We start from the raw sequence: 144179 nt of genomic DNA on the forward strand, positions 1-144179 counted from the left end.
AATGTAGGGCTACTTTCTGTATTGGTGGGATTAGTAATACACCACACATTTCTACTAGCTATCTACAGCATATCACTGACAATCCTAGACTGCATCCTCTTCAACCTCTGAGCAGAGTCACAGGGGGAAGATCTCAATTGCATACTCCTCGTCCTCTCTCCTCGTCTCCTTCTCAAAACCCATTGGATGAGAAAGCCAGAGGTCCCTCCCCTCTGATCTTCTCATCCAATGGGATTTGAGGAGACGAGGAGAGAGGACACGAGGAGTATGCAATTGAGATCTTCCCAGGGTCCCTCTGGAGAGGTGCAGACAAATGTCAGAGCTGGACCACTCAGGGACCTGCACTGAGCCTGCATAAGGACACCAGCCTGGGTCTACAGACAATGGGTGTCAAAAACCCTGTATAGACTTACTGCGTCCATTCCACCCAACAGTCCTCATATGTCTTCAGCTGCTCGGTTTATGACTGACAAAAATGGCCTTGCATTTTAAGTGGGGGAAGTGTGGCCTTGAATCACTGTCTTAACAGTGCTGAACATGAACACGATACTGTATGGGATCTTAGGACTCAGTAGGGACTGTGTATTGTGTTAATTTTTATATATTACTGAATAAATATATATGAATATATTTTTTAACATGGATGTGGTGTTGTTTTTGTGAAATAATATAATTCAACAATGATATAGCTCACTAGCAGGTTGCAATACCAAGGTGGGGGGGAGGGGAGGGGAGGGGAGGGGAGGTGAGGAAATGAAGCCCCTTTGTGGGGAAAAACTCATTCTGATTGGCTGGGACTGGCTGCCAAGTGGGTGGGCCTATGCCCTCCCAGGCCCACCTAAGGCTCCACCCCTTCCCAGTCATGTGAAATCCATAGATTAGGGCCTAATGAATTTATTTCAATTGACTGATTTCCTTATATGAACTGTAACTCAGTAAAACCTTTGAAATTGTTGCATGTTGCGTTTATATTTTTGTTCAGTATAGTTACTAAAATACTAAATGTAAGTCGCTTTGATAAAAGTGTCTGCTAAGTGGTAATGAGTAATTCAGAAGATAGAAATGAAAGTCTGACTGTATTTGGAGAGCCATATTTGGTCTATAGATGCTCAATCAATAAACTATCAACCGCAAATGTTGATATAAAACAGTGTGCTAGGGTTAGGGTTGAGCTGGGATGTGGACATGAAGCTAGGGTAAGGGTTGAGGTTAGGGTTAGTGTTGAGGTTCTTCTAGGGTTAGGGTTAAATTAGGTGAAAATGTACCTTAAAGAGGACAAGCAATGCACGGGCACATGATCTCTAATTCTATTGCTCCTAGGGATCCATCTTTATAAAAGTTGTTATATGAGAGGTGAGAAAACAATCCCAGAGGAAGGTTAAGGTTAGGGCCCTAGTGAAGGATGTGGTTACGGTTAGGGCCCTAGTGAAGGATGTGGTTACGGTTAGGGCCCTAGTGAAGGATGTGGTTACGGTTAGGGCCCTAGTGAAGGATGTGGTTAAGGTTAGGGCCCTAGTGAAGGATGTGGTTAAGGTTAGGGCCCTAGTGAAGGATGTGGTTAAGGTTAGGGCCCTAGTGAAGGATGTGGTTAAGGTTAGGGCCCTAGTGAAGGATGTGGTTAAGGTTAGGGCAAGGATCATGGGCATGGCTTGGTAACCTCTAAGTGTTGGGGTTAGGTTTAAGGTTAAGGTGAGGGCCAAGTTTAAGGTTATGGTAAGGGCTGGTGCCAAGATCAGGGTAGAGCCAAGACCTGGTCTAGTAACCTCTATCTAATGCAATCTTCATGAGTGCTGAGGTCACAGAAAAAAACAACCAGTCCACCTGTCTTCTCAAAACTGTCCAAAAGATGGAGAAAGAGGATCCTACTTCTTATTCCAACCTGTGGGATCAATAGTACTCAATTTCTGTATTGCAAAAATGCTCCTTAGTCTGTCTCTGTGTTAACGACCACCCTTGGTTAGATTCCAACCCTGCTATTCTTAACTGTCCTACTGTATGAGATCTAAATGTGTGTATAGTGTGGTTATGCTAGTGTGGTTGTATCAGCATATCTTTCCAATTTTTGTTTTGCTGATATATATTACTCTGAATTGTTGGAGAACCTCATCATCCTTTGTCTGCTGGAAATGACCCTTTACTACAGAGTTAAACTTCATAGAAGACTGAGAGTATGTGGTGACAAATGGGATGACATTTATATCATTAGGGTTAGGGTTGAGGTTATGGTAGGGTTAGACTAGGGTTGAGGTTATGGTAGGGTTAGACTAGCGTTAGGTGTGAGGTTATGGTAGGGTTAGACTAGGGTTGAGGTTATGGTAGGGTTAAGATTCAGGTTAGGGTTAGAGTTCAGGTTAGGGTTGAGGTTAGTGTTAGGGTTGAGGTTATTGTAGGGTTAGGACTAGGGTTAGGACTAGGGTTGAGGTTATGTTAAGGTTAGGTCTAGGGTTAGGGTTAGGTTTGAGGTCATTGTAGGATTAGGACTCAGGTTAGGGTTAGGGTTGAGGTTATTGTAGGATTAGGGCTAGGGTTAGAGATCAGGTTAGTACTCAGGTTGTGGTTATTGTAGGATTAGGGCTATAGTTAGGACTAGGATTAGGGTTAGGTGTGAGGTTATGGTAAGGTTAAGACTTAGGTTTGGGTTCAGGTTAGGGTTAAGGTTAGTGTTAGGGTTCAGGTTATTGTAGGGTTAGGACTAGGGTTAGGACTAGGGTTAGGGTTGAGGTTCTGGTAAAGTTAGGACTAGGGTTAGGGTTGAGGTTAGGGTTAGGGTTGAGGTTATTGTAGGATTAGGACTAGGGTTAGGGTTGAGGTTGTGTTTGGGTTGCGGTTAGGGTTAGAGTTGAGGTTATTGTAGGGTTAGGACTAGAATTAGGGCTAGGGTTAGGGTTCAGGTTAGTTTTGAGGTTAGTGTTAGGGTTCAGGTTATTGAAGGGTTAGGACTAGGGTTAGGACTAGGGCCACAGCTCAACCCTAACTGCAACACTAACCCTAACATAACCTCAACTCTAACCCTAACTCCAAAGCTAACCCTACAATAACAGCAACCCTAACCCTACCATAACCTCATACCTAACCCTAGTCCTAACCCTACCATAACCTCAACCCTAACTCTAATCCTAACGTAACCCTAACAGTAACTCAAAACCTAACCCTACAATAACCTCAACCCTAACCCTAGTCCTAACCCTACCAGAACCTCAACCCTAACCCTACCATAACCTCAACCTAACTCTAACCCTAGTCCTAACCCTACCAGAACCTCAACCCTAACCCTACCATAACCTCAACTCTAACCCTAGTCCTAACCCTACCATAACCTCAACTCTAACCCTAGTCCTAACCCTACCAGAACCGCAACCCTAACCCTAGTCCTAATCCTACCATAACCTCAAAACTAACTCTAACCCTACCCTAACTGCAACCCTAACCCTTAGCCTAGCTTCGTGTCCACACCCAGCTCAACCCTAACCCTTAGCCTAGCTCCATGTCCACACCCAGCTCAACCCTGACCTTAGCCATAATCTTAACCCAAACAAACTGTTGCACTTGGGAGTTTGAGCATTTATTGACCATCTAGGCCGACTCTCCAAATAAAGCCTGACAAAAGTGGGTCTTCAGTTTTACTCAAGTGTTAGTGTTGGTTGTGAACACTAGAGGGTAGCAGTAACACATAAAAAATACAACCTGGCAATGCTCTTTCCCCTGGTAGTGTGACTGGCAATGAATCACAGTAGAAATGTAAATTTTTTGCCTAAGGGATACATTGATCATTCACTACATCTTGTTAAAGATGCACTTGATAAAGCCTGATCAACATGTGCTATGGTAATTCAGGGGCCCAGGGAGATGGATTTATGTGTATCTCTAGCCCCGTTTACACCTGGTGCTAAAATGGGTCCTTAGTCATGATCTTGTCTATATTCTGATTGTGCCCACATTTCCAGAAACGTGTTTACACATGATATTAAAAAATGTCTGTTATCCATCCACTGTGTCTGTATTGTGACCAGATATCCTGGTCCCTTCTGTTATGCAAATTATTTCACAGCTATTCTTTCAAAATAATATTGATTTATTGTAAGACACATATTGATGTAATCAGTCAATGGTGCCATCTGTCAATGACTTTAGAAGGTGAATAATGATGATTTAACTGGTTTCTCTGTCCACATCTGTCTACACTTATCCAGAGGTAAGATATCCAGAGGTGGTCAGTAAGATCTGATCACAATCAGATCACAATGTGTCTTTTGATTGTCTACACCTGCCTGAAAATGTGGGCACAACCAGAATGTGGACAAGATCAGGACAAAGGACACAAGTTAGAAGCAGGTATAAAAGGGGCTTCTGGTGTAATGTATCACTGTTTGAGTTTGTTCCAACTGTGGCCTTGCGCGCTGACCTCTGTTCCCTGCAGACTCAGGAGTTTTTCCACTCTCATTCTGCCGGGTCATGGTCACCCCCTCCTCTCACAGACATCTCTGACCTCCATAAAAACACATTCCAGCTCTTAATAGCCTTCACCTGACTCAATGCACTGCAAACCACCTAGTTACTGCATGGATACTGGGCTTTATATGGTGCAGTACATTTGTCAATAAAGATAATGTATTTGTATCTGGTTAACATAACCTTTCCAATCAGGTTGAACCCAAGAAGACAACTTCAGCAAAAAGGCACGTAAATTACAATCTTTATTTTTGTATGCATTTTAATGTATGTTATTACTGATTTTACTTTATCATCATTTGTAAATAAAGGAAAACAATAAGTATTCACAAAAACATATATATATATATATATATATATATATATACAGTGGGGGAAAAAAGTATTTAGTCAGCCACCAATTGTGCAAGTTCTCCCACTTAAAAAAATGAGAGAGGCCTGTAATTTTCATCATAGGTACACGTCAACTATGACAGACAAAATGAGGAAAAAAAATCCAGAAAATCACATTGTAGGATTTTTAATGAATTTATTTGCAAATTATGGTGGAAAATAAGTATTTGGTCAATAAAAAAAGTTTCTCAATACTTTGTTATATACCCTTTGTTGGCAATGACACAGGTCAAACGTTTTCTGTAAGTCTTCACAAGGTTTTCACACACTGTTGCTGGTATTTTGGCCCATTCCTCCATGCAGATCTCCTCTAGAGCAGTGATGTTTTGGGGCTGTCGCTGGGCAACACGGACTTTCAACTCCCTCCAAAGATTTTCTATGGGGTTGAGATCTGGAGACTGGCTAGGCCACTCCAGGACCTTGAAATGCTTCTTACGAAGCCACTCCTTCGTTGCCCGGGCGGTGTGTTTGGGATCATTGTCATGCTGAAAGACCCAGCCACGTTTCATCTTCAATGCCCTTGCTGATGGAAGGAGGTTTTCACTCAAAATCTCACGATACATGGCCCCATTCATTCTTTCCTATACACGGATCAGTCGTCCTGGTCCCTTTGCAGAAAATCAGCCCCAAAGCATGATGTTTCCACCCCCATGCTTCACAGTAGGTATGGTGTTCTTTGGATGCAACTCAGCATTCTTTGTCCTCCAAACACGACGAGTTGAGTTTTTACTAAAAAGTTCTATTTTGGTTTCATCTGACCATATGATATTCTCCCAATCCTCTTCTGGATCATCCAAATGCACTCTAGCAAACTTCAGACGGGCATGGACATGTACTGGCTTAAGCAGGGGGACACGTCTGGCACTGCAGGATTTGAGTCCCTGGCGGCGTAGTGTGTTACTGATGGTAGGATTTGTTACTGCAGGTCTACAATTTTGTTTCTGGTGTCCTTTGACAGCTCTTTGGTCTTGGCCATAGTGGAGTTTGGAGTGTGACTGTTTGAGGTTGTGGACAGGTGTCTTTTATACTGATAACAAGTTCAAACAGGTGCCATTAATACAGGTAACGAGTGGAGGACAGAGGAGCCTCTTAAAGAAGAAGTTACAGGTCTGTGAGAGCCAGAAATCTTGCTTGTTTGTAGGTGACCAAATACTTATTTTCCACCATAATTTGCAAATAAATTCATAAAAAATCCTACAATGTGATTTTCTGGAAAAAAAATTCTCAATTTGTCTGTCATAGTTGACGTGTACCTATGATGAAAATTACAGGCCTCTCTCATCTTTTTAAGTGGGAGAACTTGCACAATTGGTGGCTGACTAAATACTTTTTTTCCCCACTGTACACTACCGGTCAAAAGTTTTAGAACACCTACTCATTCAAGGGTTTTCTTTATTTTTACTATTTTCTACATTGTAGAATAATAGTGAAGACATCAAAACTATGAAATAACACATATGGAATCATGTAGTAACCAAAAAAAGTGTTAAACAAATCAAAGTATAATTTATATTTGAGATTCTTCAAATAGCCACCCTTTGCCTTGATGACAGCTTTGCACACTCTTGGCATTATCTCAACCAGCTTCACCTGGAATTATTTTCCAACAGTCTTGAAGGAGTTCCCACATATGCTGAGCACTTGTTGGCTGCTTTTCCTTCACTCTGCGGTCCGACTCATCTCAAACCATCTCAATTTGGTTGAGGTCGGGGGATTGTGGAGGCCAGGTCATCTGGTGCAGCACTCCATCACTCTCCTTGGTAAAATAGCCCTTACACAGCCTGGAGGTGTGTTGGGTCATTGTCCTGTTGAATAACAAATGATAGTCCCACTAAGCGCAAACCAGATGGGATGGTGTATCGCTGCAGAATGCTGTGGTAGCCATGCTGGTTAAGTGTGCCTTGAATTCTAAATAAATCACAGACAGTGTCACCAGCAAAGCACCCCCACACCATCATACCTCCTCCTCCATGCTTTACGGTGGGAAATACACATGCAGAGATCATCCGCTCACCCACACCGCGTCTCACAAAGACACAGCGGTTGGAACCAAAAAGCTTCAATTTGGACTCAAAGGACAGATTTCCACCGGTCTAATGTCCATTGCTCGTGTTTCTTGGCCCAAGCAAGTCTCTTCTTATTATTGGTGTCCTTTAGTAGTTGTTTCTTTGCAGCAATTCGACCATAAAGGCCTGATTCACGCAGTCTCCTCTGAACAGTTGATGTTGAGATGTGTCTGTTACTTGAACTCTGTGAAGCATTTATTTGGTCTGCAATTTCTGAGGCTGGTAACTCTAATGAACTTATCCTCTGCAGCAGCGGTAACTCTGGGTCTTCCATTCCTGTGGCGGTACTCATGAGAGCCAGTTTCATCATAGCGCTTGATCGTTTTTGCGACTGCACTTGAAGAAACTTTCAAGGTTCTTGAAATGTTCCGTATTGACTGACCTTCATGTCTTACAGTAATGATGTACTGTCATTTCTATTTGCTTATTTGAGCTGTTCTTGTCATAATATGGACTTGGTCTTTTACCAAATAGGGCTATCTTCTGTATACCCCCCTACCTTGTCACAACACAACTGATTGGCTCAAACGCATTACGAAGGAAAGAAATTCCACAAATTAACTTTTAACAAGGCACACCTGTTAATTGAAATGCATTCCAGGTGACTACCTCATGAAGCTGGTTGAGAGAATGCCAAGAGTGTGCAAAGCTGTCATCAAGGCAAAGGGTGGCTATTTGAAGAATCTCAAATATAAAATATATTCTGATTTGTTTAACACTTTTTTGGCTTACTACATGATTCCATATGTGTTCTTTCATAGTTTACAATGTAGAAAATAGTAAAAATAAAGAAAAACCCTTGAATGAGTAGGTGTTCTAAAACATTTGACCGGTAGTGTATATTGAACAAAAATATAAACGCAACACGCAACAATTTCAAAGATTTTGCTGAGTTACACAAGGAAAAGAGTCAATTGAAATAAATTCATTAGGCCCTAATCTATGGATTTCACATGACTGGGCAGGGGCGCAGCCATGGGTGGGCCTGGGAGGGCATATGCCCACCCACTGGGGAGCCACGCCCAGCCATTCAGAATGAGTTTTTCCTCACAAAAGGGCTTTTTACAGACAGAAATACTCCTCAGTTTCATCAGCTGTCCGGGTGACTGTTCTCAGACGATCCCGCAGGTGAAGAAGTCGGATGTGGAGGTCCTGGGCTGGCGTGGTTACAAGTGGTCTGCGTTGTGAGGCCTGTTGGATATACTGCCAAATTCTCTAAAACGACTGCAGGAAAGTCCACCAGAGCTGTTGCCAGAGAATTTAATGTTAATGTTAATTTACATTTAAATTATCTGGCAACAGCTCTGGTGGACTTTACTGCAGTCAGCATGCAAATTGCACGCTCCCGCAAAACTTGAGACATCGGTGGCATTGTGTTGTGTGACAAAACTGCACATTTTAGAGTGCCCTTTTATTGTCCCCAGTACAAGATGCACCTGTGTAATGATCATGCTGTTTAATCAGCTTCTTGATATGCCACACCTGTTAGGTGGATGGATTATCTTTTTTTTTTTTTTGGGGGGGGGGATAGATCAGCTTAATATTGCAGATAGATTGTAACTTCCATCAATGTAATTGTCTGCATCACTTCCAATCCCCCATGTTTTATATATATATACATATACAGTGGGGGAAAAAATTATTTAGTCAGCCACCAATTGTGCAAGTTCTCCCACTTAAAAAGATGAGTGGCCTGTAATTTTCATCATAGGTACATGTCAACTATGACAGACAAAATGAGAAGAAAAAAATCACATTGTAGGATTTGTTATGAATTTATTTGCAAATTATGGTGGAAAATAAGTATTTGGTCAATAACAAAAGTTTCTCAATACTTTGTTATATACCCTTTGTTGGCAATGACACAGGTCAAACGTTTTCTGTAAGTCTTCACAAGGTTTTCACACACTGTTGCTGGTATTTTGGCCCATTCCTCCATGCAGATCTCCTCTAGAGCAGTGATGTTTTGGGGCTGTCGCTGGGCAACACGGACTTTCAACTCCCTCCAAAGATTTTCTATGGGGTTGAGATCTGGAGACTGGCTAGGCCACTCCAGGACCTTGAAATGCTTCTTACGAAGCCACTCCTTCGTTGCCCGGGCGGTGTGTTTGGGATCATTGTCATGCTGAAAGACCCAGCCACGTTTCATCTTCAATGCCTCACGATACATGGCCCCATTCATTCTTTCCTTTACACGGATCAGTCGTCCTGGTCCCTTTGCAGAAAAACAGCCCCAAAGCATGATGTTTCCACCCCCATGCGTCACAGTAGGTATGGTGTTCTTTGGATGCAACTCAGCATTCTTTGTCCTCCAAACACGACGAGTTGAGTTTTTACCAAAAAGTTATATTTTGGTTTCATCTGACCATATGACATTCTCCCAATCCTCTTCTGGATCATCCAAATGCACTCTAGCAAACTTCAGACGGGCCTGGACATGTACTGGCTTAAGCAGGGGGACACGTCTGGCACTGCAGGATTTGAGTCCCTGGCGGCGTAGTGTGTTACTGATGGTAGGATTTGTTACTTTGGTCCCAGCTCTCTGCAGGTCATTCACTAGGTCCCCCCGTGTGGTTCTGGGATTTTTGCTCACCGTACTTGTGATCATTTTGACCCCACGGGGTGAGATCTTGCGTGGAGCCCCAGATCGAGGGAGATTATCAGTGGTCTTGTATGTCTTCCATTTCCTAATAATTGCTCCCACAGTTGATTTCTTCAAACCAAGCTGCTTACCTATTGCAGATTCAGTCTTCCCAGCCTGGTGCAGGTCTACAATTTTGTTTCTGGTGTCCTTTGACAGCTCTTTGGTCTTGGCCATAGTGGAGTTTGGAGTGTGACTGTTTGAGGTTGTGGACAGGTGTCTCTCACAGACCTGTAACTTCTTCTTTAAGAGGCTCCTCTGTCCTCCACTCGTTACCTGTATTAATGGCACCTGTTTGAACTTGTTATCAGTATAAAAGACACCTGTCCACAACCTCAAACAGTCACACTCCAAACTCCACTATGGCCAAGACCAAAGAGCTGTCAAAGGACACCAGAAACAAAATTGTAGACCTGCAGTAACAAATCCTACCATCAGTAACACACTACGCCGCCAGGGACTCAAATCCTGCAGTGCGAGATGTGTCCCCCTGCTTAAGTACATGTCCAGGCCCGTCTGAAGTTTGCTAGAGTGCATTTGGATGATCCAGAAGAGGATTGGGAGAATGTCATATGGTCAGATGAAACCAAAATAGAACTTTTTAGTAAAAACTCAACTCGTCGTGTTTGGAGGACAAAGAATGCTGAGTTGCATCCAAATAACACCATACCTACTGTGAAGCATGGGGGTGGAAACATCATGCTTTGGGGCTGATTGAAACGTGGCTGGGTCTTTCAGCATGACGACGACCCGAAACACACAGCCAGGGCAACTAAGGAGTGGCTCCGTAAGAAGCATCTCAAGGTCCTGGAGTGGCCTAGCCAGTCTCCAGACCTGAACCCAATAGAAAATCTTTGGAGGGAGCTGGAAGTCCGTATTGCCCAGCGACAGCCCCGAAACCTGAAGGATCTGGAGAACGTCTGTATGGAGGAGTGGGCCAAAATCCCTGCTGCAGTGTGTGCAAACCTGGTCAAGAACTACAGGAAACGTATGATCTCTGTAATTGCAAACAAAGGTTTCTGTACCAATTATTAAGTTCTGCTTTTCTGATGTATCAAATACTTATGTCATGCAATAAAATGCAAATTAATTACTTAAAAATCATACAAGTGTACCTATGATAAAAATTACAGACCTCTACATGCTTTGTAAGTAGGAAAACCTGCAAAATCGGCAGTGTATCAAATACTTGTTCTCCCCACTGTACATACATATCCTTTTATAAAATATATATATTCCCCTTTATTACTTTCCAACCCCGCCACCCTTTCCCCACTTGTAGTAAACTAGTGAACAACAACACCTAGGCCTCTACTTCCAGCCCATACCCACTATCTACATTTTATCTTGGCAAAGGAGAAATGTTCACTAACAGGGATGTAAACAAATGCACAACATTTGAGAGAAATACGCTTTTTGTTCGTACGGAACATTTCAGGGATCTTTTATTTTAGCTCACGAAACATGGTACCAACACTTTACATGTTGCATTTACATTTTTGTTCAGTATAGATGTAAAACACAGGTCCACAGATAGATAGAGGCTCTGGGAGCCAGTCGCTGATCGGCTGGTCAGTTGATGTAACCTGCCACCGGCCCCCTGGGCCAGAAAAACAAACATGCGTGGGATTGCATGGGACTATGAACAGGCTCTGCAGGCACAATGCAAAATAATCTAGTGAAAAAGCCCTTGAGAATTTGACATGGAAATAACAAATCGATCGACCAATTTCACTTTTTCTTTCCTTTTTAAATAATATAAATCGGAATGTTCGGTCCAAATGTGCCTCCATCATTGTCACCACATTGATAATCTCTTCTCATTTGGTTAAAGCAGTGCCCCAAACAACATTATGCTGACAACAAAAATTATAAAAATGCTGGTTTAGCAGACAGAAAACTGAGTCGCAGTGGAACTCTCACAGCAGTTAGTCAAGTGACAGAGTTTCATGGGTTGGTCTGCAAGGTAGAAAACAGCAGACCAAGTTAGTCCCATTAATAGATTAAACATTAATCAGCCATATACTCAGAAAATGCACGTACAGGATTAACAAGGCCCCAAATTCCATTGATACAGGCCTCAATGCTAATTTATTGCTTGATCTTCATGGCACAAAAACAATACAAATCTTTGCCATGCAAGCCAACTACATACAAAAACTAGCTTATACAAAACAAAAAACGGAAGATTCTTAGCCAATAGACTCTACACTGTATAGCAGTATTAGTGAGAGGTTACAAAAAAGATTATACAAAATAAAGATAATAAAAAAAGAACACACTCAGGTTTGAACATCACGGAAATTGAAACAGGGGCCAAACATGTTGTTCAAAATATTACAAATTCTGACGTTCATCCTTCGATATAAGTTGTGCTTCTAAACAAGGAACAAATCTACAAACAAAACAAGGGCTGCATTCTCAGAATGCTGTGCAAATAACTTCTAGAACCTCCCTACACTGTTCACCCATACATCCAGTATACCAAACCCTGCCAACCCAAACAAAGATTACATTACTTTGTTTTGTCCCAGTAAGAGACGAAGGCCAAACTCGGTTCAGCGCAAACGTCCTTCAGGCAAGACTAGATTCCCTCGATTCTGGGTGTGTTGGTCTGACTGACAATGTCTTCCATTATTCCACCTTCTGAAACAGATGCAGATCTTCACAGTCAGTGCCACTGGGGATGACTTCCATTCCAAACCATTCCTGGACAACTAGCATACAGCAGTCATTCCCCACCCGCCCTAATGAGTGTGTAGGCATCTAGTCTACAACAGATCTTAAATGGTTTGTGTATTTTATTGCCAGGACTAGAACTAGTCATTTGAACAGACAACGTTCCTGCTTGGTCTTGTCAAGTCCAGAGAGCTTCTGAAGGATAGTGATGTGAGGCTGCCCCGGGGCTGACTGCTAGTTTAGCTAGGGGTCAAAGGTTGGGGTTGATAATATCTACGGAGTGGCAGGCAGGAGGCATGACACCAAAAGACCAGACACACCTCAGTGTCATTCCCAACATGCATCACTTTGAATCTGTTATAGTTGCATGTGACCTTTCAAATGAAGCCCAGAAGAACTTTGGGATCTATAGGGACAGGGTCAACTTGTTGATGTCAGGGTTCGAGGTGCTGTTGGTTCTGCTTTGCCGTGGTAAAGCCTTCTCAGAGCTCTGTGGTCAGTGGTCAGACAACTCCCCAGGACCTGACAATGACCTGGCTCTACATTGCCTGGCCAAACACTCTGGGTCACTATGGGACATATCCCATAGACTCCACCAACCAGCGTCATCACACCCCAACACTGCCATATGCTGTATTTAGTATAATACTGATGCAGTTGGAACAGCCTTAGATTAGAGCCAACTCCCCAACCCAATATGACACCTCACACAAAGATCCACTCTGCAACTGAAATTGAACGCATACAGAAAAAATAAAATAATGTACATATTTATATGCTAAAGTCGTCCAGCCTTATTGCCAGAAAATGGAGACGGTTAAGGTAACAACGCTAAGTGATGAACCCAACTGGCTGTCCTGCCCACCTGGTGTGTGCCAAACTCCTTTCAGTGATGACTGATGATCCAAATATAAAAACAACAGAAAAGAGAAGCCAACCAGTCCCAACTGATTAAAACTCCCTCAGTTTCCATAGTGGCAATTGTGTAATAATAGAACAACTGGAATAGCATATGATATGTAAACTGTAGGTTCACTTTTTAAACTTGAGAGAATTACTCTTCATTAAAGAAAAAAGACATACTGTAACATACAAACATTTATGTGTACATATTTATGTACAAGAGACACATACATTAATTAATTACTTTTTCCAAACAAATCTCACTCAAGACGACATAAAAACATTATAGTGTTGAAGGATGACGATGGAGTTGGTTAACTGAATCCATGTGAGTCAATATCTGAAATAGGATGACCAGTGTCCTTGCTCTGAGGGAGAGTTCATTTTGTGGCCGGGCGACTAAAACACGCTACAAAACGCGAGCTCCTGTCCAACATGAATTCTCAGTATGAGAAACTACCATACATGAAAAGTTAATGACAGAAATTAAGTTGAAACAAAAAACTAAACTCTAAAGAGGAAGAGGGAATTCCTCTGAATGAAACAGGCAGAAATAAGTCAAAAGGGTGTGTAGAGTCTTGACTGGTGGGATGAAGATGCCTCTTCTTCATCAGAGTCCTTAGTAAGGACCCTACACTGAACATTAGCTGGGGATGACAGAATCAGATGGGTGGTTTTGGGGAGACAGTAGTGAGATATGGTGGCTGCTGTGCCATCCCTCAGGGGTGCAAGTAGGGGGATGGTTGATAAGGGAGGGGCCATGTAGGGGTGACATGTCAGCCCGTGGTGAGGTGGGGGACCTTCAGTCAGGTGGAGGGAAGCAGAGTGGCCTGTCTCTCCCTCTTCTCTCTAGATAGACTTAGAGGAGTCCTGCTTGCTGATGAGCACCTCCAGCAGGCGCAGCTTGGCTTTGATCCGTTTATACTCTTTGTATTCGTCCATCATGTGGAGCCTGTCCTCCTTCTGGAAGTTCCTGTAGAGGGAAAGAGAGAAGGTCTGAGACACCAGTTGGATATGTGCCGGTTGTTTACTGCGTCGGAAGGCTGAACAATCATAAACAAACAAACTGTTGTTGTAAATAAGACAGTGCTCCTGTCTGAGACAACCCAAGCGCTTCCTCTGTCATGGTGGGGGGATGACTCAGGTTCTAAAGCTTCAGCATCACTGTATTGCATTCGTAAAGTATTCAGACCCCTTGACTTTTTTCACATTTTGTGACATTACAGCCTTATTTAAATAGTTTTTTTTCCATCAATGTACACACAATACCCCATAATGACAAAGCAAAAACAGCCCCAGTCTGAGGACCTGAGCGCTCTGGAGCAGGTTTTCATCAAGAATCTCTCTGTACTTTGCTCCGTACATATTTCCCACGATCCTAACTAGTCTCCCGGTCCCTGCCGCTGAAAAACATCCCCACAGCATGATGCTGCCACCACCATGCTTCACCGTAGGGATGGTGCCAGGTTTCCTCTAGATGTGACGCTTGGCATTCAGGACAAAGAGTTCAATCTTGGTTTCATCAGTCCAGAGAATCTTGTTTCTCATGGTCTGAGAGTCCTTTAGGTGCCTTTTGGCAAACTCATGTGCCTTTTTCTGAGGAGTGGCTTCCGTCTGGCCACTCTACCATAAAGGCCTGATTGGTGGAGTGCTGCAGAGATGGTTGTCCTTCTGGAAGGTTCTCCCATCTCCACAGAGGAACTCTGGAGCTCTGTCAGAGTGACCATTGAGTTATTGGTCACCTCCCTGACCAAGGCCCTTCTCCCCGATTGCTCAGTTTGGCCGGGCGGCCAGCTCTAGGAAGAGTCTTGGTGGTTCCAAACTTCTCCATTTAAGAATGATGGAGGCCACTGTGTTCTTGGGGACCTTCAATGTTCATAGCAAAGGGTCTGAATACTTATGTAAATAAGGTATCTGTTTTTATTTGTAATACATTTGCAAACATTTCTAAAAACCTGTTTTCGCTGAGTCTTTATGGGGTATTGTGTGTAGATTGATGAGGAAAAAAAATAATTTAATCAATTTTAAAATAAGGCTGTAACCTAACAAAATGTGGAAAAAGTCAAGGGGTCTGAATACTTTCAGAATGCACTGTATGCAGGTGTGTGTGACCATACCGACCTGCCGTTTTGCTGGTAGAACTCATCCTCAAACTGGCGGATGGTGTTCCTTAGCTGCTTCTTCTCAGCCCGGGTCTTCCACAGCTGCTCCAGGAGCTCAGGCCTGTAGAGGGAGACATACAGGAGGGGTCATCATGACAATCTCAACCAGGGGTTTCATCATAGAATTAAATGTAGAACACAGTGTGTGTGTGTGTGTATATACAGTATGTATGTATGTATATATATATATATATATATATATATCTCTTAATGGGTCTCATCTGAGATTAAAACAGGACGTCAGAGTGTGTTTAGAAGCAGGAAGTGACCGTGCTGTTGCCCTGGCAAACAGGTCAGGTAGTGACCAGATTACAGAGGTCAGGTTAGGTAGTGACTAGATTACATAGGTCAGGTTAGGTTAGGTCAGGTAGTGACCAGATTACAGAGGTCAGGTTAGGTTAAATCAGGTAGTGACCAGATTACAGAGGTCAGGTTAGGTTAGGTCAGATAGTAACCAGATTACAGAGGTCAGGTTAGGTCAGGTAGTGACCAGATTACAGAGGTCAGGTTAGGTTAGGTAGTGACCAGATTACAGAGGTCAGGTAGTGACCAGATTATAGAGGTCAGGTTAGGTCAGGTAGTGACCAGATTATAGAGGTCAGGTTAGGTTAAATCAGGTAGTGACCAGATTATAGAGGTCAGGTTAGGTTAAATCAGGTAGTGACCAGATTACAGATGTCAGGTTAGGTTAGGTAGTAACCAGATTACAGAGGTCAGGTTAGGTCAGGTAGTGACCAGATTACAGAGGTCAGGTTAGGTTAGGTAGTGACCAGATTACAGAGGTCAGGTTAGGTTAGGGTAGGTTAGGTCAGGTCAGGACCTAGGGCAGAGAGGAAGAAGCGAAGCGAAACGATTTACTATGCCGAAAATCTGTCCACGTGAGATAAGCCCTTTTTTTGTATGGAGGTCTATGAGAGTGTCAAATTATTTGATAGAATAGAAGTTTCGTAATGTTCAGGGCCAGGGTTACTCAACTCATACCCTACTAGGTCCGGAGCCTGCTGGTTTTCTGTTCTACCTGATCATTAATTGTACCTGTCTAAATCAGTCCCTGATTAGAAATGGCGTGGAACTGGCTTCTAGGTCCAGAGTTGAGTTTGGGGGGGGGGGGGGGGGGGGTTTAGGCTGTTACAAATGTACTGATATAAGTGGATGCATGTGGCATTCCGGCAACTTTGAGAAAAACGACTTAGTTGTGCCTGTTGTTCACATGCGTATCTGCCCACTTATTGGCTAGCCTGCCTTCAATTATTGAGGACATGTATTTCCATTAGAGCGGTCACTCTGCTATCTTGTCAATATAATAGATAATCTTTGCCTAGGGTCACAGCACCTGAACCAGCCCTGCTGCCTGGGCTTAAAGCTGGCCTGGCCTGGCCGCCCTCTCTGCTGCCTGGGCTTAAAGCTGGCCTGGCCTGGCAGCCCTCTCTGCTGCCTGGGCTTAAAGCTGGCCTGGCAGCCCTCTCTGCTGCCTGGGCTTAAAGCTGGCCTGGCAGCCCTCTCTGCTGCCTGGGCTTAAAGCTGGCCTGGCCTGGCCTGGCCTGGCAGCCCTCTCTGCTGCCTGGGCTTCAAGCTGGCCTGGCTTGGCTGCCCTCTCTGCTACCTGGATTTAAAGCTGGCGTGGCAGCCCTCTCTGCTGCCTGGGATTAAAGCTGGCGTGGCAGCAGGCTTAAAGCTGGCCTGGCCTGGCATCTCTCTCTGCTGCCTGGGCTTAAAGCTGGCCTGGCCTGGCATCTCTCTCTGCTGCCTGGGCTTAAAGCTGGCCTGGCCTGGCATCTCTCTCTGCTGCCTGGGCTTAAAGCTGGCCTGGCCTGGCCTGGCATCTCTCTCTGCTGCCTGGGCTTAAAGCTGGCCTGGCCTGGCATCTCTCTCTGCTTACCCGGGGCTATGTGCTCCCTCACTCCCCTAGCCAGATTACTGCCTTATCCATCTTAAACTCCTCAGACCAGCCCCTCTAATAGCCATCAACCCTGTTCCAGGTGCTTTAAATAGACGTCATATGACAGCCAGAGCCCATTTAACCTCCACAGCCGAATGTTTAGGTTTGGATGTGTAGTAAACTACATGGCAGAGTTACACTGGTGACTGTGTCAGATTATTGAGGAATGAGGAGGCTGTTGTGAATTGAGTGTAGTGGCATTCAGAGGTGACGGTTGTGTGTGTGTGTGTGTGTGTAGGTGTGTATGCTCACATTGACGAAGCGTTGGAGCTGGACAGGCGCAGGTCCAGGGCCAGTTTCCCGGAGGTTTCCTCCATCTTGGGCCTGAGCAGGCTGTCTCTGTCTCTCTGGGAGCTGATCTTGGGCTGGAACACTGGGTCTAGAGCCATGATCACCTCTGACCCCAAGCTCTGGACCTCCACGCTGCTCTCCTCCTCGGCTGTGGCCTCCTCTTCCTCCACCTCCGCCTCCTCGGCTGTAGCCTCTTCTTCCTCCACCTCACCCTCCTCCTCCTCCTTGATCTCGTCACAGAAGTGGGCCGTCTCTCCCTCGATGATGGGCTGCAGGGTCTGGTTGCGTCGCTTGCTGGAGGGGGAAGCGATGATCGGGGTGATGCTGGCGCGGGTGAGCATCTGCTTGACCAGGCGGTAGCGGTCGTACAGCGGTTTGACCACTAGCCTCTCCTCTCTGGTCACAGGTCGACCATGCAGTCCCTCGTAGTGCAGTAGGTTCTTCTGTAGGACCGTCTTCTCACACGACAGCTGCTCCTTGGTCATTTTCTACAGGGAGAGAAATAACCATACATTGGCTCTTATGGCTATCCAGCTATCACAGGGATCCTTAAGTTTCAGGACAGAACTCAGTTCACTATCTGGTTGTAGCTAGGTGTGTATTGTGTCTGTATGGCCTCTCTAAGACAGTGTATTTTGCCCCCCGTCTCACCTTGGTGTCCTCTGGCCAGCCGTCCTCCTCTCTCTTGCCCTTGACACGGCGCTGGATGAGGTTCAGGGTGTCCTCTCTGGTGGGTCGGTGGCCCTTGGCCTCTCCACCAACATCGTGGCCTGCCTGGTCCAGGGTGGAACCAAAGCTCTTGGGCAAGGTGTTGCTGCGTGGCCGCGTCTGAGGGGTCAGCTCAGCCTCCTTGTGTTTGGCATCTGAGAGGGAGAGAGAAGAGACATGAGGGTAACTGAGGAACAGAGGGGTTAATTAACATATTAACAGGGGACATGCAGGAGCTTGATGGGCTGTTATTGCAGCTACCATGAGTCCTTCTGTCTGTCTGCGAGAGACAGAGAAAGGGGATAGCCCTGACAAACAACCATATGCCCACAGACACAAACACACCAGACTAGCCACTGCTACAGGTCTGTCTGTCTGTCTGAAGCCACAAGAGCATACGAAATTAATTTTGCAATGTTCTAAAAGGCATGTTCTCAAGGACCATGTCCATTCAAAGTAATAACACTGTTGGAATCCAGCTTCCACACTGTGGCTAAAGAAACTCCCACCCTGTTTACACCACTACACAGTACATGACATACTGCCAAACCCCAGACACTGTGGGATGTGCTTCTGTGTTACCAGTGGAGCTCGTCACTTGTGTTTATTGTCTACTTCACTTGCTTTGGCAATTTAAACATATGTTTCCCATGCCAATAAAGCCCTTTGAATTGAATTGAATTGAATTGAGAGAGAGAGAGAAAGAAGAGAAGCGAGAGAGAGAGAAGAGAAGCGAGAGAAGAGAGAGAGAGAAGAGAGCGAGAGAGAGAAGAGAAGCGAGAGAGAGAGAGAGAGAAGAGAGAGAGAAGAGAGCGAGAGAGAGAGAGAGAAGAGAAGCGAGAGAGAGAGAGAGAAGAGAGAGAGAGAAGAGAGCGAGAGAAGAGAAGCGAGAGAGAGAAGAGAAAGAACAGAGAGTCTACCTTCAGTTGGAAGTATTTTTGGTTTCTACTTACTGCTGTTAGTGTACTTACATAGGTAGGGTGTCTGTTTAGAGGCAGTGAGGGGGCGTGCAAGTGTAAAATGGGGTGTGTTCGGGGCGGAGGAGGTGGAGGGGTGGTGGCGTCTGTATGACTGAAGCACCGCCTGGTGCCTCAAGGACCCTTTGGGAAAGAGATGCTGTCTTCCTGCAGATGGGGGATGTCCGGTTTTAGAATTTTAAAGAAGAGAGAGAAACTTATTCGGCTTTGCATCTCCCGATTGGGGGGGCGTTCAAATGGAATGAATATAGATGGATGGGGGGGACTTACACAATGGACCAACACAGAGAGGGAAGGCCATTATGTTAGAGCCACAGTTGGTGTGTACTGTAATACCCATGCATTGATGAGAGACTGACCCAGCTCTGCCCCCACTGGCCTGGGCAGTCAGGCAGGCGGGTCAGGGCAGGACCAGGCTGCCAAGGGGAGGAACAGGATGGCACACAAAAGTTTATCCGCCCAGTCGAGCCCAACCCACCCCACCCCTGGCATGGAACCAAGCACCCTCCCACTCCCCCCAACACAACCATGCAGACTTAGAGACTCCTCTTACCTTTTAACTGTTTGCGGATTTTGGTGAGGTCGGTCATCCACTTGAGGACCTTTGGGTTAGCTGCACTATCACCATGAGACGGCTGGGGAGAGGACAGTGAATACTGATGATGAATGGCATCCTCCCAGCTGATGACATCCTGTGCATTTATTCTAAGAACTAACTTGTTCCTCAAATTGCAGTATCTACAGTGCATTCAGAAAGTATTCAGTCCCCTCAACTTTTTCCAAATTCTGTTACGTTACAGCCTTATTCTAAAATTGATTACATTCTTGTAATTTTTTTTCTCATCAATCTACACACAATACCCCATAATGACAAAGCGAAAACAGGTTTTTAGATGTTTTTGCAAATGTATAGAAAATACATAACTATTCAGACCCTTTGCTATGAGACTCGAAATTGAGCTCAGGTGCATCCTGTTTCCATTGATCATCCTTCAGATGTTTCTACAACTTGATTGGAGTCCATCTGCTGTAAATTCAATTGATTGTCTATATAAGGTCCCACAGTTGACAGTGCATGTCAGAGCAAAAACCAAGCCATGAGGTCGAAGGAATAGTCCGTAGAGCTCCGAGACAGGATTGTGTCGAGGCACAGATCTGGGGAAGGGTACCAAAAAAGATTGAACTCTTTGGCCTGAATGCCAAGCATCACGTCTGGAGGAAACCTGGCACCATCCCTACGGTGAAGCATGTTGGTGGCAGCATCATGCTGTGGGTAGGTTTTTCAGCGGCGGGGACTAGTCAGGATCGAGGGAAAGATGAACAGAGCGAAGTATAGAGAGATCCTTGATGAAAACCTGCTTCAGTGCGCTCAGGACCTCAGACTGGGGCGAAGGTTCACCTTCCAACAGGACAACAACCCTAAGCACACAGCCAAGACAACGCAGGAGTGGCTTTGGGACAAGTCTCTGAATGTCCTTGAGTGGCCCAGCCAGAGCCCGGACTTGAACCCGATCGAACATCTCTGGAGAGACCTGAAAATAGCTGTGCAGCGACGCTTCCCATCCAACCTGACAGAGCTTGAGAGGATCTGCAGAGAAGAATGGGAGAAACTCCCGAAATACAGGTGTGCCAAGCTTGTAGCGTCATACGACCGGGAGACCCATGGGGCGGCGCACAATTGGCCCAGCGTCGTCCAGAGTAGGGGAGGGAATGGCCGGCAGGGATGTAGCTCAGTTGGTAGAGCATGGCGTTTGCAACGCCAGGGTTGTGGGTTCGATTCCCACGGGGGGCCAGTATGAAAAATAAAAATAATGTATGCACTCACTAACTGTAAGTCGCTCTGGATAAGAGCGTCTGTTAAATGACAAAAATAATAATAATAATAATACCCAAGAAGACAGCTGTAATCGCTGCCAAAGGTGCTTCAACAAAGTATTGAGTAAAGGGTCTGAATACTTACGTGATATTTCCGGTTTTTGTTTTTAATACATTTGCAAATATGTCTAAAAAACAGTTTTTGCTTTGTCATTATGGGGTAATGTGTGTAGATTGATCAGGGAAAAAAACAATTTAATCAATTTTAGAATAAGGCTGTAACGTAACAAAATGTGGAAAAAGTCGAGAGATCTGAATACTTTCCGAATGCACAGTATGTAAATGTGATATTTCAGTTGTTATTTTATTTATACATTTGCACACATTTCTAAATACATGTTTTTGCTTTCTCATGATGGGGTATTGTGTGTAGATTGATGAGGGATAAAAACAATATAATCCATTTTAGAATAAGGCTGTAACATAACAAAACGTGGAAGAAGTCAAGGGGTCTGAATCCTTTCCGAATGCACTGTATCTAACCTTGTAGTTCCTCTCTTTCTCAAACTGTTCCTCAAATTGTTTGATCTTCTTCTTGAGGTTCTGTAGCTTTTTGGTGAGCTGGTGGGAGACAGGGTCGTTCCTCACAGCGCTCTCTTTGGAAGTGAAGGAGGCACGGTGAGGCCTAGATGAGACAGGTGAGAGAGAGAGAGAGAGAGAAAGAGAGAGAGAGAGAGACAGAGAAAGAGAGCGCGAGAGCGAGAGAGAGGTGGTGACCCTGCACCTGAAGCCTCAATGCAAAATCCTAGCTAATAAACACTGTTTATAAGATAGAATAACTAAACAGAATAACTAAACAGGAAAACATCAATGTCGCCCATCATGTCTATATAAATAACCATTCCTGATGAGTGAGTCAGAGTGTGTTCTCACCTCCCCAGGGACTGGTGGGCTTTAGTGGGCGAGGTTGCGTCAGGGTGCTGCAGGAAGCGTTGGCTGTGGCCAAAGTCCATGAAGCAGCGGGCCATGAGGGGATGGGAGTCCTCCTCGTGGGGCAGGGGCACCATGCGCCCGGCCAGGGGGGACAGCTGGGCCTCACCAGAGTCACTCTCATCCTGCCACGACTTGAAGGCTGGCACGGGGTCTGGGTGGGACACAAAGAAACGCACAGATGAGTCTCAGTGTGTAACATGGGTCATTATAGTTGGAGTATAATATTATAATCTACAGCATTGCAGTTCCAGGATCTAAAAGAGACAGGACACCAACACACAGACACATCCTGTTCTCCTCCTGTACAATGTATTAAAGTGAGCTAAAATAAATCACTGCCATTTTTGTTGAGTGCTCCAACTCCTTTCTGCCTCGAATTAGTCCTTTAGGAAGTTTTTCTTGGTAAGCCATTTTCATGATTTCTGTCATTGTTGTTGAGCACCCCTCCTTTCCTTTGGTTGCTGAAGGGCGAAGGGCCATCTGAACTATTGACTAAATATATTTGGAGCCTATTCATCTCTGGTAGAGCTGTGGCACTAAAGACATGTGTAGTAGTCTCGGATGTTTGGGCATGTCTGTGTGTGCCGAAGCTCGCAGATGGAGCGAGTGACACAGTCAACGAGCCTCGCTGGCTGTGCGTCTTGTGATGGGTTGTAAATCATCATGGGCTGCAGATTGCCATTTTTGCCTCATCTTCCTCGCTTATTAGCCTAGGCTACTATGTGTTGAAGGTAGGTTGCACATTGCTAGAATAATATGGAAATAGGCCTAGGCCAACTAGTCTACACATGGTTCTTTCCTCAGCTGTAGCCTCAACTTTCTTTAGACCTCTCAGTTGATTTTTCCATCTTGGTATTGTTTGCTCAATTTCACTTCTTGTGGCCTGAAATAAATACTGAACAAAAATATAAACGCAACTGAGTTACAGTTCATATAAGGAAATCAGTCAATTTAAATAAATGCATTAGGCCCTAATCTATGGACTTCACATGAATGGGAAAGCAGATATGCATCTGTTGATCACAGATACCTTAAAAAAAAGGTATGGGTGTGGATCAGAAAACCAGTCAGTATCTGGTGTGACCACCGCAGAGTGAAGGAAAAGCAGCCAACAAGTGCTCAGCATATGTGGGAACTCCTTCAAGACTGTTGGAAAAGCATTCCAGGTGAAGCTGGTAGAGAGAATGCCTTGAGTGTGCAAAGCTGTCATCAAGGCAAAGGGTGGCTACTTGAAGAATCTCAAAATATAAAACACTTTCTTGGTTACTACATGATTCCATATGTGTTATTTCATATTTTTGATGTCTTCACTACTATTCTACAATGTAAAAAATAGTAAAAAATAAAGAAAAACCCTTGAACCCTTTTGACTGGTACTGAATGTAAATGTGATATTTCAGTTTTTTATTTTTAATACATTTGCAAACATTTCTAAAAACCTGTTTGTGCTTTGTCATTATGGGGTATTGTGTGTAGATTGTTGAGGGGGAAAAAAACAATGTAATCAATTTAAGAATAAGGCTGTAACGTAACAAAATGTGGAAAAAGTCAAGGGGTCTGAATACTTTCCGAATGCACTGTATGTACAGTCGCCCAGAAGAGACAGCTAAATGCACAGCTAACAGCAGTGAAGGAGGAGGGAGAGAAACACATGGCATAGCTAACAGCAGTGAAGGAGGAGGGAGAGGAACACATGGCACAGCTAACAGCAGTGAAGGAGGAGGGAGAGAAACACATGGCACAGCTAACAGCAGTGAAGGAGGAGGTGAGAAAGCTGAGGTGTGACAGAGCGCAGGACACTCCCCCAGAGAAGCCAGCAGAACAGCCCACCTCAGACCCGGACCACAACCTCAATGGGACAGACAACTCTGCTAAATGATTAAAATGTAAATGTAAACACAGGACCCACCAACCCAACAGCCCCCCTGTCAGCTCCCCCGATAGCCCTCCTGACAACCCCCACACATCCACTGAGGACACACAAAAGCCAGAAATTGTGCTCCTCATTGACTCAAATAGCAAATACATTCAAGAGAATAAACTTTTTCCCAAACACAAAGTGGCTAAACTCTGGCACCCAAACACTAGGCATGCCCTGGAGCTGCTATCAGAGGCCAGACTAGGGTCCCCCAGCCACATCATAATTCACACTGGCACCAACGACCTGAGGGCCCAGCAGGAAAAGGTGGCCACAGCACTCAAGGGAGTGATTGAAAAAGCTTCTTCCACTTTTCCCAACGCACAAGTGGTTATCTCCACCCTGCTACCACGAAAATACATTCACCTTGCCACCATACAACGGGTGAACGCAAGCATTTCCCAGGACTATGCCTCAAAACCTAATGTCTACCTGGCCCACCACTCCACCCTGGACTTGAACAGCCTTTACGACCAGGTCCACCTCTACAAGGCAGCAATCCAAACTTTTGCCAGGACCCTGAAGGACGTCACACTCAACCGCAGCCCCAGCACCTCACACAGCAGCAACAGAGCAACGGACACTCCGCCCAGACAAGCGAGACACCCTCCCAGACTCGCAAGACCCCCTCCCGAGAGAACCCACGACAAGAGGACCTATACCCAGACCACAGCTTCACTAGCCACACCCCAACCAGCAGAGACCACCCCAAACAAACCCTGGCCACACCCTATTTTGGTCCCCCCAGATCAGACCTATGCCCCTCTGCACCCCCCCATGCCCCCCGCCCCTGCAGCAAGGACCTCAACATGACAGCTGCACATATGCCCAGGCCGTGAGCAGAGCAACAGGCCCAACCCCCACTAATGCACCCCCCCAAGCCCCATCCTGCGACCTAAGAGGTATGTATCAGATGGTCAACATGCTTCGCTCACACCTACTGTAATGGTCCGGGCCTAAACCACACGAAAACAACACTAGACACTATGGAACACAAAGCTTTTACTATCTCATCCTGGAATATACAAGGTCTGAGGTCATCTGCCTTTGGCCTAAAGAGCAGAAACCCAGACTTCATCAAAGAAATTGGAAATACAGACATTGTCATCCTACAAGAAACATGGTATAGAGGAGACGGACCCACTGGTTGCCCTCTAGGTTACAGAGAGCTGGTAGTCCCATCCACCAAACTACCAGGTGTGAAACAGGGAAGAGACTCAGGGGGTATGCTAATTTGGTATAGAGCTGACCTAACCCACTCTATTAAATTAGTCAAAACAGGAAAATTTTACATCTGGCTAGAAATTAATAAGGAAATGATCTCAACATAGAAAAATGTCCTCATGTGTGCTACCTACAGTGGGGAGAACAAGTATTTGATACACTGTCGATTTTGCAGGTTTTCCTACTTACAAAGCATGTAGCGGTTTGTAATTTTTATCATAGGTACACTTCAACTGTGAGAGACGGAATCTAAAACAAAAATCCAGAAAATCACATTGTATGATTTTTAAGTAATTCACTTGCATTTTATTGCATGACATAAGTATTTGATACATCAGAAAAGCAGAACTTAATATTTGGTACAGAAATCTTTGTTTGCAATTACAGAGATCATACGTTTCCTGTAGGTCTTGACCAGGTTTGCACACACTGCAGCAGGGATTTTGGCCCACTCCTCCATACAGACCTTCTCCAGATCCTTCAGGTTTCGGCGCTGTCGCTGGGCAATACGGACTTTCAGCTCCCTCCAAAGATTTTCTATTGGGTTCAGGTCTGGAGACTGGCTAGGCCACTCCAGGACCTTGAGATGCTTCTTACGGAGCCACTCCTTAGTTGCCCTGGCTGTGTGTTTTGGGTCGTTGTCATGCTGGAAGACCCAGCCACGACCCATCTTCAATGCTCTTACTGAGGGAAGGAGGTTGTTGGCCAAGATCTCGCGATACATGGCCCCATCCATCCTCCCCTCAATACGGTGCAGTCGTCCTGTCCCCTTTGCAGAAAAGCATCCCCAAAGAATGATGTTTCCACCTCCATGCTTCACGGTTGGGATGGTGTTCTTGGGGTTGTACTTATCCTTCTTCTTTCTCCAAACACGGCGAGTGGAGTTTAGACCAAAAAGCTCTATTTTTGTGTCATCAGACCACATGACCGTCTCCCATTCCTCCTCTGGATCATCCAGATGGTCATTGGCAAACTTCAGACAGGCCTGGACATGCGCTGGCTTGAGCAGGGGGACCTTGCATGCGCTGCAGGATTTTAATCCATGACGGCGTAGTGTGTTACTAATGGTTTTCTTTGAGACTGTGGTCCCAGCTCTCTTCAGGTCATTGACCAGGTCCTGCCGTGTAGTTCTGGGCTGATCCCTCACCTTCCTCATGATCATTGATGCCCCACGAGGTGAGATCTTGCATGGAGCCCCAGACCGAGGGTGATTGACCGTCATCTTGAACTTCTTCCATTTTCTAATAATTGCGCCAACAGTTGTTGCCTTCTCACCAAGCTGCTTGCCTATTGTCCTGTAGCTCATCCCAGCCTTGTGCAGGTCTACAATTTTATCCCTGATGTCCTTACACAGCTCTCTGGTCTTGGCCATTGTGGAGAGGTTGGAGTCTGTTTGATTGAGTGTGTGGACAGGTGTCTTTTATACAGGTAACGAGTTCAAACAGGTGCAGTTAATACAGGTAATGAGTGGAGAAAAGGAGGGCTTCTTAAAGAAAAACTAACAGGTCTGTGAGAGCCGGAATTCTTACTGGTTGGTAGGTGATCAAATACTTATGTCATGCAATAAAATGCAAATGAATTACTTAAAAATCATACAATGTGATTTTCTGGATTTTTGTTTTAGATTCCGTCTCTCACAGTTGAAGTGTACCTATGATAAAAAATTACAGATCTCTACACGCTTTGTAAGTAGGAAAACCTGCAAAATCGGTAGTGTATCAAATACTTGTTCTCCCCACTGTATATCACCCCAATAGAATCCCCATACTTTAACAATGACAGCTTCGCCATCCTAGAGGGCGAGATCAACCATTTCCAGGCCCAGGGACATGTACTAGTCTGTGTTGACCTAAAAGCCAGAACTGGACAAGAACCTGAACTCTCAGTACACAGGGGGACAAACACCTACCTGGAGGTGACAGTATTCCCTCCCAAATATGCCCCCCTAGACACAACTATGACAAAACAACCAACAAAAATGGGTCACAACTCCTGCAGCTCTGTCGCACGCTGGGTATGTATATAGTCAATGGTAGGCTTCGAGGAGACTCCTATGGTAGGTACAACTACAGCTCATCCCTTGGCAGTAGTACTGTAGATTACTTCATCACTGACCTCAACCCAGAGTCTCTCAGAGCGTTCACAGTCAGCCCACTAACACCCCTATCAGACCACAGCAAAATCACAGTCTACCTGAACAGAGCAGTACTCAATCATGAGGCATCAAAGCCAAAGGAACTGCACAATAATAAGAAATGCTATAGATGGAAGGAAAGTAGCGTGGAAACCTACCAAAAAACAATTTGGCAACAAAACATTCAATCCCATTTAGACAACTTCATGGACAAAACATTTCACTGTAATAGTGAAGGTGTAAACTTGGCAGTAGAAAGCCTAAACAGTATATTTGACCTTTCAGCTTCCCTATCAAATCTAAACATTTCAAGCAGACAACCTAAGAAAATTAACAACAATGACAAATGGTTTGATGAAGAATGCAAAAACCTAAGAAAGAAATTGAGAAACCTATCCCGCCAAAAATATAGAGACCCAGAAAACCTGAGTCTACAGATATACACTACGGAAAAATAAGGAACAGCACGTCAGAAATCAGCTCAATGTAATTGAAGAGTCCATAGACTCTAACCACTTCTGGGAAAATTGGAAAACACTAAACAAACACAAAGAGTTCTAAAATGGAGATGTGTGGATAAACCACTTCTCCAATCTTTTTGGCTCTATAACAAAGAATAAACAGCAAAAACATATACGTGATCAATTACAAATCGTAGAATCAGCTATTAAAGACTACCAGAACCCACTGGATTCTCCAATTACATTGAATGAACTACAGGACAAAATACAAACCCTCCAACCCAAAAAGGCCTGTGGTGTTGATGGTATCCTACATGAAATGATAAAATATACAGACCACAAATTCCAATTGGCTATACTTAAACTCTTTAACATCATCCTCAGCTCTGGCATTTTCCCCAATATTTGGAACCAAGGACCGATAACCCTAATCCACAAAAGTGGAGACAAATTTGACCCCAATAACTACCGTGTGATATGCGTCAACAGCAACCTTGGGAAAATTCATTATCATTAACAGCAGACTTGTACATTCCCTCAGTGAAAACAATGTACTGAGCAAATGTCAAATTGGCTTTTTACCAAATTACTGTACGACAGACCACGTATTCACACTACCCTGCACACCCTAATTGACAAACAAACAGAACAAAGGCAAAGTCTTCTCATGCTTTCTTGACTTCAAAAAAGCTTTTGACTCAATTTGGCATGAGGGTCTGCTATACAAATTGATGGAAAGTGGTTTTGGGGGAAAAACATACGACGTTATAAAATTCATGTACACAAACAACGGTGCACGGTTAAAATGAGCAAAAAACACACATTTCTTTCCACAGGGCCATGGGGTGAGACAGGGATGCAGCTTAAGCCCCACCCTCTTCAACATATATATCAACGAATTGGCGAGGGCACTAGAACAGACAGCAGCACCCGGCCTCACCCTACTAGAATCTGAAGTCAAATGTCTAATGTTTGCTGATGATCTGGTGCTTCTGTCCCCAACCAAGTATAATGGCGCCGGAGAAGATGGCTGCCGTTTTACAGATTGTACTATTATGTATGTTTTTCCGCGTTATTTGTAATTTATTTTGTACATAATGTTTCTGCCATCGTCTCTTATAACCAAAAAGAGCTTCTGGATATCAGGACAGCGATTACTCACCTCGTATTGGACAAATATATTTTCTTCAACGAGGCGGCAGCGAAGGATATCCTACAGACACCTGACAAGGCCCAAATCCCCGTCATTCACATGAGGAAGAGACGGAGATATCGTGGACGTAGGTCGGGGTGCCTTGTAAGGATCCGGCGGCAAGCGAGTAAACTGCCGCTCCCATCAATCCTATTAGCCAATCTTCAATCATTTGGGAATAAATTGGATGACCTAAGATTACGGTTATCCTACCAACGGGACATTAAAAACTGTAATATCTTATGTTTCACCGAGTCGGGGCTGAACGACGACATGGACAACATACAGCTAGCGGGCTATACGCTACATCGGCAGGATAGAAAGGCTGACTCCGGTAAGACAAGGGGTGGCGGTCTGTGTATATTTGTAAACAACAGCTGGTGCACAAAATCAAATACTAAGGAAGTCTCGAGGTTTTGCTCGCCTGAGGTAGAGTATCTTATGATAAGCTGTAGACCACACTATTTACCAAGAGAGTTTTCATCTATATTTTTCATAGCTGTCTATTTACCACCACAAACCAATGCTGCCATTAAGATTGCACTGAATGAGCTGTATAAGGCCATAAGTCAACAGGAAAACGCTCATCCAGAGGCAGCGCTCCTAGTGGCCGGGGACTTTAATGCAGGGAAACTTAAATCCGTTCTACCTAATTTCTACCAACATGTTAAATGTGCAACCAGAGAAAAAAAAAAAAAAACTCTAGACCACCTTTACTCCACACACAGAGACGCATACAAAGCTCTCCCTCACCCTCCATTTGGCAAATCTGCCCATAACTCTATCCTCCTGATTCCTGCTTATAAGCAAAAACTAAAGAAGGAAGCACCAGTGACTCGGTTAATAAAAAAAGTGGTCAGATGACGCAGATGCTAAGCTACAGGACTGTTTTGCTAGCACAGACTGGAACATGTTCCGGAATTCTTCAGACAGCATTGAGGAGTACACCACATCAGTCACTGGCTTCATCAATAAGTGCATCGATGATGTCGTCCCCACAGTGACCGTACGTACATACCCCAACCAGAAGCCATGGATTACAGGAAACATCCGCACTGAGCTAAAGGGTAGAGCTGCCGCTTTCAAGGAGCGGGACTCTAACCCGGACGCTTATAAGAAATCCCGCTATGCCCTCCGACGAACCATCAACAGGCAAAGAGTCAATACAGGACTAAGATTGAATCGTACTACACCGGCTCTGACGCTCGTCGGATGTGGCAGGGCTTGAAAACTATTACAGACTACAAAGGGAAGCACAGCCGCGAGCTGCTCAGTGACACAAGACTTCCAGACGAGCTAAACCACTTCTATGCTCGCTTCGAGGCAAGCAACACTGAAGCATGCATGAGAGCACTAGCTGTTCCGGATGACTATGTGATCACGCTCTCCATAGCCGATGTGAGTAAGACTTTTAAGCAGGTCAACATTCACAAGGCCGCAGGGCCAGACGGATTACCAGGACGTGTACTCCGAGCATGTGCTGACCAACTGGCAAGTGTCTTCACTTACATTTTCAACATGTCCCTGACTGAGTCTGTAATACCAACATGTTTCAAGCAGACCACCATAGTCCCCGTGCCCAAGGACTCTAAGATAACCTGCCTAAATGACTACCGAACCATAGCACTGACGTCTATAGCCATGAAGTGCTTTGAAAGGCTATCCCAGAAACCCTAGACCCACTCCAATTTGCATACCGCCACAACAGATCCACAGATGATGCAATCTCTATTACACTCCACACTGCCCTTTCCCACCTGGACAAGAAGAACACCTACGTGAGAATGCTATTCATTGACTACAGCTCAGCATTCAACACCATAGTGCCCTCAAAGCTCATCACTAAGCTAAGGATCCTGGGACTAAACACCTCCCTCTGCAACTGGATCCTGGACTTCCTAACGGGCCACCCCCAGGTGGTAAGGGTAGGTAACAACACATCTGCCACACTGATCCTCAACACGGGGGCCCCTCAGGGGTGCGTGCTCAGTCCCCTCCTGTACTCCCTGTTCACCCATGACTGCATGGCCAGGCACGACTCCAACACCATCATTAAGTTTGCCGACGACACAACAGTGGTAGGCCTGATCACCGACAACGATGAGACAGCCTATAGGGAGGAGGTCAGAGACCTGGCCGTGTGGTGCCAGGATAACAACCTCTCCCTCAATGTGACCAAGACAAAGGAGATGATTGTGGACTACAGGAAAAAAAAAAAGAGGACTGCGCACGCCCCCATTCTCATCGACGGGGCTGTAGTGGAACAGGTTGAGTGCTTCAAGTTCCTTGGTGTCCACATCACCAACGAACTATCATGGTCCAAACACACCAAGACAGTCGTGAAGCCTATTCCCCCTCAGGAGACTGAAAAGATTTGGCTTGGGTCCTCAGATCGTCAAAAAATTCTACAGCTGCACCATCGAGAGCATCCTGACTGGTTGCATCACCGCCTGGTATGGCAACTGCTTGGCCTCCGACCGCAAGGCACTACAGAGGGTAGTGCGTACGGCCCAGTACATCACTGGGGCATTCCTGCCATCCAGGACCTCTATACCAGGCGGTGTCAGAGGAAGGCCCTCAAAATTGTCAAAGACTCCAGCCACCCTAGTCATAGACTGTTCTCTCTGCTACCGCACGGCAAGCGGTACCGGAGTGCCAAGTCTAGGTCCAAAAGACTTCTCAACAGCTTCTACCCCCAAGCCATAAGACTCCTGAAGAGCTAATCATGGCTACCTGGACTATTTGCACTGCCCCCCCCACCCCATCTTTTTACGCTGCTGCTACTCTGTTAATTATTTATGCATAGTCACTTTAACTCTACCCACATGTACATATTACTTCAACTACCTCAACTAGCCAGTGCCCCCGCACATTGACTCTGCACCGGTACCCCCCTGTATATATAGCCTCCCTACTGTTATTGTATTTTACTTCTGCTCTATTTTTCTCAACACTATTTTGTTGTTTTGTTCTACTTTTTTATTTAAAATAAATGCACTGTTGGTTAAGGGCTGTAAGTAAGCATTTCACTGTAATGTCTGCACCTGTTGTATGCGGCACATGTGGCCAATACAATTTGATTTGATTTGAGTTGATTTGAGAAGGAGGGCCTACAGCAGCACCTAGATCTTCTGCACAGATTCTGTCAGACCTGGGCCCTGACAGTAAATCTCAGTAAGACAAAAATAATGGTGTTCCAAAAAAGGTCCAGTTGCCAAGACCACAAATATGAATTCCATCTAGACACCGTTGCCCTAGAGCACACAAAAACCTATACCTCAGACTAAACATCAGCGCCACAGGTAACTTCCACAAAGCTTTGAATGATCTGAGAGACAAGGCAAGAAGGGCCTTCTATGCCATCAAAAGGAACATAAAATTTGACATACCAATTAGGATCTGGTTAAAAATACTTGAATCAGTTATAGAACCCATTGCCCTTTATGGTTGTGAGGTCTGGGGTCCGCTCACCAACCAATAATTAACTAAATGGGACAAACACCAAATTGAGACTCTGCATGCAGAGCAGAATTAGGCCAATACCCGCTAATTATCAAAATCCAGAAAAGAGCCGTTAAATTCTACAACCACCTAAAAGGAAGCGATTCCCAAACCTTCCATAACAAAGCCATCAGCTACAGAGAGATTAACCTGGAGAAGAGTCCCCTAAGCAAGCTGGTCCTGGGGCTCTGTTCACAAACACAAACAGACCACACAGAGCCCCAGGACAGCAACACAATTAGATCCAACCAAATCATGAGAAAACATAAAGAGAATTGGAAAGAATTAACGAAAAAACAGTGTAAACTAGAATACTATTTGGCCCTAAACAGAGAGTACACCGTGGCAGAATACCTGAACACTGTGACTGACCCAAAATTAAGGAAAGCGTTGACTATGTACAGACTCAGTGAGCATAGCCTTGCTATTGAGGAAGGTCGCCGTAGGCAGACCTGGCTCTCAAGAGAAGACAGGCTATGTGCACACTGCCCACAAAATGAGGTAGAAACTGAGCTGCACTTCCTAACCTCCTGCCAAATGTGTGACCATATTAGAGACACATATTTCCCTCAGATTACAAAGACCCACAAAGAATTCGAAAACAAATCCAATTTTGATAAACTCCCATATCTATTTGGTGAAATACCACAGTGTGCCATCACAGCAGCAACTTGTGTGAGTGTAATGTTTACTGTTAACTTTTTATTGTTTATTTCACTTTTGTTTATCCATTTCACTTGCTTTGGCAATGTAAACATATGTTTCCCATGCCAATAAAGCCCCTTGAATTGAATTCAATTGAGAGAGACAGCGAGAGATAGAGACAGAGGGAGAGAGAGAGAGGAGACAGAGAGAGACACAGAGAGACAAATATAGAGAGAGAGAGAGAGCAAGAGAGCGAGTGTGGAAGGACAAAGATCTCTGGATTAGTCTCACTGACAGGGACCCGGTCCAACAAGGTCTGGATTAGTCTCACTGACTGGGACCCGGTCCAACAAGGTCTGGATTAGTAAAGAGAGGGATGATGAGGGATGAAGTGGAGGAAGGATGGATGGATGGAGAGCTCCTACTTACCATGGCCTCTCCCCTGCAGGTGCATACATGTGAAGTCTATGAGGGGGAGATGGTTTGGGGATGGTGCTGATGGAGTAGGGAGGAGGGAGAGGGGAGAGAGATAGCAGAGAACACCGCCGTGAGCTGAGGTTTCAGGCAACCAGCTTGAGCAAGCATTCTAAGATACTTTCTAAGGCACTTTCATACCTAGCTAGCAAGCACAACCCATAATTAATTAATCACTTGCATCCATTTTACTTGGAAATGAATTTGGTTAGTCTCCACTAACTTCACCCCATCACTATCCTAACTGTCCCCTTGGGAACATTGTGTATTAAGCACAAAACAACCATGGAGAGAAGGTTACCTTCCCACTGGCTGTGGGGGAAGATGCGGTGGGGTTGGTGGGAGCTGGGGCAGCTGGCAGGGTGAGAGGGGTATCCCTTGGCGTCTGTGTTGGCATTCTGGTCACACTCACACACATCAGAGTCCTGGATGGAGAGAGAGGGTTAAACAGCGTACAGTAGACCCTAGTCCTGAAGAAGGCATTGTCACAGACACTTACACAGGTGATGAGATCAGCCTGGTCCATCTTCCCACAGGCTTGGTTTTCTCGCCTGCAACAAGAGAGAGAGACACGTGAATAATGGTCCATTTGAACTACAGAGGCATGTATGATGGTTGACCTCATTGGAGATTTTAATGTTTTTTAAATGTTTTAATCTATTTTCACCGTTATGCACAATGTATTATAGTGACCGTTGATCAGCTGACTATAACTGACGACAACAGTCATGGACAGGCGTGTGTGTATGCTTGCTTTATGTTGAGCCCAATGAGGAGCGGAGGGAGGATGACGCCGACATGATGTGTCAAGTGTCCTCCACTCCACAGCACCAGACAGACAACATGACAGTCTCATGTCTCGGGCTATTTACAGAAGAATGCCTCCCTCCCTCCAATCTAGTCACCGAAGATGGCTCACATCACATCAGTCTTTCCCAAACCACGTTAGGGCTGTTTGTGTTCTATGTAATAACTAAAACAAAACACTCACACAAAGCCCCCAAGTCCAGATTAGCATACAACTTGTTTGATTGAATACCAGCCATCAGCCTTCTCTGGGAAGGCAGGAAGTAAAGTAGACAGCAAAGCCTTGGCGTTTTAAGCCGTTGAGGTAATTGTGGATTTTAACAAAACAATGAAATGCTTCAAAGCCAACCTGGCCGTGTTGATATTGTTCTCTGCGTCTATGAGAGCCTCGGCGGCGTCCAGGTCTATTCCAGAACTCTCTTCCAGGGTGGCGTTGTGAGAGTCACAATCCTGGACCTCCTGGGAGAAAACATAGAAACAACATCTCAAGTATTAGACTGCCCTAATTTCTTACACACACAACACATTGAAGAGTAGCCACTTGCCAATTAGTACCCTTAAGCACAGCCCAACATGTAGGCTCTCTGTCAAATGGAGGCACCATTAACAGCAAACTGTGAGGTTATATTGATGAGATGTTATAGCTTGAATTCCTGGAAGGTGGCCTCCTTTCCTTTCTAGTAAGTGGGTGAAGATGGCCCTGTATGTATACATGTATGGAGAGGGGAGGATTGTCTGTGGTCTGAACAGGTGTTGCGGTTATTCTTTGGGTGCAGGCAGACTATTTAAAGAGGGTGACCCAATTCATGGAGAGGGTCCCACCTCTGGGCTGAGGAGCTGTGGAGCCCAGCCAGCAGCCAGCTCTGTGGTGGTGGAGGAAAGAGGGAGAAGTTGGGCAGACGTCAGCAGAAACTAGCTGCCATTTTATCTTGGGTTCACCCAGCCTCTATCCAAGGCCACTAGCCAGGAGAGTTAAAATGGTGCCCAGGAACACTGATGGACCAATGATCTGCCATGTCAGAAGACACTAGTCACCTACAAAGATTTCTTCAGATGTCTCCCCCCAAATCCATGACATGCCATCATCTTATGCTATATAGGCTAAATCTGATTCTGTGTCGGATATCTAAATTGAATTGGCAGTTATCTAGAGTGCGTGATGGTGATTGCCAGGCAGGACTGGCTGTGCTCGGGGAGAACAGAACAGTGTATGTATCTGACAAACCTCCTCGTCTCCCAGCACCCCGGCCCTCCTAGGAGAATGACATCTTTGTTATGGGCCACACAAAAGGCCATGCTGATAGCAACAAGCATCAACCTTGTAATGAATCGATAGCGACAGGGCTCGGTATGGTAAACATTAAATATTTTTCTGACGGCCAGAGCATGTGGAGTTGTTTGTCTGCGGTGTGTCTGCGGTGTGTGTGACTCTACAGTATGACTGACCTGTTGGTCCTCAGGGCTGTGCTCTGAGTGCTGTTCTGTCTCTGGGGCTGACAGGGGACTGCTTGTTGGGCCCTCCTCACTCTCACACAGGCCCTCTTCTACATGGCCCTCGCATGGCCCCGGCCCTGCCACTGGCCTCTCACTGGGGCCCACCCTGTGGGGACCAAACAAATCATTAGCCACAATAAACCCTCATGGAGCAACAATCAGCATTGCTGGCTGTCAGCTGTGGTAACTGTTCAGAATCTACAGTATGGGTGAACAGGGTGACAGGGGAATGCGTGTTAGAGTGACTGGCTATAAGTGGGCATGTTTGGATACATGTCGTTCTGTACGTGTCGAAATAGTGCAATGTTTTGTGAGTACATGTAAGTGTGTGTGTGTGTGTACGTGTGTGTGTGTGTACACTGCTCACCCTTGGCTCTCATAGATGATCTCATGGTTGATGGAGCTCTTGAGGTAAAAGAAGTGCTGTCCCACCGTTGCACGGATGGTCCTCTTTATAATGCTGCAGAAACAACACAAGCCCAAATTATTAACTTCTGTTGCCACAGTACTAACCCTCTGAATCCATCTAATCAGGAGCATTAGCAGCTGAGTTGAAACGGTCTGCGACACATTTCCTGCTCTTTGGCAGGTTTATTAAAGTCAACCAGGGAAAAGTCCTGTGATATATAATGCAGCACTATCTGAACTAAGCACCAAACTCCCTGCTCATTAAGCTGTACTGAACTCTGCTTTATTCCTGGCTTCAGAAGTGTGAATACAGGGATAAAGGGTTAGCTTTAGCATAGCCATCTATGAGGAGACAAGTGGTTGGTCAAGCCAAAGCAGCTCCTGGCAAGAGCCCAATTACAAGACTGTGTAGAGACCTGGTCACCAATGTGTGGTATGTTGAGCCCAATAGATATGCATGTACATCATTGGTTGAGCTCTCCAGGATAGCCAATAGATATGCAAGTACATCATTGGTTGAGCTCTCCAGGATAGCCAATAGATATGCATGTACAGTGCATTCAGAAAGTATTCAGACCCCTTGACTTTTTCCACATTTTGTTACGTTACAGCCTTATCCTAAAATTGATGAAATAGTTCCCCCCCCTCAATCAATCTACACACAATAGCCCATAATGACAAAGCAAAAACAGGTTTTTAGAAATGTTAGTAAAAAAAAAAAAGAAAAAAAAAAAGATATATATAACATTTACATAAGTATTCAGACCCTTTACTCAGTACCTTGTTGAAGCACCTTTGGCAGCGATTACAGCCTCGAGTCTTCTTGGGTATGACGCTACAAGCTTGGCACACCTGTACTTGGGGAGTTTCTCCCATTCTTCTCTGCAGATCCTCTCAAGCTCTGTCAGGTAGGATGTGGAGCATCGCTGCACAGCTTTTTTCAGGTCTCTCCAGAGATGTTCGATCGGGTTCAAGTCCGGGCCACTCAAGGACATTCAGAGACTTGTCCCAAAGCCACTCCTGCGTTGTCTTGGCTGTGTGCTTAGGGTCGTTGTTCTGTTGGAAGGTGAACCGTCGCCCCAGTCTGAGGTCCTGAGTGCACTGGAGCAGGTTTTCATCGAGGATCTCTGTACTTTTCTCCGTTCAGCTTTCCCTCGATCCTGACAAGTCTCTACGTCCCTGCCCCAGAAAAAACATCTCACAGTATGATGCTACCACCACCATGTTTCACTGTACGGATGGTGCCATGTTTCCTCCAGACGTGACACTTGGCATTCAGGCCAAGAGTTCAATCTTGGTTTCACCAGACTAGAGAATTTTGTTTCTCATGGTCCGAGAGTCCTTTAGGTGCCTTTTGGCAAACTCCAAGCGGGCTGTCACGTGCCTTTTACTGAGGAGTAGCCTCCGTCTGGGCACTCTACCATAAAGGCCTGATTGGTGGAGTGCTGCAGAGATGGTTGTCCTTCTGGAAGGTTCTCCCATCTCCACAGAGGAACTCTGGAGCTCTGTCAGAGTGACCATCGGGTTCTTGGTCACCTCCCTGACCAATGCCCTTCTCTCCCAATTGTCCAGTTTGGCCGGGCGGCCAGTTCTAGGAAAAGTCTTGGTGGCCCCAAACTTTTTCCATTTAAGAATGATGGAGGTCACTGTGTTCTTGGGGACCTTCAATGCTGCAGAAATGTTTTGGTACCCTTCCCCAGATCTGTGCCTCGACACAATCCTGTCTCGGAGCTCTATGGACAATTCCTTCGACCTCATGGCTTGGTTTTTGCTCTGACATGCACTGTCAACTGTGGGACCTTATATAGACAGTTGTGTGCCTTTCCAAATCATGTCCAATCAATTGAATTTACCACAGGTGGACTCCAATCAAGTTGAGAGCTCCAAGACACAACAAAACATTTGGCTCACTGTATTACATTTGTTTTCATGACGGTCTTCATCCATAACCGTCGGTTACACGTTTATACGGTATTGTGCCAGCCCTGTGTGTGTGTGAGCTCCAGTGGAAACTCAGTGCAGTGGAGCGTCTGCTAAATGAATAAAATGTAAATATAAGTAACCCAACAGGTATTTCCTAATCTGGGCACGTCATGAAAACAACTCAGCCTAGAGAGGGAAGTACATCCAGAGGACCAGGTATCAACAGTTATCACACCTCTGGAGAGCACTGCATGAGAGCACTGCATGAGAGCACTTCATGAGAGCACGCACACATGCATGTCCTTTCCTTATGTCATTCATTTCACTCCTCTCAATCACCACTCCCAGGAGCCACCAAGGGTGGGCAGAGGGCAGGCACACAGGACAGGCGGGCAGGCAGAGGCCTTTTACTGTACATAGTAAGCCCTTCCTGCTGCCACACAAATACAGGGTCCCTTCCACTGATGTGGGACGCCGCCTGCCTCCCTGCTCATCAGGCAGATTCAGCAGTATGCGCCCTCCCGGCTCATAAACAAAGTGTTGCATGCCAGGAATCTGTGCTTACATAACACCCTGACCCTGCTGGTTATCCCGCCACTGTTAGCGCCCGTGTCGGGTTTAGCCAGAGTTTCCGTTTGGGGGGCAACTAAAGGGGCACTAAAGGTTGATATTGACAGGCTGGGTCACCTCCTCAAGCAATCCAATCAAACAAACAAACAGGCACAAAGGTTAACAGTAGAATGGTGTTACTGTACCTGTCAATAGCTCCATCCATCAGTGTATAGTAAGAACCATTCTATCTATTGACCAGCTAACACATGGGAGGTGGCCTAGCTGCCTAGAGACAGCCTGCCAAGCCCCATCCTATCCTGCCCCATCCTATCCTAGCCTGCCCTATCCTGCCCCATCCTATCCTATCCTGCCCCATCCTATCCTATCCTGCCCCATCCTATCCTATCCTGCCCCATCCTATCCTATCCTGTCCCATCCTATCCTATCCTGCCCCATCCTATCCTAGCCTGCCCTGTCCTGTCCTGCCCTATCCTAGCCTATCCTATCCTGCCCCATCCTATCCTAGCCTGCCCTATCCTGTCCCATCCTAGCTTATCCTATCCTGCCCCATCCTAGCCTATCCTATCCTAGCCTGCCCCATCCTATCCTAGCCTGCCCTGTCCTGTCCTGTCCCATCCTAGCTTATCCTATCCTGCCCCATCCTAGCCTAGCCTATCCCATCCTATCCTATCCTGCCCCATCCTATCCTATCCTATCCCATCCTATCCTATCCTATCCTGCCCCATCCTATCTTAGCCTGCCCTATCCTAGCCTATCCTATCCTGCCCTGTCCTATCCTATCCTGCTCTGTCCTAGCCTATCCTACTGGCCTTAGGCTGGAGCTGTGAAACCACTGACAGTAGAGACTCTGACTCACCACAGAATATTAGAGAGGTTCATCTCCATCTCCAGTATCACTTTTCATAGCCAACAGGACCTCCATATGCCAATAGGATTCAGAGTGCTCTCTCTCTCTAGTGTTAAATATATATCCCTTTGGTTCTCACCTCAGTCTCTGCCCAGCTGCTCAAATATCTCCAATAACACCTTAATTATTAACCTCCTCTCCTCCCTCCCTCTCCCCTCTTGTTTACTGAGAAGAAAGCAGCGCTCGGATTCCGCACTGACTGTGCAGTAAGAGGCATCAAACACTGAAGCCACAGGCTGTCAGAGACTACACAGGCAAGACACCCAGCCGCCCACCACCACACCTCCCCTTCTGACAGTTAAGTTAAACATACATGTAACTACTCCAGGCCCCGTGAAAAGTGTTAAGTAAAACTTCCAGCACACCTAGACATTGATGCCTTCGTTTGGACTTTGGCCAGCGACGCAGCCAGTATGGCTCAAGAGAGAAAGAGAGAGTAGAGTTGAATACTGGTCTACTGAGTTCAGATGACATAACCAGCACCATTCCATCTCACTGACTCCCAAGGTAGTCCTTATTCTGCAGTCAGCGTTGTTCTGTAAGTAGAACCTTCTCTCTCTGCTTGGGAAACAAAGAGCACTGTTGGATGTGGCCAGACACAGGCCAGAGAGCACAGCACAGAGAGATCTGTTACTGCATCTCCCACTCTGGATCATCCTACTACTTGTTCTGAATCAGATCAGACTCCCTCTCATCAGGCCTGTTTCCCAGACTGTGGAGAAATCAGCATGTGTGACTAGACAGAACACCAGCCAAGGTTTTTGGAGTCAAAGACAAAAAGCTTTACCAGCTTTAGAAAGCCTTGGAGCGCCTCATGCATTCGGCTAACGTAATGAGGTGATATAACCGTGCCAGCTTTGCCAAAGTGATTTGGGTAAGGAGGACTGCCATATAATCTGCCACATAGCTCTTTGACAAAGTAGATTGCTGACCTGACGTCCTGATCACAGGGAAAAGGGCTCCAAGTGGTAGTCAATCGATCAATAATATAATACTTTTACCAAAAATGTTTATTTTCAATTTACAATTTGTAGAAACAATGAGAATAGAAGAGTTCAGAACATTTGTGAAACATCACAGTACAGTTGAAAAATATATGGTAAATAGAAATCCAATATGGATGGTGTTAGGAGATACAGTTGAAGTCGGAAGTTTACATACACTTAGGTTGGAGTCATTAACACTCGTTTTTCAACCACTCCACAAATTTCTTGTTAAGAAACTATAGTTTTGGCAAATCGGTTAGGACATCTACTTTGTGCATGACACAAGTAATTTTTCCAACAATTGTTCACAGACAGATTATTTCACTTATAATTCACTGTATCACAATTCCAGTGGGTCAGAAGTTTACATATACTAAGTTGACTGTGCCTTTAAACAGCTTGGAAAATTCCAGAAAATGATGTCATGGCATTAGAAGCTTCTGATAGGCTAATCGACATCATTTGAGTCAATTGGAGGTGTACCTGTGGATGTATTTCAAGGCCTACCTTCAAACTCAGTGCATCTTTGCTTGACATCATGGGAAAATCAAAGGAAATCAGCCAAGACCTCAGAAAAAAAATTGGAGACCTCCACAAGTCTGGTTCATCCTTGGGAGCAATTTCCAAACGCCTGAAAGTACCACGTTCATCTGTACAAACAATAATACGCAAGTATAAACACCATGGGAACACGCAGCCGTCATAACGCTGAGGAAGGAGACGCATTCTGTCTCCTAGAGATTAACGTACTTTGGTGCAAAAAGTGCAAATCAATCCCAGAACAGCAGCAAAGGACCTTGTGAAGATGCTGGAGGAAACAGGTACAAGAGTATCTATATTCACAGTAAAACGAGTCCTATATCGACATAACCTGAAAGGCCGCTCAGCAAGGAAGAAGCCACTGCTCCAAAACCACCATAAAAAAGCCAGACTACAGTTTGCAACTGCACATGGGGACAAAGATCTTACTTTTTGGAGAAATGTCCTCTGGTCTGATGAAACAAAAATAGAAGTGTTTGGCCATAATGACCATCGTTATGTTTGGAGGAAAAAGGGGAAGGCTTGCAAGCCGAAGAACACCATCCCAACCGTGAAGCACGGGGGTGGCAGCATCATGCTGTGGGGGTGCTTTGCTGCAGGAAGGATTGGTGCACTTCACAAAATAGATGGCATCATGAGAAGGGACAATTATGTGGATATATTGAAGCAACATCTCAAGACATCAGTCAGGAAGTTAAAGCTTGGTCGCAAATGGGTCTTCCAAATGGACAATGACCCCAAGCATACTTCCAAAGTTGTGGCAAAATGGCTTAAGGACAACAAAGTCAAGGTATTGGAGTGGCCATCACAAAGCCCTGACCTCAATCCTATAGAACATTTGTGGGCAGAACTGAAAAAGCGTGTGCGTGCAAGGAGGCTTACAAACCTGACTCACACCAGCTCTGTGGGAAGCTTGTGGAAGGCTACCCGAAACGTTTGACCCAAGTTAAACAATTTAAAGGCAATGCTACCAAATACTAATTGAGTGTATATAAACTTCTGACCCACTGGGAATGTGATGAAATAAATAAAAGCTGAAATAAATCATTCTCGCTACTATTATTCTGACATTTCACATTCTTAAAATAAAGTGATGATGCTAACTGACCTAAAACAGGGAATTTTTACTAGGATTAAATGTCAGGAATTGTGAAAAACTGAGTTTAAATGTATTTGGCTAAGGTGTATGTAAACTTCCGACTTCAACTGTAGATGGGAGGGGTTGAATGGAGCTGAAGGTTGGGACTAATAACAACTAACAACTAATAACAACAAGATAACAAATAACAACAAAACAACTAATAACAACAAGATAACTAATGTAAAGCATTCTGTGTCCATAATAAGTATATACAGTGGGGAGAACAAGTATTTGATACACTGCCGATTTTGCAGGTTTTCCTACTTACAAAGCATGTAGAGGTCTGTAATTTTTATCATAGGTACACTTCAACTGTGAGAGCCGGAATCTAAAACAAAAATCCAGAAAATCACATTGTATGATTTTTAAGTAATTCATTTGCATTTTACCATAGTCACCGCATCAAAGGGACGGTGGACGTGGCCATGTACCGTCAAATCAGCCAGGGCATTGAAAATGGGTCGTGGATGGGTATTCCAGCATGACAATGACCCAAAACACACGGCCAAGGCAACAAAGGAGTGGCTCAAGAAGAAGCACATTAAGGTCCTGGAGTGGCCTAGCCAGTCTCCAGATCTTAATCCCATAGAAAATCTGTGGAGGGAGCTGAAGGTTCAAGTTGCCAAACGTCAGGCTCAAAACCTTAATGACTTGGAGAAGATCTGCAAAGAGGAGTGGGACAAAATCCCTCCTGAGATGTGTGCAAACCTGGTGGCCAACTACAAGAAACATCTGACCTCTGTGATTGCCAACAAGGGTTTTGCCACCAAGTACTAAGTCATGTTTTGTAGAGGGGTCAAATACTTATTTCCCTCATTTAAATGCAAATCAATTTATAAAATTTTTGACATGCGTTTTTCTGGATTTTGTTGTTCTTATGCTGTCTCTCACTGTTCAAATAAACCTACCATTAAAATTATAGACTGATCATGTCTTTGTCAGTGGGCAAACATACAAAATCAGCAGGGGATCAAATCCTTTTCCCCCTCACTGTATGTATATATATGTATGTATATGTATTTATATGTATATGTATGTGTATGTATATATATTTGCGAGAAAAAAAAAAATATGGGGGATTGGAAGTGATGCAGACAATTACATTGATGGAAGTTACAATCTATCTGCAATATTAAAGCTGATCGACCCCCCCAAAAAAGTAGATTGTTGACCTAGTGGTAGGTCAGACCAGTCTTCTTCCAAAATACAGGTAGCCTTTGACTCTTAAGCTCTTCAGGGAGACAAATGCTGCCATTCATCACACTGTTTCAGCAGGTACTTCAAGAAAAGCCCCGCCACACACACACACACACTCTCCCAGGATTGAGCATTCAGTTTTTAAACACCTCTTTTCCTCATCTCTGTGTATTAACACTAAACGTGTCTGTCAAATCAGACCTGCAACCTTCCTGTGGGGGTAGTAGTGGAGGTATAGAATTAGTCCCCTCTGATTAACAAGTACATCATTAACTACCTGGGCATGACCTCTCAGTGACATCATGGGGCTGTATTCATCTATCATAAACCATCATACACCACAAATAGCCCCTCGACACCACAGATTGAATACATCTCAAAACTGTATGTGACAATGCACACACGCTGTCAATCCTCCCTCTCATGCTTCCCACCCAGCCCCCCGGGACTTTACCTGTGCAGCAGAATTTCACACGCCATTTTCACAGGTTGTTGGTTGTGCTTGGTTAGTAGAGTCTGTCGTTTTTTGTGGGTTCTCTGGTTATCTGGACTGAGCATTATTGGCGATAAATTCTGTATGAGCAGGTCAAAGAGCAAACCCTGACTGCCTGGGAACATATTGTGGAGCTCTGTCCTTGGCTGGCTGGCTGGCTGACTGCGTCGTGTTGGGCTCAGCTGCAGTAAACAATCCAAAACCCTGCTCAAATACAGGGATGCCTGACACAACCAGGGAACCAGCCCCACTGGCCAATTACCTGGCCCGAGGGGGGCGGGCTTACCCGACCGACACCCAGTAAACACAGACTACATCACAGCAGCCCCACAATCACTAAACACACACATTGACACCCGTCACCCCCTGGTTTTTATATAACCTGCACATCACCCCTATGTCCGCTTCGCACCCATATCCTACTCAATCATAGTCTATTGGCAGAGCTGGCTCACTGGCAGGGCTGGCTCACTGGCAGAGCTGGCTCATTTATAGCTCCTGACTGGAGCTCAGCTAGGGGGACAGGATGGCCACTGGCCAGGCCACACCCAGACACTCAATCACAGGCTCTCTTTAGCCATTACCTCATATCTGTTTGTCTCAGAGTGATAAGGAACAAACACACAGAGATACACATCACATACAATCTCCATACATCCTGAGCCAGGTCACCAGCCCGCCTGAACTGACCATGATGGAATCAGTTCAGTGAGTTCCATGTGTTCTGAGAATGCTTCATCGTGTCCACTACCAGCAAAAGGTTCAGGCTTGTTCTTAATCTAGATTAATGTTTTGTTGAACCATTTATCATTGCTACCGTTGTTTAGTTGCGATAAAAGTAATCTTTCTTGGGTGTAAAGTGCATTAGAACTCCTAGCAAAGTAAGATAAGAAGTATGTCCAACTACTGTGGGCGAGAACTGATAACATATGTTATATGTGTTATCTAGGTCGCGTGGATACCATATTCCAAGCCAGGTAGTGCATATCAAAGCCAGAGGGGGTATATGGAATACATTCAGTAGGAGGCACTTGTTTTGATGGGCCCAGGCCACGACTGGAGCAGGTGTCCACCTTGTGGGGTGCCGCTAACCATGTAAACGCCTCTCAATGTGTCCACGATGAGTACTGGGCTATCACTCAGCCGTCCTCATGAAAGAGACAGCAAGTGCTCTGTTGACACAGATAAGAGCGGCAGGTTTCTGTGGCATGCAGTGGCCTCAGAGCCCTCATAAATAATGTCCACAGGCTCCTCAGGACAGGTCTGGCTGGAGAAAGTAGACCATGATAAGGAGGTGGAGTTTGGCCCAGGGGCTGCTGATCCTCTGGCTCTGACACTGTCCAAGTTCCAAATGACACCCTATTCCCTATATAGTGGTCCCTGGTCCTTATGGTCCCTGGTCAAAAGTGGTGCACTATGTAGGTAATAGGGTGGCATTTGGCTAGCTTTACAAGCCTGGCTGACCTGGTGGTGTTGTGGAGGAAGACATGCAGGCAGGCACTCATAGGAGCTGGTGAGGTGGACAGGGTGAGGGAAGGGGGAGAGGTGGAGGGTAGGAGGGGGGAGGTCTGTGACCCTGCCACCTCACTCAGACAGTCACTACGGCGCAAACAGCTGTTCACACATTCCCCTGTCTCGGACCTCTGCCAACATCATGTCTCAAGAACGCTGTTCCTCATCACCAGAGTTTATTTCTGTGCCCCATAAAAAATACTTTCCATGTAGTGGGGAACGGGATATATGGTGGACGGTCCAATGGGCTTGTATTTAGATTTGATGGGAGCTGTCGCTGAGATGTTGTCAGGGCACAATGGGGACAAGCGTAATGTCTCTCAGGGCTCAGCACAAACAAGTCAGCAAAGCCTGCAGTTTCTCCCTCCATGACTGAACGACATCGGACATGACCGGTCAAGTGTTACTGTTGATCGATGACCACCATCATCATAAGCAAAACTTGCCTATCCAAAAATTTAAGACAACATTATTTTTGTTTAGGATGGTGGTCAATTGTGTTGAATAAAAATATGAAAAATTAGGAACTTTTAAGACCATTTAATTGGACATTTATTTAAAAAAGACATGACAACTTAATACCGCACAGACATTCCTTCAAAAGCAGTACTGTGACTGCAGAATAATCGCAGGCATCACGGCAATAGTTGTGAGGGACACTGCCAGCCACTAGTTCTGTTGGTTGCCTTTTCATCTCTATTAATTGCAGTGCTTGCCCCAACTTCACCATTCCATCTACAGTGCCTTCAGAAGGTTGTGTTACAGCATGAATTTAAAATTGATTAAATGTAGTTCACCCCCCCCCCACTGGCCTACACACAATACCCCATAATGTCAAAGTGGAATTATGTTTTTCTAAATATTTACAAATTAATTACAAATGCAAAGCTGAAATGTCTTGAGTCAATAAGTATTCAACCCCTTTGTTATGGCAAGCCTAAATAAGATCAGGAGTAAACATTTGCTTAATAAGTCACATAACAAGTTGCATGGACTCACTGTGTGCAATAGTGTTTAAAATGATTTTTGAATGACTCCCTGATCTCCGTACTCCTCCCTCAGTTGAGCAGTGAATTTCAAACACATATTCAACAACAAAGACCAGGGAGGTTTTCCAATAGCTCGCAAAGAAGGGCACATATTGGTAGATGGATAAAAAATAAAAAAGCAGATATTGAATATCCCTCTGAGCATGGTGAAGTTAATTACACTTTGGATGGTGTATCGATACACCCGGTCACTACAAATATACAGGCGTCCTTCCTAACTCAGTTGCCGGAGAGGAAGGAAAACGCTCAGGGATTTCACCATGAGCCCAAAGGTGACTTTAAAACAGTTAAGAGTTTAATGGCTGTGTTAGGAGAAAACTGAGGATGGATCAACAACATTGTAGTTACTCCACAATACTAACCTAAATAACAGAGTGAAAAGAAGGAAGTCTGTACAGAAGAAAAATATTCCAAAACATGCATCCTGTTTGCAACAAGGCACTAAAGTAATACTGCAAAAACAGTTGCAAAGCAATACACTTTTTGTCCTGAATACAAAGTGTTATGTTTGGGGCAAATCCAATACAACACATTACGGAGTACCACACTGTATCATGTTATGGGTATGCTTGTAATCGTTAAGGACTGGGGAGTTTTTCAGGATAAAAAATAAACCAAATGGAGCTAAGCACAGCCAAAATCCTAGAGGAAAACCTGGTTCAGTCTGCTTTCCATTAGACACTGGGAGACCAATTCATCTTTCAGCAGCACGATTACCTAAAACACAAGGCCAAATATACACTGGAGTTGCTTACCAAGAAGACTGAATGTTCCTGAGTGGCCAAGTTACAGTTTTGACGTAAGGCAAGACCTGAAAATGGTTATCCAGCAATGATCAACAACCAATTTGACATCGCTTGAAATTTTTTGAAAATAATAATGTTGCACAATCCAGGAGTGGAAAGGTCTTAGAGACTTACCCAGAAAGAATAACAGCTGTAATCACTGCCAAAGGTGCTTCTACAAAGTATTGACTCAAGGGTGTGAATACTTATGTAAATTAGATATTTCTGTATTTCATTTTCAATAAATGTTCTAAACTTTGTCATTATAGGGTATTGTTTGTAGATGGGTGAGAAAAAATCTATTGAATTCCGGCTGTAACAAGAAAATGTGGAATAAGTCAAAGGGTATGCATACTTTCTGAAGGCACTGATTAAGGCATTTAATGTTGACTGCATGAGTATGTCTGGGTCAGCTGTAGCACCCTATCCCACTCCAACCACAGCATGCTTTCATGTCCAGCCACCACCCAGCCTTAACAGAACAACCAGGATAAGCACATACATACACCCCCACCACTACAGTTCACTTCTGGCTCCTTTGTGACATGATTCAGAAGCTGGCGGCACTGAGGGAGAGGTCAACTTGGCCGAAGGGGGTCTTCTCTGTTTTTGTTTGGCATACCGAAGTGTTGAACAACGCAGCACTCGGGTCGATGGGAAAACAATAGCCCTGAAGCATGTGCATTCCGCCAGTGTCATGGTTGTTTTTCAACTCCTGTGCAGGGGCCAAAACAAGGCTTTTGTGTGTATGGATGGGAAGTCAAAGCAGAAAGACAACCAGTAAATACTGGGAACAAATATGTGCAATGTGCATGTGCCACTGTCTCAAGCCTTTCTAGCCATGTAGACTGTTTCTCCCTGCCGTGGTGCATGTGCCACTGTCTCAAGCCTTTCTAGCCATGTAGACTGTTTCTCCCTGCCGTGGTGCATGTGGCTGACTGTCTATGTAGATTAGAGATGAGTGGTTTGAAATCACCTTAAATACAGGGCAAGTGGGCCAAGCAGCGCTGCCCAAACCCTCTGACAGGGCTAGAGGCAGCGCCACCCAAACCCTCTGACAGGGATAGAGGCAGCGCCACCCAAACCCTCTGACAGGGCTAGGGGCAGCACCACCCAAACCCTCTGACAGGGATAGAGGCAGCGCCACCCAAACCCTCTGACAGGGCTAGAGGCAGCGCCACCCAAACCCTCTGACAGGGATAGAGGCAGCGCCACCCAAACCCTCTGACAGGGATAGAGGCAGCGCCACCCAAACCCTCTGACAGGGCTAGAGGCAGCACCACCCAAACCCTCTGACAGGGATAGAGGCAGCACCACCCAAACCCTCTGACAGGGCTAGAGGCAGCGCCACCCAAACCCTCTGACAGGGCTAGAGGCAGCGCCACCCAAACCCTCTGACAGGGATAGAGGCAGCGCCACCCAAACCCTCTGACAGGGCTAGGGGCAGCGCCACCCAAACCCTCTGACAGGGATAGAGGCACAGCTGCATAGCTTTACAGCCCTGATTCTATTTAAAAACAGGAAGCTACACCACCAACAAGCTAGGCAAACGAGTTCCCAAGCGAAAGAGGAACGTCTATGCACTAAATTGGTGACTGGTGATTTTCTTGCATTTATTTTGTTTACTTTGCACAATAATCTTTACAGCCTCTAGTACCTCTTGAAACAATTCAGGAGTACCATAACAGTCACTCGTAAATCACTGCTGTTCTTTATGCTCTTCTAATGGTCATGATTAACAGCATGTTCAGAATGTGAAGGTGCATGGCCATAAAAACAGACATGGAAAAAAACTGTGGAAAGGTGGAAGAACGCTAGCCTCCCCCTCTTTAAAATTGTCCTCCATTTAGGGATGGGCCTGAGTAATTGAGTATGAGCACTTGAACGGACGTCAAAACTCGATCTTTAAATCAGACATCAAATTTTTTTCCCTAATACTGTAAAACTATTTGGTGGAATGCGTTTTGTGGCGGCCCGAACGGGCTAATTACATTTTGTCCCCCCAAAAAAGTGAATGTCTTGAAGACAAAGTTAATTTGCTTTGACTCTAGTGTTCCATTTCTACATGTGTATTTGCGGGGCATAACAAAATAGAAACCAAGCATCACATTAGTTATTTTCCCCTCAGTGTCTCTCACTCACTCGTGTTCCGACCACTCCCTCTACACATGCGTGCTGAATGCGCACACAAGCTCCCGTTAGGCCTACAGAAATAAATGCTGATTGGGTACACAAGCTACATTCCTTGCCAAATTACGTCAGTTTTATCACAAATTCAAAAATAGACTGGTTGTCTTAACAAGCTGAAGCTTAAAAAATAATTGCGTCCTGTCCATTTTCCGCTTAGGCTACTTTGCGAACTGCTAGTGCCATTTAGAATTGATTAGCCTAGGACCCTCAAACTCAACTCTGGACCATGAAGCCACTTCCACTGCTTTTTTAAATTTCTCCCCTCTAATCAGGCAATGATTTAAACCTGGGACACCAGGTGGGTGTAATTAATGATCAGGTACAACAGAAAACCAGCTGGTTCCCGACCTTGAATACCCCTGTCCTAGGCTATAACCCCCTAAACATAGACAGGTTCCACACTGAAAATATGCAAAAACATCCCTAAACATAGACAGGTTCCACACTGAAAATATGCAAAAACATTAGTTTGATAAAAGACAGAGCGTATTTTCATCAGAATCATTAAGCCTATGCCTGCAGTGGTCAATATGGAATTATTAAAATTAAAATGTCAAAACAGCAGAATAAACTAAATAGAACATCTGTATATCGAAAGAAGACCAATTTTGGTTTGTAACCCTGAAAAAATAGTTTTTCAACCCGCCAAATTGAGCCCCGTTTCTAATGATCACTCCTTGAGGACAACTGTTCCAGACGCGAGATGCGCATCACTTCGCACTTACAACTTTTTTCCATTTGGAAAAATATTCTATTCCATTTTATTCTGTTATATTACATCCTGTTTTTTTTTTTACGATATTATAGTTGTGACTTGACAGTGATAAGGGCTCAGGGAAATAAGAGCATCTTGTCTGCTAAATTAAATCAAACCCATTTCTATTTGTCACATATGGAATCATGTAGTAACCAAAAAAGTTGTTAAACAAATGAAAATATATTTTATATTTGAGATTCTTCAAAGTAGCCACCCTTTGCCTTGATGACAGCTTTGCACACTCTTGGCATTTTCTCAACCAGCTTCATGAGGTAGTCACCTGGAATGCATTTCAATTAACAGGTGTGCCTTGTTAAAAGTCAATTTGTGGAATTTATTTCCTTCTTAATGTGTTTGAGCCTATCAGTTGTGTTGTGACATGGTAGGGTTGGTATACAGAACGTAGCCCTTTTTGGTAAAAGACCAAGTCCATATTATGGCAAGAACAGCTCAAATAAGCAAAGAGAAACGACAGTCCATCATTACTTTAAGACATGAAGGTCAGTCAATCCGGAAAATAAAAACCTGTTTTCGCTTTGTCATTTTGGGGTATTGTGTGTAGATTTATTTTTAAAATCAATTTTAGAATAAGGCTGTAACGTAACAAAACGTGGGAAAAGTCAAGGGGTCTGAATACTTTCCGAATGCACGGTATGCAGGGGGTACCGGTACCGAGTCAATGTGTGGGGGTACAGGTTAGTCGAGGTAATATGTACATGTAAGTAGGGGTAAAGTGACTATGCATAGATAATAAACAGCAAGTGTAAAGAAAATACAAATAGTCTGGGTAGCCATATGATTAATTGTTCAGCAGTCTTATGGCTTGGGGGTAGAAGCTCTTAAGGAGCCTTTTGGACCTAGACTTGGCACTGCGGTACCGCTTGCCGTGCGGTAGCAGAGAGAACAGTCTATGACTTGGGTGGCTGGAGTCTTTGACAATTTTTTGGACATTCCTCTGATGCTGCCTAGTATAGAGGTCCTGGATGGCAGGAAGCTTGGCCCCATTGATGTACTGGGCCGTACGTACTACCCTCTGTAGCGCTTTACGGTTGGATACCAAGTAGTTGCCATACCAAGCGGTGATGCAACCGGTCAGGAAGCTCTCGATGGTGCAGCTGTATAACCTTTTGAGGATCTGGGGACCCATGCCAAATCTTTTCAGTCTCCTGAGGGGGAATAGGCGTTGTGCCCTCTTCACGACTGTCTTGGTGTGTTTGGACCATTATAGTTTGTTCTTGATGTGGACACCAAGGAACTTGAAGTTCTCAACCCCCTCCACTACAGCCCCGTCAATGTGAACGGGGGAGTGTTCGGCAATACTTTTCCTGTCGTCCACAATCAACTCCATTGTCTTGCTCACGTTGAGGGAGAGGTTGTTGTCCTCTGTAGCTCAGCTGGTAGAGCACGGCGCTTGTTATGCCAGGGTAGTGGGTTCGATCCCCGGGACCACCCATACGTACAAATGTATGCACGCATGACTAAGTCGCTTTGGATAAAAGCGTCTGCTAAATGGCATATTATTATTATATTATTATTGTCCTGGCACCACACTGCTAGGTCTTTGACCTCCTCCCTATAGGCTGTCTAATCGTTGTCGTTGATCAGGCCTCCCACCGTTTTGTCGTCAGCAAACTTAATGATGGTGTTGGAGCATTCTCACATAGGTGTTCCTTTTGTCCAGGTGGGAAAGGGCAGTGTGGAGTGCAATTGAGATTGCATCATCTGTGGATCTGTTGGGGCGGTATGCGAATTGGAGTGGGTCTAGGGTTTCCGGAATGATGGTGTTGGTGTGAGTCATGACCAGCCTTTCAAAGCATGTGAGTGCTACGGGCAGTAGTCATTTAGGCAGGTTACATTGGCGTTCTTGGGCACAGGGACTATGGTGGTCTGCTTGAAACACGTAGGTATTACAAACTTGGTTAGGGAGAGGTTGAAAATGTCAGTGAAGACACTTGCCAGTTGGTCGGCGTATGCTCCAAGTACACGTCCTGGTAATCTGTCCGGTCTTACTCATATCAGCTATGGAGAGTGTGATACACAGTCATCCAGAACAGTTGGTGCTCTCATGCATGCTTCAGTGTTGTTTGCCGTGAAGCGAGCATAAAATACATTTAGCATGTCTGTTAGGCTCGCATCACTGGGCTACTCACAGCTGGGTTTCCCTTTGTAGTCCGTAATAGTTTGCAAGACCAGTAGTAGGATTCAATCTTAGTCCGATATTGACGCTTCGCCTGTTTGATGGTTCGTCTGAGGGCATAGCGGGATTTCCTACAAGCGTCCGGATTAGTGTCCCGCTCCTTGAAAGCGGCAGCTCTAGCCTTTAGCTCGGTGCGGATGTTGCCTGTAATCCATGGCTTCTGGTTAGGATATGTACGTACGGTCACTATGGGGTTGACGTCATCGATGAACTTATTGATGAAGCCTGTGACTGATGTGGTATCCTCCTCAATGCTCATATCAAAGTGGGTGCAGGTGCACTGGAACTAAACAGAGAGGAGATCAGCACAAAGACTTCCAGGGAAGAGGACTTTCTCTCAGGTCTAGACCTCAGGACATTTGAAAGGAGACACTCTTATCCATTTAGCACAGTGGAGACTAGAGATCACAGCAGCTTTGACCTGGCAGAGACACTGCTACCCCGGTCCTGGGAAAAGTCTTGTTTGGACTAGCCCTATGTTGCTCCGTGCATTGAATGAGAAAAACGTGATCATGATCTAAGACACTATTTTTCTCTGTGTATTGAAACTTGGGGTCGGAAGCCCATGTGGGGTCACCTGATTGAAAAATGGGGTGGCGATTCCAATTATGTAAGACTGTATCATGTGGGAGCTGAGCTGACCCTATAGTATTATGCTGTAAGAGATCTTTATGGCTTCTCCCAGATACAAGAACATAGATGTGGTGGAGCAGGCAGCTGGGCTGGAATGTGACATACCACGCCACACTCATATTCAGCCTGAACATGTCCACAGACTGAAACATGACAGGTGGGTGTATGTACACCAGGGAGGATACAAGAGTACATGGAGGGGTGTATAGATGTGTATAGATGTGTATAGTGTACAGATGAATCATACAAATTAGAGGCGTTTTTCTATTCTCAGTGTATTTATGGTCTGTAATTGTCCATGTCCTTTGTCTATGCTTGATATGTTTGTAATGTATGCACAGAGCTGTAAACCACATTTTTCCATGGGCATAATAAAGTCATTATTTATCTGATCTTACCTTGAAGAGGGGGTGAACTGGACCTGGGTGTTACTGTGTTGGGGGGATTCGGAGGCGGGGGGGGGGCCGTCCTCGCCATCTTGGGGCAGCTCATCAAACGCCTCTAATTTGTCATCGTCCAGGAGTTCTGTGATCTGCAGGAGAGAGAGAGAGAGAGAAGGGTTGGGGGACATTTTAGATAGAGGCACTCCAACAGCTGTCATCTTATTGAAGTAGGCGAGGAGATTGAAGTATCATCATACATGACACCTCTGACACACTGTGACGGAGCAGTACCACTACAAACTGTGCCAGCCAGACTACATTATGTAACATGTAGGTTACAGAGGGGCTGGGAAATATGGCTAAAATATCATTTCACAATATTTTTCTCATTTCTGATGGCAGTGTTTTCCACTAGCGCTGGCTGTTGGCTATACAGCCGATTACAGCATCATTTTCAGCCAGGTACTTTTCCCACTTAAATTAACTAGGCTACTTTTAAATTCGCTAGTCAGAAAAAAAGTCAGCCGAGCCCTCTCCCGCTAGAATGAATAGTATGCATCTTCTAGTGATCTATTGATAGGACACAAAGTGAGCGATGACAAGGAAACACTGCTGGTTTGACAGTCTGCTGTCGGTCCTGACTCTCGGTACCTGGGTGTGTGTGCTTGTGCGCTGTGGTTGCAGTCAAATTTCTACATGGAGGAAGAGAGCATGAATTTGCTTTCACCGTTCAGATAGTTTAATACTCAACCAAAATAGGACAAACCTGACAGTGAAGTAGTCCAATTTGTAGAACTTTTACTTTTATTTAGCACTGTATCAAAATATTGTTATAGACTGTATTGTAAAAATCCATACCGGTACCTGTCCCATTATTGACCTCATAATGAATCAATAAGCTCACAACAATTTTTTGCACCACTATCAACAAAGAACGTATATAGACAGCCTGCAAACAAAGCATCTCATGTACAGGACAGGTCATGTGGGCTCAGATGTTTTCTATGTACACTGTACAACATCGAACGACTAGAAAAACAAAGCAGACATCTGTTACACTTACCAAGTGGTTGCTGCTGTACGTTTTCAGCCAGGCTGGCTGTTCCTTGAATAGGTCCTAACTGAATCGGTGGTGTTGACATCCCTTGAAATGTACCTAGATAATAACACTGCAGTCGGTGCAGTGAGTGCAGAGCCTGCTGCTAATATGGGCGGTACATTACATTGTACAAGATGTTCCTTAAAGATCTAAAGATAATATAGATCACACCATTCACCATTTGCAGCTATGTTTAATCTCATTGCAAGGAGAGGGAGACTCGGTGGGGTAACCTAACTGAGAATAGGAATGACTAATTGATATTCAGTCTTCGAAAATTTGGATATTTTGCCAATAATTGGTTGACTGCAGTCTAGAAGACACAGCATTCCCCTCCTATTCTGAGATATCTCAAAGCCCATACTCACAGTCTCTCCCTCCCTCCATTCCAACCGCGATCTGCTGCCGTGTCACAGCCGCATTGCCAAGGCAACAGCTACCTGACACCTCTGATTGGATTTCAGGGCCTTCTCCTTCATCGTGTATGTAGATGGTTATGACTCCTGGTTGTGTGTGTGTTCATGGCAGCGGTGTCTATCCGCTGGCTGTTGTGTAGCAGCAGAAAAACAGACCGAGCCCAGAGGAAGCGGAGAGGATTCTCACACTGTTCCATTGGATTAGACCGGTTTATCCACAAAGACCAGAACATTGCGCATTTAAACATACTGAAGGGGGAGACTACTAAAGAGATCTGAATAGAGAAAGAGATCAAACACTTAAAAATGTCTCTAGTGGATGGATGGGGAGTCAAAGTAACCTTCAAGTTTTACAACACCAGGTCCTGACAGCACTGACAGCTGTAAATGCCCACTTCAGAGAGACCATGGAACATTCCCCATCATTGCCAGAAGCATTTCATAAACCGTCCGGTGTGGACATTGAGAATTACCTAGAACCATTTCCCATGTCAAATTCAGATGAAGTAATTCTTCATTCTGCAAAATTCTCTCAAAAAATGTAGACATATTAAAATATTAAGTGATAGGGTAGTCAATGGAATCATTGTGTCAAGAAGCAGTGGGGCCAGACTGGACCGTTGATTTGATCCATATTCTCAATGGGAGTCGTACGTTGACGGTCATCAGAGATGACGCATCTATATCCATAAAATGTTCATCCATTTTCACAGACAAAAATGCTGCGTTCAAAACAACTGGGAACTCAGGAAAAACCTAGCTCAGACTGGGTAAATTCTTTTTGAACGGTCATCCAACTTGAAATTCCATGTCGGAAATTCGGGCATCTTTCTAGAACTCCGACTTTCTGACCTGAAGATCACTGACGTCATGATTTGACCTACCAGTTGTCTTGAAAGCACCAAAAGTTCAGATGAGTTTAACTTTTGACGGGCTGACAGATACGTAACCATCCGTTTAGCCAATTACCCACACACTCAAGCATTTTACGCCACACTCCACACGCGCACAGACCAAAATCAATCTGTTGTAATTTTGTGTCCATTCTCCACGGATTAGTCTGGCCAGGCCTCGCCCTTAATTTGATTTGATTGGTCAAAATACAAATGATTGGCAAAATATCCGAATTTTACTGCCTGTGTAAACACAGACATAGATGCAATGACAGAATATCAGTCGCCTCCCGAGTGGCGCAGTGGTCTAAGGCACTGCACTGATCCTGGTTCGAGTTGGCCCAGCGTCGTCCAGGTTAGGGGAGGGTTTGGCCGGCAGGGATGTTCTTGTCCCATCGCGCACTAGCGACTCCTGTGGCGGGCCGGGTGCAGTGCACGCTGACACGGTCGCCAGGTGTACAGTGTTTGGTGTTTCCTCCGACACATTGGTGCGGCTGGCTTCCGGGTTAAGCGGGCATTGTGTCAAGAAGCAGTGCGGCTCGGTTGGGTTGTGTTTCAGAGGACGCACGGCTCCGATGGGACAAGACTGTAACTACCAATTGGTTACCACGAAATTGGGGAGAAAAAGTGGGTAATTTTTTTTTTAAATATACATCTATTAGTCATTCATATTCTCTCCCTCTCTCTCTCTCATTGGAAAGAGATTAAACATAGGACACTGAACAATTTGCAGCTAAGGTGGTGATCTATAGTATCTTTAGATCTTTATGGAACATCTTGTACAATGTAATGTACCTCCCATATTAGCAGCAGACTCTACAATCACTGCAACGACATCACCTCAGTATTCCTACCACCGGAGCAAGACGGAACCCCCCCTGTAGTCTCCCCTCTGCATTCAAACAGCCCTTCGCAGCTGATTCTGACCGGGCCAAAGAAACTACTAGAGCGCTAGGTATGTTCATAGCCACGGAAACGCGCCCATTCTCAGTGGTTGAGAAGAATAGGAGGTTTCAGCACGTCGAGAAAGTGCTCGAGCCACGTTACAAACTTCGCCCTCTCGCACCCATTTCAGCAAACAGCTAGTACCCGCTCTATATAAGCAAGCTAAAGCTGAAGTTGTCAACGAATTGGCCAATGCACCCTGTTTTGCGCTTACTACCGATGGATGGACCTCCAGGGCTACATAGAGCTACTTAACAATGACAGCCATATCACATTACCCTGGACTGGGAAATGAGAAGTACCGTGCTACAGACACGCCCCCTTTACAGTACCTTCAGAAAGTATTCACAGCCCTTGACTTTTTCCACATTTTGTTGTGTTACAAAGTGGGATTAAAATGGATTTCATTCATTTTTTTGTCAACAATCTACACAAAATACTCTAATGCTGGCCCATGTTGACTCCGATGTCAAGTTGGCTGGATATCCTTTGGGTGGTGGACCATTCTTGATACACGCGGGAAACTGTTGAGCGTGAAAAATCCAGCAGCGTTGCAGTTCTTGACACACTTAAACTGGTACGCCTGACACCTACTACCAAACCCTGTTCAAAAGGCACTTACATATCTTGTCTTGCCCATTCACCCTCTGAATGGAACACACACACACAATCCATGTCTCAATTGTTTTAAGGCTTAAAAATCATTCTTTAACCTGTCTCCTCCCCTTCATCTACACTGATTTAAGTGAATTTAACAATTGACATCAATAAGGCATCATAGCTTTCACCTGGTCAGTCTGTCATGGAAAGATGTTCCTAATGTTTTGTACACTCTGTGTATCTTGATTAGATAAGTATTCAACCACCTGATCAATCCATGTTAGAATCACCTTTGCCAGCGATTACAGCTGTGAGTCTTTCTGGGTAAGTCTAAGAGCTTTGCACACCTGGATTGTACAATATTTCCCCATTATTCTTAAATAAATTATTCAAGTTCGGTCAAGTTTGTTGTTGATCATTGCTAAACAGCCATTTTCAAGTCTAGCCATAGATTTTCAAGCCGATTTAAGTCAAAACTGTAACTAAGCCACTCAGGACCATTCAATGTTGTCTTGGTAAGCAACTCCAGTTTAGATTTGGCCTTGCGTTTTAGGTAATTGTGCTGCTGAAAAGTGAATATCTCCCAGTGTCTGGTGGAAAGCAGACAACCAGGTTTTCCTCTAGGATTTTGCCTGTGCTTAGTAGCTCTATTCTGTTTCTTTTTATCCTAAAAAAAAAAACTCCCTAGTCGTTGCCACCATGCTTGAAAATATGAAGAGTGACACAAATATTAATTTCTTTGCCGCATTTTTTGCATTATTACTTTAGTCCATTATTGCAAACAGGATACATGTTTAAAAAATATATATTCTGTACATTTAGGTTAGTATTGTGGAGTAACTACAATGTTGTTGATCCATCCTCAGTTTTCTGCTATCACAGCCATTAAACTAACTGTTTTAAAGTCACCATTGGCCTCATGGTGAAATCTCTGAGTGGTTTCCTTCCTCTTCGGCAACCGAGTTAGGAAGGGCACCTGTATCTTTGTAATGACTGGGTGTATTGATACACCATCCAAAGTGTAATTAATAACTTCACCATGCTCAAAGGGATATTCAATATCTGCTGTTTTATTTTTACCCATCTACCAATAGGTGCTCTTCTTTGCGAGGCATTGGAAAACCTCCCTGGTTTTTGTGTTTGAATCTATGTTTGAAATTCACTGCTCGACTAAGGGATCTTACAGATAATTGTATGTGTGGGGTACAGAGATGGGGTAGTCATTTAAAAATCATGTTAAACGCTATTATTACACCAACAAAACACAACAAAAAACGGATGAGCATGCTTTGTAATGTTTCTAAAACAATGTGTTATTTTGTTTAATTTAATGATTTATGACCTTTTGTGTCATGCACAAAGTAGATGTCCTAACCGCCTTGCCAAAACAATTGACAAGAGGGCCAATTGTGCGCCGAAAGATTTCTGGCTCCCAGGTGTCTTTTATACAGGTAACGAGCTGAGATTAGGAGCACACTTAAAGGGAGTGCTCCTAATCTCAGCTTGTTACCTGTATAAAAGACACCTGTCCACAGAAGCAATCAATCAATCAGATTCCAAACTCTCCACCATGGCCAAGACCAAAGAGCTCTTCAAGGATGTCAGGGTCAAGATTGTAGACCTACACAAGGCTGGAATGGGCTACAAGACCATCGCCAAGCAGCTTGGTGAGAAGGTGACAACAGTTGGTGCGATTATTCGCAAATGGAAGAAACACAAAATAACTGTCAATCTCCCTCGGCCTGGGGCTCCTTGCAAGATCTCACCTCGTGGAGTTGCAATGATCATGAGAACGGTGAGGAATCAGCCCAGAACTACACGGGAGGATCTTGTCAATGATCTCAAGGCAGCTGGGACCATAGTCACCAAGAAAACAATTGGTAACACACTACGCCGTGAAGGACTGAAATCCTGCAGCGCCCGCAAGGTCCCCCTGCTCAAGAAAGCACATATATCCAGGCCCATCTGAAGTTTGCCAATGAACATCTGAATGATTCAGAGGAAAATTATAGACTGATCATGTCTTTGTCAGTGGGCAAACATACAAAATCAGCAGGGGATCAAATACTTTTTCCCCTCATTGTACATGCATTAACCGAAATTAATGTAACCAAATGACGGGGATTAACAGTACATTTACTATTGGTGACATGTAATGGGGAATTTATATATATTTCTTTAAATAAAAAAATGCAAACAATTCACACAATGAACGCGCAAAAATTGGTGGGAGACAGCTGAGCTATTCTGGAGAGATCTTCATCCCCCTTCCCTTCTTCTTGTCTCAACATTTTAAATTATACTCAAGACACACTGTCTTCAGACATATTTTAGATGCTTTTCACAGACAGCCGCAACTCAATAAATCAGCTAGGCCTATTGCCACACGCTGCCCAAATTGCGGGCTTCCCAAATAGGCATAGGCCTATGAGCTTTTGATTTGAAACAATCCACAGCAATTTTTTTAAATAAGCTAATGATCCTCAATTCCTCTGTGGCTAAGTCATGCTTTGTGGTGAAGTATTTGGAATGGCTTTATTTCTGCATAGACAGGAGTAATTATATAACTTCAGCAAATGTATTTCCATTTACTTCCCTATTGGCCCCACCGCTATGCCATTTCTCTCTTGTTCTATTGGTTTTCATATCAACCTTTTCTGTTGTCCAGAAGCCAAAGGCACAGTCAGTCATATTAGCAACCCATCCTAGTTGTTGCATCTTTAGATTCCCCCTCTTTCTAAGTTTCTAACAGAGATTTTCATCTCTGTCGCATATGGAACCGCTGTTTAGAATGGTGTTTTCCCTGGTGCACTGTTTAGAATGGTGGCGCAGCAGTCTAAGGCACTGCATCGCAGTGTTGCGGCGTCACTACAGCCTGGGGTCCGGCCGTGACCAGGAGTCCCATAGGGCGGCGCACAATTGGCCCTCTTGTCAATTGTTTTGGCAAGGCGGTTAGGACATCTACTTTGTGCATGACACAAAAGGTCATAAATCATTAAATTAAACAAAATAACACATTGTTTTAGAAACATTACAAAGCATGCTCATCCGTTTTTTGTTGTGTTTTGTTGGTGTAATTTTAGCGGAAAATCAATATTTTGGCTGGTTAAAAAATCGGAGTGGCTGGTAGATTATTAAATCTACCTGCCACAGTGGCTGATGGACCCAAAATAAAATGTTATGCCCTGGAGAGAGCCCATATGGAAGTGTTGAGGAGGAGAAGTGTTGAGGTGGAGGGCCCTATCCACAAAGCATCTCAGAGTAGTGCTGATCTAGGATCTGTCCATATAATCTTATTCATTATAATCTAAAAGCAAAATTGATCCTAGATCAGCAATCCTACTCTGAGATGCTTTGTGGATACAGGCCCCGAGCATGAGATTAGCATCAGAAGTCTTAACTAAAACATGCCTCTCCTTCGCCATTTAGCACTTAAAAAAGGGTGCCATGTAAAAAGGTGTCAGAAAAGGCAAAGGTGTCAGACAAGGCAAGGTGTCAGACTAGGCATGGTGTCAGACTAGGCAAGGGTATGACTGGAGGTGAAGCCTTAGCAACGGAAATAAAATGGAAAATCAAATAAATGACAGCAGAAAATTCCCTCAAATTCCCAGGCCTTTGGTTTTATTCTTGCATGAATGGTTGTGCTGTTCCAAATAGCTTACTAGAGTTGGGAATAAAGCAGCTGCAGGCTATGACTTTCTGGCTGCATGTATACAATACGCGAGCCGTCCCCACAGGTGCCATGTCTTTCCTGTAAATAATGCCTCCAACTGGGTTGATGCTTCCTTCTCCAATTAGCTGCCTACATCAGTTCCTCTCCCACTCCACAGAAGCATAACACTGAGCCCAGCTTTTACTCATACTAGCTATTCAAGTATATTATTTATTTTATGCATTAGTCTCATATCCACTTATTTTAATGTCTCTTCTAGAAAACATTTGTTTGTTTTTCTCACCTTGTATTGTTCTATTATGTAAAGTGTAACCGGTGTGAAATGGCTAGTTAGTTAGCGGTGCGCGCTAGTAGCATTTCAATCGGTGACGTCACTTGCTCAGACCTTGAAGTAGTTGTTTCCCTTGCTCTGCAAGGGCCGCGGCTTTTGTGGAGCGACGGGTAACGGTGCTTTGAGGGTGACTGTTGTCGATGTGTGCAGAAGGTCCCTGGTTCAAGCCCAGGTAGGGGTGAGGAGAGGGACGGAAGCAACACTGTTACATAAGCACTTTGAAATGCTTTTCCTGTTAGAAATGCGCTCTATAAATAAAGTTTGATTTGAACCTCCTCAATCCTGCAGAACTGTAGCAGCATACAGCCTTATTCATCCTGCAGAGCTGTAGCAGCATACAGCCTTATTCATCCTGCAGAGCTGTGGCAGCATACAGCCTTATTCATCCTGCAGAGCTGTGGCAACATATAGCCTTATTCATCCTGCAGAGCTGTGGCAGCATACAGCCTTATTCATCCTGCAGAGCTGTGGCAGCATACAGCCTTATTCATCCTGCAGAGCTGTGGCAGCATACAGCCTTATTTATCCTGCAGAGCTGTGGCAGCATACAGCCTTATTTAGATGGGACTGTGCAGCAGGATGACCTTCCCTAATAACAACGCAGCTATGACTAGCCCAACCCAACCCAACCCGGGCTATGACTAGCCCAACCCAACCCAACCCGGGCTATGACTAGCCCAACCCAACCCAACCCGGGCTATGACTAGCCCAACCCAACCCAACCCGGGCTATGACTAGCCCAACCCAACCCAACCCGGGCTATGACTAGCCCAACCCAACCCCAAGGCTGAAATGCAGTGAAACTAAAGGCAGCACTTCCCACTCCGACACATGGTCTCTGGCCAGACAGGATGGAATAAGCACTACTGGTTGCCTGTGCTGTGTGAGTTAGCCTGTTAGATTCTATCCAGGCCAGGCTAACAAGCTGTCTTAATACTCCTTAAGGTCCATTAGGAAACTGAGACGGCCCCGGAGACGGCCGCAGGTGTCAGTTCCACCGTTACATCACCATGGTTATGTAAGCACAGCGGTTACACATTTTCCTTCATAGAGAACAGAGGGCCATTTCTAAACAGCCTATCCCTGGGCTAGAGTCACAATACAGGGGGAGAAAGGAGTCACATGGATGGACTTTGTGGCTTATCATTGTCCGCTTCCTGTGTAAGAGAGTGCCTGCCTCTGGAATGCAAATATGCTGCTGTCGCCGAGGATTAGGTCCAGATTTGAGAGTTCAGCGGCACATCTACCCAACGCTGATCTGAAGACTGCTGTGTGTGTGTGTTCTGTGGATTCTAGGGAGACATGGCTGAGAGGAACTCCTGAACACCCATTTTGCCACTAAATGCTGGCCACTTCGAGCAACCATCCCTATTACACAAAGACAGACAGGCAGGCAACTCAGAAGCCATTTCTCAAGCTCAGGGCTGTGACTGAAAACAGTTGATACTGCCACACCTCTGGGTGTCTGCACATGGAGGTGATACTGCCACACTTCTGGGTGTCTGCACAGGGAGGTGATTCTGCCACACCTCTGGGTGTCTGCACAGGGAGGTGATTCTGCCACACCTCTGGGTGTCTGCACAGGGAGGTGAAGCCTATTATAAAGGCATGCAGACAGACAAAGGCAACTCCTCAACACCTCTTTACCTTCTCTATTCTCTCAACAGTTGTCTTTGGCTTGGGGCCAAAATACTATCCTCAACATTTAGACTGCCTTGATAAGCAACACTGCAGTAATTCCAGAATCTGTTTCATAATCTCTCCTTTTCCATGGCAGTGCCAGACTCAGAGTGGTTGGAATAACGTTAAAACCCTCTACTTCCTCATTACTGAAATACAACAGAACATATTTTCAGCTCAACACATGCAGGGCAGTTAATTATTACATTTGAGGTAATAACAACCAAAATACCATTATGCCTCGACATACGGGCTCCCTACCTCCAAGCCTTTAACAAATGCAGTAGGGTGAGTGAGGTTGTATATTAGGCCCAGAATAGAAGACATCTCTAGGGGATAACGGAGAGAAGGGCCTTACCTGTTGGTTGATGGAGCTGTAGTCGTTGGTAGTGGAAACGTCATCGTCCTCCGAGTCAAAGAACTCCTCCAGATTCTCCAGCAGCTCCGCCAGGATGCGGCTCACTGACTCCTGCTCCTTCAGGTCCTCCACGTCCGTGTCTAAACTAGAGTTACAGAAAATATGACCTCAGATCAGCAGTTATCATAAACACACATCGGTGTCTAAACTACAGTATACAGACAAGAAATGACCTCAGATCAGCTGTTATCAACCTTCATACCTGAAAGGCCTTCCACGTCCATGTCTAAACTACAGTACAGAAACAGAGAGGAAATGACCTCAGATCAGCTGTTATCCCAACCATCACACCTTACAATAATATACAGTGGGGAAAAAAAGTATTTAGTCAGCCACCAATTGTGCAAGTTCTCCCACTTAAAAAGATGAGAGAGGCCTGTAATTTTCATCATAGGTACACGTCAACTATGACAGACAAAATGAGGGAAAAAAATCCAAAAATCACATTGTAGGATTTTTTATGAATTTATTTGCAAATTATGGTGGAAAATAAATATTTGGTCAATTACAAAAGTTTCTCAATACTTTGTTATATACCCTTTGTTGGCAATGACACAGGTCAAACGTTTTCTGTAAGTCTTCACAAGGTTTTCACACACTGTTGCTGGTATTTTGGCCCATTCCTCCATGCAGATCTCCGCTAGAGCAGTGATGTTTTGGGGCTGTTGCTGGGCAACACGGACTTTCAACTCCCTCCAAAGATTTTCTATGGGGTTGAGATCTGGAGACTGGCTAGGCCACTCCAGGACCTTGAAATGCTTCTTACGAAGCCACTCCTTCGTTGCCCGGGCGGTGTGTTTGGGATCATTGTCATGCTGAAAGACCCAGCCACGTTTCATCTTCAATGCCCTTGCTGATGGAAGGAGGTTTTCACTCAAAATCTCACGATACATGGCTCCATTCATTCTTTCCTTTACACGGATCAGTCGTCCTGGTCCCTTTGCAGAAAAACAGCCCCAAAGCATGATGTTTCCACCCCCATGCTTCACAGTAGGTATGGTGTTCTTTGGATGCAACTCAGCATTCTTTGTCCTCCAAACACGACGAGTTGAGTTTTTACCAAAAAGTTATATTTTGGTTTCATCTGACCATATGACATTCTCCCAATCCTCTTCTGGATCATCCAAATGCACTCTAGCAAACTTCAGACGGGCCTGGACATGTACTGGCTTAAGCAGGGGGACACGTCTTGCACTGCAGGATTTGAGTCCCTGGCGGCGTAGTGTGTTACTGATGGTAGGCTTTGTTACTTTGGTCCCAGCTCTCTGCAGGTCATTCACTAGGTCCCCCCGTGTGGTTCTGGGATTTTTGCTCACCGTTCTTGTGATCATTTTGACCCCACGGGGTGAGATCTTGCGTGGAGCCCCAGATCGAGGGAGATTATCAGTGGTCTTGTATGTCTTCCATTTCTTAATAATTGCTCCCACAGTTGATTTCTTCAAACCAAGCTGCTTACCTATTGCAGATTCAGTCTTCCCAGCCTGGTGCAGGTCTACAATTTTGTTTCTGGTGTCCTTTGACAGCTCTTTGGTCTTGGCCATAGTGGAGTTTGGAGTGTGACTGTTTGAGGTTGTGGACAGGTGTCTTTTATACTGATAACAAGTTCAAACAGGTGCCATTAATACAGGTAACGAGTGGAGGACAGAGGAGCCTCTTAAAGAAGAAGTTACAGGTCTGTGAGAGCCAAAAATCTTGCTTGTTTGTAGGTGACCAAATACTTATTTTCCACCATAATTTGCAAATAAATTCATAAAAAATCCTACAATGTGATTTTCTGGATTTTATTTTCTCAATTTGTCTGTCATAGTTGACGTGTACCTATGATGAAAATTACAGGCCTCTCTCATCTTTTTAAGTGAGAGAACTTGCACAATTGGTGGCTGACTAAATACTTTTTTTCCCCACTGTAGTAACTTATTGCATCATTAAGTTTGACTTCAGATAGTCATCACATCAGATGACTAAGAAATAACATCACGTTAGTAAGTACACAACAATTAAATATACATTTCAAACATATGTATGTTGCTAGTGGTATTATAATTAGATTCTGGCATTGACAGAACAGCTGTTCTCTCCCTGAAGTCAACAGAACACGGCTGTTTTCAGAGCATTGGCTACAGATGACCTCCAGTCTAGAAGATTATCTGGGTGTGTTATTTATTTGAGAATATACATTAACGTTATATAATTAAGCAATAAGGCCCAAGGGGGTGTGGTATATGGCCAATATACCACGGTCTAAGGGCTGTTCTTACGCTCGACGCAATGCGGAGTGCCTGGATACAGCCCTTAGCCATGGTATATTGGACATATACCACAAACCCCGAGGTGCCTTATTGCTATTATAAACTGGTTATAAACTTAATTAGAGCAGTAAAAATAAATGTTTTGTCATACCCGTGGTATACGGTCTCATATACCACAGCTTTCAGCCAATCAGCATTCAGGGCTCAAACCACCCAGTTTCTAATTCAATATAATTTGTGCTCTATCACCACTTGAGCAAAAAACCCTGTGAGTGGCAGCAAAGTGAATGAGCCATCAATATGCAGGTATTAACAAGTACTATAGGCCTTAGGTATGGAGATAGATCAGGAGATCGGTATTTAGGATGGACAGTTGATGTGCTGTCACTATTGTTGGTCGTACTGGAAGATGTCGGGTCCGAAGACGGCGGCAAGGGCTCCAACGCTCCAGCTCTCCTCCTGGAGTGAGGCCACGCTGGACAGGAAGCGGCACAGGAAGCGTAGCAGGCTGTAGTTGACCTGAGGCAGCTGCTGGAGGAAGTACTTCATGTTGCGGGCGACCTCCTCCTCACTGCTGTAGTCTGGACAACACACAACAGGGGTTTATAGGTGATGCTGCCAAGGGAAGAAAGTAAGGTGAGAGGGCAGGTGGAAAGGCAGAGAAGGGGAGGATGAAGAGAGAAGGAATAATGTGCAGCACCTGTATAGGGAGTACAGGTCAGATCGACAGAACATAAACAGGACGATGAAGAGGTAGGGGACAGTGGAGAGGTGAATGATGAAGATGGAGGATGACTAAGATTAACGTACCTTGGTAGAGCTGCAGGATGTGGGCCTGCATGCTTGCAGGGATGATGGGCTCTGGGAGCTCCTGCAGGAAAAGACGGAGCAGGCTGACGGCCGAGGCTAGGTCAGCCTCTTTCTCCAGGTCCACCTCCTCCCCAGAGTCATAGCGCTGCCGTAGCCACTCCACCCGCTCCGCGTTACCGTTGACCAGGAACAGCCCCTCCAGATCCAGACGCCCTGAGAGCAACACGGAGGCACAGAGGATAGCAGTCAATCACTGGCTCAGTCCGCTTAACAGTTCTTGATGAATTAATCCTCTCTACGGACCATATCAATGAGGACTGTGAATACAGCATTCATTCACTTTGAATGAGTAGAATGGCCGCTTGACTTTCTCAAACAGATCCCACAGTGATTTAATTACACAAATAAACTTCTCAACTTGTCATTTCTCAAATGGGTGAAATTGCACCATTTCCTATATTTGTAGTGGTACTACAGATGTACTAACAGCTCAATCACAGAGCGTATTAATTTTGGGGAGGAAGGATTTTTATTTTACCCACAATCCTTTTCAGTGATTGTTGGTTGGTTGTGCTAGTGGCTTCCTCTCTTTCCAGATACAGCAGCAAGATGACATCCTGCCTGTCTGTTGAATCAATTCCCACTATTGAAGCAGGGGGTGTGTACTGTACACAAGGAAGTCCCCAACCAGGAAGCAGAGAACACAATCATTACACTGTCATGTCATTCCACAACTCTGGTTTGTGCCTGGTTAAGGAAAACAGTGGGCGGTAACTGTAAGGGAGAGCGCTCTAGTATGTGCCCTGGCCCAGACCAGGCCCCCTGCCCACCTCCCCTCCATACCCAGCCTAACTAACCCCACTGGGGCTCCAGCAGCAGGCCCCCTGCCCACCTCCCCTCCATACCCAGCCTAACTAACCCCACTGGGGCTCCAGCAGCAGGCCCCCTGCCCAGCTCCCCTCCATACCCAGCCTAACTAACCCCACTGGGGCTCCAGCAGCAGGCCCCCTGCCCAGCTCCCCTCCATACCCAGCCTAACTAACCCCACTGGGGCTCCAGCAGCAGGCCCCCTGCCCACCTCCCCTCCATACCCAGCCTAACTAACCCCAAAGGGGCTCCAGCAGCATCTCGCTGGCCTGGCCTCCTGCTGCGCACAGAGGTCTTATTAAGTCACAGTGATGGCATCCCATTGTGCAGTCCAGACAGATTCAAATTAACTTCTGGACTGCACAATTATCATTAATATGGCAACAGGCAGGGGAATGAAAGGTGTGTGTGTGGGAGGGGTGTAGTGTATTACATAACCACCAGGTCTGCCTGATGGCAAATGGAATTGAGTTGACTGGTGAGCTACCTGGAGATAAACCAAGATGAAATGCATAGGAGGAAGTGAAAATCCCTGTCATGGTAATAGGAACTGAATGGATGTTTACGCCTGTAGAGTTGCAGCATTATGCCTACATTGGATTGACTAGCTCATTTTTTGCCCTACGCCCATACTTTCATAGTTTAAAGGAGTTGAGGTTGGCAAAAAAAGCTATGCAACGGAGGAAGCACATCTTTGATCGCAGTGCATGTAGAGTTCAGCTTATCACAGAGAGGATCTCTCCAAACTACATTTTTGGTTTATCGTGTTGCTAGGAGGACAGTCATGACTGTAACTGTTTCTTTTCTGCTCTTCTTAAACCACAGCCACTAGTTCGGCTAGGCTATATGGAACATGAGAAGATTCTTCCTAAATAATAACGTACACCATCTATCATCTGTGTTTTAATGTCAATCAAGTAGAAGCGTCGCCAGTGGGGATTGATACAGAGGCTGAAATGATGACAGGTACATGTTCATCTAAAGTACCGGAGGGAGTTGTCAAAACAATCCACGACGATATAAAACAAGACAGTGGCAGAATAATGGGATTTACTGTGCACATAAAAATATACCCTAAGGTAAATGTGATGCTCAATGAGGTGATTCATTTGCCAGAGAGAGAGCATGTATTTTGGAGGTCCCATCTGTGCAGCTCTCCTGTGTAGCACTCGGGCGATAGACACAAACAGGACATAAGGTATTTGACGAAGTACTGGCTCCCGTTTGATGCCTGAGTAGCTAGAAATACAGTTTGTGAATGTCCCACTCACCGTGCTCCTCGATGTACTCTACGATGTGCCTGACCAGTAGGGGGACCTCCTGGCCTGGCTGGCCTCTCTGCTGCACCTCATCTAGGGGAACCCCAAAAACCCTGGCTGGTGTCAGGGAGTTGCTGGGGGAAGGAGAGAGGCTCTTCCTCATCGCTTCCACAGCCGAGCTGCTTCCGAAGGTCTGGATGCCCGCCACCGCCAAACACACACCGAAGAGACACAGAGAGGGAGAGACTGTCATGGGCTGTGTTCTCCATCCGACATACATATCCAAACACACACAGGGCAGCCGAAGGGGCAGGTCCCACCATTTTAAAGACACACAGGGCAGCCAGTGTAGTTGTTATCAGACCAAGCTAGCTCTGAGCCAGTGGTTGTTATCAGACCCAGCTAGCTCTGAGCCAGTGTAGTTATCAGACCCGGCTAGCTCTGAGCCAGTGGTTATCAGACCAAACTAGCTCTGAGCCAGTGGTTGTTATCAGACCCAGCTAGCTCTGAGCCAGTGGTTGTTATCAGACCAAGCTAGCTCTGAGCCAGTGGTTGTTATCAGACCAAGCTAGCTCTGAGCCAGTGGTTGTTATCAGACCAAGCTAGCTCTGAGCCAGTGGTTGTTATCAGACCCAGCTAGCTCTGAGCCAGTGGTTGTTATCAGACCCAGCTAGCTCTGAGCCAGTGGTTGTTATCAGACCCAGCTAGCTCTGAGCCAGTGGTTGTTATCAGACCCAGCTAGCTCTGAGCCAGTGGTTGTTATCAGACCCAGCTAGCTCTGAGCCAGTGGTTGTTATCAGACCCAGCTAGCTCTGAGCCAGTGGTTGTTATCAGACCCAGCTAGCTCTGAGCCAGTGGTTGTTATCAGACCAAGCTAGCTCTGAGCCAGTGGTTGTTATCAGACCCAGCTAGCTCTGAGCCAGTGTGGTTGTTATCAGACCCAGCTAGCTCTGAGCCAGTGTAGTTATCATTAGACCCAGCTAGCTCTGAGCCAGTGTAGTTATCAGACCCAGCTAGCTCTGAGCCAGTGGTTGTTATCAGACCCAGCTAGCTCTGAGCTAGTGTAGTTATCAGACCCAGCTAGCTCTGAGCTAGTGTAGTTGTTACCAGACCCAGCTAGCTCTGAGCCAGTGGTTGTCATCATTAGACCCAGCTAGCTCTAAGCCAGTGTAGTTGTTACCAGACCCAGCTAGCTCTGAGCCAGTGTAGTTGTTACCAGACCCAGCTAGCTCTGAGCTAGTGTAGTTATCATCAGACCCAGCTAGCTCTGAGCCAGTGTAGTTGTTACCAGACCCAGCTAGCTCTGAGCTAGTGTAGTTATCATCAGACCCAGCTAGCTCTGAGCCAGTGTAGTTGTTACCAGACCCAGCTAGCTCTGAGCCAGTGGTTGTTATCAGGTTCCAGCTAGCTTGGAGTGAGTGGGTTATGTAAGTAGTGTCATGTGCAAGTGTCTGCCTGACAGCCATCAGAACAGGCATAGATAGTTACAATGCTAATGGGAGCAGGTGCCTGGGCTTGGAGCGCTAGCTAGGCTACATTTCAGTGACAGGTTTCAGTGTTCTATGCCCTGTTAAACACACACACACACACACTACCCAGGCCAGTGACCTCCCTAAAGATGGGCTCTACTTAAGCAATAAGACACACAGGGCAGCCAGTGTAGTTGTTATCAGACCCAGCTAGCTCTGAGCCAGTGGTTGTTATCAGACCCAACTAGCTCTGAGCCAGTGGTTGTTATCAGACCCAACTAGCTCTGAGCCAGTGGTTGTTATCAGACCAAGCTAGCTCTGAGCCAGTGGTTGTTATCAGACCCAACTAGCTCTGAGCCAGTGGTTGTTATCAGACCCAGCTAGCTCTGAGCCAGTGGTTGTTATCAGACCCAACTAGCTCTGAGCCAGTGGTTGTTATCAGACCCAACTAGCTCTGAGCCAGTGGTTGTTATCAGACCAAGCTAGCTCTGAGCCAGTGGTTGTTATCAGACCCAACTAGCTCTGAGCCAGTGGTTGTTATCAGACCCAACTAGCTCTGAGCCAGTGGTTGTTATCAGACCCAACTAGCTCTGAGCCAGTGGTTGTTATCAGACCCAACTAGCTCTGAGCCAGTGGTTGTTATCAGACCCAACTAGCTCTGAGCCAGTGGTTGTTATCAGACCCAACTAGCTCTGAGCCAGTGGTTGTTATCAGACCAAGCTAGCTCTGAGCCAGTGGTTGTTATCAGACCAAGCTAGCTCTGAGCCAGTGGTTGTTATCAGACCAAGCTAGCTCTGAGCCAGTGGTTGTTATCAGACCAAGCTAGCTCTGAGCCAGTGGTTGTTATCAGACCAAGCTAGCTCTGAGCCAGTGGTTGTTATCAGACCAAGCTAGCTCTGAGCCAGTGGTTGTTATCAGACCAAGCTAGCTCTGAGCCAGTGGTTGTTATCAGACCAAGCTAGCTCTGAGCCAGTGGTTGTTATCAGACCAAGCTAGCTCTGAGCCAGTGGTTGTTATCAGACCAAGCTAGCTCTGAGCCAGTGGTTGTTATCAGACCAAGCTAGCTCTGAGCCAGTGGTTGTTATCAGACCAAGCTAGCTCTGAGCCAGTGGTTGTCATCAGACCAAGCTAGCTCTGAGCCAGTGGTTGTTATCAGACCCAGCTAGCTCTGAGCCAGTGTAGTTATCAGACCCAGCTAGCTCTGAGCCAGTGGTTGTTATCAGACCCAGCTAGCTCTGAGCCAGTGGTTGTTATCAGACCCAGCTAGCTCTGAGCCAGTGGTTGTTATCAGACCCAGCTAGCTCTGAGCGCCAGTGGTTGTTATCAGACCCAGCTAGCTCTGAGCCAGTGGTTGTTATCAGACCCAGCTAGCTCTGAGCCAGTGGTTGTTATCAGACCCAGCTAGCTCTGAGCCAGTGGTTGTTATCAGACCCAGCTAGCTCTGAGCGCCAGTGGTTGTTATCAGACCCAGCTAGCTCTGAGCCAGTGGTTGTTATCAGACCCAGCTAGCTCTGAGCCAGTGGTTGTTATCAGACCCAGCTAGCTCTGAGCCAGTGGTTGTTATCAGACCCAGCTAACTCTGAGCCAGTGGTTGTTATCAGACCCAGCTAGCTCTGAGCCAGTGGTTGTTATCAGACCCAGCTAGCTCTGAGCCAGTGGTTGTTATCAGACCCAGCTAGCTCTGAGCTAGTGTAGTTATCAGACCCAGCTAGCTCTGAGCTAGTGTAGTTGTTACCAGACCCAGCTAGCTCTGAGCCAGTGGTTGTCATCATTAGACCCAGCTAGCTCTAAGCCAGTGTAGTTGTTACCAGACCCAGCTAGCTCTGAGCTAGTGTGGTTATCATCAGACCCAGCTAGCTCTGAGCCAGTGTAGTTGTTACCAGACCCAGCTAGCTCTGAGCCAGTGTAGTTGTTACCAGACCCAGCTAGCTCTGAGCCAGTGTAGTTGTTACCAGACCCAGCTAGCTCTGAGCTAGTGTAGTTATCATCAGACCCAGCTAGCTCTGAGCCAGTGTAGTTGTTACCAGACCCAGCTAGCTCTGAGCCAGTGGTTGTTATCAGGTTCCAGCTAGCTCGGAGTGAGTGGGTTATGTAAGTAGTGTCATGTGCAAGTGTCTGCCTGACAGCCATCAGAACAGGCATAGATAGTTACAATGCTAATGGGAGCAGGTGCCTGGGCTTGGAGCGCTAGCTAGGCTACATTTCAGTGACAGGTTTCAGTGTTCTATGCCCTGTTAAATACACACACACACACTACCCAGGCCAGTGACCTCCCTAAAGATGGGCTCTACTTAAGCAATAAGACCCGAGGGGGTGTGGTATATGGCCAATATACCACGGCTAAGGGCTGTTCTTAAGCACGACGCAACGCGGAGTGCCTGGATACAGCCCATAGCCGTAGTATATTGGAAATATACCACAAACCCCAGAGGTGCCTAATTGCTATTATAAACTGGTTATCAACATAATTAGAGCAGTAAAAATTAATGTTTTGTTATACCCGTGGTATACGGTCTGATATACCACGTCTGTCAGCCAATCAGCATTCAGGGCTCGAACCACCCAGTTTATAATACAGGTCAGCCTAGGGCATATTAGTCTGTTAAAACAAATCCAGATCTGACCCATTCACACATCAATGACTGACTGCAGCCTGTATTCAACCACTGCAGTGTGTTGTGGCTCTCCATTTGTTCTAAATGGCCAGATGCTATGGGTTGTTGTTGTGGTTGTTGCAGTACTCACCGTTCAGCACTTAAAACACCCAGTAGTTCACCTTATCTTCAGCACCACTCACTAGCAGTGAATCGAATGGTCATCTATGGCTGCTTCAGGTTATGGCAAAAGATGAGCCTGTAGTTCCTCATTGACAGACCGCGAATCCTGATCAGGACTTCAGTAGCTAAGCTGCAGGGGAGAATGGAGAAAGAGAGAAAATAAAAATAAAAGTGTTTGAAAGAAGCCGCTTTCTTAGTTAGGTCCAATACTTTCTATGATACTGACAAGATAGTCGAGTGATCGCTAGAACAATGGAAATACATGTCCTCAAAGACGGAAGGCAGGCAGGAGGAGGCATGATCAGGTGGGACCATTCTAGGGTTGTCTAGATGGGATACAACTTATGTTAAAATTGAATTTTCGTATCAGGTTAGGAGAATTTACGCAGCAGTTTAGGAGCTTTAGGGTAAGCGTACCTATTAAGCCCACTTTCATATTTGGATTCAAATAAAAAAAACATTTTCTGCTGTTTGTTTCAACTAATTCATCTGGTTGTTATATCCATAGCCTTTTTATTCTAAGCCAATCAGATGTTTTATTAAGTTGTTGACAATTATGTGTAAGTTCCACATTTCAAAGGCTACCCTCAGATAGACACATTTTTTACTTTCTAAGATAAGTGATCATATTTTATCTAAAATGAAGAGATGAATGTGTTGATATATGCACATGATAGCATATTTTATGATCATTCATTATTTCTTGCCAATTTAAAACATGGGGTCTTCATGCTATCAGTCGTGCCTGCATGTCATAGTCTCACAGTAGCAACATAACTTGGTGAACTACAAGATAATATATTTCAGGCATTCACAGCTTACATTTTTAAACACATTGTCTTATTTTACTGTTAAATGAACCTTACATTGTTATACATAAATGCCATTTTGGTCAATTTGACATTTATCTCAGGTGGGCTTAAAGGGTACAGTAGCACAAAAAGCATTCCCTCTATACCAGGGGTCTCCAACCCTGTTCCTGGAGAGCAACCCTCCTGTAAGTTTTCGCTCCAACCTCAGTTGTAACTAACCTGGTTCAGTTTATCAACCAGCTAATTATTAGAACCAGGTGTGTTAAATTAGGGTTAGAGTGAAAACCTACAGGACGGTAGCTCTCCAGGAACAGGGTTGGAGAGAACCTACAGGACAGTAGATCTCCAGGAACAGGGTTGGAGAGAACCTACAGGACAGTAGATCTCCAGGAACAGGGTTAGAGTGAGAACCTACAGGACGGTAGCTCTCCAGGAACAGGGTTGGAGAGAACCTACAGGACAGTAGATCTCCAGGAACAGGGTTGGAGAGAACCTACAGGACAGTAGATCTCCAGGAACAGGGTTAGAGAGAGAACCTACAGGACGGTAGCTCTCCAGGAACAGGGTTGGAGAGAACCTACAGGACAGTAGATCTCCAGGAACAGGTTTGGAGAGAACCTACAGGACAGTAGATCTCCAGGAACAGGGTTAGAGAGAGAACCTACAGGACGGTAGCTCTCCAGGAACAGGGTTAGAGTGAGAACCTACAGGATGGTAGATCTCCAGGAACAGGGTTAGAGTGAGAACCTACAGGATGGTAGATCTCCAGGAACAGGGTTAGAGTGAGAACCTACAGGATGGTAGATCTCCAGGAACAGGGTTAGAGTGAGAACCTACAGGACGGTAGATCTCCAGGAACAGGGTTAGAGTGAGAACCTACAGGACGGTAGATCTCCAGGAACAGGGTTAGAGTGAGAACCTACAGGACGGTAGCTCTCCAGGAACAGGGTTGGAGAGAACCTACAGGATGGTAGATCTCCAGGAACAGGGTTAGAGTGAGAACCTACAGGATGGTAGATCTCCAGGAACAGGGTTAGAGTGAGAACCTACAGGACGGTAGATCTCCAGGAACAGGGTTGGAGAGCACTGCTCTATTCAGAATGTAAATGACAATAAAGCATTATTGTTCAATATGATCAATACTAACTTTGCATAATATTGTAGTCTATAGTGTATATTTATTCCGCAAACCAATAGTTTCCAAATATTTTATGAGTAGACTTTGCTATTCTCTCTTTTCACCACAAATCACTGTTGTTCCAATTAAGCCCAGTATGCTCCTATTTGCATTGAAACCCATGGGGATAGTGTATTGATTTCCCTAATATTCAATGAACATGAGCATAAATATGTTTTTGGTTCAGATTTATGTTGATTAAAACACACAAAAACTACAGATATGCACATTGTGCATCTAGCCATGGTGCCTTTACCAAGATTAGAACCAGTTAGAAAACTCTCTCTCCAAGACGTTTGGAGAGGACAGTAGTCATTGATGCAGAGCTAGAAGAATAAGATCAGGGTTGAGGGATAGAAGACCTACAAGTGGTGGTTAGAAATGCAAACAAATGAGGGACAAGATGACCATTGGGCAACTACTCATGTACTTATGGGTGGGGGCATAGTCATATGGTTGTCTTCCATTCATCCACGTTAGGAAGACAATTTGAACTAATTAACAAGAACAGCAGTACAGCAAATGTGAATCAACTTTCAGATAATTATTTGAAAGCTGTGTGTAATTGTCTTTGTTGAATGCCTTCTTATCCACAGCGGGCCCAGATTTATGTTCTAACCAAGCAATATGACACCTGATTCAACTAATCATGTCTTGATTGAAGTATATGATTAGTTGATTTGTTGAATCAGGTGTGTACTGGTCAACAGGAACTAAAGCCTAAGTCCACATTGATCTCTGTGGATACGACTGGACATAAGTTCAACTTTCATGATGAATAGTAATGATCCGTTTATTTGAATAACATTAGGGGAGATTAATATAATCACATTTTACCTAAGAAATGTAAGTTTGTACGTTTTGAACATTTGGAAATGAATTAAAATGGATTATTTAAGAGGTGGGCTTATTTGGAACACCCATGGGTTTAAAGGTACACTCTGTACCCATTAAGCCCAGTCTGGACCTTTCACATATTGTATCAAATATTTTGATGTGTTATTAAAACATGTTTTAAATAAAGTCTTAAAACTTCAGGAGAGTAATCTTTCATTTTATATCCACTTTTCTTATAAACATTTGGGCAGTATACACTGAGTGTACAAAACATTAGGAACACCTGCTCTTTCCATGACAGACTGACCAGGTGGATCCAGGTGAAAGCTATGATCCCTTACTGATGTCACTTGTTAAATCCACTTCAATCAGTGTAGGTGAAAGGGAGGAGACCGATTAAAGTATTTTTAAGCCTCGAGACAAATTTGACGAAATTGCAAGTGCATCCATTTATATCAGTGTTTTGGTCACATTTACATGTACATTTTAGTCATTTAGCAGACGCTCTTATACAGAGCGACTTACAGAAAATCTATATACAATGTGTGCAAATGTAGTAAATTATGGAGGTAAGGCAATAAATAGGCCATAGTGCAAAATAATTACAATTATAATTTAGTATTAACACTGGAGTGATATACAGTGGGGGAAAAAAGTATTTAGTCAGCCACCAATTGTGCAAGTTCTCCCACTTAAAAAGATGAGAGAGGCCTGTAATTTTCATCATAGGTACACGTCAACTATGACAGACAAAATGAGAAAAAGAAATCCAGAAAATCACATTGTAGGATTTTTAAATGAATTTATTTGCAAATTATGGTGGAAAATAAGTATTTGGTCAATAACAAAAGTTTCTCAATACTTTGTTATATACCCTTTGTTGGCAATGACACAGGTCAAACGTTTTCTGTAAGTCTTCACAAGGTTTTCACACACTGTTGCTGGTATTTTGGCCCATTCCTCCATGCAGATCTCCTCTAGAGCAGTGATGTTTTGGGGCTGTCGCTGGGCAACACGGACTTTCAACTCCCTCCAAAGATTTTCTATGGGGTTGAGATCTGGAGACTGGCTAGGCCACTCCAGGACCTTGAAATGCTTCTTACGAAGCCACTCCTTCGTTGCCCGGGCGGTGTGTTTGGGATCATTGTCATGCTGAAAGACCCAGCCACGTTTCATCTTCAATGCCTCACGATACATGGCCCCATTCATTCTTTCCTTTACACGGATCAGTCGTCCTGGTCCCTTTGCAGAAAAACAGCCCCAAAGCATGATGTTTCCACCCCCATGCTTCACAGTAGGTATGGTGTTCTTTGGATGCAACTCAGCATTCTTTGTCCTCCAAACACGACGAGTTGAGTTTTTACCAAAAAGTTATATTTTGGTTTCATCTGACCATATGACATTCTCCCAATCCTCTTCTGGATCATCCAAATGCACTCTAGCAAACTTCAGACGGGCCTGGACATGTACTGGCTTAAGCAGGGGGACACGTCTTGCACTGCAGGATTTGAGTCCCTGGCGGCGTAGTGTGTTACTGATGGTAGGCTTTGTTACTTTGGTCCCAGCTCTCTGCAGGTCATTCACTAGGTCCCCCCGTGTGGTTCTGGGATTTTTGCTCACCGTTCTTGTGATCATTTTGACCCCACGGGGTGAGATCTTGCGTGGAGCCCCAGATCGAGGGAGATTATCAGTGGTCTTGTATGTCTTCCATTTCCTAATAATTGCTCCCACAGTTGATTTCTTCAAACCAAGCTGCTTACCTATTGCAGATTCAGTCTTCCCAGCCTGGTGCAGGTCTACAATTTTGTTTCTGGTGTCCTTTGACAGCTCTTTGGTCTTGGCCATAGTGGAGTTTGGAGTGTGACTGTTTGAGGTTGTGGACAGGTGTCTTTTATACTGATAACAAGTTCAAACAGGTGCCATTAATACAGGTAACGAGTGGAGGACAGAGGAGCCTCTAAAAGAAGAAGTTAAAGGTCTGTGAGAGCCAGAAATCTTGCTTGTTTGTAGGTGACCAAATACTTATTTTCCACCATAATTTGCAAATAAATTCATAAAAAATCCTACAATGTGATTTTCTGGAATTTTTTTCTCAATTTGTCTGTCATAATTGACGTGTACCTATGATGAAAATTACAGGCCTCTCTCATCTTTTTAAGTGGGAGAACTTGCACAATTGGTGGCTGACTAAATACTTTTTTCCCCCACTGTATGTGCAGAAGATGATGTGCAAATAGAGATACTGGGGTGCAAATGAGCAAAATAAATGTAAATAACAATATGGGGATGAGGTAGTTGGGTGGGCTAATTACAGATGGGCTGTGTACAGGTGCAGTAAGCTGCTCTGACAACTGATGCTTAAAGACAGTGAGGGAGAGAAGTGTCTCCAGCTTCAGAGATTTTTGCAGTTCTTTCCAGTCATTTGCAGCAGAGAACTGGAAGGAATGGCGACCAAAGGAGGTGTTGGCTTTGGGGATGACCAGTGAGATATACCTGCTGGAACGCATACTACGGGTGGGTGTTGCTATGGTGACCAATGAGCTAAGATAAGGCGGGGATTTGCCTAGAAGTGATTATTAGATGACCTGGAGCCAGTGGGTTTGGCGACGAATATGTAGTGAGGGCCAGCCAACGAGAGCGTACAGGTCACAATGGTGAGTTGTATATGGGGCTTTGGTGACAAAACGGATGGCACTGTGATAGACTACATCCAATTTGCTGAGTAGAGTGTTGGAAGCTATTTTGTAAATGACATCGCCGAAGTCAAGGATCGGTAGGATAGTCCGTTTTACGAGGGCATGTTTAGCAGCATGAGTGAAGGAGGCTTTGTTGCGAAATAGGAAGCCGATTCTAGATTTAACTTTGGATTGGAGATGCTTAATGTGAGTCTGGAAGGAGAGTTTACGGTCTAACCAGACACCTAGGTATTTGTAGTTGTCCACATATTCTAAGTCAGACCCGCCGAGAGTAGTGATTCTAGTCGGGCAGGCGGGTGCAAGCAGCGTTCGATTGAAGAGCATGCATTTAGTTTTACTAGCGTTTAAGAGCAGTTGGAGGCCACGGAAGGAGTGTTGTATGGCATTGAAGCTCGTTTGGAGGTTTGTTAACACAGTGTCCAATGAAGATGTATACAAAATGGTGTCTTAGATTTAGATTTTAGTCATTTAGCAGACGCTCTTATCCAGAGCGACTTACAGGAGCAATTAGGGTTAAGTGCCTTGCTCAAGGGTACGTAGACAGACTTTTCACCTAGTCGGCTCGGGGATTAGAACCAGCGACCTTTCGGTTACTGGCACAACGCTCTTAACCACTAAGCTACCTGCCGCCTTCTGCATAGAGGTGGATCTGAGAGTCACCAGCAGCAAGAGCGACATCATTGATATACACAGAGAATAGAGTCGGCCCGAGAATTGAACCCATGGCACCCCCATAGAGACTGCCAGAGGTCCAGATAACAGGCCCTCCGATTTGACACATTGGACTCTATCTGAGAAGTAGTTGTTGAACAAGGCGAGGCAGTCATTTGAGAAACCAAGGCTATTTAGTCTGCCAATAAGAATGCAGTGATTGACAGAGTCAAAAGCCTTGGCCAGGTCGATGAAGACGGCTGCACAGTACTGTCTTTTATCGATCGCGGTTATTATATCGTTTAGGACCTTGAGCGTGGCTGAGGTACACCCATGACCAGCTCGGAAACCAGATTGCATAGCGGAGAAATGGTCGGTGATCTGTTTGTTAACTTGGCTTTCAAATACTTTCGAAAGGCAGGATGGATATAGGTCTGTAACAGTTTGGATCTAGAGTGTCACCCCCTTTGAAGAGGGGGATGACCGCAGCAGCTTTCCAATCTCTGGGGATCTCAGACGATACGAAAGAGAGGTTGAACAGGCTGGTAATAGGGGTTGTGACAATTTCGGCAGCTAATTTTAGAAAGAAAGGGTCCAGATTGTCTAGCCCAGCTGATTTGTAGGGGTCCAGATTTCACAGCTCTTTCAGAACATCAGCTATCTGAATTTGAGTGAAGGAGAAGCGGGGGGAGGGCATGTTGCAGCGGAGGGTGCAGAGCTGGTGGCCGGGGTAGGGGTAGCCAGGTGGAAAGCACGGCCAGCCGTAGAAAAATGCTTGTTGAAATGTTCGATTATCGTAGATTTATCGGTAGTGACAGTGTTTCCTAGAGGTGCTCTTATTCTCCATGGACTTTACAGTGTCCCAAAACTTTTTGGAGTTAGTGCTACAGGATGCAAATTTCTGATTGTGTATATTGGTTCCTGACTTCCGTGAAAAGTTGTATATCGCGGGGGCTGTTCGATGCTAATGCAGTACGCCACAGGATGTTTTTGTGCTGGTGAAGGGCAGTCAAGTCTGGGGTGAACCAGGGACTATATCTGTTCTTAGTTCTGAATTTTTTTGAATGGGGCATGCTTATTTAAGATGGAGAGGAAAGCACTTTTAAAGAACAACCAGGCATCCTCTACTGATGGAATGAGGTCAATATCCATCCAGGATACCCGGGCCAGGTCAATTAGAAAGGCCTGCTCGCTGAAGTGTTTTAGGGAGCGTTTGACAGTGATGAGGGGTGGTCGTTTGACCGCGGACCCATTATGGACGCAGGCAATGAGGCAGTGATCGCTGAGATCCTGGTTGAAGACAGCGGAGGTGTATTTAGAGGGTAAATTAGTCAGGATGATATCTATAAGGGTGCCCATGTTTACGGATTTAGGGTTGTACCTGGTAGGTTCCTTGATAATTTGTGTGAGATCGAGGGCATCTAGTTTAGATTGTAGGATGGCCGAGGTGTTAAGCATATCCCAGTTTAGGTCACCAAGCAATACGAACTCTGAGGATAGATGGAGGGGCAATCAATTCACATATGGTGTTCAGGGCACAGCTGGGGGCTGAGGGGGGTCTGTAGCAAGCGGCAACAGTGAGAGACTTATTTCTGAAAAGGTGGATTTTTAGAAGTAGGAGCTCAAACTGTTTGGGCACAGACCTGGATAGTATGATAGAGCTCTGCAGGCTCGCTCTACAGTAGATTGCAACTCCGCCCCCTTTGGCAGTTCTATCTAGACAGAAAATGTTGTAGTTGGGAAAGGACATTTCAGAATCTTTGGTGGCCTTCCTAAGCCAGGATTCAGACACTGCTAGAACATCAGGGTTGGCGGAGTGTGCTAACGCAGTGAATAACTCAAACTTAGGGAGGAGGCTTCTGATGTTAACATGCAAGAAACAAAGGCTTTTGCGGTTACAGAAGTGAACAAATGATAGCGCCTGGGGAGCAGGAGTGATACTAGGGGCTACAGGGCCTGGGTTAACCTCTACATCACCAGAGGAACAGAGGAGGAGTAGAATAAGGATATGGCTAAAGGCTTTAAGAACTGGTCTTCTAGTGCGTTGGGTACAGAGAAAAAAAGGGGCAGATTTCCGGGTGTTGTAGAATAGATTCAGAGCATTATGTACAGACAAGAATATGGAAGGATATGAGTACAGTGGAGGTAAACCTAAGCATTGGGTAAAGATGAAAGAGATAGCATCACTGGAGGCACTGATTGAGCTGGTCTCCGCGTGTATGGGGGGTGGGACAAAGGAGCTATCTGAGACAGGTTGAGCAGGACTGGGGGCTCTACATTGAAAAAGTACAGTTAGAACTAACCGAAACAGCAATAGGCAAGGCATATTGACATGGGAGAGAGGCATAAAGCAGTCACAGGTGTTATTCGAGAGAGCTAAGACAACAGCTGGTAATGGCGACGAAAGTTTGAGCTGAGGCTAAACGAGATGGTTCAAAAGAAATGTAGTTCCACAAACTTATGACAATTTGGCTAATTACCAACATTTTCATAAAAAAATACAATAAATGAAGATATTCCAGTTATCCCACACAAAGCATACCGTTAGTATTCTAGAGAATAGCCTAATCCGGACATTTCATCCAGAAGCTATCCACATGCGTGTGCCCGTGGGAGACAGCTATGTTAGAGTCCAGTTGAGCAAGGCTTCTTCCTAATTAGGCTAGTGTAGCTAGATGGTGGAACTGGAAGATGTGCATACTGGCCTGTCTCATGGACCTCCAAACGATTCCTCAGCTCAGGAGTCTTTCAAGCGAAACAAAGCTACGCTAACTACATGCTGTTCTTGCCCGTCGGCTAAGTAAGAGCTGCCTTCTCTGGGGAGATAGTAGAGATTTTTGAGTGCCATTAAGTGCACTGTGCAGTAACATCTTTATAAGACAGATCTATTAACCCTAAAATCAGACTAGCGTCATATGATCTATTAACCCTAAATCAGGCTAGTGTCATATGATCTATTAATCCTAAATCAGGCTAGTGTCATATGATCTATTAACCTTAAATCAGGCTAGTGTCATATGATCTATTAACCCTAAATCAGGCTAGTGTCATATGATCTATTAATCCTAAATCAGGCTAGCGTCATGTGATCTATTAACCCCAAATCAGGCTAGCGTCATGTGATCTATTAACCCCAAATCAGGCTAGCGTCATTTGATCTATTAATCCTAAATCAGGCTGGTGTCATATGTTTTTAACAAACCCAGATGAAGTTCCCACTCCCAGCTCGAGTCAGTGTCATGGTGTGATGGACATTCTGACTTTCTAAAGGGAAGCGATGTGACATCTCGTCTGTGTCCCAAATAGCACACTATTCCCTATGTAGTACACGACATTTGACCAAGGTCCATAGGGTAGTGCACTATATAGGGAATAGGGTGCGATTTGGGATGCACCCTTTGTCACCAACCTCTATGAAGCCTTTGCTTGGCCACTCAATGTGGTCTTATTACAGTGTGCGATTTCCACAGCCATCTCCAGGCAGCATGTTCTTCCTCAATCAGATGTGCTTTTAATTAGGCAAGGGTCACAGACGTTTTCGGAAGCTGGGCAGGGACTCTGCTGTCCTAGCTTCAGGGGGAAGCTGGTAGCACCATTGGGGTGCCAGGACAGAGAAGAGCTTTGACTGGGCTGAGCAGAGCCGGCCAGACAGAACAGAACCACCAGGCAATGAGCTGGTGCCTTATTTCTGTCTGGTTCTGCATCTCATTTGCCAGGCCTAGCAGCAGCAGTCTCACTTAGGTCTTTTCAACAACTAAACATCATCATCACTAATGCTAATGACATATCAACAAACTAAAAAATCTGAATCTTTGCACTTAATCTGCAGAAATCCTGGGAGTTTTAAAGGTTATGGTCATTTGAGAAGCTCACGACTGCATTGCAACTTGAGTTCCATTCCATTACACTATTGTTACCTTGTTCAAACACCACCATGTGATTTTCTCTAATCTGATCTCCAGAAGTGATGGAGGGATTATGTGTTGAAAGCAAGTAGAGAGCACAATGGAGACAAGGTATGATGACTAAAACACACCCAAGTCATTGACTTTCACCTCGCCAGACTTTCTATTGTAGGGCTGAGGTGACTGCAAAGTACTGCCTCACCTAATCTCTCAGTGATACTGGCATGTAAGACAACAGGAGAGGTTGACATATTGACATTACTGAGAAACAGATTTCACAACAGGGCAGTGTGGTATTGAATGGAGGGAGGAGGGGAGAAGGATATGCAGTGCCTTGCAAAAGTATTCATCCCCTTGGTGTTTTTCCTATTTTGTTGCATTACAACCTCTAATTTAAATAGATTTTTATTTGGATTTCATGTAATGGACATACACAAAATAGTCAAAATTGGTGAAGTGAAATGAAAAAAATAACTTATTTCAAAAAATTCTAAAAAATTAATAACGGAAAAGTGGTGCGTGCAAATGTATTCACCCCCTATGCTATGAAGCCACTAAATAAGATCTGGTGCAACAAATTACCTACAGAAGTCACATAATTAGTTAAATAAAGTCCACCTGTGTCACATTACCTCAGTATATATACACCTGTTCTGAAAGGCCCCAGAGTCTGCAACATCACTAAGCAAGGGGCACCACCAAGCAAGCGGCACCATGAAGACCAAGGAGCTCTCCAAACAGGTCAGGGACAAAGTTGTGGAGAAGTACAGATCAGGGTTGGGTTATAAAAAAATATCAGAAACTTTAAACATCCCACGGAGCACCATTAAATCCATTATAAAACAATTGAAAGAATATGGCACCACAACAAACCTGCCAAGAGAGGGCCGCCCACCAAAACTCATGGACCAGGAAAGGAGGGCAGTAATCAGAGAGGCAACAAAGAGACCAAAGATAACCCTGAAGGAGCTGCAAAGCTCCACAGCGGAGATTAGAGTATCTGTCCATAGGACCACTTTAAGCCGTACACTCCACAGAGCTGGGCTTTACGGAAGAGTGACCATAAAAAAGCCATTGCTTAAAGAAAAAAATAAGCTAACACGTTTGGTGTTCACCAAAAGGCATGTGGGAGACTCCCCAAACATATGGAAGATGGTACTCTGGTCAGATGAGACTAAAATTAAGCTTTTTGGCCATCAAGGAAAACGCTATGTCTGGCGCAAACCCAACACCTCTCATCACCCCGAGAACACCATCCCAACAGTGAAGCATGGTGGTGGCAGCATCATGCTGTGGGGATGTTTTTCCATCGGCAGGGACTGGGAAACTGGTCAGAATTGAAGGAATGATGGATGGCGCTAAATACAGGGAAATTCTTGAGGGAAACCTGTTGTTTCAGTCTTCCAGAGATTTGAGACTGGGACGGAGGTTCACCTTCCAGCAGGACAATGACCCTAAGCCTACTGCTAAAGCAACACTGAAGTGGTTTAACGGGAAACATTTAAATGTCCAATTGAGAATCTGTGGTATGACTTAAAGATTGCTGTACACCAACTGAACCCATCCAACTTGAAGGAGCTGGAGCAGTTTTGCCTTGAAGAATGGGCAAAAATCCCAGTGGCTAGATGTGCCAAGCTTATAGAGACATACCCCAAGAGACTTGCAGCCGTAATTGCTGCAAAAGGTGGCTCTACAAAGTATTGGCTTTGGGGGGGGTATGTCTCTATAAGGCAACAAAATAGGAAAAATGCCAAGGGGGGTGAATACTTTCGCACGCCACTGTAGGTTAGGAGGACTTTGACAGAGAGACCCTGTCAGCAATGTCAACACTACAGTTGACCCCAATGTGCTTCCTGAGGTTGAACTATTTTTGCTAATGGCCTCCTTTTTTCTAACTGAGTGTCAATAATATAGGTAGAGAGAGAGATACAACGAGATACAACAGGGGGTAGTAGGGATGGGCCAGGGATGCTATGCTACTGTTGCCCTTGACACAGCAGTTGCCTGATCCTCCCATGACGTTATTCATTAATAATTAGATACTTTAAGGAATAGGAATGAGAAGGGCTTGTTATTTAAACCAGAGGCCAAGGTGGCAGAGAGGAAAAGGGTAGAGGTTGTGTTTACACAGGTAGGCCAATTCTGATCTTTTTTCCACTAATTGGTCTTTTGACCAATCACATATTTTCACATCAGAACTTTTTAAGAGCTGATCTGATCGGTCAAAATACCAATTAGTGGAAAAAATATCAGAATTGGGCTACCTGTGTAAACACAGCCTATACCCTTTTCCTCTCTGCCACCCTGGCCTCTGGTTTAAATAACAAGCCCTTCTCATTCCTATCATAGTGTTCTCACTGAATCAGCACCTATATGTAAGTTCCAGGTTACAGCGCTGACGTACATGTATACAAGTTGGCAATCTATTGTTTTGTAGATCTTACTAAGTAAGCATATGGAAACAGACATTCAGTTAGGACCTAGTGTGCCTTCTGGCTACTGCAATGTCTCACACAGTCACAATGCCATCTTACTGTCTGAGCATGGGCAGAGCTAACCATATATTGTTGCATTTGCATACAATTTCCATATTTGATACGGATGTCAGCCATCTGTGAAGGCTTGAGGTGTGGGTGTAGACATGAAATGCCTGTGCCTTAGCCGTGTTGGGCTGCTTGCCTTAGACAATGACATTCTGATTACTGATTTAGCATCGACTTTCTCACCTGTCGCAAATGGAAATTTCCATACCAGTGCACAACAACAAAAAATGTATATTCCATGAAATTACCCTAACCTCGCCTGAGCCTACTAAAAACAAGACAATGACAAAAATACACATCCGAATGACGTTGCAGACAGAAGCTCCCTCCTTTGCTGAGAGGGCTCAAAGGAAGTAACAACTGAATTGTAATAATGGTAAGTGCCTCACCAAGGCATGAGTCATCATGACAAGAGGCAGTTACCATAACACTAGGCAGATCAAAGTCTGGAATGTTACAACAGAATCCATCTCAAGGAGCAGTGCTGGGATCATTCCATTTTAACTACACTAAATCAAGATAGAACAGGAGAATAATTTGAAACAAACTTTAAAAACATCCAGAATTTTCTAGATGGGAATACTTTAAAGTAAAGTAATTTTCTGAATTGACAAAACACTTAAATTGAAGTCGCCCCCTAAGAGTATCAAAGAAGCATTGGGTCCGGTGCCAAAGAGGGGACTTGACTCCCAAGCTTTGGATCCTACCAGTCCAGAAGGCTTGGAGCTCTGCTGTGTTTCATACATAGTGGGATCCTGTGCCGTCATCTCCACTGCTCTCTCCACTCAATCAACAGGAAACAAACTGGCCTCAATATAGCTGTTATCAGATGGTGCTTCGTCCCAACATGTTCATCTTGTGCTGCCAAACACTCCCTTGCCTACAGACATTAGATAATATCAAACATTACATCAGGTTTTCTAACATTTCACTCATAAAGCTAAACAATCAAAATAACTTATTTCATGGGCCTAGTAATCACTACATGATATAAGCCTAAAGACATACACTACCGGTCAAAAGTTTTAGAACACCTACTCATTCATGGGTTTTTCTTAATTTTTACTATTTTCTACATTGTAGAATAATAGTGAAGACATCAAAACTATGAAATAACACATGGAATCATGTAATAACCCAAAAAGTGTTAAACAAATCAAAATATATTTTATATTTGAGATTCTTCAAATAGCCACCCTTTGCCTTGATGACAGCTTTGCACACTCTTGGCATTCTCTCAACCAGCTTCACCTGGAATGCTTTTCCAACAGTCTTGAAGGAGTTTCCACATATGCTGAGCATTTGTTGGCTGCTTTTCCTTCACTTTCCGGTCCGACTCATCCCAAACCATCTCAATTTGGTTTAGGTCGGGGGATTGTGGAAGCCAGGTCATCTGATGCAGCACTCCATCACTCTCCTTCTTGGTAAAATAGCCGTTACACAGCCTGGAGGTGTGTAGTAGTGCCTTGTTAAAAGTTAATTTGTGGAATTTCGTTCCTTCTTAATGCGTTTGAGCCAATCAGTTGTGTTGTGACAAGGTGGTGGTGGTGGTGGTGGTGGGGGGGGGGTATACAGAAGATAGCCCTATTTGGTAAATCCATATTATGGCAAGAACAGCTCAAATAAGAAAAGATAAATGACAGTCCATCTTTAAGACATACACGGAAAATTTCAAGAACTTTGAATGTTTCTTTAAGTGCAGTTGCAAAAACCATCAAGCGCTATGATGAAACTGGCACTCATGAGGACCGCCACAGGAATGGAAGACCCAGAGTTACCTCTGCTGCAGAGGATAAGTTCATTAGAGTTACCAGCCTCAGAAATTGTAGCCCAAATAAATGGTGACAATGTCTGAATTCAAGGCACACTAAACCAGCCAGCATGGCTACCACAGCATTCTGCAGCGATACACCATCCCATCTGGTTTGGGCTTAGTGGGACTATCATTTGTTTTTCAACAGGACAATGACCCAACACACCTCCAGGCTGTGTAACGGCTATTTTACCAAGAAGGAGAGTGATGGAGTGCTGCATCAGATGACCTGGCTTCCACAATCCCCCGACCTAAACCAAATTGAGATGGTTTGGGATGAGTCGGACCGGAAAGTGAAGGAAAAGCAGCCAACAAATGCTCAGCATATGTGGAAACTCCTTCAAGACTGTTGGAAAAGCATTCCAGGTGAAGCTGGTTGAGAGAATGCCAAGAGTGTGCAAAGCTGTCATCAAGGCAAAGGGTGGCTATTTGAAGAATCTCAAATATAAAATATATTTTGATTTGTTTAACACTTTTTGGGTTATTACATGATTCCATGTGTTATTTCATAGTTTTGATGTCTTCACTATTATTCTACAATGTAGAAAATAGTAAAAAATTAAGAAAAACCCTTGAATGAGTAGGTGTTCTAAAACTTTTGAACGGTAGTGTAGGAACACTTTCACTCAACACAAACTGATAAACATTCACAAGACAGGCAAAAACAGCTACAGTATGTGGAGGAGAAAATTAATACTGGTGCACCACCTGGTTCACGACTGTCCATCAGGGATGGCAATGGAAAGGAGTGCCAACTCCAAGACCAGGAGGAGAGCTCACCAAGCAGAGAAATCCCCTGGCCTGATAGACAGACGATTTAGGCTGTGGTAATCTGAACAGAGACACATACCAGCAGGCTTAAAGTACAGGTTATCTCAACGCATCTGATCACAAGATAGGCCTGTACCCCATTGGATATAGGCCTACCCAGGCAGGGGCCCCAAGAAGCCAAGTTATTCTAACGCTCGCCTTTTTATTTTGCGAGAACCTCTGGGGTTAGCAGGTTAGTTTCACGCTCATCGGTTTCAGGCCTTTTGTACGTTCTGTCCTAGGCTCGTCAGGGAATCTGACCTGATTTGGTTATGCTTGGCCCGTTTCCATTACAAAACAATCCTCTAGCAACAACAATCTCACACGGCAAGAGTCTGTGCACTCAGTGACTTGATTTTCCATTCCTGCCATTCTTCAATTGCTAAGGAACAATAAAAAACATTCCTGCTGATAAAACTCTCATTAACTGTCTGTCAGTCTGAAGTAATCGAAGAGGAGACGACATTCAGTAACATAGAAGGCAGTTAAACACTGGTATTACTTTTAATAGCCACTAAAAAAAGTTGCTCATTCATAACCAAAATCCAAAAGCTTAGGCCTAAAATGTAATCCAGCACTAAATAGTAGAATCAATAGCACCAGCATGGACATGGCCTAGTTATATCTGTTCATCATCAAAGCATCACTGCTGCTGTCCACCTTTGCATCCCTCATACACTGACATAGACTGACCAGGTGAAAGCTATGATCCCTTATTGATGTTACTTGTTAAATCCACTTCAATCAGTGTAGATGAAGGGGAGGAGACAGGTTAAAGAAGGATTTTTAAGCCTTGAGACGATTGAGACATGGATTACGTATGTGTGCCATTCAGCGGGTGAATGGGCAAGACAAAAGAGCAGGGGACATGACAGCATTGCATTTGAAGCTAGAAATTCTTGTTGGATGGGGAGACCTGGCATTGATTACTCCAAAGAAAATGTAATTGCAGACCAGAGGACATGACAACATTGAATTTTAAGCTAAATATTATTGTTGGATGTGGGAGACTTGTGTTGCCTGCAGACTATTCTGAGAGACCATTCCATCATATTTCAGGCATCCACCGTGCAATAAAAAAATTGGTATTTGTGCATTTTCGTTTTCTCACAAATCCACGTTGTGGTCATGTCATAGCTATGTCTAATGTTAAAATGAATACTAAACACGAAACCAAAATGAAACGTAGCTAGCGATCTCTGGAAGGGCTGATGATAGTGGTGGTTAGTAGATTTTCAACTTAGGTTGTTAAAGGGGAACGGAAACACTTCAGGAAGTAAAGCTGAGCAAAGATGTTTTCAATCCACTAATACTAAACATGTGCTTGTAACAGAAACATCTATATTTTTAGTATTTTGATCTTGAACAACGTTTATTAGAGGTTTGGTAGCGCCATCTTGAATTTCCATAGTAACGACTGACGCCAATGTGAGTTTTGGCGTGGATACTGAAAGGGAATGCTGCCACTGGGAGGTGCCTCACCTCTACTGGACCTGAAAGGTTTCTCACAACTTTGACAGCTCTGTCATTGAGATCAGGACAACAATAAAAATGTTGGTAATTATAATATGTACATTTGAGTATTTTTTCAGATTGAGGAGTCTGTGAAATGAAATTGATAACAAGGCGAGTAGACAAGCTACAGTAATTATTATATAGCTACAGTGAGGGAAAAAAGTATTTGATCCCCTGCTGATTTTGTAAGTTTGCCCACTGACAAAGACATGATCAGTCTATAATTTTAATGGTAGGTTTATTTGAACAGTGAGAGACAGAATAAAAACAAAAAAATCCAGAAAAACGCATGTCAAAAATGTTATAAATTGATTTGCATTTTGATGAGGGAAATAAGCATTTGCAAAACAAGATTGTAGACCTACACAAGGCTGGAATGGGCTACAAGACCATCGCCAACCCTCTGCAAAACATGACTTAGTACTTGGTGGCAAAACCCTTGTTGGCAATCACAGAGGTCAGATGTTTCTTGTAGTTGGCCACCAGGTTTGCACACATCTCAGGGGGGATTTTGTTCCACTCCTCTTTGCAGATCTTCTCCAAGTCATTAAGGTTTCGAGGCTGACGTTTGGCAACTCGAACCTTCAGCTCCCTCCACAGATTTTCTATGGGATTAAGGTCTGGAGACTGGCTAGGCCACTCCAGGACCTTAATGTGCTTCTTCTTGAGCCACTCCTTTGTTGCCTTGGCCTTGTGTTTTGGGTCATTGTCATGCTGAAATACCCATCCACAACCCATTTTCAATGCCCTGGCTGAGGGAAGGAGGTTCTCACCCAAGATTTGACGGTACATGGTCCCTTTGATGCGGTGAAGTTGTCCTGTCCCCTTAGCAGAAAAACACCCCCATGTTTGACAGTGGGGATGGTGTTCTTGGGGTCATAGGCAGCATTCCTCCTCCTCCAAACACAGCGAGTTGAGTTGATACCAAAGAGCTCGATTTTGGTCTCATCTGACCACAACACTTTCACCCAGTTCTCCTCTGAATCATTCAGATGTTCATTGGCAAACTTCAGACGGCCCTGTATATGTGCTTTCTTGAGCAGGGGGACCTTGCGGACGCTGCAGGATTTCAGTCCTTCACGGCGTAGTGTGTTACCAATTGTTTTCTTGGTGACTATGGTCCCAGCTGCCTTGAGATCATTGACAAGATCCTCCCGTGTAGTTCTGGGCTGATTCCTCACCGTTCTCATGATCATTGCAACTCCACGAGGTGAGATCTTGCATGGAGCCCCAGGCCGAGGGAGATTGACAGTTCTTTTATGTTTCTTCCATTTGCGAATAATCGCACCAACTGTTGTCACCTTCTCACCAAGCTGCTTGGCGATGGTCTTGTAGCCCATTCCAGCCTTGTGTAGGTCTACAATCTTGTCCCTGACATCCTTGGAGAGCTCTTTGGTCTTGGCCATGGTGGAGAGTTTGGAATTTGATTGATTGATTGCTTCTGTGGACAGATGTCTTTTATACAGGTAACAAGCTGAGATTAGGAGCACTCCCTTTAAGAGTGTGCTCCTAATCTCAGCTCGTTACCTGTATAAAAGACCCCTGGGAGCCAGAAATCTTTCTGATTGAGAGGGAGTCAAATACTTATTTCCCTCATTAAATTGCAAATCAATTTATAACATTTTTGACATGCGTTTTTCTGGATTTTTTTGTTGTTATTCTGTCTCTCACTGTTCAAATAAACCTACCATTAAAATTATAGACTGATCATTTCTTTGTCAGTGGGCAAATGTACAAAATCAGCAGGGGATCAAATACTTTTTTCCCTCACTGTAGCTAACTACATAGCTAGATATATTATGTATTTTTATCTGTGATAGCTATGATTCCTAACAATAGTAAGCCTGCTGGCTGTTGATTGCAAGAATTCATGTAGCCTAAGCCTGAAGCAAAACCCTTATGACAGGGGTCCTCAATTACAATTACATTTAGCGTTGGGACGATTGGTCCGTGAGCGGATGAATCCCAAACAGAACAGAATCATTTCAAATCTGGTTTCCACTGGGATATGATCACATATGTGCCCCTCTATTTATGTGTGGGAATACTTCAGACCAGATTCCCCAACAACAACAAAAAATACTTTTGAGCTGATTTCATGTCCAACAACAAAAATGATATAGCTATCTATAATGACTTTTGAAAGCTCAGGCTGGTAGTCAGCTTGGTAACTAAACTATCCTGGTATAGCTGGTTCATGACAGCTACTTACATGCATACATTACATATTATTTCAGTTACGGACTATCAGATATAACATTATGTTACATGTTCTCAAATGAAAAACGTTGGATAATAAAATGTAACTTTGTCGCCTTGCAAACCGATTGATAACTTGTACAATTCCCTTCCATTCATGATTCCCTTTTATTCTGTGCTGAAGAGTCATCGCTACTTGGGGAAGACGAGGACGAAGGGGATGAGATTGAAATGGAGGAGCTGGAGGAAGTTGGAGCCACCATGTGATGCTGGTCCCTCTCACTTCATCTTTTTGACTGGAAAGTAACTGTGAATGATGTATTAGGCCTATATATACACATTTGGTCTATGTTTTTTAAAATACTCACTCTGTCTGTAGGACACTGTGGTGGATGTCAGCTCTCAGACCTTTGTGAGGAGGACGACACTATAGACATGTCTCCTGTGAGCCAGGCAGTCAATAGCTGCCCCCACGGTGACAAGGATAGGCAGGGGCTGGAGAGACTGGACAACATGCTGCTGAGGCTGCAACAGGGCTGAGGGACAATCACACCCTCACATGACACAGACATAGATATACATACCATACATAGCTACTAGCAAAGGGAATCCTAGTCTTCACCCAGTACCTCAGATTGTCATTGGTCTTTTCCCTTTTCTTGCAAGCTTTTAATTTGTTCCCATTCTGACTCTTCCTGTATTCAAATCAAATCAAAGTTTATTGGTCCATACACAGTTTAGCAGATGTTATAGCGGGTGCAACCAAATAGTTATTAGGCTATAGGCTTAGTGGAATGTATGCAATAACAATTGAAGTTGTAAAAGCCAATTGTCTTATTCTTATAATATTTTGTAATTCCAGTTCAATTTTGATTACATTCCTGAGATGAATGTTGTATATAATGTTACGGTTATGATAGCATGATGTAACTTTGTTTTCAGGTGTGAATGAGAATGTACAAAAAAAATACAAAACATTTTGGGGGAATAGTTTTGAGTTGAAAAATGTATAATTGGTGGAGTACTGTGGATACCAATATCCCTGTGAGTCTCCCAGGACCTTGTTGCCCAGGGTTAAGAACATAAATTGTAGATTAATAATATTACATTGTATTGTAAACTGAACAAAAATATGAACACAAAGTGTTGGTCCCATGTTTCATGAGCTGAAATAAAAGATTCCAGAAATGTTCAATACGCACAAAAATCTTCTCTCTCTCAAATTGTCCACAAATTTGTTTACATCCCTGTTAGTGAGCATTTCTCCTTTGCCAAGACAATCCATCCACCTGACAGGTGTGGCATATCAAGAAGCTGATTAAACAGCATGATCATTACACAATAAAAGGCCACTCTAAAATGTGCAGATTGCCACAGATGTCTCAAGTTGAGGGAGCATGTAATTGGTATGCTGACTGAAGGAATGTCCACCAGAGCTGTGGCCAGAGAATTGAATGTTAATTTCTATACCATAAGCCGCCTCCAAAGTTGTTTTAGAGAATTTGGCAGTATGTCCAACCGGCCTCACAACCGCAGACCACGTGTATGGTGTTGTGTGGGCGAGCGGTTTGCTGATGTCAACGTTGTGAACAGAATGCCCCATGGTGGTGGTGGGGTTATGGTATGGGCAAGCATAAGCGACAGGCAATGAACACAATTGCATTTTATCGATGGCAATTTGAATGCACTGAGATACTGTGACGAGATCCTGAGGCCCATTGTCGTGCCATTCATCAGCCACCATCAGCTTATGTTAATTGATCATGTACGGCCCCATGTCGCAAGGATCTGTACACAATTCCTGAAAGCTGAAAATGTCCCAGTTCTTCCATGTTTGGGATGCTCTGGATTGACATGTACGACAGCATCTTCCAGTTCCCGCCAATATCCAGCAACTTCGCACAGCCATTGAAGAGGAATGGGACAACATTCCACAGGCCACAATCAACAGCCTGATTAACTCTATGCGAAGGAGATGTGTCGCGCTGCATGAGGCAAAAGGTAGTCACACCAGATATTGACTGGTTTTCTGATCAACACCCCTACTTTTTTTTTTTAAGGTTATCTGCGACCAACAGATGCATATGTGTATTCCCAGTCATGTGAAATTCATTGATTAGGGCCTAATGAATTTATTTAAATTGACCGATTTCCTAATATGAACTGAACTCAGTAAAATCTTTGAAATTGTTGCATTTAGATTTTTGTTCAGTATACTACACACTTTAAACTTATTCCACTGATCCCTTGGGCAAAAGTTGTTTAATCTCTTAGCAATATTCATTTTTTTAAAAGGAAAGGTTATTTATAGATTTTTTTAGATCTGGCCGCGGACCCCGTGCACTACCTCAGACCCCACTTTGAGAACCCCTGCATTAGGATGTTGTGTAAATGGCACTTGTTAGGGGAAAAAAGCATATAAGATACACATTTTCACAGGTGTTTTTTCTTGACTGATTACCATTTGATTGATGTGGTGCTATTACCAGTGACTTGGGCCTGAGCGCTGTACCGGCACTTCTAATTTTGGGGGAATTGCGTACCGGCTCCTCTATAAAACAAAGTAACCTATCGCCGGCCCAGATTCACACACAGAGGCAAAAAAGGTTGATCAAAACGGAATGAAGGCGGGCTCTACATTGAATAAAAATGGAGAGTGGGCATTCATTTCCTGATTCTACTTTGTTCACGTCTATTTGCCGCTAGTCTGTGAATCTGTGCGTGACAGTAGGCTGTTTGAGATTGCACAGATTGAAAATTCGCCAGTCTGAATGCGCATCATGCGCTGTTCCAAGTTGTTAAATTAGAGTTTGTAAGGTCATGAAAAGTCATGGAAATTAGTTGCATAATTTTTGTTAATGTCATTCATGAAGGCACACTTTTAAATATGATCAATCACTTAAAAATCTACATTCAGTATCAGCCATTATCGGAATGAGCCTTCAGTGTCTGTGTGTGCTGTGTGTGTGCCAGTGGGCAGGAGAGACATTTCAGCAGCAGGTATAAAATAATGACAGACAGATAGCCAATAACTAGATAGCCAATTCAAAACATACAACTTGGAGCAGTTATCTTGCTAGTTAACTATAGCTAAGCATTAATGTTGTTGTCGCCTTTCCACCTGCACCGCAACTTTGGAAAGATGGGATTTCCCTCTATTAAACAGTGGCAATGTAACTGCGACAATGTTAAAAATATTCAAAGAATAGCCTAATTGACAAATAACTTACTGTGCATAGATCTCCCCTGAAACATGAATATTTGAGCTATATATATATATATAAACGTGTCTAGTTAGATACCTTGCTTTGACATAGCCTACCTTATCCATTTGATCCCTGATTTATTGAATGAGGGAATAATTTTATAAAGACAACAGTATTTGGTTGTAATGTTGCAGTATTTTATATCAAGGGTGGCAACCATCCTCCAGGATAGCTACTGGGTGTGTAGGCTTTTGTTCAAGCCCTGGTCTAAAGACATTGCAGCCTAAACATCAGCTGCTCAACAGGACCTTGATAAGCAGACTTGGGTGTTTCAGGGCTGGATCAAAAGCCTGCACACCCAGGAGCTCTCCAGATGGGGGGGTTGACCACATGTTGACAACCTGTGACTAACAATGCAGTTCTACTTTGTGAGCGGTTAAGTGCCTTGATCAAGGGCACAACGGCAGGAGATGGTAGGTCAACATGGGATCAGACACAGCAGCCTTCCAGTGTCGATAATCTTAATTTTTCATGTAGGCTATACTAATAATAGTCATGCAAATGTAGTTAAAAGTCATGGAGAAGTCATGGAAAATGTGTATAAACCCTTAACAGTGAATAATCTGAGTTCTAATTTGTGAATTTCGGTGAACAGTCTAATGGACCGACTTGGAAAGATGAAAGCTCCTGCACAAGTATAGCACTGGCTATTACATGTCATCATTTTAAAGGGCCGTTTCTCAGCTTTCAAAATATGTATTATATTTTCATATATGGTTTGACACCAGCAACGTATGCTCATTAATGTACGCAGAGGTCATGGTCTCAGTAAATTCAGGTATTCCAACTCTCCTACCGATTATGCAACAATGCCAATATGGCGATTTACAGTTACAGTTAGCTGGTGTTCTAAAGCTTAACGTTAGTGTTTCCATTCCCCTTTAAGTTAGCTAGCTAACTAGCGAAAGCTGCTTTTCCAAGCTTGCCAACGTTAGCTAGCTAGCAAAAAATTATTGGCAATGGGTTAAATGAAAACAATGAACATGTTTAGCTAGGCGTTTTGTCAAATTCATAACCATCACACAGCCTGTGGATGTGACTTGAGAATAATGCAATTACTTAGTCAAACAAACAGCTAAAAATACATGTACAAATAATTAGGAAATGTAAGCTAGCATGCTAACGACGTTAGCTAAACTGGCAAGGAAATGTTGTGCACCTACCAGGTCAAATCCAACAGGAACGGAGAGCAAGAACCATCAATTCTCGTTTTGAGTGTTTAATTGACGTCTTAACGGACGACAAATTTGATCAAAATGAAACAGATATTAACAATCAAACAATGTCGATAACATAGCCAGCTATTTGAAAACAATTCGGTTCCTGTTTGTTAAAATTCAGATGCCGTTCGCAGCTCGTTTCTAGAACGTCTCAGCTCACACCCACAAGAGATGAAGCTGCCAAACGTTGTCCCCGCCTCTCCCCCATCGCACAGGTTTATATTCATAAGGCACTAAACGAAAGAAAAATTACTAAAACAGGAAGGGACTACATGAACTTGTCCAATAAAAACAGCTTGTTTTCGTTTTCCGTGCACATTTTTAAAAACGTTTTTCTACGTTGTGCTCTAATGAATATCACCCAGGTGCACCACCAGACAACCAAATGAAAAACTTCCTCATCCATCCACATCGCATCTCACATCTCTAGTAGAAAGCAAGCGCCATCATCTGAATGTCATATACACTGACATCATTGTACCCGACTCATATGCAGAATATATAATAGCTAGCTATATTTTGCCATTACATATTTTGAAGAGACAGTCACAGTTCAGACAACCTGAATGTTTAACAGCTGTACATACAGTAATGCCTAATAAATAATCTGCCATATGAATAAATACTCAAGTATCAAATTGTCTATTTATACGATTGCAGCCGTTCACATATCATTTTTAACAAATTAAAACATGGCCTGAAAATAATCATTATATTTTTTCATTTAGCAGACGACCATATCCAGAGCTTTTTACAGTAGTGAGTGCATATAATTTCGTACTAGAACCCACCAACCTGGCATTGCAAGCGCCATGCTCTACCAACTGAACCACGCAAATAGCTTGCTATTTCATAAAAATGTACTTGTCACTTCACGCGAAAAGGTTTCACTTTTCAGACTGTTCCATCCTGAATATCTTCGATCAATAGATTCGACATGACATGATTACAAACCAAAGATGACTTTATTTGATACAGACTGTGTATCTTGGATTTGAAATGTAATATTTTTGATCGGATAGAAAGAGTTTGTGCGCCATCCACTGGGATAAATAATAGATTGTTTTTGCTGTTGTGGCCCTGATCAATAAAACAACAACAACCATAATCTCAATGCGTTCTTCTTCAGTGTCCTTATCAGAGGTAAATGGCAAACTGTTCCATTGTTTGTTTATTATTTGAGATTGGTAGCCACAAAATTCAATTTAGAAAACAGTGTTTGTGATGAATACATCTCTGCATTTCTAGAAATGCAAAGTTGCAGTGTGATACCATCGCAGTGCTAACTGTGCCACTAGAGATCCTGGTTCGAATCCAGGCTATGTCGCAGCCGGCCGCGACCGGGAGACTCATGGGCGGCGCACAATTGGCCCAGCGTCGTCCAGGGTAGGGGAGGGAATGGCCGGCAGGGATGTAGCTCAGTTGATAGAGCATGGCGTTTGCAACGCCAGGGTTGTGGGTTCGTTTCCCACGGGGGGCCAGTATAAAAAATATATATATATGTATTCACTAACTGTAAGTCGCTCTGGAGTCGCTCTGGAAGTCGCTCTGGATAAGAGCGTCTGCTAAATGACTAAAATGTAAATGTAAATACAAGGCAATCGTGTGTGCTCTCTCTGTGTGTAGGGTCCTGTCTGAGATACACTGAAAATAAGTGCTGGAAAGGAGGGAGGATGTAAATGATGCGTTGAGTGCACCATTTACCAGGGCAGAGGTGAAAAGAGCAATAGGTAAGGGTGGGTTAACTTCACCTGGGAAAGATGAGGTGTGCTATGTTATGTTGGCCCATCTTAGTGATGAGGCACTGGATAAGGTATTGGTGTTGTACAGTGTGGGAGGAGGGGAAACTACCAGGCAGTTGGAAAGAGGCAGTAGTGGTACCAATCTGGAAGCCCGGGAAGGATCCAACGAAGCCAACAAGCTATCGGCCAATAGCTTTAACATCACTTGTATGTAAGATTATGGAACGTATGATTATGGAGAGGCTAACGTACTTCCTGGAGAGCAGAGGGCTAGTAACGCCATATCAGAGTGGGTTCAGGAAGGGTAGGGGAACTATGGATCCAGTGCTCTGCTTAGAAGCAGAGGTCAGGAAGGCTCAGGTGAACAAGGAGACTGTTGTAGCTGTCTTTTTTGATGTGGAGAAGGCATATGATATGATGTGGAAGGAGGGGTTGTTAATCAAGCTTGATATTATGGGGGTAGGAGGAAGAATGTACACCTGGAAAAAGGACTTCCTGTATGGAAGGTCTATCCAGGTGAGGGTGGGGAAGTCTTTATCAGGCAGCTACTTGGTGGATAATGGTACACCGCAGGGAATTAATCCTCTGTTGTTCTCAATGATGATCAATGATGTTTACTCTAATGGACTATGGAAGTATAGCATATGGGTCGGCAGCCCGGACCTCAATGGAAAGGCTAGATGTCATACAGGGGCAAGGACTCAGAATATGTAGTGGGGCGTTTCGGACGTCCCCAGTGGCTGCACTACAGGTGGAGATGGGGGATATGCCGTTGCAGATTAGGAGACAGCAGCTGGCAATGAATTATTGGGTCAACCTACAAGGACATGGGGTGTTTCATCCTGCGAAAGGTATTTTACAGGCATGCTGGGAACATGAGCGAAGACCGAACACAAGCTTTGGGTGGGTGGGTAATACCCAGGCGAAGGAGATGGGACTGTATGGAAGGGAGTTTAGTCCAACGGTAGTTATTTCTGTAAATCCACCATGGCTACTCCCGCCTCCAGTAGTTGATCTAGAAGTGTTGGAGAGACTACAGAAAGATAGGGAGGGGGTTGATCCAGTCTGGAAACTGTGTATCAGGATTTTGTGGCCATTTACACAGAGGGTTCAAAAGATCCAAGGACAGGACGTACTGGGTCAGCATTTGTAGTGCAGATGTGTGGGGTGGAAGTCAGAAAACGTATTACAGATCATCTGGCTGTATATACAGCGGAGCTGATGGCCATACCGTTGGCCTTGCAGTGGGTGGAGGCAGTTAAGCCAGACAGAATAGTTATTTGCTCTGACTCATGTGCAGTGTTAATGAGTCTCCAGTCCTTTAGCTCACATAGCAGACAAGACCTGCTTTATGAGGTGCTACAAACCCATGGCAGGATTAAACAGATGGGTATTCAGATTAGATTTACTTGGGTTCCAGCCCATGTGGGGGTGGAGGGGAATGAGGCAGTAGATGATCAGGCTAAACAAGCACTTCGTAGTGGGGATGTTGATGTTGAAGTGTCAATGAGCAAGGCAGAGGTAAAAAGACTGATATGTACAGTGATGGTGCAGAGATGGCAGGAGCAGTGGAATATAAATAATAAGGGAAGGCATTTATTTCAAGTACAGAGGAAAGTCGGGGAGGGAAGAATAGCAGGAAGGGACAGAAGAGAGGAGGCTATTTTTACAAGATTAAGGTTGGGACACAGCCAGTTGAATAAGACACTAAACGTGATAGGAAAGCATCCATCAGGAAAGTGTGATTAATGTCAGGAAATAGAGACTGTGGAGCATGTATTGCTACAGTGTGGGCAGTATCAGAGGGAACGAGAGAGGATGAGGGAGAAGGGGATACAGGAAATTCGTTTAAAGAGTATATTGAGCAGAACGTCATTAGATATAGTCTCAAATATTTTGTTATCTTTTTAAAGAGAAACGGGGTTGGCAGGTAGGATATAGTTTCTTCCAGTCTCTGGCCCACATTCCAGTACGGTAGGTGGTGGTAATGCACCATAATGTTGGATGCCAACCGCCGATAAACCCCACTGAAGAAGAAGAAGGGCGCCTGTCACATGCAAAACAGTCGTCCACTCGGTATCACTTTGGCCAAGCGTGTCCGACATCGCTCTACAACCACCTCCTGGTGAGGAAGAACACCCTTGGCTGTATCGGAATGAAGGATTCATCCTACCGGATGAAATGTCTGTTATGTTTACCAAAAGTTCAGGAAATAAAAGCGTTCAAGAACTCTCCTTCGAACCTAGAAAATCACATTGAGGTAAGCCTACTGTTAGCATGCTAATTAGCATGCTAGCTAGCCCACATGTGCTAATGCAACAAGTAGGGTTAGTTGATGCTAGCTAATCCTATATACCTAAATAGTTCACTAGTGTGGGGATCTATTTTCTCATAACTGGATGTGATGACTAGCATAGAAAGAATGCATTAATGATTAAGCATAAAAGGTTTGTACTGTACTGATATAAATTGTTTAACCTAACAAGCTGTGATTAAAATGTGAGGAGCTGTTTTAGGGAGTAGGGGGAGATAAGAACTTGTGTCTCACAATACCCGAACACTGCCTCTTTGTTGTCTGTGAACCGTCCAAGGACGTGTACTGCAAAAAAGTGCTGACTTTCTGGATAAGTTGCAAAACAACTAGACACCTGGCAATAGGGGAGCGCCAAGAGGCTGGGACCAGCCTGAGCGCCAGCGATAGGTTGGGCAAGTCTAAACCACGCTCAACCTCTACCCTGATAGGCCCAGCAGAGAGCGGGAACTAAAACTGTCAGGGTATTTAAGGAAGAATTTGTAATGAGGAAGCCAGTTCTCTGTCTGCCCTGTGTGGTATTTCAGTGAGCCCATATACGAACCATCATACTTATCATACATACATTTTGCATATAATAAATTTAGCTTGGATTGAATATCTCTTGATTATGTTTTCTCTTATTCCAATACCAGATTTGAATTACGCAATTTCTAACACTAGCTAGTAGCTACCCTTTAGCTGGCTAAAATGTGCCCAGATTCGGAAGCTTTGTTAGCTAAAGCAATCTAACTAAACTGACACGAGCTAACTAGCTAGTTTGTTAACAAGCTGGCTAACTAGTAGTTTCCGAATCTGGGCACATTTTAGTCAGCTAACGTTAGTCTAACCAAATACCTTTTCTCTAAACACCTGGTCAAGCTAGCGAGCTAACTAATGTTAGCTTTCGGGGGTTAGCTAGCCATTTTATTAGTTGATAAAGTTGTTCTTACCTAGCTAATTACTGTAGACTTAAGTTATTGATGTAACCTACTAGCTAGATCAATTATCATAGTTTTTTCTCATTGTAATATTAAATGGTGGTCAAAACTGTCACTTAACTAATGTTGTTTATAGCTTTAGAATTAAGTATTTGGTGATGGTAGTTATGTAGCTAAGTAACTGTCTTTTCCATTTCATCTTATTTCAGAGAAAGCATGTACACCATCTTAAGAAGTATGGAGAACTGACAGCAAACAAACTGAAGAGAAAACATGCCCCTAAGACTCCCTCCACCATCAAGCAGAGCACATTACTGAAGACAGTGTCTCAAAAATCCATCGACAAAGCTGTGGTGAGGTATGTGGCCAAGGGCTCCAACCATTCGCTGTTGTAGAACAAGAACCGTTCAGAGAGTTTGTCCAGGATCTGCAGCCTAACTCAAATATCTTATCAAGGCTCACACTGCGCTCCAGGATTGATGAAGCCTCCACAGAAATGAAGAAGAAGGTGACTGAGGCCATGAGAGGAGTTGACCACATCGCCACCACCACCGACTGCTGGTCTGCAAGAAGACAGAGTTTCATTGGTGTTACAGCCCACTGGATAGACCCTGACAGTCTCAACAGATTCTCTGCAGCCCTGGCCTGTCAACGGTTGAGAGGATCGCACACCTTTGATGTGTTGGCAGGAGCCCTAAATGACATCCATTCTGAGTTTGAATCCGGGGTAAGATTGTGAGAACAACAACAGACAATGGCTCTAACTTCTTGAAAGCTTTCCAAGTGTTTGGAGAAGATTAAAACAACGAGGCAGTGGAAGCAGTGGGTGGTGAAGCAGCTCAGCCAGGACAGGAAGATGGTGAAGAGGAACAAGAGGAGGGTGAAGAAGTGGAGTTTGTTGATGTGGCAACGATCCTGAATGAAGATGATGGTTTTGAGTACCAGCTGCCGAAGCACCAGTGCTGTGCTTGCCACCTACTCAACTTAGTATCTACAGTCGATGCCCTGAAAGCAACATCAGTGAGGCTTACAAAAAAGTGTCCCGTTCAACATTTGACAAGTGCCAAGCACTTTGGAACAAATGCGGAAGATCCACACTTGCAGCCGAAACGGTTGAAGATGCTTGCGACCTCCAGCTGCTGCGCCCGAATGCTACAAGGTGGAACTCCTGGTTAATGGCTGTAGAAAGACTCCTGAGGATCGACAAAGACAAAGGAGAGGCGGCCGTCAGAGTTCTCTGCACAGACATATAGGTTCCAATGTAAGTAAGGATGATGTATTATTTTGTCATAATTTAAGGTCTTGAATGTTGTCTAAATCTGTTGCAGTGTTTCCTGACCCTTTCTTGGGGACTAATAACTGTTTCACATGTTGTAGCCATACACTATCATTGATCGATTTAGTCAACTACTCATCCAGCCATTGATTACTGTAGTTAAATCAGGTGAAATGGTTAGTGGTCCCCTTTTGTATAGGGTTAGGAAACAGTATTATTATTATTATTATTATTATTATTATTATTAATTTTTCACAGGTTCAATCCAGCTGAACTCGCCTTCCTCACAGAGTATGCTGCCACCATGAGCCCAGTAGCAAAGGCCATCAACATCCTGCAGGCTGAAACCAATGTCCAGATGGGGTGGCTACTTCCAACTATCAAGCTGCTGATCACAAAACTTGACTGAATCAAGTTGTCTCTGAAGTACTGTAAGCCTCTGGTGGATGCGCTACAACTGGGACTGAAGAAGCGCTTCAGCCACATGTTTCACGACCCTGAGCTGATCGCAGCTGCAATCCTTCTCCCCAAATCCAAAGCAACGTGGACAAAGGATGACGCCACCATCAGAATGGGTAAGACAATGTGGTTAATTAACAGTATTTTATTATTCATAAACAACTGTGTATAGTGTACATTTTGACACTTCATAAATTTGAGAACCACCCATTTAAACAACAATCCTGACTTTGTGGTTCAGTCCAATGGGTAGCCTACTTAGCCCTGTTGCTTGGTTTATATAGATGGGGGATGGTGATGGATTAATGTAGGCTCATAACGGCATGATTTCTATTGTCATCTTCCTTGTATTTCAGGAATGGACTACATCAAGGACCACCTGGAAGAACCCTTGCTGCAGCTAGGTGATGGCACCAGTTCATCAGATGAGGAGGACTTCTTCTCTGCCATGAAGACGTCTCAAGCACAAGAAAGCTCCAAACAGCTGGACGGATACCTGGCCTGTTCAGCTGATCATATGGAGTTGCTCAAGTCCTTCCCGGCAGTCTGTAAGCTGTCTCTGAGGCTGAACACACCCTTAGCTGCATGAGAAAGGCTGTTCAGCATTGCAGGACTTGTTTTCAGCCCCAAGAGAGCAAGGCTGGATTCCAGAAACTTTGAAAACCAGCTTTTACTTTTACTCAAGTATGACAATTGAGTACTTTTTCCACCACTGAATCTGTGTAGTTTCTTTGTTGCTCAGTCAGAGAGGGTTGGCTCAGTGACCAGTTCATTAAGTAGCACAGCACCATCTAACGATAACAAATGGACTGATATTTTTATATTTGGGCTGCCTGAAAGCTCATAGATGTGTGGAGTGAAAATACAAAGTTGATTTAGCAATTAAGATACAATATCAAGGAAACAAAGGGAGGTTTTAGACAGTGCATTTTTAAAATGTTATATAGCTGTGCTTGTTGACATACACTCTTTGGAATGCTTTTAATGTGTGCTTGGTGGGTCAGTTCAAACAGATACTCCAAAATTCTCTTTCTGAAGGAACATTTTAAATAGCAAAACAACAACTCAATACAATACATTACACTAGAAAGTCTTAGATGAATTCACTAACATAGGCTATTGGTCTATTTACAAAATGTTTATTTATATAAAAAATAAGAAAATGTATGTTGAGCATTCTGTTTGGTGAAATAAAAATGTAACTGTCATTGTAACAACATATACAGTTGAAGTCGGAAGTTTACATACACTTAGGTTGGAGTCATTAAAACTCGTTTTTCAACCACTCCACAAATTTCTTGTTCACAAACTATAGTTTTGGCATGTCGGCTAGGACATCTACTTTGTGCATGACACAAGTAACAATTGTTTACAGACAGATTATTTCACTTATAATTCACTGTATCACAATTCCAGTGGGTCAGAAGTTTACATACACTAAGTTGACTGTGTCTTTAAACAGCTTGGAAAATTCCAGAAAATGATGTCATGGCTTTCGAAGCTTCTGATAGGCTAATTGACATCATTTGAGTCAATTGGAGGTGTACCTGTGGATGTATTTCAAGGCCTACCTTCAAACTCAGTGCCTCTTTGCTTGACATCATGGGAAAAATCAAAAGAAATCAGCCAAGACCTCAGAAAAAAAATTGTAGACCTCCACAAGTCTGGTTCATACTTGGGAGCAATTTCCAAACGCCTGAAGGTACCATGTTCCCATGTTCATCTGTACAAACAGCTACCAAATTCTAATTGAGTATGTAAACTTCTGACCCACTGGGAATGTGATGAAAGAAATAAAAGCTTAAATAAATCATTCTCTCTACTATTATTCTGATATTTCACATTCTTAAAATAAAGTGGTGTTCCTAACTGACCTAAGACAGGGAATTTTTATTACGATTAAATGTCAGGAATTGTGAAAAACTGAGTTTAAATGTATTTGGCTAAGGTGTATGTAAACTTCCGACTTCAACTGTTTCAATAGCTTACAAAATAATCACACCACCTTGAAGGTTATCATTCAGAAAGGTATTGGATAATATGAAAATGCTTTATAATCAACCACTTATTAAGTAACAATTTCATTATTCAATGTATTGATTCTTATGATGTACAATGAGATATATCTTGATAAGATTACTTTTCCATAGGTAATGATGAAGAGTTTCTTCTACAATGGAACATGTTGATGAACTCCAGTCTTTGTAGAATACAGCATAAGAACACTGAAGACATCAGGAAAATGATACAAAATACGGCAAATGGACAATTTATTATACAATAGCTGTTTACAATAGTTCCTACCAGGTACAGAAAATATATGTCTTACAAGATATAACTTAACAGGTGACTTTATATATCCCTCATAATAAACTACAACAGATTGATTGCATAATGGAAATAGCATGGCACCAAGGACATCTAAAATGACTATACATTGACCTAGTCATCTGAATGTGTTTCTTTCTCTTGTACACTATTCTCTTTGAATGGACTCAAATGTACAAAATGAATGATATACATAGTTGTTTTTAAATAATTCCCTTCATCACATTCCCTAGACACGTATACAGTGTGCTATGTTTGACACTTCTGGAGTGGACAGCAAGATACAGCAGGATAACTCCCAGTTGGTACAATAACAAGAACCCTTTGACCCGTTTATCTTCCAAGACATCCACATACTGTAGTCACCAGAACAAACAAATGGTTCAAGGGCAAACAAAACATCTCCTATTCGAAAGAAAAACACCTTGGGCCAGATTCATCAAGGACCTTTTTAACAGCATTTCCTCCAATATCATCTTTCCCTCGTAAACAGCCTTGAACATTGTCATTGGAGAAATATGACCATTATTACAGTTGAAATTACTTAAGTGAGTAACAATAATTAGCCTGATGGCCAACTTAAACGGCACCAGCAAACTAGAAATCTCTGCTTGATAAATCTCCCTCCAAGACCAAGTACTGATTGCTGGGAGATTATGTCTTGTTCTTCACAAAAACTGTCTTAATGGTGTTTTTTCACTTGTACCCTTTGTGCACATAATCCATGGTTTAAGCTTCATACACCCTGCAAAGGAGACAAGAAAAAAAGTGTTAAATACAGACAAATATCATACATAATTACATAGCTATATAGATTCCTATAACCAAACTTTCAATAGCACTATAATACATTATAGTTCGTATTATGAGCAATAGGTGCCAGATCTGTTTCTATAAAACAGTATTTAACATAAGTGTTTGCTAAATGTATTTCAACTGCAGTACAGATGTAGGATCTTCATTTGAGCCAGTTTGCTGCAGAAGGAAAATAATCCTGCAGCAACAGGAAATGTGAATTGTATTATGTAGATTATAATTAATGACATTTTTGTAGGGGTTGATACATTTTGCATAAGGGAAAATCAAGTCTGAAATGTCAAAGTGGAAAACTTCAGAAGCCTTGTTAAACCTCAAATACACTACAAGTTTTACATTTCCTGCATTGCAGTAAAGTTCTCCTGCAACAGGGTGATTAAAATAAGATCATATATCTGTATGCAACAGCGGTACTTTACAACTTTAGTTCATGGAGTGGGATGACCTCTCACCTATGCTTATCCTTCCAGATCCGGAACCACTTGACCAGGTTTTTGGTGCTCTGCAGTTTGGGGTGCAGACAGTACTCCTGCCCCTTGAAACGCGACACGTTCTCCATGGTGACACTGACAAACAAAAGAAGCGAGGGAGAGTGTAAGAGAAAATAGCTAATCCACTTTACTGCATTAGAATCATAAGCGATGTTGGTTAATGTTAGCTGCAAAGTAATTATAACAACCCAAGCAATGTGGTAAGAATACTGCAATAACTTTAATACATTCTATCTCTGACACCTAAAATGTAAAAACTCATGGAGGGGATCTATGAACAGGCTTTAGAAACAGCACTAGGTGGGTAGACCTTATACATGATCTCTGAGCCTGGCTAGATGAACCCATTGACATTCAGAGCAGCAGTTAGAGAGACTAGTCTGTCTTTATGACATATTTGGGCCAGTCATGACGTCCTGTGTGTTGTGCCCAAAGCTCTGCAGGGGCTTCTCAAATCAATCTCTTATTAGTGTGTCTGCTTCTTAATTAATGATTCACTTGAGGTCTTGGTTAATTTGGTTAACTCCTAAGTTAGAGTTGGAGACACTGCTGTGACAGTTGGGGTGGCCCCCCAGAATGTTAAATTCTGAGACGTGACCCAATGCCAGCCAACAAAGGAGAGAAGGCGTACTCTTTCCAGAACCCTCTGAGTCTCAATTTACACTGAGGTCAGAGGTCAGTGGCCACCATCTTATGCAAGTAGGCCTGCTTTAACTGGTTGGCATTAAACTGCCTGAGTATTACGTTTCTCACATTGGCCCCAGGACAGAAGACCCAGCAGTAAATAAAACGGTAAATAGCAGTTTAATAGTCCAAGGGCCAACAACTCTTTGTTGGACGGACTCGAAAGTCTTAAGATCATATGGAGAGCAATGTACTGTACTCCATAACAGCAGGACAGAACAACATTTGTTTTAATGGTATTATTTTATGTGCGATACCTCAAGTGAACAGCAGATGGCGAAAGAGTATGTGATGGTTTACAAAGGTAAGGTCTGCTTCCACCGAAAATTACTCAAATGTGAGATCAGTGTCTATTTTACAATGGGGTCTGATGCATGCAGTAGTATAGGGTAATACACGTCTATTTGGAACCCGCAAAAAGAGGTAAACAGTCGCTCTTATCTGGAGAGGGAAAGTCCCTATTGGATGCCAAGGGCACTCAAACCGACAACAGTAGCTGTCTGTGCTGTAGTCCAGTTGAGCAAGCAATGCTTTTAAAGTAATGGATCAAATGATAGGGAATAATAGGCAACTGGGTGGTGCATTTGGACAAAGAGAATCATTTCCTCAAGAATGTCTGGATCGGAGGAGTTATCAGATTCCATTCCCTAGCAATATATTTATAGGTCAATCAGCTGCTTACAGTAGCAGATTAGAACATTCGAATGACTATTTAGACAAGTTACTGCATTTGGTAAACAAACAGAATAGCACACAATGAGTGACTAACATCTCTGAAACAAACAGAAAATGGGATTGACAATGGCAATGCAGAAAGAGAGCGAGAGATAAATGATTCAAAGAATGACTCACAATATCATCTTCTCTTGGCAGAAAGGATGTTTGGGTTTAATCTCCAGTTTTTGCACATCCTTGTAGCGAATCTTTGGCCCTTTTCTTGTGCACCTGCACTTGTAGGCTGTGAAGAAATAAAACAGATGTTTTATAATAAAAGCTTTCAAATAAACACTTTGGTCTGAACGTTTTCAGCCATCTGTAGACTAGATCTCTGGTATGATTTCCTGACTTCACACAGATTGTCAGGTGCAGCATATGCCTAGTTCTCACTAAACCTGTATGGAATACAAGAAAGAGAACAAGAACGATAAAAGAGGGCTCAGTAACTGCGTTGTAAAACAGAACACGTCATTATTATCGCCGCTGTAAATCAAGGCTCGCTGATTCACACCGCCACTGGAACTGTTTCCCGCGCATGCATGTGGTCAGGCTCGTCCTCACTATGGAACGTGTGACCCACATCTTCAAGGCGCCCTCATCAATCATCTCCAATTCCTCAATGCCGGGCATTACAATTCTCATAATCAACCACGAGAACCGACCAAGACTAATCTGATAACCCCTTACGAAAAAAGATTGCAGTCAGAGTGCAGTATAACTGCAGTACACTGTAGTATAACTGCAGTATGCTGCAAAAACTGCATCCAAAATATGACCGTTTCTTTACTGGAGTAATTTTGCAGTATAACTGCAGTTCAAATGCGTACACTGCAGTTGTTCTGCAATTACTGCGTCCAAAATACAACAGTCGACTGCAGTTACTGCACTTTTACTGCAGTTTCAAAACTGTAATCTTTTTTTGTAAGGGAAAGCCCAACACCACCTAACCACCATGCATTTGGATAAAATGTACAACTCTGACGAATAAAATTGATACAAAGTAGCCTGGCTACAGCCTGTGGCTGAGTGGTGAACACAACAAACGAACAAAGCGACAATTTTACAAAACTAACCAAGAAGTACAACACAGTAATAACTCAACCGTTATAAACAACAATAGCCTACTGTTGCCAAAAGTGAGCAAGCAGATTTGGAGATGGTAAATTAATGGCAATGGTAAAACATTACAGGTGCAATTTGGCTGCCCAACCAACCAATTGTGTTTTTAAAAAACTCATTACCATCAGCTTAACATGTCAAATGCTGAAAACATATGTTTTTTCTGATAAGTTTTGCATTGCTTAAATATGATTAGATAGCTACCTTCTGCTTGGAGGGAATATAAAGCAATAATTAACAAAAGCAACGCTGCTGTTGTACAACGATGCATCTTGTCTGCTGATGAGGAACCTCAAATTCGAACCTCCCGACTGGTTTCGCTTAGTAAAATTCACTCAAACAACACTATCCTTGTATTCGCTCCTTAACTTTAGAGATGACAGAAGGAATAATATTTGATCTATATTCTTCCGAATACGCTCGAGTTTTCACGAACTCCTTAGGTCCAGAGCGCTCAGATCAGATGAAATGTAATCCGCATTTCATTAGACGGCGCTCGCGTTTCTTGCCTTCTATCCCTACATGTTGTTGAGCAGCAGCTTTTAAAAACCAGCTCTGTCCCATCTCATTAATATGCACAGCCAGCCAACGAATCAAACACTTGAAAAAGAGAAGTGGAATACATAAAAGAGAGTGGAATAGTTAGGAAAAAACACTAAAGAAGGAGAGGAAAATGGAAAGTTTAGAATTAGATAGCCTGCTAATTATAAATTTGACTGACGTTATTATGCTGATTTTCAAAGTTGCCTGGGACAGCTAGAGCAACTTTCCTCAAACTATTCTAACAGTGTAGGATCATTTGTGCATGGACCACACTGCCTCTCCGTTCCCAATATTTTTCAGGCTACTCAGATTGATTGAATCTCCTGACACATGTTTCTAAGGCAAACGTCTTATAGTGACAGTGGTGCTGAAATAGTACTTTGGGGCCATCTCAAGACTTTTCCAGCAATTTAGACACTTCAAAGATGTTCCAAAGGGATTATCCTGTTTAAATTCCTGAGAAAGATTGAAAACACCGACACTGACACATCTGGAAGTAATTAGATGATCCAAGGAGATTGATAGAGGGACATACAGTATCATTGCAATTGATGAAAAAACATTTGTACTCAATTAATTGTCCCCATTCCTTGTCCTTCCAGTTTTGTCCCTAACATTCATTCTCCATTTTGCTCATATACCATAGATCAAAACAAAATAAGAGTTCAAAAGAGGAATTTATAGTCAGCCAACTGAAGTCATGCTTCTTATAACGTGTTGGCATATTGTGTCTTAGTTGTAATAAAACAGTTATTTGGAACATTTGTGGATAAACAATGTTAATAAGGTGACATGGGAATAAATGCACCCATTGTTTCTTTGCAGATTACCATGCAGAGTTTTTCCTTGTAAAAGATAGCCCTGAGAATAACATTTTGACCCTCCCATTCGTGCTGCAATAATTTGGTGAACAAAAATCCTTAATCAGAATATACCTTTCTTTTCCTGGCTTGGATTTTCAGCCAATCCTCTTATCCCATCTGTCATCACTCACTCATTCCAGCCTCCATGAAATGTCTCTTTGCAGCCTCTCAGAAGCTGTGTGGAAAGTGAAAAGTTAGTCATTCTTTGCAATCCAACTGTAACATTCGCCCTGTTTGACTTGATGCTGATCACAATGAGAAGAGATTGATGAAGCTGGATTCCAATCAATTGGATCAGTCCAAATCAATTAAAGTTGATGTTTGTTGACCTGGTTTATACATACTCACAGAAGGCAGTGATAACTTCTCCCTCCATTCAGGATTTTGAGAGAAAATTAGGACCTAGGTTGGTTGGTTGTTATTCAGTTCAAACATTGGAAACTTTTAATGCTATCCAAAAAATGTAAAATGTAACAACAAAGTTTAACATTAAGCAGATCATCAGTTGAGCACTTTAGTTCATTTAACCAGAAGTATTTATATAAAAAAATAGCTGTGCTTACATTTATGGGTTACACAAGGTGCACAACTGTTTACGAAATTATAAACTCCCTATCACTAAGGAGCACATGCATATTGCATCTGTGTACTTTTAGTACACTTGACAAGGGTCTATCCCAGAACTACTTCACAGCCCAAAGTAAACTTTATCCCTAAGTCAAACATTGTGTTCTATTCTCTGCCTTCCACTGGATGCGATGTTGTGACTGATGGAGGGGCCCTGCCAGAGATGGCCTAAATGCAGCCTTTTGTCTGCCAAAAGATGGTCTTGCCATGAAACCCAAACAGATCAGCTAAGCTACGTTTCAACGCTCTTGGCTCTCAGTAGCAAATGGCACCATATTCCCTACATAGTGCACTACTTTTGACCAGAGCCCTATGGGCCCTGATCAAAATAGGGCTCTGGGAAAAGTAGTGCACTATATAGGGAATAGGCAGCCATTTGGGACACAGACAGAGTGGGATGCTGAGATGGGTCTCTTCAAACAGTAGTTGTTCCAGTGAAGGCGATGATTAATCAAGTCCACACAGTCCATCTCCGTCAAAGACGCCTGCTTGCTGACCGCAGAAACCACATAGATTCACATTGATCACTGACGCGTTCACCTGTCAGGATGCCGCTGGGACATCACCAAGGCCTACATGTGTGACATCATATGTGCCTTTGACCATCTGAGTCATTTTGAGGAAACACAACCAACTCCTGAAGAGGAGCGCTGCTGTCTGATCCTCAACATATCTGATGCTGGTGATGGAGTTTCACTTATGTACAGTGTCTGAATCCTGCCGGTCCAATCAAAGGTGGCAATGTGGGTTGAGCTGTCTCAAACATCATTGAGTTGATATATGTATTTAACGTATGCTGGCTCTCATCCTCAGGGACGACTTCCGTGATGGCTGTTAGCCTACATATTAATTTATAAGGTCCAGCAGTATGCAGTATGACTGGGAGACACTGTTGACATTGGCAGGTGAATAAAGATGTTGGCATCCCGTCCTAATTGGCCTCTGCTTCCCAAATGGCACCCTATTCCCTTTATAGTGCACTACTTTTTGACCAGGGCCCATAGGGCTAAAGACGGAAAAAGGGGGAATGATCGTCTGTGTAAATTGAACACAACCCATTATTATATTCTAAATTACATTAGGACAGGATACAATTCGATTTGTGTTTGTTTTATGGACCACATATTGATTGAATCACAATTTGATTATAGATAGGGTTGTTTTATTTATTGTGTTACATGCATAATTCACATCAAACTCAATCAAGCCATTAAAAGTTATAGTGGATGCTTGAGCAAATCACTGTCGGTCTGAGAAACCGAACCGAGGAACTGCAGTGGAAGTTGCCAACTTTTGACATGCCCTTACAGAGTTGAAATGACAGGCAGATGTTGAAAGTTAATTGTGGGTGTCAGATTCCCTGTTTTCATCACGTGAGTCATCCTACTACCAGAGAAATTCAATTCGTTCAGAAACGCGTGGAAGAACTCTCAACATTGAGCAGACCATAGTTTTATCGACGATAGAATAAACATTCTTTGTATTCAAGTGTCTATCAACTATCCAACAAGACTATGCACAACCATCTCAAAGATACAGTATACAAGGTTTCTTAATACTAAAATCCTGAAAATAATCTGTATTAACCTGAAACAGTTTGAGCAGTGTATAGATTTCGCATGAGCGTATAGAGTGACTGACTGTCTGAACCAGGTCAGGGAACAGTGGAAAGAACTAAACCAGACCACAATGTCCTCTGTATATGATTTGTAAAGCCACATAAATAGTTATCTAATAAACTCTCTCAACTCTCTAACAAAACAGTTTATCTAAGACAGGTCATAGTACCATCTCTGCTACTTCTATGGTTCTAAATTATGTCATAAATAGTTTAGATACGAAGAAACACTGTGCTGCCCTCTTCATTGACCTGTTCAAGGCTTTCAACACTGTGGACCTGTGATGAGGAGATGTCGAAGGAGTCAAGCGCAGGAGGGTAAATCACAGAATAACAGGCTTTATTCCGCAAATACAGAGTTACATAGTAAGGCGTCAAAAAACACTCCAGTGCGCAAAACAGGCGCACTGGAAAATACAAGGCACACAGGGAATTATCCCGGCGATACAAAATACACAGAGCTCCACCGAGCTTAACTATCCTCCACAATGAACAATCACACACAAAGACACATGGGGCAGAGGGAACACTTATACAGGTACTGATGAGGGAATATGAACCAGGTGTGTGTAATAAAAAAGACAAAACCAATGGAATGATGAGATGAGGAGTGGCAGTGGCTAGAAGGCCGGTGACGACGACCGCCGAAGCATGCCCGAACAAGGAGAGGAGGCAGCTTCGGAGGAAGTCGTGACAGGATCACACCTTACTTATTCAGAAACTCTCTACGATTGGCTTAGATCAGGCTGCTTGTAGCTGGTTTGAGAATTATTTAAAAGACAGAACACAGTGTGTACTTACTGATGGCGTTATATCAGGATTTTTAGACATAACAAAAGGTTGGTCCAGTTCTTTTCACTATTTATATTAACAGCATTGGTCTTTCTGTACAAAACTGTAACTTTCATCTGTACGCACATGATACTGTTGTATGCGCTACTGCCCTCACGGCAGCTCAGGCTCTGTTGACTCTTCAATCTGCTTTTACTACCTTGCAGAAAGCCTTGGTTGACCTGAAGTTGGTACTAAATGCTGGTAAAACCAAGTAATAATGTAACTGATGATTTGTGCATAAGTACGTTAGCTGGTGCCCCCATTGATCGCGTCCCTGCCTATAAATATCTGGGCCTCTGGATTGACGAAAAGCTATCTTTTAAAAAGCATGTTGACGAGTTCGTCAAGAAATTAAAAATTAAGTTGGGCTTCTTCTATAGGAATAGGGCTTGCCTTTCATTAACTAGTAGAAAACAGATTATTCAGTCTAAATACATTCCTGTTATAGATTATGGCGATATTATACACATGAATGCAGCTAACAGTGTTTTGAAGCCCTTGGACACAATATATCATAGTGCACTTCGTTTTATAACATCTGCATCCTTTATCATAAAGTTGGTTGGACCTCGCTAAAAACACGTCGGTCACTTCATTATTCTGTTTCTGTTTATAAAGCCTTACTCAATAAACTACCAATTTACTTAACATCATTGTTGAAATATAGAAACTCAGATTACAACACTAGATCACAGGGTTGTTTAATGCTGGAGACTCCACGTGTATCCACAGAGTTGGGTAAATCTGCCTTTTCCTACCAGGCCCCTATCATGTGGAATAATCTCCAAGTAACGTTTCATTTGGATGTGTTGTTGTCTCAGGGTCAGTTTAGGAGAAAGGGATTTTTACATTGATAAATGTGTTTGTTTTGTTTGATTGTTTATTGTGTATATAATATTTGCTATTTATTTAATTTTGTGTTTAAAATTGTGTATAATTTTATTTTTGGTATTGTTCCCAGGGCACATTTGCAAATGAGAGCTATGTCTCAATGTGTTTTTCCCTGGTTAAATAAGAGTAAAAAATTAAATTAAAATAACATTTAAATCATTTGAACCAAATGCTCCCACATCTCATTCAACACAAACAGAAGGAGGCATTAGCACATACCAGGAACCCGCAGCAGTGTTGCTCTGTTCTATGCTTCAGTACATGTCGTGCCTTATGCCTCAGCAGATTTACATACATAATTCCCATCATTAAAATGTAAGGTTTTTGGTGAGTGATGTGAAGGACACTCACAGACAAGGTTATGTAAGTTATAGCTTTAGCCGCTCCAGGTGGAAGCAGCACATTTTAGCCAAGAACTTGTACTATTTTGAGGTATTTCACAGAGAGGGCAGGTTTGTTGTCGATGTTATATAAGTGACCTTGATTATATAAAAGGCACTTCTAAAAACGAACAGTGCAGTCCACATTTATCAGCTGACATTTGACATTTGAAATGCATCAAAGATATACTTCCTGGATCTCTGTGGTAACTTGAATTACATAAACTTTACATAAAGTCCACATATAAGTAAAGGAATCCAGGGCTATATCAGGCTGTCAACAGACCCAGCTGGATGGTGGTAACAATTTCAGACAGCAGAAAGAACATTCTGTGGCATGTGCATACTGCATAGGAGAACATATGGAACATCTCTCTGGTATTTTCATAGGGATTTGGCCTTATCTGGGAGGCCAAACAGTTTATCGCTTAGGATACATTTTCTGTGTTTTATGCCTTCTACTGGTGTTTGGGGATTTCATTATGTGATGCATTTCAGAATCATATCACTGAGAGCACTCCCTTTGGTCCTCTACTATATAACAAACACCAGTAAGCCAGTAAGTGATTTGTGGTAGGAAGGAAGACATCTTCGTCCACTGATCCTCCAAAACACATTAATAGTGTACCAAATTAGAGGTGAACCTTTTCTCACAGGATCCATATTTCCTTGTTTTTTCTGAACATTATTCATCTGTAAGTGTCTGTGTCGGTCGAGAGAGAGATGGTTTATTTGAACTTTGTATTGTGGGATTGATGTAATCCAGTGGTGCGATAAACCCATCTGCATCGAAAACCCGATGTCCAAACAGAGAGCTCTGGGATAGTCAAAAAACATGAAGGGAGCGGAGAACAAACAAACACTCCTGGCCAATGGGATAGAAGGACTGGAGGAATGGAGGCAGGGTGTCTGATTCTCCCAACCGTGTGGGAGAATGCTTAGCTGGAGTGCAGCCCAACAATAATCCACATTGCATGAGATTAGTGGGGGAGGATTGTGGGAAAATAAAGTCCTGCAGGTTTTAGCTGTCACTGAGGTTGCTAGGCAAGAACCAGAACATTATCCCGCCACAATGTAAATAAACAGCAGTTAAATAAGCTGATTAGCCCCACGAGGCCCAATGCCTTCCACCATTATCTCCATACCACTGATGGTCTCAGGCTGTCTCATTTACATTTACATTTACATTTACGTCATTTAGCAGACGCTCTTATCCAGAGCGACTTACAGTTAGTGAATACATTTATTTTTATTTTTATTTTTTTACTGGCCCCCCGTGGGAATCAAACCCACAACCCTGGCGTTGCAAACGCCATGCTCTATCAACTGAGCTACATCCCTGCCGGCCATTCCCTCCCCTACCCTGGACGACGCTGGGCCAATTGTGCGCCGCCCATGAGTCTCCCGGTTGCGGCCGGCTGCGACAGAGCCTGGATTCGAACCAGGATCTCTAGTGGCACAGTTAGCACTGCGATGCAGTGCCTTAGACCACTGCGCCACTCAGGAGACTCAAATGGCACCTTATAGGGCTCTGGTCAAAAGTAGTGCACCATATAGGGAATAGGGTGTCATTTGGGACGCAACCTCAGTCTGCACTAGGAGTTCCGCACCCCTGTCCAAACAACATCTAGCTATCACTCCCCTCACTCAATAAGCCCCATGTGTAGTCTATCCGTCTGTATCTTCTCTGGCACAGAGTATATTTGAGGATTTAGAGCAGAGTAATTTTGGAGCTATTATTTCATAGGGTGAATCACTTATCTTGGGTGTTCATCAAATAATCAACTGTTAAAAGATCAGCTGTGTCAATGTGTCTGAGGGATGATTAATTGTCAGACTATGAAAATTGATGAATAATTCTCCGAAACTATTTACTTTAACGTGATGAGGCTTCATAGATAAATAGGGAAGAGTATTTGTGAAGAGATATCAACTGATTCAAATTGGAACAGGAACTGATATGTTTACAACATCCCGTTATGTGATTAAGATGAGTGTTTCACATAATTCCCCAAATTCCACCTATTTGCATTGAGGCAGACCCATGTATAATAATGGCTCTGGAGGGGATGGCTGCCTTTTTACAGGTTCCTAACCAACTGTGCTGTTTTGTTAGTTTTTTCGCGTTGTTTGTAACTTATTTTGTAACTTATTAACATAATGTTGCTGCTACTGTCTCTTACGACCGAAAATAACTTCTTGACATCAGAAGAGTGATTACTCACCTTGCACTGGACAAAGATATTTTCTTTAACGAGTCCGACGCGAAGGTTAAACTGCTTTCTCGGGAACGGGCCCAAATCCCCGTCATTGCGTGAAGAAAATACGGAGAAAAAGGGGGCGGAGGTCGGGCTGCCTTCTGAGAATTCGTAGGCGAGTGAGTAAACTTCAACTACCATCCATTCTATTGGCCAACGTGCAATCATTGGAAAACAAAATGGATGCTCTACGATCAAGAATATCCTACCAACAGGACATTAAAAACTGTAATATATTATGTTTCACTGAGTCGAGGCTGAACGACGACTCGGATAATATAGAGCTGGCGGGATTTTCCATGCATCGGCAGGACAGAGAACCTACGTCTGGTAAGACGAGGGGCGGGGGTGTGTGTCTATTTGTCAATAACAGCTGGTGTGTGATGTCTAATATTAAAGAAGTCTCGAGGTATTGCTCGCCTGAGGTAGAGTACCTCATGATAAGCTGTAGACCCACTATCTACCAAGAGAGTTCTCATCTATATTATTTGTAGCCGTCTATTTACCACCACAAACCGATGCTGGCACTAAGACGCACTCAACGAGCTGTATAAGGCCATAAGCAAACAAGATAATGCTCATCCAGAAGCGGCGCTCCTAGAGGTGTTTTGCTAGCACAGACAGGAATATGTTCCGGGATTCATCCAATGGCATTGAGGAGTATAGCACCTCAGTCATCGGCTTCATCAATAAGTGCATCGATGACGTCGTCCCCACAGTGACCGTAAGTACATATCCCAACCAGAAGCCATGGATTACAGGCAACATCCGCATCAAGCTAAAGAATAGAGCTGCCGCTTTCAGGGAGCGGGACACTAATCTAGACAGCAACATTTATCGGGAATGATCAACAAGAATATCAACAATACCCGCACTCTATTTGTCATGGTCGACAAGCTTACAAACCCAATAAAGCAGATACCATCAGAACTCATGTCCACTGTGAAATGTAATGAATTTGCGTGTTTCTTTAGTGAAAAAATTATAAGTATAAGACGGACCATCAAAACTGCTCAGTCTAAAAAGGACTCTGTACCGTCACCACGACCACCAAGACATAACTTGGTTATTATGTCGCATTTTAATACAATTGATCAAAAATCCCTAGAAGAAACAGTTCGACATCTTAAAGCTTCCACTTGCTGTCTCGACACACTGCCATCAGACTTTTTTTTTTTTTTTTTTAACTCTATAACAATGGACTTACAGCAAATAGTTAATAGCTCTCTGCAATCAGGCATTTTCCCAACGTCTCTAAAAACAGCTGCCATTAAGCCTCTATTAAAAAAGAGAACACTGGAAGCATCTATAATGAACAACTATAGACCTGTATCAAATCTCCCTTTTATAGCCAAGATCATTGAGAAGGTTGTCTTCAATCAACTCAGCAATTTTGTGACCTCATGTGGTCTCTTAGACAAATTTCAGTCAGGTTTCCGACCTCACCACAGTACTGAAACGGCCCTGATGAAAGTTTTAAATGATATACGGCTGAATACTGATTCTGATAAAGTAACAGTTCTGGTTCTATTAGATCTCAGTGCAGCATTTGACACTGTCGATCATGGAACACTTATAGATAGGCTGGAAAAGTGGGTAGGACTCTCCGGGACAGTCCTTGATTGGTTTAGATCTTATCTAGATGGCCCGAGTTACTTTGTCACCATTGGTAATCATGAATCTGATAGGGTGGCTATGACATGCGGAGTTCCACAGGGATCAGTTCTCGGACCGATTCTGTTTAATCTCTATATGCTACCTCTGGGCCAAATTTTACAGAACAACAACATTAACTACCACAGTTATGCTGATGATAATCAAATATATAAGGCTCTCGAACCGTATGACAACAGCTCAATAGACTCTCTGTGTCACTGTATAGAGCACATAAATACCTGGATGAACCAAAATTGTCTACAATTAAATCAAGATAAAACTGAGATTATTGTGTTTGGCAACAAAAATAAAAGAACAAGTATTAGTAAAGAGCTGGATTCTCGGGTCCTTAAAACCAGCGATCAAGTGCGTAATCTTGGTGTTCTGATAGATTCAGACCTCACATTTAACAGTCATATCAAAGCGGTCACCAAAACAGCATTCTATCATCTAAAAAATATAGCCAGAATCAAAGGCTTGGTGTCCCAAAAAGATCAAGAGAAGCTCATCCATGCTTTTATCTCTAGTAGGGTTGACTACTGTAATGGCCTCTTAACAGGACTCCCGAAAAAGTCTGTAAAAAAGCTGCAGCTCATTCAGAATGCAGCTGCTAGAATGTTAACCAGGACCAAGAGAACGGAGCACATCACTCCGGTTCTTAAATCTTTACATTGGCTTCCAGTCAGTTACAGAATTGATTTCAAAGTGGTGCTTTTAGTTTATAAATCTTTGAATGCTTTAGGACCCGAGTACATGTCTGATATGTTTGAAGAATATAAACCGAGCAGGGCTCTTAGATCCATGAACACAGGTCAGCTAGTAGAGCCCAGAGCCCAAACTAAACATGGAGAAGCTGCGTTTAGCACTGATGCTGTACACAACTGGAATAAACTACCAGAAGATCTTAGATGTGCACCAAACGTATTCATTTTTAAATCCAGGTTAAAAACACTTATCTCTTCACGTGCCTACGACTGAGCACTTAAACTTAACCACACTGTTTAACCTTATAGCTTCCTATGTTTTTATCCCATTTTTAATTTTTAATTTTTAATCTTTATGTGTTTTTATTTGTTTTGTATTTTTATTATTATGATGTTTTCATTATTTTTGATAAACATCTTTGTAAAGCACATTAAATTGCTTCGATGTATGAATTGTGCTATATAAATAAACTTGCTTGCTATAAGAAATCCCGCTACGCCCTCAGACGAACCATCAAACAGGCAAAGCGTCAATACAGGATTAAGATTGAATCCTACTACACTGGCTCTGATGCTCGTTGAATGTGGCAGGGCTTGAAAACTATTAGGGACTACAAAGGGAAACCCAGCCACGAGCTGCCCAGTGACGCGAGCCTACCAGATGAGCTAAATGCCTTTTGTGCTCAGTTCGAGGCAAGCAACACTGAAGCATGAATGAGAGCACCAGCTGTTCTGGACAACTGTGTGATAACGCTCTAAGTAGCCGGTGTGAGCAAGACCTTTAAACAGGTCAACATTCACAAAGCTGCAGGGCCAGATGGATTACCAGGATGTGTACTCAAGGCATGCGCGGACCAACTGGCAAGTGTCTTCACTGACATTTTCAACCTCTCCCTGACCGAGTCTGTAATACTTACATGTTTCATGCAGACCACTATAGTCCCTGTGCCCAAGGAAGTGAATGTAATCTGCCTAAATGATTACCGCCCCGTAGGACTCACGTTGGTAGCCATTTACATTTTTAGTCATTTAGCAGACGCTCTTATCCAGAGCGACTTACAGTTAGTGAGTGCATACATTTTTCATACTGGCCCCCCGTGGGAATCGAACCCACAACCCTGGCATTGCAAGCGCCATGCTCTACCAACTGAGCTACACAGGGCCCATGAAGTGCTTTGAAAGGCTGGTCATGGCTCACATTAACAGCATCATCCTGGATACCCTAGACCCACTCCAATTTGCATATCGCCCCAACAGATCCACAGATGACGCATTCTCAATTGCACTCCACAAAGCCCTTTCCCACCTGGACCAAAGGAACACCTATGTGAGAATGCTGTTCATTGACTAGAGCTCAGCGTTCAACACCATAGTGCCCACAAAGCTCATCACTAAGCTAAGGATCCTGGGACTAAACACCTTTCTCTGCAACTGGATCCTGGACTTCCTGACGGGCCACCCTCAGGTGGTAAGGGTAGGCAACAACACGTCTGCCACGCTGATCCTCAACACTGGGGACCCTCAGGGGTGTGTGCTTAGTCCCCTCCTGTACTCCCTGTTCACCCATGACTGCGTGGCCAAACACGACTCCAACACCATCATTAAGTTTGCTGGCGACACAACAGTGGTAGGCCTGATCACCGACAATGATGAGACAGCCTATAGGGAGGAGGTCAGAGACCTGGCAGTGTGGTGCCAGGACAACAACCTCTCCCTCAATGTGAGCAAGACAAAGGAGCTGATCGTGGACTACAGGAAAAGGCGGGCCGAACAGGCCCTCATTAAAATCAGCGGGGCTGTAATGGAGCATGTCGAGAGTTTCAAGTCCACATCACCAACAAACTATCATGGTCCAAACACACCAAGACAGTCGTGAAGAGGGCACGACAACACCTTTTCCCCCTCAAGAGACTGAAAAGATTTGGAATGGGTCCCCAGATCCTCAAAAAGTTATACAGCTGCAGCATCGAGAGCATCCTGACCGGTTGCATCACCGCCTGGTATGGCAACTGCTCGGCATCTGACCGTAAGGCGCTACAGAGGGTAGTGCGTACGACCCAGTACATCACTGGGGCCAAGCTTCCTGCCATCCAGGAGCTATATAATAGGCGGTGTCAGAGGAAAGCCCCCAAAATTGTCAAAGACTCCAGTCACCCAAGTCACAGACTGTTCTCTCTGCTACCACACGGCAAGCAGTACCGGAGCGCCAAGTCTAGGACCAAAAGGCTCCTTAACAGCTTCTACCCCCAAGCAATAAGACTGCTGAACAATTAATCAAATGGCCACCCGGACTATTAATCAAATGCCACCCCACTCCATTTGTTTTTACACTGCTGCTACCTGCTTTCTATTATCTATGCATAGTCACTTTACCTCTACCTACATGTACAAATTACCTCAGCTAACCTGTATCCCTGCACATTGACTCACATATTTTCTTAACTCTTTCTTGAACTGCATTGTTGGTTAAGGGCTTGTAAGTAAGCATTTCACGGTAAGGTCTACACCTGTTGTATTCAGCGCATGTGACAAATAAAATTTGATTTGATGTCTGACAACAGAAGTGTAGTATAATTGCAGGACATGTTTCTAAAAACAGCTCACAGTGCCATCATATCTCTTGCTGGCTTAACCTAAAACATCAGTTTCAGCTGGTACATGTAATATGACCTCTGTGACCTTGACAGAGAAATGTGAGCACTTTAATCCAGCCAATCTGAAGTGTCTGTAAGAACAGCAGGCCTGAGGGTAGTAAGTGCTAAGTTGATCAAAGGCCCCACCTGAGACAGAATATGGACATCCACACAAATCCCTGTTATAATAAATGTCTCAAAAGTGTTTGCACGGATACGTCTCTCCACAGAGACAGCTGAGTCATTCAACAAATGGTCTTTGTCTCAATTATGGACTATTTAGTATTATCTGGATTCTGAAATGTTTTCTTCATACAATTTATGTGTTATTGGCAGGTAGTGGCAGGTTGTGCATCTGCATACTGTTTACTGTGAATATGACATGGGTCATTGAGCTAAAGCCGGATTCTCCCTGCAAGTCATAGATTTCTTGCCCTTTGACTTTACTAATATCTTAGGCCATCTGTCCAGTCATTATATACGTTCACTATAAGCCCTGCAATCATGAACAGTCAACCGTCTCAACATACCTTATTGTTCATATAGACCTTCCTATCTTTGGCCAACAACAAAACATAATACTATTAGTCAGTATGCATTAGGTTTCTGGAGTTTCCTGCTGTTGCATTGCTACATTAATAAAGCTGTGTTATTTATCACAAACAACAATGTAATCAGCCAAATACCTACAAAAGGTTGTAGAGAAGTCACTCCTAACCTGCAGTTGCTCTGATCCTTTATCAATAGAATTATAGAGGATGTCAGCTTACACCTTCAGAATTCTCGAACCTTCAGCAGACCAAGAGCAAGGACCTGAATTTAAATACCTGCAAGAATATTGTCTTAAAACAAACAAATACCGCTCGGGGGGCAGATTTTGGCTCAGGCATAAAAAGCAGGCACCTTCCTCATTGATTTATGCTCAACCTTGGCTAGGCCTCGGTGACCAACCCAGCATCCAAGCAACTGCTATTGACCTGCTGCTGCGGAAACTATTTGTGAATGAGACACAAGGTCTGAGACAAGCCGGCACTCAGTGGGTAGGGTATTTTTTCATCGGTCATAATGGCTTCTTTGTGCACACATTATCTGCCGGCTTGGGGAACCCTACTTGGAATGGCAGGCACGGTGGAAAGCAGATGCCTGTTGGCGTAACTGCACCAACATCAGCATGCTGCAGTCTCGGACTGGACAGCGCCACAACTATTGCATAAGCCAGGAGAAACAGGCCATTTTACTTTTCAGAGCAGGCGACTGATTCTCCACCTTTACATTGACATTTTAGTAATTTAGCAGGCACTCTTATCCAGAGCGACTTACTGTCAGACCTTGACTCCATCTCCATCACATGCCATTAATCACTCAGATAGCAATGTCGTGAAATGAGTCAACTGAGTAAAACCTCTTTCTGTGCGATAAATGACAAAATGATGGCAACCATATCTGTTTGAGTCCATTGTTGCACTTAAATCTTAGTTTATGACTCTCACTGTTCGTCCCCTTCATGTACAGAAGTCACCAGTTTGTTTGAGGGTGGATATGAAACAAAGCTAAATCAAACAGAGTCCTTTTGTCCCCCATTTCAGAGAAAAATACTATGACGTACTTTATTTGCGACTGTCCCACTCAATGTGCATATTTCTACAATGCATACTTCTGGAGCATGTCTGATCTGATGTAAGGGACATTTAGATTCCTTGGTCATTAAACTTCTCCACATGAATATTTGGAAGCTGACATTAAGGGGTTTATAGGAAAGACTACAGGATGTCATCCCACAGGCACTTATCACTTGAATAAAAAAACATTGTAAGGGAAATGTACATGTATAAATCTTGCTCTCTGAGAAATGATGAAATGATGGAGGGATTCTCATGGGTAGATAGTCTTGTATTCCCAGAGGTTAAGCCAATAATTACCTTTACTATGTAATCCTCTTACCAACGGAACTGGGATTAATTTCCCTGAGATTACCAGAAATTTGGTTTTATTATGTCTTGTCTTCCCTAGAATCAGAGAAAACACAAGACTAGTGGCACATGGATCTGAAATGTCAGCCCGCAATGCATTTGTTTGTGTGTGTTCTGTAAAAACATGTGCTTCTGCAAAGATGACAATGATTAGTAAGTTATGCATTGTTTTTATATTGACTGGAAATCACTGTCTTGAAACACTTTGTGAGTCACTGCGGTGAGAGTTGTCCCGAAGGAAGAGTTCAGTTTGAACAGAAGTATGAGGCACATAATGAACCTTCAGATTGAAACATGATGTTTACTATAAAGTTGAAGTGGTTTTGTATGAATTTGGCCTGTAGAATAACAAAGACTGTTGGTTGTACAACGTTTTCAAAAAGTCTGTACATATAGGAGGTACAGCAGGGGCTCATAACCCCAAATTGACCCAATTACTAAACCCCCTGAGCCCAAGTTTGGGAAATGCTGTGGTACAGAGTTGTATAGATGTGAAGAAGAGGATAAATAATACTATTGACAGACAGATCCCACTAGGCACAGACGTCAGTTCAACAGACAGATTACACTGGGCACGGACGTCAGTTCAACAGACAGATCCCACTAGGCACAGTTGTCAGTTCAAAAGATAGATCCCACTGGGCACAGATGTCAGTTCAACAGACAGATTCCACTGGGCACAGACGTCAGTTCAACAGACAGATTCCACTGGGCACAGATGTCAGTTCAACAGACAGATTCCACTGGGCACAGACGTCAGTTCAACAGACAGATCCCACTAGGCACAGATGTCAGTTCAAAAGATAGATCCCACTGGGCACAGATGTCAGTTCTACAGACAGATCCCACTGGGCACAGACGTCAGTTCAACAGACAGATCCCACTGGGCACTGACCTCAGTTCAACAAACAGATCCCACTAGGCACAGACGTCAGTTCAAAAGACAGATCCCACTGGGCTCAGACGTCAGTTCAACAGACAGATCCCACTGGGCACAGACGTCAGTTCAACAGACAGATCCCACTAGGTACAGATGTCAGTTCAACAGACAGATCCCACTAGAAAAATACATCCATTTAACAGACAGATCCCACTAGGCATAGCCGTCAGTTCAACAGACAGATCCCACTAGGCACAGACGTCCATTTAAAAGACAGATCCCACTGGGCACAGAAGTCAGTTTAACAGACAGATCCCACTGGGCACTGACGTCTGTTTAACAGACAGATCCCACTAGGCACATACGTCAGTTCAACAGACAGATCCCACTAGGCAAAGACGTCAGTTCAACAGACAGATCCCACTAGGCACAGATGTCAGTTCAAAAGATAGATCCCACTGGGCACAGATGTCAGTTCAACAGACAGATCCCACTGGGCACAGACGTCAGTTCAACAGACAGATCCCACTAGGCAAAGACGTCAGTTCAACAGACAGATCTCACTAGGCACAGATGTCAGTTCAAAAGATAGATCCCACTGGGCACTGATGTCAGTTCAACAGACAGATCCCACTGGGCACAGACGTCAGTTCAACAGACAGATCCCACTGGGCACTGACCTCAGTTCAACAAACAGATCCCACTGGGCTCAGACGTCAGTTCAACAGACAGATTCCACTGGGCACAGACGTCAGTTCAACAGACAGTTCCCACTAGGCACAGACGTCAGTTCAACAGACAGATTACACTGGGCACGGACGTCAGTTCAACAGACAGATCCCACTAGGCACAGTTGTCAGTTCAAAAGATAGATCCCACTGGGCACAGATGTCAGTTCAACAGACAGATTCCACTGGGCACAGACGTCAGTTCAACAGACAGATTCCACTGGGCACAATTGTCAGTTCAACAGACAGATTCCACTGGGCACAGACGTCAGTTACACAGACAGATCCCACTAGGCACAGATGTCAGTTCAAAAGATAGATCCCACTGGGCACAGATGTCAGTTCTACAGACAGATCCCACTGGGCACAGACGTCAGTTCAACAGACAGATCCCACTGGGCACTGACCTCAGTTCAACAAACAGATCCCACTAGGCACAGACGTCAGTTCAAAAGACAGATCCCACTGGGCTCAGACGTCAGTTCAACAGACAGATCCCACTGGGCACAGACGTCAGTTCAACAGACAGATCCCACTAGGTACAGATGACAGTTCAACAGACAGATCCCACTAGAAAAATACATCCATTGAACAGACAGATCCCACTAGGCATAGCCGTCAGTTCAACAGACAGATCCCACTAGGCACAGACGTCCATTTAAAAGACAGATCCCACTGGGCACAGAAGTCAGTTTAACAGACAGATCCCACTGGGCACTGACGTCTGTTTAACAGACAGATCCCACTAGGCAAAGACGTCAGTTCAACAGACAGATCCCACTAGGCACAGATGTCAGTTTAAAAGATAGATCCCACTGGGTACAGATGTCAGTTCAACAGACAGATCCCACTGGGCACAGACGTCAGTTCAACAGACAGATCCCACTGGGCACTGACCTCAGTTCAACAAACAGATCCCACTAGGCACAGACGTCAGTTCAAAAGAACGATCCCACTGGGCTCAGACGTAAGTTCAACAGACAGATTCCACTGGGCACAGACGTCAGTTCAACAGACAAATCCCACTAGGCACAGACGTCAGTTCAACAGACAGATTACACTGGGCACGGACGTCAGTTCAACAGACAGATCCCACTAGGCACAGTTGTCAGTTCAAAAGATAGATCCCACTGGGCACAGATGTCAGTTCAACAGACAGATTCCACTGGGCACAGATGTCAGTTCAACAGACAGATTCCACTGGGCACAGACGTCAGTTCAACAGACAGATCCCACTAGGCACTGACGTCAGCTCAACAGACAGATTCCACTGGGCACAGACGTCAGTTCAACAGACAGATCCCACTGGGCACTGACCTCAGTTCAACAAACAGATCCCACTAGGCACAGACGTCAGTTCAAAAGACAGATCCCACTGGGCTCAGACGTCAGTTCAACAGACAGATCCCACTGGGCACAGACGTCAGTTCAACAGACAGATCCCACTAGGCACAGCCGTCAGTTCAACAGACAGATCCCACTAGGCACAGACGTCCATTTAAAAGACAGATCCCACTGGGCACAGAAGTCAGTTTAACAGACAGATCCCACTGGGCACTGACGTCTGTTTAACAGACAGATCCCACTAGGCACATACGTCAGTTCAACAGACAGATCCCACTAGGCAAAGACGTCAGTTCAACAGACAGATCCCACTAGGCACAGACGTCAGTTCAACAGACAGATCCCACTAGGCACAGATGTCCATTTAACAGACAGATCCAACTAGGCACTGACATCAGTTCAACAGACAGATCCCACTGGGCACAGAAGTCAATTCAACAGACAGATCCCACTAGGCACAGACGTCAGTTCAACAGACAGATCCCCCTAGGCAGAGACGTCAGTTCAACTGACAGATCCCACTAGGCACAGACATCCATTTAACAGACAGATCCAACTAGGCACAGACGTCAGTTCAACAGACAGATCCCACTGGGCACAGACATCCATTTAACAGACAGATCCCACTAGGCACAGACGTCAGTTCAACAGACAGATCCCACTAGGCACAGACGTCAGTTCAACTGACAGATCCCACTAGGCACAGACATCCATTTAACAGACAGATCCAACTAGGCACAGACGTCAGTTCAACAGACAGATCCCACTGAGCACAGACATCCATTTAACAGACAGATCCAATTAGGCACAGACGTCAGTTCAACAGAAAGATCCCACTAGGCACAGATGTCCATTTAACAGACAGATCCAACTAGGCACTGACATCAGTTCAACAGACAGATCCCACTGGGCACAGACGTCAATTCAACAGACAGATCCCACTAGGCACAGACGTCAGTTCAACAGACAGATCCCACTAGGCACAGACGTCAGTTCAACTGACAGATCCCACTAGGCACAGACATCCATTTAACAGACAGATCCAACTAGGCACAGACGTCAGTTCAACAGACAGATCCCATTGGGCACAGACATCCATTTAACAGACAGATCCCACTGGGCTCAGACGTAAGTTCAACAGACAGATTCCACTGGGCACAGACGTCAGTTCAACAGACAAATCCCACTAGGCGCAGACGTCAGTTCAACAGACAGATTACACTGGGCACGGACGTCAGTTCAACAGACAGATCCCACTAGGCACAGTTGTCAGTTCAAAAGATAGATCCCACTGGGCACAGATGTCAGTTCAACAGACAGATTCCACTGGGCACAGACGTCAGTTCAACAGACAGATTCCACTGGGCACAGATGTCAGTTCAACAGACAGATTCCACTGGGCACAGACGTCAGTTCAACAGACAGATCCCACTAGGCACAGACGTCAGCTCAACAGACAGATTCCACTGGGCACAGACGTCAGTTCAACAGACAGATCCCACTGGGCACTGACCTCAGTTCAACAAACAGATCCCACTAGGCACAGACGTCAGTTCAAAAGACAGATCCCACTGGGCTCAGACGTCAGTTCAACAGACAGATTCCACTGGGCACAGACGTCAGTTCAACAGACATATCCCACTAGGCACAGACGTCAGTTCAACAGACAGATTACACTGGGCACGGACGTCAGTTCAACAGACAGATCCCACTAGGCACAGTTGTCAGTTCAAAAGATAGATTACACTGGGCACGGACGTCAGTTCAACAGACAGATTACACTGGGCACGGACGTCAGTTCAACAGACAGATCCCACTAGGCACTGACCTCAGTTCAACAAACAGATCCCACTGGGCTCAGACGTCAGTTCAACAGACAGATTCCACTGGGCACAGACGTCAGTTCAACAGACAGATCCCACTAGGCACAGACGTCAGTTCAACAGACAGATTACACTGGGCACGGACGTCAGTTCAACAGACAGATCCCACTAGGCACAGTTGTCAGTTCAAAAGATAGATCCTACTGGGCACAGATGTCAGTTCAACAGACAGATTCCACTGGGCACAGACGTCAGTTCAACAGACAGATTCCACTGGGCACAATTGTCAGTTCAACAGACAGATTCCACTGGGCACAGACGTCAGTTACACAGACAGATCCCACTAGGCACAGATGTCAGTTCAAAAGATAGATCCCACTGGGCACAGATGTCAGTTCTACAGACAGATCCCACTGGGCACAGACGTCAGTTCAACAGACAGATCCCACTGGGCACTGACCTCAGTTCAACAAACAGATCCCACTAGGCACAGACGTCAGTTCAAAAGACAGATCCCACTGGGCTCAGACGTCAGTTCAACAGACAGATCCCACTGGGCACAGACGTCAGTTCAACAGACAGATCCCACTAGGTACAGATGTCAGTTCAACAGACAGATCCCACTAGAAAAATACATCCATTTAACAGACAGATCCCACTAGGCATAGCCGTCAGTTCAACAGACAGATCCCACTAGGCACAGACGTCCATTTAAAAGACAGATCCCACTGGGCACAGAAGTCAGTTTAACAGACAGATCCCACTGGGCACTGACGTCTGTTTAACAGACAGATCCCACTAGGCAAAGACGTCAGTTCAACAGACAGATCCCACTAGGCACAGATGTCAGTTTAAAAGATAGATCCCACTGGGTACAGATGTCAGTTCAACAGACAGATCCCACTGGGCACAGACGTCAGTTCAACAGACAGATCCCACTGGGCACTGACCTCAGTTCAACAAACAGATCCCACTAGGCACAGACGTCAGTTCAAAAGAACGATCCCACTGGGCTCAGACGTAAGTTCAACAGACAGATTCCACTGGGCACAGACGTCAGTTCAACAGACAAATCCCACTAGGCACAGACGTCAGTTCAACAGACAGATTACACTGGGCACGGACGTCAGTTCAACAGACAGATCCCACTAGGCACAGACGTCAGTTCAAAAGACAGATCCCACTGGGCTCAGACGTCAGTTCAACAGACAGATTCCACTGGGCACAGACGTCAGTTCAACAGACATATCCCACTAGGCACAGACGTCAGTTCAACAGACAGATTACACTGGGCACGGACGTCAGTTCAACAGACAGATCCCACTAGGCACAGTTGTCAGTTCAAAAGATAGATTACACTGGGCACGGACGTCAGTTCAACAGACAGATTACACTGGGCACGGACGTCAGTTCAACAGACAGATCCCACTAGGCACTGACCTCAGTTCAACAAACAGATCCCACTGGGCTCAGACGTCAGTTCAACAGACAGATTCCACTGGGCACAGACGTCAGTTCAACAGACAGATCCCACTAGGCACAGACGTCAGTTCAACAGACAGATTACACTGGGCACGGACGTCAGTTCAACAGACAGATCCCACTAGGCACAGTTGTCAGTTCAAAAGATAGATCCCACTGGGCACAGATGTCAGTTCAACAGACAGATTCCACTGGGCACAGACGTCAGTTCAACAGACAGATTCCACTGGGCACAATTGTCAGTTCAACAGACAGATTCCACTGGGCACAGACGTCAGTTACACAGACAGATCCCACTAGGCACAGATGTCAGTTCAAAAGATAGATCCCACTGGGCACAGATGTCAGTTCTACAGACAGATCCCACTGGGCACAGACGTCAGTTCAACAGACAGATCCCACTGGGCACTGACCTCAGTTCAACAAACAGATCCCACTAGGCACAGACGTCAGTTCAAAAGACAGATCCCACTGGGCTCAGACGTCAGTTCAACAGACAGATCCCACTGGGCACAGACGTCAGTTCAACAGACAGATCCCACTAGGTACAGATGTCAGTTCAACAGACAGATCCCACTAGAAAAATACATCCATTTAACAGACAGATCCCACTAGGCATAGCCGTCAGTTCAACAGACAGATCCCACTAGGCACAGACGTCCATTTAAAAGACAGATCCCACTGGGCACAGAAGTCAGTTTAACAGACAGATCCCACTGGGCACTGACGTCTGTTTAACAGACAGATCCCACTAGGCAAAGACGTCAGTTCAACAGACAGATCCCACTAGGCACAGATGTCAGTTTAAAAGATAGATCCCACTGGGTACAGATGTCAGTTCAACAGACAGATCCCACTGGGCACATACGTCAGTTCAACAGACAGATCCCACTGGGCACTGACCTCAGTTCAACAAACAGATCCCACTAGGCACAGACGTCAGTTCAAAAGAACGATCCCACTGGGCTCAGACGTAAGTTCAACAGACAGATTCCACTGGGCACAGACGTCAGTTCAACAGACAAATCCCACTAGGCACAGACGTCAGTTCAACAGACAGATTACACTGGGCACGGACGTCAGTTCAACAGACAGATCCCACTAGGCACAGTTGTCAGTTCAAAAGATAGATCCCACTGGGCACAGATGTCAGTTCAACAGACAGATTCCACTGGGCACAGACGTCAGTTCAACAGACAGATTCCACTGGGCACAGACGTCAGTTACACAGACAGATCCCACTAGGCACTGACGTCAGCTCAACAGACAGATTCCACTGGGCACAGACGTCAGTTCAACAGACAGATCCCACTGGGCACTGACCTCAGTTCAACAAACAGATCCCACTAGGCACAGACGTCAGTTCAAAAGACAGATCCCACTGGGCTCAGACGTCAGTTCAACAGACAGATCCCACTGGGCACAGACGTCAGTTCAACAGACAGATCCCACTAGGCACAGCCGTCAGTTCAACAGACAGATCCCACTAGGCACAGACGTCCATTTAAAAGACAGATCCCACTGGGCACAGAAGTCAGTTTAACAGACAGATCCCACTGGGCACTGACGTCTGTTTAACAGACAGATCCCACTAGGCACATACGTCAGTTCAACAGACAGATCCCACTAGGCAAAGACGTCAGTTCAACAGACAGATCCCACTAGGCACAGACGTCAGTTCAACAGACAGATCCCACTAGGCACAGATGTCCATTTAACAGACAGATCCAACTAGGCACTGACATCAGTTCAACAGACAGATCCCACTGGGCACAGAAGTCAATTCAACAGACAGATCCCACTAGGCACAGACGTCAGTTCAACAGACAGATCCCCCTAGGCAGAGACGTCAGTTCAACTGACAGATCCCACTAGGCACAGACATCCATTTAACAGACAGATCCAACTAGGCACAGACGTCAGTTCAACAGACAGATCCCACTGGGCACAGACATCCATTTAACAGACAGATCCCACTAGGCACAGACGTCAGTTCAACAGACAGATCCCACTAGGCACAGACGTCAGTTCAACTGACAGATCCCACTAGGCACAGACATCCATTTAACAGACAGATCCAACTAGGCACAGACGTCAGTTCAACAGACAGATCCCACTGAGCACAGACATCCATTTAACAGACAGATCCAATTAGGCACAGACGTCAGTTCAACAGAAAGATCCCACTAGGCACAGATGTCCATTTAACAGACAGATCAAACTAGGCACTGACATCAGTTCAACAGACAGATCCCACTGGGCACAGACGTCAATTCAACAGACAGATCCCACTAGGCACAGACGTCAGTTCAACAGACAGATCCCACTAGGCACAGACGTCAGTTCAACTGACAGATCCCACTAGGCACAGACATCCATTTAACAGACAGATCCAACTAGGCACAGACGTCAGTTCAACAGACAGATCCCATTGGGCACAGACATCCATTTAACAGACAGATCCCACTGGGCTCAGACGTAAGTTCAACAGACAGATTCCACTGGGCACAGACGTCAGTTCAACAGACAAATCCCACTAGGCGCAGACGTCAGTTCAACAGACAGATTACACTGGGCACGGACGTCAGTTCAACAGACAGATCCCACTAGGCACAGTTGTCAGTTCAAAAGATAGATCCCACTGGGCACAGATGTCAGTTCAACAGACAGATTCCACTGGGCACAGACGTCAGTTCAACAGACAGATTCCACTGGGCACAGATGTCAGTTCAACAGACAGATTCCACTGGGCACAGACGTCAGTTCAACAGACAGATCCCACTAGGCACAGACGTCAGCTCAACAGACAGATTCCACTGGGCACAGACGTCAGTTCAACAGACAGATCCCACTGGGCACTGACCTCAGTTCAACAAACAGATCCCACTAGGCACAGACGTCAGTTCAAAAGACAGATCCCACTGGGCTCAGACGTCAGTTCAACAGACAGATTCCACTGGGCACAGACGTCAGTTCAACAGACATATCCCACTAGGCACAGACGTCAGTTCAACAGACAGATTACACTGGGCACGGACGTCAGTTCAACAGACAGATCCCACTAGGCACAGTTGTCAGTTCAAAAGATAGATTACACTGGGCACGGACGTCAGTTCAACAGACAGATTACACTGGGCACGGACGTCAGTTCAACAGACAGATCCCACTAGGCACAGTTGTCAGTTCAAAAGATAGATCCCACTGGGCACAGATGTCAGTTCAACAGACAGATTCCACTGGGCACAGACGTCAGTTTAACAGACAGATTCCACTGGGCACAGACGTCAGTTCAACAGACAGATCCCACTAGGCACAGATGTCAGTTCAAAAGATAGATCCCACTGGGCACAGATGTCAGTTCTACAGACAGATCCCACTGGGCACAGACGTCAGTTCAACAGACAGATCCCACTGGGCACTGACCTCAGTTCAACAAACAGATCCCACTAGGCACAGACGTCAGTTCAAAAGACAGATCCCACTGGGCTCAGACGTCAGTTCAACAGACAGATCCCACTGGGCACAGACGTCAGTTCAACAGACAGATCCCACTAGGTATCAGATGTCAGTTCAACAGACAGATCCCACTAGAAAAATTCATCCATTTAACAGACAGATCCCACTAGGCATAGCCGTCAGTTCAACAGACAGATCCCACTAGGCACAGACGTCCATTTAAAAGACAGATCCCACTGGGCACAGAAGTCAGTTTAACAGACAGATCCCACTGGGCACTGACGTCTGTTTAACAGACAGATCCCACTAGGCACATATGTCAGTTCAACAGACAGATCCCACTAGGCAAAGACGTCAGTTCAACAGACAGATCCCACTAGGCACAGATGTCAGTTCAAAAGATAGATCCCACTGGGCACAGATGTCAGTTCAACAGACAGATCCCACTGGGCACAGACGTCAGTTCAACAAACAGATCCCACTAGGCAAAGACGTCAGTTCAACAGACAGATCCCACTAGGCACAGATGTCAGTTCAAAAGATAGATCCCACTGGGCACAGATGTCAGTTCAACAGACAGATCCCACTGGGCACAGACGTCAGTTCAACAGACAGATCCCACTGGGCACTGACCTCAGTTCAACAAACAGATCCCACTGGGCTCAGACGTCAGTTCAACAGACAGATTCCACTGGGCACAGACGTCAGTTCAACAGACAGATCCCACTAGGCACAGACGTCAGTTCAACAGACAGATTACACTGGGCACGGACGTCAGTTCAACAGACAGATCCCACTAGGCACAGTTGTCAGTTCAAAAGATAGATCCCACTGGGCACAGATGTCAGTTCTACAGACAGATCCCACTGGGCACAGACGTCAGTTCAACAGACAGATCCCACTGGGCACTGACCTCAGTTCAACAAACAGATCCCACTAGGCACAGACGTCAGTTCAAAAGACAGATCCCACTGGGCTCAGACATCAGTTCAACAGACAGATCCCACTGGGCACAGACGTCAGTTCAACAGACAGATCCCACTAGGTACAGATGTCAGTTCAACAGACAGATCCCTCTAGAAAAATACATCCATTTAACAGACAGATCCAATTAGGCACAGACGTCAGTTCAACAGAAAGATCCCACTAGGCACAGATGTCCATTTAACAGACAGATCCAACTAGGCACTGACATCAGTTCAACAGACAGATCCCACTGGGCACAGACGTCAATTCAACAGACAGATCCCACTAGGCACAGACGTCAGTTCAACAGACAGATCCCACTAGGCACAGACGTCAGTTCAACTGACAGATCCCACTAGGCACAGACATCCATTTAACAGACAGATCCAACTAGGCACAGACGTCAGTTCAACAGACAGATCCCATTGGGCACAGACATCCATTTAACAGACAGATCCCACTGGGCTCAGACGTAAGTTCAACAGACAGATTCCACTGGGCACAGACGTCAGTTCAACAGACAAATCCCACTAGGCGCAGACGTCAGTTCAACAGACAGATTACACTGGGCACGGACGTCAGTTCAACAGACAGATCCCACTAGGCACAGTTGTCAGTTCAAAAGATAGATCCCACTGGGCACAGATGTCAGTTCAACAGACAGATTCCACTGGGCACAGACGTCAGTTCAACAGACAGATTCCACTGGGCACAGATGTCAGTTCAACAGACAGATTCCACTGGGCACAGACGTCAGTTCAACAGACAGATCCCACTAGGCACAGACGTCAGCTCAACAGACAGATTCCATTGGGCACAGACGTCAGTTCAACAGACAGATCCCACTGGGCACTGACCTCAGTTCAACAAACAGATCCCACTAGGCACAGACGTCAGTTCAAAAGACAGATCCCACTGGGCTCAGACGTCAGTTCAACAGACAGATTCCACTGGGCACAGACGTCAGTTCAACAGACATATCCCACTAGGCACAGACGTCAGTTCAACAGACAGATTACACTGGGCACGGACGTCAGTTCAACAGACAGATCCCACTAGGCACAGTTGTCAGTTCAAAAGATAGATTACACTGGGCACGGACGTCAGTTCAACAGACAGATTACACTGGGCACGGACGTCAGTTCAACAGACAGATCCCACTAGGCACAGTTGTCAGTTCAAAAGATAGATCCCACTGGGCACAGATGTCAGTTCAACAGACAGATTCCACTGGGCACAGACGTCAGTTTAACAGACAGATTCCACTGGGCACAGACGTCAGTTCAACAGACAGATCCCACTAGGCACAGATGTCAGTTCAAAAGATAGATCCCACTGGGCACAGATGTCAGTTCTACAGACAGATCCCACTGGGCACAGACGTCAGTTCAACAGACAGATCCCACTGGGCACTGACCTCAGTTCAACAAACAGATCCCACTAGGCACAGACGTCAGTTCAAAAGACAGATCCCACTGGGCTCAGACGTCAGTTCAACAGACAGATCCCACTGGGCACAGACGTCAGTTCAACAGACAGATCCCACTAGGTACAGATGTCAGTTCAACAGACAGATCCCACTAGAAAAATTCATCCATTTAACAGACAGATCCCACTAGGCATAGCCGTCAGTTCAACAGACAGATCCCACTAGGCACAGACGTCCATTTAAAAGACAGATCCCACTGGGCACAGAAGTCAGTTTAACAGACAGATCCCACTGGGCACTGACGTCTGTTTAACAGACAGATCCCACTAGGCACATATGTCAGTTCAACAGACAGATCCCACTAGGCAAAGACGTCAGTTCAACAGACAGATCCCACTAGGCACAGATGTCAGTTCAAAAGATAGATCCCACTGGGCACAGATGTCAGTTCAACAGACAGATCCCACTGGGCACAGACGTCAGTTCAACAGACAGATCCCACTAGGCAAAGACGTCAGTTCAACAGACAGATCCCACTAGGCACAGATGTCAGTTCAAAAGATAGATCCCACTGGGCACAGATGTCAGTTCAACAGACAGATCCCACTGGGCACAGACGTCAGTTCAACAGACAGATCCCACTGGGCACTGACCTCAGTTCAACAAACAGATCCCACTGGGCTCAGACGTCAGTTCAACAGACAGATTCCACTGGGCACAGACGTCAGTTCAACAGACAGATCCCACTAGGCACAGACGTCAGTTCAACAGACAGATTACACTGGGCACGGACGTCAGTTCAACAGACAGATCCCACTAGGCACAGTTGTCAGTTCAAAAGATAGATCCCACTGGGCACAGATGTCAGTTCTACAGACAGATCCCACTGGGCACAGACGTCAGTTCAACAGACAGATCCCACTGGGCACTGACCTCAGTTCAACAAACAGATCCCACTAGGCACAGACGTCAGTTCAAAAGACAGATCCCACTGGGCTCAGACATCAGTTCAACAGACAGATCCCACTGGGCACAGACGTCAGTTCAACAGACAGATCCCACTAGGTACAGATGTCAGTTCAACAGACAGATCCCTCTAGAAAAATACATCCATTTAACAGACAGATCCCACTAGGCATAGCCGTCAGTTCAACAGACAGATCCCACTAGGCACAGACGTCCATTTAAAAGACAGATCCCACTGGGCACAGAAGTCAGTTTAACAGACAGATCCCATTGGGCACTGACGTCTGTTTAACAGACAGATCCCACTAGGCAAAGACGTCAGTTCAACAGACAGATCCCACTAGGCACAGACGTCAGTTCAACAGACAGATCCCACTGGGCACTGACCTCAGTTCAACAAACAGATCCCACTAGGCACAGACGTCAGTTCAAAAGACAGATCCCACTGGGCTCAGACGTAAGTTCAACAGACAGATTCCACTGGGCACAGACGTCAGTTCAACAGACAAATCCCACTAGGCACAGACGTCAGTTCAACAGACAGATTACACTGGGCACGGACGTCAGTTCAACAGACAGATCCCACTAGGCACAGTTGTCAGTTCAAAAGATAGATCCCACTGGGCACAGATGTCAGTTCAACAGACAGATTCCACTGGGCACAGACGTCAGTTCAACAGACAGATTCCACTGGGCACAGATGTCAGTTCAACAGACAGATTCCACTGGGCACAGACGTCAGTTCAACAGACAGATCCCACTAGGCACAGACGTCAGCTCAACAGACAGATTCCACTGGGCACAGACGTCAGTTCAACAGACAGATCCCACTGGGCACTGACCTCAGTTCAACAAACAGATCCCACTAGGCACAGATGTCAGTTCAAAAGACAGATCCCACTGGGCTCAGACGTCAGTTCAACAGACAGATTCCACTGGGCACAGACGTCAGTTCAACAGACATATCCCACTAGGCACAGACGTCAGTTCAACAGACAGATTACACTGGGCACGGACGTCAGTTCAACAGACAGATCCCACTAGGCACAGTTGTCAGTTCAAAAGATAGATCCCACTGGGCACAGATGTCAGTTCAATAGACAGATTCCACTGGGCACAGACGTCAGTTCAACAGACAGATCCCACTAGGCACAGATGTCAGTTCAAAAGATAGATCCCACTGGGCACAGATGTCAGTTGAACAGACAGATCCCACTGGGCACAGACGTCAGTTCAACAGACAGATCCCACTGGGCACTGACCTCAGTTCAACAAACAGATCCCACTAGGCACAGACGTCAGTTCAAAAGACAGATCCCACTGGGCTCGGACGTCAGTTCAACAGACAGATCCCACTGGGCACAGATGTCAGTTCAACAGACAGATCCCACTAGGTACAGATGTCAGTTCAACAGACAGATCCCACTAGAAACAGACATCCATTTAACAGACAGATCCCACTAGGCATAGCCGTCAGTTCAACAGACAGATCCCACTAGGCACAGACGTCCATTTAAAAGACAGATCCCACTGGGCACAGAAGTCAGTTTAACAGACAGATCCCACTGGGCACTGACGTCTGTTTAACAGACAGATCCCACTAGGCACATACGTCAGTTCAACAGACAGATCCCACTAGGCAAAGACGTCAGTTCAACAGACAGATCCCACTAGGCACAGATGTCAGTTCAAAAGATAGATCCCACTGGGCACAGATTTCAGTTCAACAGACAGATCCCACTGGGCACAGTTGTCAGTTCAACAGACAGATCCCACTGGGCACTGACCTCAGTTCAACAAACAGATCCCACTAGGCACAGACGTCAGTTCAAAAGACAGATCCCACTGGGCTCAGACGTCAGTTCAACAGACAGATCCCACTGGGCACAGACGTCAGTTCAACAGACAGATCCCACTAGGTACAGATGTCAGTTCAACAGACAGATCCCACTAGAAACAGACATCCATTTAACAGACAGATCCCACTAGGCACAGCCGTCAGTTCAACAGACAGATCCCACTAGGCACAGACGTCCATTTAAAAGACAGATCCCACTGGGCACAGAAGTCAGTTTAACAGACAGATCCCACTGGGCACTGACGTCTGTTTAACAGACAGATCCCACTAGGCACATACGTCAGTTCAACAGACAGATCCCACTAGGCAAAGACGTCAGTTCAACAGACAGATCCCACTAGGCACAGACGTCAGTTCAACAGACAGATCCCACTAGGCACAGATGTCCATTTAACAGACAGATCCAACTAGGCACTGACATCAGTTCAACAGACAGATCCCACTGGGCACAGAAGTCAATTCAACAGACAGATCCCACTAGGCACAGACGTCAGTTCAACAGACAGATCCCCCTTAGGCAGAGACGTCAGTTCAACTGACAGATCCCACTAGGCACAGACATCCATTTAACAGACAGATCCAACTAGGCACAGACGTCAGTTCAACAGACAGATCCCACTGGGCACAGACATCCATTTAACAGACAGATCCCACTAGGCACAGACGTCAGTTCAACAGACAGATCCCACTAGGCACAGCCGTCAGTTCAACAGACAGATCCCACTGGACACAGACGTCAGTTCAACAGACAGATCCAACTAGGCACAGACGTCAGTTCAACAGACAGATCCCACTGAGCACAGACATCCATTTAACAGACAGATCCAATTAGGCACAGACGTCAGTTCAACAGAAAGATCCCACTAGGCACAGATGTCCATTTAACAGACAGATCCAACTAGGCACTGACATCAGTTCAACAGACAGATCCCACTGGGCACAGACGTCAATTCAACAGACAGATCCCACTAGGCACAGACGTCAGTTCAACAGACAGATCCCACTAGGCACAGACGTCAGTTCAACTGACAGATCCCACTAGGCACAGACATCCATTTAACAGACAGATCCAACTAGGCACAGACGTCAGTTCAACAGACAGATCCCATTGGGCACAGACATCCATTTAACAGACAGATTCCACTGGGCACAGATGTCAGTTCAACAGACAGATTCCACTGGGCACAGATGTCAGTTCAACAGACAGATCCCACTAGGCACAGACGTCAGTTCAACAGACAGATTCCACTGGGCACAGACGTCAGTTCAACAGACAGATCCCACTAGGCACAGATGTCAGTTCAAAAGATAGATCCCACTGGGCACAGATGTCAGTTGAACAGACAGATCCCACTGGGCACAGACGTCAGTTCAACAGACAGATCCCACTGGGCACTGACCTCAGTTCAACAAACAGATCACACTAGGCACAGACGTCAGTTCAAAAGACAGATCCCACTGGGCTCGGACGTCAGTTCAACAGACAGATCCCACTGGGCACAGATGTCAGTTCAACAGACAGATCCCACTAGGTACAGATGTCAGTTCAACAGACAGATCCCACTAGAAACAGACATCCATTTAACAGACAGATCCCACTAGGCATAGCCGTCAGTTCAACAGACAGATCCCACTAGGCACAGACGTCCATTTAAAAGACAGATCCCACTGGGCACAGAAGTCAGTTTAACAGACAGATCCCACTGGGCACTGACGTCTGTTTAACAGACAGATCCCACTAGGCACATACGTCAGTTCAACAGACAGATCCCACTAGGCAAAGACGTCAGTTCAACAGACAGATCCCACTAGGCACAGACGTCAGTTCAACAGACAGATCCCACTAGGCACAGACGTCAGTTCAACTGACAGATCCCACTAGGCACAGACATCCATTTAACAGACAGATCCAACTAGGCACAGACGTCAGTTCAACAGACAGATCCCACTGGGCACAGACATCCATTTCAACAGACAGATCCAACTAGGCACAGACGTCAGTTCAACAGACAGATCCCATTGGGCACAGACATCCATTTAACAGACAGATCCCACTAGGCACAGACGTCAGTTCAACAGACAGATCCCACTAGGCACAGACGTCAGTTCAACTGACAGATCCCACTAGGCACAGACATCCATTTAACAGACAGATCCAACTAGGCACAGACGTCAGTTCAACAGACAGATCCCACTGGACACAGACGTCAGTTCAACAGACAGATCCCACTAGGCACAGACGTCAGTTCATCTGACAGATACCACTAGGTACAGACGTCAGTTTAACAGACAGATCCCACTGGGCACAGATGTTAGTTCAACAGACAGATCCCACTGGGCACAGACATCCATTTAACAGACAGATCCCACTAGGCACAGCCGTCAGTTCAACAGACAGATCCCACTAGGCACAGACGTCTGCTTAACAGACAGATCCCACTAGGCACAGACGTCCGTTTAACAGACAGATCCCACTGGGCACAGACGTCCGTTTAACAGACAGATCCCACTGGACACAGACGTCAGTTCAACAGACAGACACCACTAGGCACGGATGTCAGTTCAACAGACAGATCCCACTGGGCACTGACGTCTGTTTAACAGACAGATCCCACTGGGCACTGACGTCAGTTCAACAGACAGATCCCACTGGGCACAGACATCCATTTAACAGACAGATCCCACTAGGCAAAGACGTCAGTTCAACAGACAGATCCCACTAGGCACAGATGTCAGTTCAACAGACAGATCCCACTGGGCACTGACGTCAGTTCAACATACAGATCCCACTGGGCACTGACCTCAGTTCAACAAACAGATCCCACTAGGCACAGACGTCAGTTCAAAAGACAGATCCCACTGGGCTCAGACGTCAGTTCAACAGACAGATCCCACTGGGCACCGACGTCAGTTCAACTGACAGATCCCACTAGGTACAGATGTCAGTTCAAAAGACAGATCCCACTAGAAACATACGTCAGTTCAACAGACAGATCCCACTAGGCAAAGACGTCAGTTCAACAGACAGATCCCACTAGGCACAGACGTCAGTTCAACAGACAGATCTCACTAGGCACAGATGTCCATTTAACAGACAGATCCAACTAGGCACTGACATCAGTTCAACAGACAGATCCCACTGGGCACAGACGTCAATTCAACAGACAGATCCCACTAGGCACAGACGTCAGTTCGACAGACAGATCCCACTAGGCACAGACGTCAGTTCAACTGACAGATCCCACTAGGCACAGATATCCATTTAACAGACAGATCCAACTAGGCACAGACGTCAGTTCAACAGACAGATCCCACTGGGCACAGACATCCATTTAACAGACAGATCCCACTAGGCACAGACGTCAGTTCAACAGACAGATCCCACCAGGCACAGACGTCAGTTCAACTGACAGATCCCACTAGGCACAGACATCCATTTAACAGACAGATCCAATTAGGCACAGCCGTCAGTTCAACAGACAGATCCCACTGGACACAGACGTCAGTTCAACAGACAGATCCCACTAGGCACAGACGTCAGTTCAACAGACAGATACCACTAGGTACAGACGTCAGTTTAACAGACAGATCCCACTGGGCACAGACGTCAGTTCAACAGACAGATCCCACTGGGCACAGACATCCATTTAACAGACAGATCCCACTAGGCACAGCCGTCAGTTCAACAGACAGATCCCACTAGGCAGAGACGTCTGCTTAACAGACAGATCCCACTAGGCACAGACGTCCGTTTAACAGACAGATCCCACTGGGCACAGACGTCCGTTTAACAGACAGATCCCACTGGACACAGACGTCAGTTCAACAGACAGATACCATTAGGCACGGATGTCAGTTCAACAGACAGATCCCACTGGGCACTGACGTCTGTTTAACAGACAGATCCAACTAGGCACAGCCGTCAGTTCAACAGACAGATCCCACTAGGCACAGACGTCTGCTTAACAGACAGATCCCACTAGGCACAGACGTCCGTTTAACAGACAGATCCCACTGGGCACAGACGTCAGTTCAACAGACAGATACCACTAGGCACGGATGTCAGTTCAACAGACAGATCCCACTGGGCACAGACATCCATTTAACAGACAGATCCCACTAGGCAAAGACGTCAGTTCAAAAGATAGATCCCACTGGGCACAGATGTCAGTTCAACAGACAGATCCCACTGGGCACAGACGTCAGTTCAACAGACAGATCCCACTGGGCACTGACCTCAGTTCAACAAACAGATCCCACTAGGCACAGACGTCAGTTCAAAAGACAGATCCCACTGGGCTCAGACGTCAGTTCAACAGACAGATCCCACTGGGCACAGACGTCAGTTCAACAGACAGATCCCACTAGGTACAGATGTCAGTTCAAAAGACAGATCCCACTAGAAACAGACATCCATTTAACAGACAGATCCCACTAGGCACAGATGTCAGTTCAAAAGATAGATCCCACTGGGCACAGATGTCAGTTCAACAGACAGATCCCACTGGGCACAGACGTCAGTTCAACAGACAGATCCCACTGGGCACTGACCTCAGTTCAACAAACAGATCCCACTAGGCACAGACGTCAGTTCAAAAGACAGATCCCACTGGGCACAGAAGTCAGTTTAACAGACAGATCCACTGGGCACTGACGTCTGTTTAACAGACAGATCCCACTAGGCACATACGTCAGTTCAACAGACAGATCCCACTAGGCAAAGACGTCAGTTCAACAGACAGATCCCACTAGGCACAGACGTCAGTTCAACAGACAGATCCCACTAGGCACAGATATCCATTTAACAGACAGATCCAACTAGGCACTGACATCAGTTCAACAGACAGATCCCACTGGGCACGGACGTCAATTCAACAGCAAGATCCCACTAGGCACAGACGTCAGTTCAACAGACAGATCCAACTAGGCACAGACGT

The 144179-nt window shown here is 44.6% G+C and overlaps 3 protein-coding genes across 3 annotated transcripts; 1 reads left to right on the plus strand and 2 right to left on the minus strand.

Moving 5' to 3' along the window:
* Window positions 1-10976: 10976 nt before the first annotated feature.
* Window positions 10977-96618, minus strand: LOC311105095 (protein FAM13B-like). The gene is made up of 21 exons (XM_084147096.1): window positions 96414-96618; window positions 72995-73156; window positions 68793-68973; window positions 66655-66867; window positions 66248-66425; window positions 63536-63680; window positions 53556-53689; window positions 36234-36326; window positions 35819-35972; window positions 34722-34831; window positions 34065-34116; window positions 33867-33990; window positions 33521-33586; window positions 21957-22167; window positions 21567-21708; window positions 19762-19843; window positions 19203-19355; window positions 18175-18386; window positions 17485-18011; window positions 15253-15354; window positions 10977-14104 (listed from the first exon to the last, which is right to left on the minus strand). Exons 3-21 carry the CDS (start codon window positions 68941-68943, stop codon window positions 13981-13983), a joined length of 2973 nt encoding a protein of 990 aa, XP_084003222.1. The 5' UTR covers window positions 68944-68973; window positions 72995-73156; window positions 96414-96618; the 3' UTR covers window positions 10977-13980.
* A 5454-nt stretch (window positions 96619-102072) lies between these two features.
* On the plus strand, window positions 102073-103994 carry LOC311104881 (uncharacterized protein). The gene is made up of 3 exons (XM_084146846.1): window positions 102073-102704; window positions 102978-103294; window positions 103535-103994. The coding sequence occupies exons 2-3, from the start codon at window positions 103204-103206 to the stop codon at window positions 103765-103767; spliced, it is 324 nt and encodes a 107-aa protein (XP_084002972.1). The 5' UTR covers window positions 102073-102704; window positions 102978-103203; the 3' UTR covers window positions 103768-103994.
* Window positions 103995-104136: 142 nt separating this feature from the next.
* LOC311104882 (C-X-C motif chemokine 14-like) lies at window positions 104137-109853 on the minus strand. Its single transcript, XM_084146847.1, has 4 exons — window positions 109538-109853; window positions 108350-108455; window positions 106775-106888; window positions 104137-106251 (listed from the first exon to the last, which is right to left on the minus strand). The coding sequence occupies exons 1-4, from the start codon at window positions 109602-109604 to the stop codon at window positions 106236-106238; spliced, it is 303 nt and encodes a 100-aa protein (XP_084002973.1). The 5' UTR covers window positions 109605-109853; the 3' UTR covers window positions 104137-106235.
* Window positions 109854-144179: the final 34326 nt, after the last annotated feature.

Source organism: Coregonus lavaretus (assembly GCF_964263955.1).
Source record: "Coregonus lavaretus genome assembly, chromosome: 29".
Taxonomy (NCBI): domain Eukaryota; kingdom Metazoa; phylum Chordata; class Actinopteri; order Salmoniformes; family Salmonidae; genus Coregonus; species Coregonus lavaretus.

Excerpts from the sequence above, each read along its gene's own strand:
- LOC311105095 (XM_084147096.1), bottom strand. The coding sequence starts at position 68,943 with ATGAGGAAGAGCCTCTCTCCTTCCCCCAGCAACTCCCTGACACCAGCC. Across the intron at positions 34,832-35,818 it reads ACAGCCCTGAGGACCAACAG|GAGGTCCAGGATTGTGACTC; the intron begins GTCAGTCATACT and ends GTTTTCTCCCAG. Across the intron at positions 19,356-19,761 it reads AATCCGCAAACAGTTAAAAG|GAAGACAGCATCTCTTTCCC; the intron begins GTAAGAGGAGTC and ends CCCCATCTGCAG.
- LOC311104881 (XM_084146846.1), top strand. The coding sequence starts at position 103,204 with ATGTTTCACGACCCTGAGCTGATCGCAGCTGCAATCCTTCTCCCCAAA. Across the intron at positions 103,295-103,534 it reads TGACGCCACCATCAGAATGG|GAATGGACTACATCAAGGAC; the intron begins GTAAGACAATGT and ends CTTGTATTTCAG.
- LOC311104882 (XM_084146847.1), bottom strand. The coding sequence starts at position 109,604 with ATGCATCGTTGTACAACAGCAGCGTTGCTTTTGTTAATTATTGCTTTA. Across the intron at positions 108,456-109,537 it reads ATATTCCCTCCAAGCAGAAG|CCTACAAGTGCAGGTGCACA; the intron begins GTAGCTATCTAA and ends ATTTCTTCACAG. Across the intron at positions 106,889-108,349 it reads TGCCAAGAGAAGATGATATT|TGTCACCATGGAGAACGTGT; the intron begins GTGAGTCATTCT and ends TTTGTTTGTCAG.